The following is a 144,179-nucleotide window of genomic DNA, read 5'->3' on the forward strand; positions in this document are numbered from 1 at the left end:
AACAACAATTTGTTATGTCAAGACATAGTGGGGTAATGTGTCATGAGCCCCATGATTCGGACTGACTCCAAGATTTAATGATTCTTCCTTGGCACATGCTGCACGCTTCAACTAAGTTTCATGAAAATCAGATTGGTATTTTTCCATAATTCTTGGCACCAAAAACATGACCTCCTTAGCAAGGTAATGAACTATAGTCATAACTGACTGGATCCTTACCAATTTTGTCTTTCGTCATTCCAAAAGAACAGTACCAACTTACTTCATAATCTGACTTCACTGTAACAGAATGCTGGTTGGATGTGTTATGACAAGCTGGCATGCTACTAATGTAACATTTTATCCATGAATATATAACTGTCAAAGAAGGCTAAAAAACACACGTTAAAATAAAGTACTATTGGCTAATTAATGTTGTTGATCTGAGAAGTAAATGTCTGTGCTAGCTCCTATTTGTATCCAAATACACACACACCTGGCACACAGTCTAGAGCATGTTTATAACAATACCTTTTGTGTTTCTATGTATTTTCAGTAATAAATCTTTAAACAATGCAGGATGCCACCAGTGAGCATGTGTGCAGACTGACCAACATCTTATTCATAATCTGTTTGTGATGAAAGAACAGCAGCTCACTTCCTGTCCTGTGACATGAAGCAATATCCCCTTGCGCTCTGAAAAACAAATCACTATAATATGTTTTGATACTTTATTATTATTGTCAGGCAGCATAGTGGCAGTTGTTTTTGATACAGCATGGCAGCTCTGTTCCAGTGCAAAGAAAGAGAGAAGAGAAAAAGAAATAAGCAACAGACACCAGAAACAATTCTTGGCCCACAGGCCACATCTGGTCCGCGATAGGGTGCCAGGTGGCCCACTGACCATTTTCTAAGACGCAATGAAAACAAAATTATTGAAACTGTTCTGTTTTGGTTTTTTTGAGTGTAAATAAGGTGCCAGTGTGCATAAAAAGCATCAAACAGCCCCTACATACAGCGCCCACCACTAGTACAAGACAAACCCATCAACGTTACGCTATCTGAACCGTGCTACAATGCTACACTGTAGTGTAGCAATAATCCACCTTATGATTCATAAAACATAAAGAGTGATTCACAATATAAGTAACAAAATGTCACCCTTCCCATTATCCTTACCCTAACCTTAACTGCCTCTCTTTTAACCTAATTCTTCACAGCTAGCAAATTGCTAAGTTAGCATTATTTCTTTTAACATAATACTTCATAGCTAGAGTTGGCTAATCGTTTAGTTAGCATTAGTAACGAGATGTCACCCTTCCCATTACCCTAACCTTAACTGCCTTTCTTTCAACATAGTACTTCATAGCTAGAGTTGGCTAACTGCTAAGTTAGCATTAGCATTAGTAATGAGATAACCCTTCCCATTACCCTTACCCTTACCTAAAATACCTCTCTTTTAACCTAATTCCTCACAGCTAGCTAAGTGCTAAGTTAGCATTAGCATAAGTAGCAAGATGTAGCCTTCCTATTATCCTTACCCTGACTTAATTGCCTCTCTTTTAACGTAATACTTCACAGCTAGCTATTTGCTAAGTTAGCATTAGCATAAGTAATGAGATGCAACCTTCCCATTATCCTTACCCTAACTTTAACCACCTCTTTTTTAACATTATACTTCATAGCTAACATTGGCTAATTGCTAAGTTAGCATTAGCATAAGTAAGAGATGTAGCCTACCCCTTCCCATTATCCTTTCACTAACCCTCACTAAGTTAGCTTTGGCATAAGTAACAAGATGTAACCCTTATCCTAGCCTTAATCGCATTTCTTTTTGAACATAATACTTCATAGCAAATGTTAGCTAATCACTAAGTTAGCATTAGCAGACGTAATGAGATGCAGCCTTCACATTACCCTTACCCTAACCATAACCACCTCTCTTTTAACGTTATACTTCATATCTACAGTAGATAGCTAACTTAACAATTTCGCTTTTCACTTCTGCTTTTGGGCCGAGGAGTGGAGGGGGCTGATCTTGGATTGACGTGTAGGTATGGCGGGCAAGTCATGTAGCTAGAGGGCAGGTCACGTAGCTTCTCCAGCTGCAGCTACTCACCCAAATATCTTTTCATCCTAGAAACGCTCCTGCGTACATCTGACCTGTGCCGGTCTGCTGTGACTGAATTTGCCTCTTGGCAAATATGAGTGCTGTCAGCAAACATTGGCAATTCACTTATTACATATAAGGATAAATATTATCAATGTTGATTATTAACTGGCCCCTAGCCCCCTGTCATTTTGCAAAAGTGGCAAAAGAGCAAATAGTTCAGTACATGTTCAGTCCAGGGCCTGCAGATCAATGCAGATCAGTGTGTGGGAACTTGTGGGGGACTGGCAACAAGGGGGGGTAAGTGTTCTGACTGCTGTAGGAAAGAAGCTGTTTTTGAATTGAGCGGTATCGGTTAATATGGACATATAGCGCCGTCAGGAGGGGAGATGGTGGAAGAGGAGGTGGGCTGGGTGAGAGGGGACGCTGGTTACTTTGGCTGCCTGATTCAAGGTGCACTTTTTGTATAGTGTGCTGACTGCAGCAAGGTCACAGGCTATTGTGTTGGAGGCTTTGGTGATGTGATATTACAGATGCCATGTGTCACGTGGCTACCATTCTTCTGGTGATCTACTTTATGCTAATGTCTAAAAATTAAAACAGTTGAGACTTAATTATGTTAATAACCTAAGTATAGCAACTATAGTTACATTATAAACTCAACATTCCTGCATGTCAGATACAATTAACTCCATCAGTAGGGCACTTTAAATGACATGATTTTGCTGTCTGACTTCGCTGAATGTTTTATAATGAAGGCAGGGGCGTCGTTCCAGCAAAAGCTAAGGTATGGCAATATGACATGAGGTCACAGAGCTACTGATGATGGAGTTTCAAAAATATGAACTTAAATAAAACTTCACTTTGGTCTTTGACCTGTCAGACGTACATACTATGCTATTGAAAACTGTTTCAAAGGACATAAAGCTGTTTCTCACATTCATAGTACCTCATGTCTGCATGTAATGCACGACTTGGTGAGAGCAGTGCAAACATCGGACCTATTTCGGCGCATATTTCAGCACCACGGACAGCGAGCGGACGTTTAATTATCATTAGTCATGTGTTTAACTTCACAGAAAATAAAGAAAATAAATTAATTACAAGCTCATTTCTAGAAGATAGCCAAGGGGTCCGGTGTATGAAACACAGTAAAAAAAAAAAAAATGGCCAATTTGGTACAATACTGTATAGGCGACTTTATTGGAGTGTCTCCAGAGACCGATAATACAAGCTTAACATGCCGACATGAAGAAAAAAACCCCACATACAATCAGACAGGCTTCAAGACATCATTTAGACAGGCTGTCTAGCAGAGCAAAATGCTTTTACAACACACAGATACCGTATTTTTCCAAGTAGTAACCATGCGTTTATTTCACAAAACCAATTTTGACCCCAGGCGTTTAAAAGAACCAGGCTGCACCAGGCCGTTATTTGGTTACAGTTCCTGTCCAGTATGTTTTTAGTGCAAAAATACTGTATAATGTAGGGGTGAGTTCGTGTACAAAAATCTCTAAACATTTAGAGTGGGTCATTTTTTTCGTGTACACGTGTACACGGGTTTCACCGCTGGGTGGGGCTATTGCATTATACCTGTAAAGCCCCAGTTATCCGAATACCAACCGAACGGGCCATTTAACCAATAGTTACAGGCCGCCACACCCGATGGTCCGGCATCCCAAATCCCTGAGTCCTGACAGTAAGCTATGGCGATCCTGTAGAAGCTGTATTACCCATGCATGTCAGCGATTTTCACCGGGGACGCACACAAGTAATTCAGACTGACATTACCTGTTTTTTTAGCAAACTCTTCTGGTAATTTTATTAAAAGGCATGGCATATAGGTCCACAGTAACTTATTATTATTATTATTATTATTAGTATTAGTATTGGGTCTTATAAGAGTGGGCTACAATGAGTACCGGGCCATCAAATCACAGCATCCATGGTGAGAGGACACGGAATTGTGTGCGCTTTTATGCACGCGGGTCAAGGTGATCACGGATATTTGATGTGGGAAAGACGTAGCCAGATGTATTACCCGTTTTAGATACGTAGCTGTCTGTCTGTCTGTCTGTCCGTCCGTCCATAGCACGAGTCATGTGCACCACTTCACCACCGACCCGTGCGTAAAAGCGCAAACAGTCCCTCAAGGATGGACAGCCATGAGGCAATGAATGAGGAAATAATCGGACCGGCATTTAATACGCAAAATGGGGTCAAACCCACAGTCTATGCTATTAGGTGCCCGGCGGCTATTTGGAAATATACGGTAACTCACATGACTCATAACTCGTGGAGGAGCGAAGTGGCGAACAATTTGATTCAATAACACTTGTATTCACTAACACTCGTATTCACTGATGAGCATGTTATTGACCTATTTAAGTACAACACAATGAAAACAATCAGCCAGTGCGCCTCGAGTAATGACTACAGAACCTCTCTCTCTTTTTTTTCTCCTGATTCCAAGGTATGGCAGCTGCCATACCTCGCCATACCTAAATGATGCCTATGAATGAAGGGTCCACGGGAACTAGTCACGGAGGCTCATTGAAATTCAAGAGGTTCTGGCTGAATTAATATTCTGCTTCTCTTCTATTATACAAGGTAAAATACAGGCATTAATGTTCCAGCTGTCCATTTACAGCGAAGGCTACAGAGTGCTCTTCCTGCTCAGTATGCATTGATCTGTACTCTTGTTAGGGACTGTGTCTGGTGTCATTATGTGCTGTTATGATGGTGTGGGCCAATGAGACGTATGAAGAAACCAAAATGATCAAAGCGGAGCAGGAGCACTTAAAAGTGGATAACATAGGAAAACAAGTCACTGGATGAAGCCTATATTGGAAATTAATATGGATTCTTGTCTTCTAAAGAAATTGGATAACATGGGATTGATTTTTTGCTTTAAAATGCATTTTTAGCAATCTAGAAATAAACTTTGAATTGTAAACCCAATGACTACTAGATGAAAATACACCTTAGAATAATATCATTGCACTAAATGATACACCATGTCCTGACACAGATTTTGTTTATTCATCCCCTGCTCTCATGCGAGATAGTGTCAATCCCTGAAACACAGTTTGATGCTAAACTATCATTTTCCACCTTGTTGTTATGAGCTTTCACTGCAAGTATTTTTTATTAAACCCTCAACTGATTTCCCATATTTGTAATTTTCTTTCACTTGGTGCTATCTTATGATCACGATGAAAGATATAAACAACACATTATTTCAGCCATTGTTTTTTGATGAGGCAGGAAGTGTGGTGACTCTGCACGTCTACATATTACATCTTGCCTAAATTGCAAAAGCAGTAGTGAAAGTCAAAATGAGGCCCATCGTTTTGTAAATCAGATAAAGGCCAAGAATAAATAATAAATCTTTTGTTTTTGGCTCACCGTAGCCATGGGTGGATTACTGAACGGAGGCCTGCACTACAAAGCCAGTTAAATTTTCCCAGGATATCTTTTTGTTATCTGGTCTGATTAACTAACACTGGTCGTCTGGATAACGAGTACTACAAAGCTGGTTATTAACTAGTTCAGTCAACTCTGGGTTTTCCTATCCATTTCCTATCCATGTTCATGTGAAAGAGGTAAGTAGTAGCAAGAAGACTGCTTCATATCATATGAGATGAAACAGTAGAGAAAATGTCTGGTACTCCGAGACAATAAAATGTCAGTAACGCGGGATGTAAACAACATTCTGTAATCTTAGAACAGAAAATGTAGAAACATTGAAAATACTATCCAAAAATTCTGCCGAGACTTTAATTTCGTGTAGGTATTAGGGATGTTCCCAGCAACGAATTTCCCTGTTGACTAAACGAAAATTTTAATTTCAACTAGTCAACTAGTTCAAAAAAACGGGAATCACAGATTTTATGGTGAATGTGCTCCAGCCTAGAGGTTATCATTTTGCATCCCGGCACGGTGTTTTCAGGCTCAGCATATTCCATTAACTTCCTGAAGCGTTTACCCTCAACAAAGTTAAGTGGAAAGAAATATTTCGAGGTCACTGTTGTAATGAGTTGCGTTATCTTCTCAGACCGGCCAGCATCCGGGTGAACAATGACAAATTGGTCTGAGTGTGGCAAGCACCGCTAACAGCAGCAGCTGTCGTTCCGTTCAATGTGGTTGGGCACTGCTGCAGTCCAGTGATTATATGCCATTTTTTCCTGACAAAGGCTACATGCTAATTTGTTTTCATTTTCTAGATCAAAGTACTGCCAAACTGTGCTGGTTTTGCAAGAGGACATCTCTCCAATTTCCCACCATGCTGTTTTAAACCTCAAGTCTAGTTGAGCATTACCGCGGGGAAGGGGACTGCTGTCCGATGGCTCTGTAGCATCCTCTAGTGGCAGGCGGCTGCAAGACAGTTAAGCTGCCTTATACATGAATAAAATACTAATTACTTTTACGACTAGCAAGGGGACGTTAAATCGTTTGGACGACAAATCACACACATCCCTCGTAGTTATCAAGAGGCTATATGTGACATCAGTGGGGTGTTTTTTTTGGTATTTATGTGGATGATGACAAAACTACTCTGAATGTGTCACATGAAACACTTTACAGTGATGCCAGACTGTTTCTTCCACCCGAAATAAAGGGTGGAAAAGTAGCCAGTAGTTAATGACTGATGAGGTCTATCTGACTGAAATGTTGCATTTATAATAACAGGAGCCACTTAACAGAGTGTGGATTATTTTTCTAATAAAATATTATCTTTTTTGCCAGTTCTCACCACACAGGTGTCTCGGGATTTTGAGCTGCAGTGATGGAACTTGAGGGTAAAATAGCAACACTGTCACTGCAGACAAAAATAAACTTTGCATAAGTTAAAATGCTCCTTTTGTCAGTAGTTCTGTCTTAAAACCAGTGAACATAGAGCCCTGGAACAATAAAATCAATCTACTGACCTGTAACAACATAGGCTGCTCTTTTTTACCTGAGACTCCGTACTTTTGTCCATGGATACTTTCTTCTTCAGTGATCTGATATGTCAGAGGTTGGAATGTTGACAGGCTGTGATCCGATACTCTGAAGTTAACCTGCTCCGGAGCTGGTTAGCTGTTCAGCGTAAGTTACCACAGTTATTTATATTTAAAATAGAACCAGCATTGTAGTACTGAAAACCCAGAGTTAACCCCTGAAATTACCTCGGTAACACCAAATCCTGCTTCGTAGTATAGGCCTCGGGTCTACCAGGCACAAGCCAAGGGGCCCCTCTGGCCTATACCTGCCTGACGAGAAAGAAACTCAAAATGACCACAAACTGATCCAAAGCAACTGCAAAAAGACACCAAACCACAAAAAGTGGTTACAAAACAGTTACAAAGAGATGCAAAACAGCAACAACACAGAGACAAAACTACCACTAAGTCTGTGTCGTCCTCCTTTGTAGCAGAGGAGGTGGGCCTTTTGCACATCCCTGCCCAGGGGCCACTGTCTCATAATCTGCCCATTACTGTAATACATCACAGACAGCTTTTTAATATGCAGTGTCTCTCTCCAATAATAAAAAAATGATGTAAGACATGTGTGATCAGTGGAAGTGCTCTCCAGAAACAACAGATACATGCGAATATCCCCGACAACAACATATGTATCTTGTTTTTCCCCTGGCAGACACCAACTTCAGCTTTTCAGGAGAAAGGTGCTGTTGACCGTGGAGTGGGAGAGGCAATAACAGAGACAAATGGTAAAAACATCTTACTACCCCCAGCTTAACTCTCTGATGGGACAGATGGGATTGGAATGTGGACCCATCGACACCCATAAATTACACACATTCACAGTTTAACACCAGCACCAGCTCTGTTAGTGGCGTGTGACCGATGCAATGTGTTTGCCTTCTTGCGTCACACGAAAACACTTTGTGCGCGTGTCTGGGTGTGTGTTGGAAACATTGACACCTCGTCTGTCCAGTGCAGACATGCAGTATTATGCATTATTATACACACATGTACTTAAGGCAACACATTCACACACACACACCAAGACATGCCGAGTTTTTTAAACACAGCGGTCAGATGAGGGTTCCACTGAGAAATTCTCAGTACAATGGCGACATCTGCTGGTCAGAAATGAAAACAACAAGCTACTCACAAAACCTAATACAATAAAACCACTGTTTGGAGCAGGCAAACACACACACACACACGTGCACATAGTAGAGAAGGTTTTCTTTCTTTCTATGCGAGCGTAAAATTAGCACTATTTACCAAATTGTCAACAGGTAATAAAAATATCTAAAGTATAAGTTTGCAATGTATTACCTTTCCGCCCGTGCAATACAATGCCCAGTATTAATGCCACATCATTTTAGGATGGATGGAAAGACATGAGTGATCCAAAACACACTATAAACTCCTAATTTCCAAGCTGTTCCATTGAATTCACAATCTCATTTTGTTGCGTACACAGAGCTTACAAATAATAATGAAAAAGCCTACAGCAGTGACTGCCCCTGACTAAGTGACACACTTCATGGATATTTCGTATTATAGTCAATCTATAGCGATAACAGTACAGAACAACTAATAAACTGTACAACTGACTCAAATAATGCACACAATAACTTCAGGAAGTTTGTGTTAAAGAAATTTGGTTTCATTTGGAGCATCAGAGTTGTGTTTCCGTGATATTTTAGCAACATTTTCACTATTCCTCCTCTGTATTATGTAGTTTTTTAGTAGTCGTACATATTCAATAGGCTTCTTGTTTTGACAAATGCAGTGTTTTCTTCTCCCCGACTCTTGGCCATTTGTTCTTTGGTTGTTTTAACTGCATACTTTTCCAACGCACAATCAGGCTGTTTGACTCTGTGAATGTGTGTCCTAAACCCGTGAGATTTTTTTGTAACCTAAATGTAAACTTTAAATAATAACTCTTTCTTTTATTTGACACTGATGAAGACTCTCTAGTTAAAACACATTGGCTGTTTATTTTTATTTTTAGTTATTTTATTTTTTTTTTAACCTTTATTTAACCAGGCAAGTCATTAAGAACAAATTCTTATTTACAATAACGGCCTGGCAAAAGGCAAGAGCCTCTTGAGGAGAAGAGGACAGGGATTAGAGGGGCATCAATAGATAAAAGAAAGAGCAACACATACAACGTGCATTACATAAAAGACAAATAGCATAAAGTGGCTAACAGAGAGCAGTATCACATAGTACAGCAACAACAACAACAACAACAAAAAATGTATTAATAAATGATTTTTAACAATCAGAGTGCCTCGGATGCATTTTTCGACTGCCTGCCTGTACTGTGGACTGTCACACTGAGTGAGCTGGCCAGTTGTTATTCTTTATCTTTAAGTGACTCTTTGCCCCATCCTTGAAGAGCACCTGATTTTTTACAACTACCTACACAGAGCCTTAACCCAGTGCAGCACTCCCTATTTTGCCTCATTATTTCTTTTACTTATTTTTTCTCATAAAATGCTGTGTTTACTTTCTGCTGCCCAGAACATCACCGGCACCAAATCATTGGACCACATTCTCATCCAACTCCACTGGCTCCCTGGCTCACTTTCAAATCCCTCCACAACCTCGCTCCCACCTATCTCTCTGACCTCCTCCAGGAGTACACCCCATCCCGCTCCCTGAGCTCTTCCTCTGCTGGTCTTCTGACCATTCCCACCTCGCGCCTCAGCACCATGGGTGCCAGGGCTTTCAGCTGCACTGCCCGCAGGCTCTGGAACTCCCTACCTCCACACATTCGACAGTCCAACAGCATAACATCCTTCAAATCCCATCTCAAAACCCACCTGTACAAAGTGGCATACTTAAACATTGACATTTATCACAGCCTGACTGATTTTATCAAAGCAACAATATGTGTTTGTCTATACAGGTTTCTTGCTCTGTATGTTATTTTATGCTTTGTACAGTGTTTTGAAAGGTGACTTTTTAAATAAAATTTATTATCATTATTATTATTATTATTATTTTATTTTATTTATTAAGTTTTCTTACACTCCTTAAAGAAGGCCTTGTGACGGTCCTCACCAATGACATTTTGGGAACCAGTAGCCCATAGCACACTTCAAAATTGTATGTGGTTACCAGGGTTACAAAGACTACTACAATATCATACTCTCAAAGACTTTTTTACTCAAGTACAAGTAAAATTACTTCAGTAAAAATATACTTGGATAAAAGTAAGGAGTGGATACATTAAAATGTTGTACTGACCTGTCATTGTGTGAGACGTATGCAAAGGGAAGTTCTCCTTCAATCTGCTCCAGACTCAACTTCTCTGCTCGTTCACTCCCAAAACATAATATAACCAGTCCACTCAGCCTCTCTGTCCCAGTACAACCAGTCCAATCATCCTCTCAGTGCCACTGTGCTGCTCAAAGTTTGCAAACAGCTGAATGAGCTGGATGAGGCTCTGCAGTCACGTCAGAGGTTATTATCAAACACAGCAGAAAGGTCTCACACACCTCACTGATGGGAAAAGTTCACCTGGAGGAGCCACCATCATTGTAGCATTTAGCATATTAGCCACACCCAGCATGCACCTGTTGGGTGTGTTTGATTTGGATCACTTGGCGTGCTGGGCGGGTGGTGCAATGAATCAGTGATCAGTTAAGGTAAATGCAGCCTTTGGTGAAATGTAATTGAGTACATTAACTCAAGTACTGTAAACCTGCTTAAGTACAGTTTTGACATCCTTATACTTAGCTTGAGTATTTCCATTTTATAGGCTATCTGTTTATTCTTTTACTTTTACTACATTTATTTGGCACATATAGTTACTTCATTCATTTTGAACATAAATAAATAAATAATAATCATAATCTTAATAATAATAAATAAAATAGAATATGCTGTAGGAAAAATATGCGTAGTGATATATATAAATATAATGAAGCAGTTTGATGAACTACAACTAACTTTTACATGTGTTTATTAGTGAAATTATCATTAATAAAAACAGAATAATAAAATGTCTTTCATAACGTAACGTTGTGGAGGAAGCCATTCTGCATTAGTACTTCAAGTTGTCATACTTAAATAGCCATAATTTGGTAGTAATATTTTTGTTTTGTTTTTTTAAATAGCATTTTGATTTTAGGACTTCTACTTGTATTGGATCATTTTAGACTGTGGTATTTATACTTTTACTTAGTTTAGTTAAGTTTTTAGTTTAGTTTAGTTTAGTTTAGTTTAGCTTAGTTACATTTTTAGTTCAGTTTAGTTTAGCTACGTTTTTAGTTTAGTTCAGTTACGTTTTTAGTTTAGTTTAGTTTAGTTAATCTTTTAGTTTAGTTTAGTTCAGTTACGTTTTTAGTTTAGTTACGTTTTTAGTTCAGTTTAGTTTAGTTTAGTTTAGTTACGTTTTTAGTTCAGTTCAGTTTAGTTTAGTTACGTTTTTAGTTTAGTTTAGTTTAGTTTAGTTTTTAGTTTAGTTTAGTTACGTTTTTAGTTCAGTTCAGTTTAGTTTAGTTACATTTTTAGTTTAGTTTAGTTTAGTTTAGTTACGTTTTTAGTTCAGTTTAGTTTTTAGTTTAGTTTAGTTAAGTTGTTAGTTTAGTTTAGTTTAGTTATGTTTTTAGTTTAGTTTAGTTTAGTTTAGTTTAGTTTAGTTTCTTTAGTTTAGTTACGTTTTTAGTTTAGTTTAGTTTAGTTTAGTTAACCTTTTAGTTTAGTTTGTTTAGTTTTTAGTTTAGTTCAGTTACGTTTTTAGTTTAGTTTAGTTACTTTTTTAGTTTAGTTTAGTTTAGTTTAGCTTTTAGTTTAGTTTAGTTTAGTCACGTTTTTAGTTTAGTTTAGTTTTTAGTTTAGTTTAGTTTAGTTAAGTTTTTAGTTTAGTTTAGTTTAGTTTAGTTAAGTATTTAGTTTAGTTTAGTTTAGTTTTTAGTTTGGTTTAGTAACTGAAAATTAATAATAAAGTAAAATGCATGCAGTACAGTGTTGTGTTAGTGTTGTAGTTATAGCTGTTGCAGTAGCAGTAGGACAGTATATGAGTAGCCAACCAGCTGCTCATTTCCTGCATTTATTTGTCTGTTCTATTCACATACTGCTGTCTTTTTTATTTATTTATTTTTTCATCAAATTATTATTTACATCATCAATGTAAAATGTCACCCTGCAGTACAGTGAGATGATAAAAGTAGTTTAGTAGCTGCTGCAGTGTTTTACTTCCACCTGAACACACTGTGATGTAATAAGTGTTATAACTATTTTTAGCACCTCAGTATTTCAGTTAAAAGACAAATGTATGCAGCGCCGACATGAAGATATGTTGAGCCGTCTCTCTGTCTCACACCAACCTTTGTGATCATCCACACGCACACACCACCTCCAGATTATCCTCTGGTACGAGTGTGTGTGGGCGACAGTCTCTGTCCATCTGTGAGTCAGTCATTCGTTGGACTAGCAGGCTGATTACACATGCACGGAGACACGCACGCGCGCGCGCACACACACACACACACACAGGCTGGTGTACAGAGACATTGTTCAAGCCAACTTGACCTCGTCATCACCGTCATAATCCTGTGATGAATAAGACAGAGACAGAGCTGGAGGGAGATGTGCAGGGGTGAATTAAAAAATGGAAACACCTTACATTAGCATTCAGAAGAACTGCAGTAGATATTAATCTACAGTTACTGATATTATCGCTGTAATATTATGTAATCTGGCAAGGGGACAACTTTTTCTGACATGCTGCATTACAATACAAAAAGAGAGAGCCACAACCGGAGCTTAATGTCTTCGTACTGATCCACACTAACCGGAATATTTGCCAAACAACAACAACCTAAAGCCACAAAAATGTTAAAGTTGAAACAAGATTGTGACACAAACTTGCATCACTAACTTGTGCATAAGAATGATTAAAAATCTTGTCTTTGAAACATTTTTTAATCTTGAAATGCAGGTTTTCGAGCTTCACTTCCTTTAAATGGCCTTCTGCTACTCACAGAGCACTGCCAAGGTTACACTGTTTATAATAAAGGACAAAAAAACAAATGTATTTTATGCTCTCAACCCTTCACAGAGCTATAGAATTGACCTATGGCAAAGTCCCGCCCTCAAACGCGATGAGCCAATCACAGTGCATATAGCCATTCCCATACACTCGGACATTCTCTGCCTGGACGTCCATTGAAATGCATTACAGAAAGTCAGTTTGTTCGGTTTTATGAGCTTTTTCTGAGATTTGAAGTTTAAAAATGGTCAAACAGTGTGCATGGGGTACATGCAACTCCGACACAAGGTATCCTGAGAGGCTGGGTGACGAGGTGTATTTTTTACACTTTAAACCACATCTCAACCGAGAAAAGTGTCTCCTTTGGATAAAGTTGTGTGGTAACGTTAGACCACAACATCAACTCAACGTGAATAAGATTAACAATGATGTCTACATCTGTTCTAAGGTAAGTCAACATTGTGTTTGAGGCAACATATTGTCACTTTGCTGGAAAGAAATATAAAGTTATCTTTAACATCTCTAGCTAACGTTAGCTAAAGTTAGCCTAACGTTAGCTCCTAGCTGCGTTGTTCATCATGTCACCTTGTTTGCTGGGAGTTCATTAGCCTATTTTGTTCTAGTTTTGTACTTTGGTGATCGTACATCATTGTTAGCTGTTGTCCAAAGGGCTCTAGTTAAGCTAACGTTAACTTCTGGAGCTTAGCTTCATTAACTTATCTGTAATGGCAGAGATAACAAAGGTTGGCAAACGTTATGCTGAATGATTCAGTGTAAATACTGTAGCACCAAACTAACGGAGAGACACTCTTGGTAAAGATGGTAAAAAGGCCGTTATCCTTTTCTCATATTCTGAGCCAAAAACCTTAACTTCAGTGGCACTTTAACTTGTTGTCTTTGATGGTGACGGCAACGAGATGCGGTTCACAAGCGTACACTGTGACCTGTAAATTTTGGCTTGTAATTTAAGCTTTTCATCGACCTTCTCAACAATAAAATGATGAATATATCCCTCCAATGTATAGTTTAGGCCCTTTTGGTTACTTCTCAATGACATCTGATCGTTATGTCCCCAAAAATCATCAATTGCCTCCTGCGAAATGGCTGTGGCTTAGCCACAGGTCAATTTATTTCAAGGTGTATCCCATTGTTGTCAATTCACTTCAGGGCCTTCATCACAATTTCTCTTCCTGACAGATCATTGCAACACCTCACTGTTACATTACATTAATTGTTCCTCGCTCCAGGACTACAGCCTTTGGTGATACTATATGTAGTTCAAATCATACCGTGAAACTGCCTCCTAACAGATTTGACGATGCGCACTTATTGTGAAAAGGGTTCAGACTGACATATAGAGGTCTTTAAGTGACATTGTAAACTTTGATGGGTATACAGTAATATGTTTCAGGAAGTTCTGGGATGTTTCTCAGTATTGGATTACCTCTGCAGGTATTTATTACAATATTTGCTCTGAAAGGAAAGGTGACCCTTAAATGATTTGGTTTTATTTTACAGAGGTGTCTCACATAACGATTCATTTCAGTTATTATCAGATGTCATTTTTAGCCTCTGTAGCAGCATGGCTCTGTGGGTGGCAACGTCTGTCTGTCCAACGGAAATACACCACATCGCCAAAAGTATGAAGACAAAACAAAGTATGTGGGTATTCAAGCATTTATCACAAAACTGGAATTTCTAACTTTGATACAAAACCTTTAAAATATCATTATTTGAGACAAGACCTGAGGAGAACAACAACAACAACGAACAATACATTTTATCTGTAAATAAGTCTGTTTGATTCTTGACTTGTTGAATATTTTCTATATTTTTGTGTCAGAAATTCTGTTTTCATTTTTATGCCTCTGCCACTGTTGGTTTAACTTAAAAAATAAATAAATAAATAAATAAAACCGGGAAAATAACACTATTTGATGCAGTTGTTGATACCATGAGGAAAATCTGACATTGAGGACATTTAATTTTAAATCTTTATCAAAAGATAAATATAACAAGACTATAACATGACAACAATACCTTTTCTTTTCTTGGTTGGTAGCAAAGAACTTCAGAATGACAGTATGTAAACATTAACAATAAGAGAGAGGAAGAAAGTGCAGCTTGTCCCAGTGTATAGATACTCAAATATTCAGAATATGTATAAGGGTTGCAGCGATATACTGGTTTTAAGGTACACTGAGATATAAAAGTTGAAGTTAAATGGAGACCTCCATTTAAAAAAAGGTTTCAAGTTTAAATATAAGTAATAAAATGTTTGTTCAATGAAAAATAACTCTTCCATTTTCATTCCTCTAAGGTGCATTCTGACTGATAATGATATAAATTCTTTAATACTGTGATAAAGTGATATTGTGATATTTTCTTTTTTTAATATCTTTTATTAAGCAGATGGACAAAGGTACAAAGGCACAAAGGTAAGATTGAATAAGGTGATAAAACATAAAGTGCAATTACGTCAACATAAAATAATAACAAAGAGAACAATAACAAGCTGAGTGTTATCCCCATAATCACAGGTCTACCCTCCCATACCCACACCACTTCTCCACTCCTCCCACCTCCCTCCACCCACAGAAACCCATCACTCCTCAGTCATCTCAGTTGTTGTACAGAGTGTGCTATGGTTTGGACTGTTTTACTAGATTTGTGCACGATACGACATGAGGGGTTTCTAGGGTAAACTGCGATATTGTCTGAGACAGTGAAAATCTCATACTGTTGTAGCCATAATATGTTTCAACAAATCACTATTTCTGACGCTACAAACATACAGAAATATGTGATTGATGACCAACTCATTTCAAATCCAGGAGTGTTCATCTACAGCCATAACAGCCTTCATTTTATGAGATGGTTTTCCACAAGACTTTGGGCACCTTGGGGCATCAGTGAGGTCGGGCATGGATGTTGGGTGAAATATCCTGGCTCATTTTTCAGTTAACCTCAGAGGTGTTTAATGGGGTTGAGGTTAGGGCTCCGTGCAGAGCCTCATAATCTTCCATATCAAACCGAAAAAATAATTATGGACTTTGCATTGTGCCAGATGGCACTGTCAGATTGAAACAGGAGCAGGCCTTCCTTAAAATATTATAGAACAGAATAAACTTGGGTCCCGTCAGTGCTCTGGTGTTTACTATGATTCTCTATCATCTGCTGCACCCCAGCTCCCAGACTGGCTCATTGTAAATTAGGTCAGTAGAGCTCTACGCTGGCAAACTCATGAATTATTGATTGAATATAGTCTGCCAATTTGGCAACTCCACTTTCATTTGAGTTTATTCATTTTCACTGGAGACATTCTGTATAATGAGCGAACTCAAGGTTTTAATGGGCATGTAAACAGATAAAGACTGAAAATAATTGTGTTGGTGAATATAAATTAGGCACCAGAAGCTTGGTTTGTGATCTGCAGAGAGTGACATGCTGTTCACTGATGGAAACAATGAACTTCAACCCTTACAAAAAGCACCTGTGAATTTATCACATGCAAATAACTTTTATATATATGTATCACATGGGAGCAAAATTCACATGTGGTTACAGTCATATGTTGGAACATCTGGTTTAAGAAATTTAACTAGACACATGACAGATGCTCCAGATATTTTACATGTGAAATGTAAGAAAAATAAATTAATGTGGGATATGTCATGTAAAATAAGATTTTATATATGTCTAATTTCTAACCTGTATAAGCATGTCACCAAAAAAAAAAGTTGGCATTGTACATTTCTGCAAATCACGGATTCATTACATTTGCATGTTATTGTGTACGGGATATATTTAAACTTCACAAAACAGTGCTGTGGTAAACATGTGGTTAGGTGTAGGCACAAAACCCACTTGGTTATGGTAAGGGAAAGACCATGTTTTGGCTTAAGATACCCACTTTTGTGCCACTATCTCCACTGGAAATGCAGTGATGTCTTGGTAAAAACAGTTGCTTTTTGTGCCACTATCCCTGCTGGAAAAACAGTGATGGTTCGCGACAGAACATCCACATTTGGTGCCTAACAAGCTGCTGGAAACACAGTCAAAAATAAATACATTTGTTTAAATAAAACAAAATAAATGTGGGTTATCTCATGTAAAAATACATTTTATATATGATCAGTTATTAAACTGTGTAATCATGTATGATTTTCACAACCCAGTCGCCAGAAAAATGTTGGCATTGTACATTTCTGCAAAGTATGTCACATCTGCACATTATTGTGTAGGGGATACATTGAAAGTTTAGGTTGTGGATAATGTGATTAGATTTAGGCACAAAACCCATTTGGTAATGGTGAGGAATAGATCATTGTTTGACTTAGAATACGTACTTTTTTGTGTTACCATCCCTGCTGGAAATGTAGTGATGTCTGTAAAAACAACTGCTCTTTGTGCCACTATCCCTGCTGCTGCTGGAAATGTAGCAACATCTTGGTAAAAAACAACAACCACCTTTTGTGCCACTATCCCCGCTGAAAATGTGGTAATATCTGTGTAAAAAACAACCACTTTCTCTGCCACTATCCCCGCTTCTGCTGGTAATGTAGCAACGTCTTGGCAAAAAACACATCTGCTTTTTGTGCCACTATCCCTGCTGGAAATGCAGTGATGTCTGTATAGAATCAACTGCTTTTTGTGCCACTATCTCACCTGCTGCTGGTAATAAAGCAACATCTTGGTAAAACAAAAAACCAACTGCTTTTTGTGCCACTATCCCCACTGGAAATGCAGTGATGGCTATGCCAACTATGCCACTCTTGCCTGTCACTGACACAATTGCCAGCTTTTATTATCATTGAGGACCACAATGGAAATAAGCCTTTGGGCTTTATTGTGTATTTTAATCCTCGACAATTTTTAATTAATGTATATGAACCTGGGCCCGTATTCACAAAGATTCCCAGAGAGCTCCTAACTTAGCCTAAAAATTCCTAGCAAGGAATCTTAGCTTAAGAGTGATTCAGGAAGTTTCTGAGAGCAACTCTGAGCAAGGAGGGGACAGAAACTTTTATCTTAGTGAGGAGGTGTGGTTGACCCCGTTGCTAGGTATGACGCAGTCTTCTAAAAGCTGTGATTGGTTGTTACAAAAAGGAACAAAGAAAAAAAAAAAAGAAAAACAAATGCGCTCCTAGTAATGAATGGACAGTGAAATGAACCGATCATAGAACTTAGACTGTATTAAGAAATGTGTAATCGTGAAAATAATTTTATGTCATGATGATGAAACTCAGCAAAATTAAATTAATTGTTACACAGCTTCAATTACTTGCAATTACTGTGATTGCTGGCCTCCTTGTAAAAAGCGGTTTGATTTGGCAGAATGGCCAATGCAATGAATGAAATGGAGGAAAAAGAACGAGAAAACCGAACTGGACAGAACAGCAGTGCCTGCTGTTGGCGCAGCTCGTGGAGGAGAACAACGGAGTTTTAAGAGGGAAATTCGGTCCTGGGATCACGGCACAAGGGAAGAGGTAGACTTGGGAGCGCATTGCCCGACAAATCAATGTGTCGTTCCCTCTCCTTTTACGCACAAGCGATGAGTGTGAGAAGCGCCAGTACGTGCTGCAATCCAAAGGGGGCGTTATTGCGTTACTACGCTGGGTGGGAAAAGTAAGCTCATCCCTGATGAGGTTAACCACAAACAGTATCCCTGCACGATCAAGCCGGTAGCATCTTATTAAATCACTGTCGTTCAATAATCGGAGAATATCTCTCCTTCCTCTCTGTCTTTCCGCCATCTTCTCTGTTTAAGACACTCTTAGGCTTCTTAAAAGTCCTCCTCCCTCCTCTTAACAGTTTTTCACCTTAGGAGCTCTCTTAAGGCCTAAGATGCTTTGTGAATAACTTTTATCTAACCAAGGAGAAATTCTAAGATTTTTCTTAGAATGACGTCACTAAGAGCTACTTTTAGTCTTAGGATTCTTTGTGAATATGGGCCCTGATCTGCAGTTACTGTATGTTGTGTACGTTGTATGTTTTTTATTTTTTTGTATGTATGTATGTATGTATGTATGTTTTTCAATTGTTGTCAAATAAACCTACCTACCTATGGCTGTAAAAAAACAACCGATTTCTTTGCCACTATCCCTGCTGCCACTAGAATTGTAGCAACATCTTAGTAAAAATTGCTTTTTTGTGCAGCTATGCCAACTGGAAATGTAGTGATATCTCTGTAAATAAAACAAGTGCTTTTGGTGCCACTATCCCTGCTGGAAAAATGGTGATTGTTCGCTACAAAATAGGGATGGGAATCTAGAACCGGTTCCTGTTAAGAACCGGTTCCAACTGGTCCAATTCATTGACATCATTAGCCTTCATGCTTAACGATTCCCTTATCGATTCTTTTCATTACGCTGAATCTATGCTCGTCAGTCAGCAGCCCGTTCAACAACAAAGAAGACATAATGGCGGAGAGACAGAAGCGGTCAAAACCATAGCTTCACTTCAGCTGTTGTTAGTCTCCCTGGAGCTGCTAGCTCAATGTGGAGCTTCGGCGCATCCCCGCTCCAGGTGGACGGCGGTTGGGGCGCTGTTGTTGTTAGCCTCCCTGGAGCTACTAGCCCACTGTGGAGCTTCGGCGCATGCCTGCTCCAGGTGGATGGCGGGCAGGGCGCTGTTGTTGTTAGCCTCCCTGGAGCTGCTAGCCCACTGTGGAGCTTCGGCGCATCCCCGCTCCTGTTGTTGGATTTCATGGGAACACCGAGGATGGTAATATGAGGGCAGCTGAGTTGATTTGCACGCTATTTGTTGTTATAATATGCTGGGCTAGCTGCATTAGCTGCCTCACCTAAGTTAGCTGCACTAGCTGCGTGGTGTTGACACACTCAGGCTGGGGATGCTTTTTTCAAATCTTTCTCATCATCTTTCTAAACTAGACCATGGCTTTAAGGCTCATAATAACACGTTCTGAAAGCAGATGTATTGGGTTACAAACAACAGGAGGTGATATCATTAATTCACAGGAGGAGTCGATAAGGGAATCGATAAAGAATCGGATCGATAAGCAGAATCGATAAGGGCATTGATATCGATAAAATCCTATCAATTCCTATCCCTACTACAAAACATCCACATTGATACAGCCCTCTGACAGACAATTATGACATCATAGCCACAGAGTATTATGGGACTTTTTTCTAGTAGGAGGATGTACAGGCAACGTGGACCCGCATTTTTGGACTCCTAATTGCACTCTGTCTCATCGATCTGTGGACTTGTCTTCACGAGCATCCATGATAAAAATCACAGGTTAAAAGATCTAGTCAAAGTTCCTTATTGTAGATGAGAGCCCTGTGCATTGCAGTTAATGAATACTGGAGTCCTGTCAAATGCATTCTGACTGATGTACCAGTGTGAATGTCCATCCATCCAAGAATCAGCTATCACAGTCCAACATCCTTCCTTCAGAACAGTTTTGTTGTTTGTTGGTCTGGAAAAGTCTGCAGTGGTCTGCAGCTTGGCAGATGTCTCGCCTGGGTGATACACCATCCACCATCCCCTCTACCCACCAATAATAAAGCTCACACTACGTCACTTTAGAAATGTTGATATGATACGTATGAAACATACAAATTTCCGTGAAGCATACTGGTGAGTATACTGGTGTCTGTGTGCATAATGAAGCAGGAGGTGGATAGGGTGGGGGCCAGTAGGGGCTAAACGTTTTGTCCTGGGGCAATCAAACAGGTTAATCTGGCCATGCTTAGTTTAAGACTTAAAGCAAATAAGTAATTCTCATATATTTTAGGAACTATTGGAGGTCACATGACCAGAGAATATGAATAAAAGTACATGTAACGCCTGTAAACATGCTCGTGAGAGATATAAATAGTATCTTAAATCAGTTATACTTGTGACTATGATGCGAAACATGTGAACTTCCACTTGAAGGCCAATCAGACGTCTGCCAACTCTCAGTTGACTGAAGCAGCATTTGACTCCAGGGTTGTTGATAGAAGCAGACTCTGTCCAAACGGCAACATTTTTTCCAGTGAACCTTTGTACTAAGTGGATTTGAATCGATTCCCAGATGAGTCTAACAGTGCCAATTTGTGTCAGTCTCTCTATCATCAAAAGTAAAGTGTTTTTTAAAAGCCGTTCTCAGACTGCCGTGATTTTAAACTTCACCTCTCAACACTGCCGGTTCACGAATAGAGGGAAGCCTGTGGGTCTGATCCGTGGGTTGGCTGCTTTATAGATTGCAGGATTGTATAACAGATCATTTTGTGAGGCTTACTTCTCCAAAATGCAGCTCTTAGTGTGTTTGTAAGTTCATGATGTCTAGACACACATCCTGATGGGTTGGCTGAGCGCCCGGCCAATCGGACTCACAGGCCAGAACAAACTGGAAAAAAAAGAACAACAACGAGAACACCAAAGTAACGACACAAAGTCTTTTTTTTGTGGTAAACGAGACCTTTCTGTTTGTCATCTTGTGTGTGAATTACAGAGCCCAGTTTGTTACTATAGTTCAGTGTCATTCACTTTGAAACTACAGTGAACCCAGTTTGAGGAAATGAGGCGGCCACAGTCAGTATCATATCTCACATCTCCTCTGAAAACATACATCTTAAATATTCTTATATCTCTTTCAATATAGATTCTCCTTATTGCCATTTCATTTATTTTACTTGTTCCCCTGTAATTTGCTCCCGTGTAATTTATCCTGATGTATGTTACGTACCTTTCCCCCCGTTTGCTTTAATAATTGCGGCGTATGGAGCACTGGATAACTGTTATTTTAAAGCTGCTCTTAGAGAAATATTAGCAGCCTGTTATTATGATTATTATTATTTGACTCAGGTTACACTTCATCTTTGAATTGCTTATTTGGTTTCTTCTCAGTTACAGTCTCTGTTGTCCACTCAGCTCAAGTCAGCTGACTGTTCTCACACGGCCTTCTCGTGTTCAGTGTGTGTGTGAGAAAGAAAAAGAGAAAGCATGTGTGAGCTCTTTCCCCTTTATTTTATTCTGTCTTATGTGAACAAACTAGCTGCATATGAAAAATCATTGTAGATATTTTTTCACTCTTGAAAGGTAGAGTGATCTGGGGTTGTGACCTTTAACAGGATTAGGATTAAAGTCAGCTGCTATAGGGGGACGATAGGTGCTTTGGGTTTGCTGTGTTCTCTCTGGGAGTCTGGAGCTCAAAAGACAAACAATATTGTTTTATCAGCTTAATTACTATTATTACTTTTCCCAAATTTTGTGAGAATTGCTTACAACTCTGATTTTGAGCTGACAACATGTTTTAGAAATCCATTCCAGAAACATCTGTTTGGGGGCTCAGGGACCCCGGCTGTAAAACATGTCTAAATACAATGGATTTTCATATGCTATATATCTGTGACTGATGCTGACAGTATATTTTATACAGCACTCCCTCCTAAATGCAAAATTATAATTATTTTTTTCTTGAAGTAAATTGCCTTTTTGGGGGTTTTAACATGCTCGAAAACGCACTAATTTTTGCATTTATTGCGTTAGTGGGCGGGGCAAAATGGCTTGGCCGACTAAACCCAAACGACCTCGTTATGATTCCCAAAAACGCCAAGACAAAACTCGAAGCAAAGCGAGGGTCTATATAGGAGATGCTTTTGAACGGTGGAGACGGTTGAAAGCGGAGAGGAATTTGAAATCGGATGTCAAAGTGGCTACTCTTCTCCTCGACAGGTAAGCTTTAGCCAAAGTTGGCTAACTAGCATCATAGCTAGACGGGGATGGACATTTCTAATACTTTCAACTGTTATTCATTTTCGATCATACACTGTAGCCCATGTGCAGGTGGGTCGTCAACCTGACAGATTTTTTTGAGAAACAAACGTTAGCAGCACGGCAATCAGCATTAGCAGTGTACTGGTACATAGCATTAGCAGCTGGCTCCTCCTCAGCTGTATCCCGGCAGCAGCCGGACTTTCTTGAACGGGGGGCGGACACAACGCGCGGCAGTATTTTGAATTTGAGTGCAGTAACCATTTTGGCCACATTCTTACATATGGTGCCTTTAAAGAACAGCCCCTGCTGCATGTTTCACCGACATGCACGCAAATCGGTTCACACATGTAACATACCCAGATGCACTAAAAAGTCTCTTGAAACCATTGCCTAAACCTAACAGGAAATCGGCCATTTTGAATTCCGTGGTCATTTTTTGCCAATTCCCATGTGTTGTATTCTAACACTCCTACAGATTTAATCAGGTTGCCTTCAAACTTTATGTGAGCTTGACTCGTTTTATGTGAATTTATTTATTGGTGTAGTATATCAGTTGAGAGGCCTAACAAGGATTTAGACCTCTTTGACCCCAAACAAAAGTGACATCACTCTTTAAGATCCCATGTTGTACGTGTCTTTGTGACTGACTTTTTATTCACATATACCCAATATAACACATAAAACAGAAAATGTTTCCTTATTTGGTGTAATCACAATGTTTTTATGGTCATTTTAGTGTTTTACTCAACTTCATGAAATGAGCAGGGCAAGCCCAGTTTGTGGCAAAGGGATAAGGTTCAATACTCAGCTACATGTTGGAGTTAAATGAGGTCAGAGGCAAAGGCAATATTCAAAGGAAATAAACTGGTTGATTTTGTAGTTAATATTATTATTTACACATATAGCAGTGGGGTCTGTGGGACCCCCAAAATGGGAGGTAAAACCAAAGTCAGCATGTCCAGTTTAAGATATTATGGATACCCTGAACAAAAACTGTGATTGTGGTTAATTTCAGAGAATGTGCTCACATGTGGAATATTACAAGTATGTGTGCTTTTATTAATGTGTATTTCTATAGGAATAAGGCATGACATTAATTATAATATATATATTGGGGGGACACATCCTCCCTAATATGCTTAAAATGCTTTAAAAGCACTAAATGGTTTAGGGCCCAAATACATTTTTGACCCTCTGCCACACTATGAACAGGGACAGGTCTGCTTTGTGTCCTCAGAGTCAAGACTAAACATTAAGAAGCAGCGTTTGGCGACCCCTAATGAGGCTGTGCGTCCCAATACCCATACTGCCATACTATACAGTATGCCAAGAAAAGATTCAGTATGTCCCAATACACAGTACGTCAAATGCAGTATACCAAAAATACCAGGATGCTCTACTACATCCGGTCCCATTTTGCAGTATGCAGGCCAGCATGCTTTCTGGCTATTCTGACCCACAATCCTCAGCACAGCGGACGGTACATCACATCCACTGAGCTGCAAACAGATGATGGCTTGACAGCTGACTGACAGCTGTAAGAAGTCGCAGCGATGGCCGGTCAAATGGTAATAATAGGAATATTTATCGTTTAAGTGAGCAAAATAATCATAAATATGACAAACAACAACAGGACGTAACTATAAAAATAACAATGACAGAGAGCTGTCGCAAAAATAATGTTAGAGTCTACAATCTGTGCAGTTATAACTTTAAAGTTAAACTACATATATTGCAAAGGAACTACAGCAGATCTCTCCAGATATCTGGCGAACTCGGTAAGTGGCATTTATCTTTTATTTCCAAGATAAGAGATATAAGAGTAAGAGGGTCAAAGTTCAGGGTGTAATGTTATGAGAAAGTAGAATGTCCTGATTGTGTGCATACTGCATGCACCAGTGCACACTTTTTTAAGGGCAGCTGCAGTATATACTATAAGTAAAGGAAAAGTATGTGATTTGGATTGCACCCAGGGTCTGGGCGCCAAAATGAGACCTATGTGAATTTGGCTACGTTGTGCCATTTGTGTTATTACTGCAGACAGTAATAACAGTATAATAAAAACAGTATAATAGTAATAGCTTTCATTTATTACATATTTGTATGTGGTATATTTCAAATGTTTAATTTCTTTGTGGTGGGGGACCCTCAGACCCCCCAGCAGATTTGGGTACGGCCTTGTCAGCCCTCTGATGACAGCACCTGCACCTTGTCCAGGAGGTAATCGTCACTAAGGGATTACGCACCTTTGACCTCCAGCACTGTCTACACTAAGCTGCTCACTGAGATGCCAGTGCGACCAAATCCACCAGCAGCAACCGGTTTGTCACATGACCAGCGTGCAGCTCTGCCTCTGTGTGTCTCTGTGGCTTTTTTATTTCCGCGTTCACCGAGGGAGCTGCTGGGCTGAATGAGTGTTCACGGCCGCTCTGTGTCTACACCTTTCACGCCGCGGAACTGCGTCGCCGTGCGGGGAGGATCTGTCGGGCGGGGGGAAGCTCACGCAATCGCATCGCCTGGACCCACGCTGCAGCAGGACCATGCTCACGCGGGTGAAATCGGCGGTGGCCAATTTTATGGGAGGTATGATGGCCGGTGGCTCCAACGGTGACCATCCCGGTGGCTCGGATCTGCCGCTGAAATACCCGTACAGCAGACCGGAGTTCCTGGGACTGTCTCCGGACGAGATAGAGTGCTCGGCGGATCACATTGCGAGACCGATCCTCATCCTGAAGGAGACCAAGCGGCTGCCGTGGTCCACCGGCTACGCAGAGTAAGTAACCTGTATGCGTCCATCTTTTCTTGCACAGCATCCTCTGGAAGTAAACGCGTCCGCCCCGCACCGCTAAGGCGCAAATATAAGCGCTTATAATAACATGTCAGGATTCATGTGTGTGTGTGAGAATAAAAATAGGCCAAGGTGCTGCAGCTGGCCCACATATTCCTTCAGTAGGAGCCTACTTCACAGTATAAACACCACCAGAGGACACAAACATCCACCAAACAGATAAGGTCGCTGTAATCTAGGCCATAAAGGCAGCTTTATTATTGTGATGGTGTAAGGTGGTGCAGACCCACTGTAAAAGAGGACAATATAGATCTATGTGTAGTTTTTTTTTTATTGCAGTAGCATGTTTTATTGGCACAGTCACCTCTTCACCTGTGTCACTGCTTCATTGTGTGCACAGTATAAACACTGTCCCAGAAAAGCCAGTAAAACCTGACCCTGCTCTCCAGATGTAACCACATCACAGCAATCACTTGAAGAACAGCAGCTTTGAAGTATTTGTTCGTTCAATGTTTGCCTTGTCACACACTCCAAGTCATCCTCCTTCCACTTGACAGCCCGAGAGCAGGATCGCAGCCGGACCTGAGATCATCTGCTGTATTATTGATATCACATCTTATGTTTGGGCGTGCACAGTCCATTTGGCTTCCCCGCATCCTCCTGCCAAGGATGTAATAAGCTGGCTGCGTTGTAATTTTAAAAGGACATATTATAAAGAGCATGCAGTGCTGCAGCTTGACTCGTGGAAGGGCAAGTTGTGGCTTTAGTATGGGGGGTGCAGCTGCGAAGAAATGGCAGGACATGAGAAAATGCAGACATGGTGGAATATTTTTCTAACGGCGACAAACAGGAGAGGAGTTATTTAATTTGCATGCTGGTGAGAGCAGCAGGTTGTACACCCCCTCAGGCTAAAACAAGGCCTGCGCTATACAAACAAAACCATGTAGTTTACATTTACCTTGGACAGAACGTAACTCAAAAGTAGGATTAACTCTTGCTCTCATCATCGTCTGATGCCTGAGGGCACAATCACTTTATACATCTCCACATGAAGTATCCGGGTGGTTTGGTGGTCAGTGATGCTGCTGCCTCATAACTATAGAGGTCACACATCAGTCCTTGAGGCACTCCTAACTACACAGTGTGTGACACAGCAGTCCTGAATTAGTAAATTCACAAAAAAAGAGTTAGTATGCTCTGTGTTTTCCTTCGACATAAACTCTTATCATCTTCCGCTGATAGGATGTTATGATAGAGCGCCTGTTTCCTTGAGGTTAATTGTTTAATCGATGATAGACATTCAGTAAGAACGCTGCATGCAGAAACTCCCCCCCTATCTGCTTGCATCTAGTGTTTCAACTTCAGCCGTCCTTCCGTGAACCCAGTGTAGATGTGCAAGTGCTTGTCATCTTAAGTCAGCCAAGGCTTCGATACAGCTGACCAGGTCAGTGTCACTGCCTCAGGCAACTGTTCTTGGTTTACAAGACGTCAAAAGGACAGGGTAACATTTTAGCAGCAAGGAGAGGAAGACGAGGGCTGCGACTAAAAAGTTTCAATAAAACTGTTTATTTGTCCTGTTCATTCATTAGTTGTTTACAGCATCAAATGTCAGAAAATAGTAAAAAAAAAATGTCCAGAACAATTTTCCTGAGCTGGAGTTGATGTCTTTAAATTGCTTGTTTTGTCTGATTAACAGTCTAAGATATTTGAATTGCTGTGATGTTTAAACACAAAAAACAGGGTGTCCAGGTTGTGAGGCCTTAACTACTACAGACATTTTGTCTAATTTCATTTATACACCTTTAATTTCTTTTTGGGAAAAGGAGTAAAGCTTTTCTATGTAAAAGTCCACATTTCTTTTTTTTTATTTATCAGGTCAGTCGAATCTGAACAAACCGACAGTACTGTTATTGGAACTCATCATATCCACAGGCACCTGGCAGCTACACATTCTTGTACCCACAATAGTAATATAGTGACCACAGTGGTACAACTAAACACCACATTGTGACAGTTCAACAAACATATTACAGACAAAAAAAAGCCTGCTCATGACCTCTTAAAACTTTCAACTTCATTGCTGATACGTGTGACACAATTTCTAACATAGATTCCTTCCATTTTCCAAAATCTGGAGGTGATGTAGTCCTCCAGAATCTGAGGATCACTTAAGCAGCTGTGACAATTCCTACATTTATCACAACAAGGTCATATTTTGACACATTCGGTAATTCTGTTTGGTCATCCATAAGGCATAATCTTGGTGATTTTGTTACTGTCATACCCAACCACTTCCCTGTGTGATCTACAACCTTTTCCCAAAATGGATTAACCAGTTGACACTCTCAGATTGCATGTAGAAATGTTCCAACATAAATTATTAGCCAGAAGACCCACCCTGTACAACTACAACTAGCAAGAGTAAAGTAAGACCTATGAATTCATATATACTGAGGCAATTTCCCCCCATTGCCTCCTTTATATATTCCCCAGTATTTAATAGTATTTTCGACCATTCCTCATTGCTTAATTCAAACCCTAGGTCCTTCTACCAAATGATCCTCAGATTTTCAAAAGTCCACATTTCTTTTGTCAGAAATATTTAAAAACTATTATACTGTCATTTTACTTCACACTTCCACTTCCCTATTGGCAAAATGTAGATCAACTTAACTCACTCTAATAACCATATTCCTACATAACACCTACATACACACAAGACCACATACTACTTACCTGTAATGCTTACCTACCCTGGAAATCCAGAGTTCTCGCGAGAGCACAATTTGAATTTGCTCAGCGAGTCACTCTGGCAATCAGTAATGATGCTCATTACCCATGACCTTGTAGCCGAGCTGCACCAATCACATCGGTGTATCTGATATAGGCGGGCCAGAGGCGAGCTAAACAGATGATGACAGAGCTGCGACAACGAAGTCCAGAATCAGTCAGTAAACATTGCAAGATGGCTACGGATGAACACCAGTTGTTTGAAACAGCTTTGGCTGCTACAATGAACGAGTTAGACTTGGCTTTTTCTCTAAAAGAGAAACAGAAGACGGCGCTTGAGTCTTTCCTTTGCAAGAAGGACGTTTTGCTGTTTTGCCGACCGGATACGGCAAGAGTCTAATCTACCATTTAGCTCCGCTAGTAGCGCTCTGGATACGTCACCCCGTGTATTGTTCTGATTGGTCGTAGTGTTATCCAATTGCGTGCAGTGATATTTTCAAATGCATGCTTGGTGCCGCCCCTCGAGTTGGGCCATTTGCATTACTCATAGCCAGACCCTAAATCTTTCTAGATTTGGGTCTGGATTTCCAGGCTAATGCTTACCTGCAATGCTTCAACAAATAAAACATGATTTGTCCAAAAATCTGTTCTAAATTTGGTCAAAAGGTGTCTTGAAAGGGTCTTCAAAGGATACCTGTAGACACCCTGAAAAACAGAGGCAAGGTCCTCACGTTTCAGGAGTTGGAACCGGAGTAAATTTGCCATTTTTGCTTCATTAAATACTTCAAATTGTTCATTAATTTTCTGTTGATTGACTAATTGATTGGCTGTTTCAGTACTAAAAGAGATCTATATGGTCTCTGCCTCCAGAGTGAGCAAATCCTTTGAAATTGTGTAATTCTCATACACGCCCTCTGCTTTGCTCCCTTATGCTAATCTGCTGTGAAGAATGTTTAATCTCAAGGCGGAAAAGAAAGGACGATAATTCGCTTCTGAGAAACCATCACCCACTCATTTATGTTCTAAAGTAGGCTGCATAATTTATTTTTTGCTAACTGTGTATTTCATTATCAGCCCCAATTACTGAAACCACACAGTTATTTTACTGAGGTTTCAGTGTCCATTAAAAATCAACATATTTTAACAGGATGTATAATTCTACAGGGTCAGTTTAACAGCCCTACTTCATGAGGAGATGTGATGCTGCTGCCAGAAGTGTGTGTGTGTGTGTGTGTGTGTGTGTGTGTGTGTGTGTGTGTGTGTGCGCGCGCGCGCGCGCCAGCTTGGCATAGCATCAGCCAGGACTGATCCATACTGGGGATTTGTCAACAGCTGGCTGACCAGCGGGCTTTGTTGTTGTGAAGTCTCACTGTCAGCACAGAGAACCTGAGCCCATGTGAGATGATGTGACATGAGGGGTAACAGGGTCAGATACCAAGGGGTCTCTCTGATAAAATGTCAGGATAGATAGGGCATTCAAACTTTGTTATCCCACCGGGGGAAATTTGGTTGCAGCCAGGTAAACAAACACATTCCTGATTGCATAATGGAACAAACGAGGCAGATAACAAGGACAAACTGTACAAATGTAAGATCTCTTCAAATCAAACAGTGCAAGAAAAAAGCTGAATGCTGTATGTTAAGTGCCTCGGTGCTGGGATCACACGTGTGAATTCAGGCTACTAATTGCTGCACAAACAAAAGACTTTCTATCATTTTTTCTGCTGTGCAAGAACTCTGTATCTACAGCCTGAAGGTAGGAGCTCATACTCCGTCTGTAGCAATAAAGTTTGACATGACTTGATTCGACAAGACAGTGCATTTGAAGACTTGTTGGTTACAGCTGCTGGGGTAGCATTTTGGGGCAGTCTAATGCCTGATGCTTAGTAAGCCTGGTATTATCATGTGTTTCGGTGATCTGAACACAAAGTGGGAAATCTTAATCTTCAGCCTACACTCCCTTACCTGCCCTACCCAGGAATACTCACTCAATATTGATGGCTCCAACCTAGCCTCGTGTCACCAGGCTCAACACCCTGTTCACTGTGCTACATTACAGAGAAATACAAAACCGTACTAATGAACCTTCATTAATATGATGATAGGTCATGTTTGTAGTTGACCAATGAAGATGAGTTTACATATCACCTTGGGTTAATAACCGCTGGTACCAGCCCTGGAAATTAACCTGACTCCTGTCTGACTGCTGAGCGTGGACACTTCCTGTGTCTGTCCTTTCAAATTAAATTCCCGCATGGTCCAGTCAGATAGGTTTTGGTTTATTAGTTTCATGCTTGTTTTTTTCCTGCGACTAAGTGACCAGTGAAATCTTGCCGACTAATGACCTTTCTGGTCGACTAACGTTTGGTAGACTATTTAGTGGCGGCCGAACTTTGACCCCACCCTCACCTTCCTGCCTCATGTCAACCACATCACCAGAACACCAGAGCCTTCCTTCGCCTCTGCAACATTGCCCGCCACAGAAACACTCGTACAGGCACTTGTAACATCCACGCTTGTCTACCGCAACAGCATCCTCTACAGAACCAGTGTCCTCAATAAACTGCAGTATGTACAAAACTCTGCTGCCCGCCAGTTTACCAGAATCTGCTCACATGACCACATCACCCCAGTCTTCCATGACCTCCAATGGCTCCCGTTTAAGCCTTTGAAATCTGAGCAAATTGGCTTGATTTCTTTTAAAAACATGGGAAGAAGGCAACTTAAGAAGAAATGACCCAAAAAATGAGGAAGAAAGTGGTAAAAAGATGAAAGAAATGAAAGAAAGAAAGTTATAAAACAATCAAGGAAATGACCTGGGGAGAAGCTTAAAATAATAATAGTTCTGTAACATAATTTTAAAATTTAATAATAATAATGAATATCGTTTTCCCTAGCTTTTCTCTTTTTCCCCTATTTTTTAAAAATAATTCTGATTTTTTTTTTTTTTTGCAATTTGTGTAACATTTCTTACCAAGTTGCTCATTACCTTTTTCCACCATGTTTTTGAAAAAAATACCTGCAAAAAGTGTCTGAAAACAGTACAAGAGAAGTGATGTCGCTCCAGGTTTAAAAGTGTTAAACACAGGATAAACTTCAAGATTCTATTCACCATTTACAAGGCCCTTAACAACCTGGCTCCTCCATACCTCTCTGACCTCCTCCATCAGCACTCCCCCTCCTGTTGTCTCTGCTCTGCTGACGCTAACTTCCTTCAAATCCCCAGGACCAAGTGCTGAGCCTGAGGTAACAGGGCGTTTTCAGTCTCTGTGGAGCTCACCACCGAACCATATAAAAAAAATGCCGTCACACTTTCAGCTTTCAAAACCCACCTCTTCAGACTTATACCCCAGCATGGTTAAGAGTGTGTATGCAGCCATATTTTGGTAAATTTAACACGCATACTCAGATTATTTGAGAGATTTTGTTTTACATCAGCATCCTGACTGTTTCCACGTCATCAATTATATGAAAGGATTCCTTCATGTCAGCATCATTAGCAGTGGAGTTTAATATCAAAGTGTAGGATCATGCAGGCTGAACAGCACATTCCTAGTCTGCACAGTGTTTTTCCTCCTTCATACCCCTGCCTGCCTGTCTGTGGTCTCTCTGAGCTCACTGAGGTTATCCTGGGTTATTGTGCTGCTCCCTGTGGAGACAGGAAGAGCCTCACTAACTTTATGAGAAGGATTCTGATGTACTGTCTCCGAGTGGTTGCACTGTCGGGTCCAGTGAGCACGATCATTTGAATGGATCAGCGAGTATTGTTCACCGCTCCTCTCATCTCCACTTACAGGCCCCACTTTTGTAGACACGGGCTACATTTACCGCTGCTCTCCTCTCTCCACTTGTTTTCCACCCATCATGCACACCAGCAGTAATGATGAGTCTCCCTCCTATGTGCACTCAGTTCACTGTTTGTGTGCAGTTCATAGAGCGTCTATGTTGCGTGTTAGTTGGTGCTTCCAGAGGTGAGGAGGAAACTGTTCCAGATGTCAGCTTCAGTTGAGTTCAGTCAGGCGTGCTCTCTCCAGGAAGTCTTTTCAGTTTTGGAGGGGTCGACCTCACGGTGAATATTTCCATTCTCAAACTCAAAAATGTCAAGTCACCCAGTGGCCACTTTATTAGGTACACCTGTGCTAACCAGTCCAAATCAATACAGCAAATTCTACACAGTGGTGACACAGGCCCAAAATACATATACGCATTCACAAACAGGAGCAAGACATGTATTAAATGGAGAGATGTCAGCGTCGGTGGGTTAGTGGTAGAGCAGGCGCCCCATGTACAAGGCTGTTGCTGCGGCGGCCTGGGTTCGAATCCAGCCTGTGGCCCTTTGCTGCATGCTTCCCTCTCCCCCTTTCATGCTGTCCTGTCCATTAAAGGCAAAATGCCCCAAAAAATATCTTTAAAAAAAAAAATGGAGAGATGTCAGAGTGAGGGGGTTGCCCATGAGCAGTTGGGGGTTTGGTGCCTTGCTCAGCAGTGCCCAGGAGGTGAACTGGCACCTCTCCAGCTACCAGGCCACACTCCATATTTGGTCCAGACAGGGACCAAGTCCCCAATGGACTGAGCTACTGTCAAGTGAGGTCCTGTGGTGGTGTACTGGATTATGATTACTGTTGAAGGGTCTTTCTAATTTTTTGTCCTTCCCATTTCCACACATGATGAGTGCAGAATATTAGCAACACCTGTGTGTGTAATGCAGTCCAGGACAACACCATCATTAGATATGGCCTCAACAGTAAAACTTATACATTAATTAAAACCACAATGACAGTGTACAGAAAAAAACATTTATAGCCATATTAAAAGTAAATTCTATGACAAAACAGTTTAATAGTTTGCATTAGATTGTAAAGTGGCCACTGAGTGTAAACTTATGTTAATATTTGTGGTACACTCAGTAATTTGTAATGTTTCTAGTTTACATCGTCACCAGTCACCAGTCAGGTTGGTGCCCACATAAGTCATTAAAGGCCACTTCATTAATAGCCATTACCACTTTAAACTTGAGTGCCCCTTGCTCCTTGTTCATTCATTCCTGGTGTCCTGGGGGGGCTGGAGCCTATCCCAGCAGACATTGGGTGAGAGGTGGGGTACACCCTGGACAGGTCGCCAGACTATCACAGGGCTGACACATAGAGACAGACAACCATTCACACTCACATTCACACCTGCGGACAATTTAGAGTCACCAATTAACCTGCATGTCTTTGGACTGTGGGAGGAAGCTGGAGCACCTGGAGGAAACCCACGCTGATATGGGGAGAACACGCAAACTCGCACAGAAGGGCTCTCCCACCAGGAAACCTCTATGCTAACTAGGGCTCGACCGATATGGATTTTTTGGGGCCGATGCTGATATTATGGAATAAAAAAAATCCAATAACCGATATATCGGCCGATTAAATTTTTACGTTTTTCAATTTAAAAACCCCCAAAATACCTGCTTTTGATGGCTTAAATATAGTTCAGACACTCGTTACAAAGATATAAATTGAAGGAAGAACATTTTACTACTTTTAAATACTTTTATTATCAGAAATTGTGTGGAACAAGCAGCATATGAACAATTTGAACACAAAATAAATCAAAAATATGATGTGCAAAAAGGCAGTACACCTCTGGGAAATAAAATAATCATGCAAAGTCTATATGAATAAAGACATTCACATGTATGTTCACAGTACCAGAGTTCTTCCTATTATTGCCAATTTAACAGAGGTAGGTTACAGTGCAAAAAGTAACACAAGGACATCATTTCTAAGTAAAACACCATATTCCCTGCATTTTATTAGTGATGAAAATATAAGTGTTAACATCGGCGTCAATCGGCCAACTTTTGGCCGATTGCCGATTATTCTCTAATGGCTATAATCGGCCAGCTGATAAATGCTAACCGGGCCGTAATGCTAACCACTGCGTCACCATGCCGCCCTGCTTTTTGTTTCTTCTTCTTAATTCTTTGGGTGCATTCAAGTGAAGAAGTGATCGATTAATCACTGAAATAATAGGTAATTAGTCAGATTAAGACAATAGTAATCAGTAGTTGCAGCCGTAGTTGCATGGCTACTATACCTGGCATTGGTTCCAAGCCTCTCATTATTTCTGCTCCACATCATTTCTTGACCTTTTGATGTGTCCACTGACGTCATCTGGTTTGGACTGCTTGGTTTGAGCCTCTGCCTTTTTTCTCTGCCTCGGCCTCTTTTCACCTCCTCTGACCTTCTTCTTGGCATATGCGAGTCATGGCACTCAGAGTCTAAAGAATAAACTGTGACAAAGCTTCCCCAGCCACTCATTCATTCCCTCAATCTTTACCTCTACTGACCCAGGACCAGTAACACATAATTCTGCAACCTCAGCAGCAATCTGATCAATACTTAATCAATATGCGTGTCTATAAGCTGAATGCTAGCACCCCCACTGCGCTCTGTATGTTTTGTCTGCAAGTCAGCAGACATACATGTGTGAGAAGGCTTGCTCAGCATTAATATCTAAATTAGGGATAAGAACGTGGCAGCTCCAGGGTGTTAACAGTATGAAGCGGGTGTTCAATATACTAAGGGCATGCATTTCTGAGATTAAAAAAAAGGGTTAAAACATGTTTGAAACACCATAACTATGCACATTATCCTTCGTTTTTTATCTATAACACAATTTTCTTCAGTCTATTCTTCCAATTTGCTGATATTTTTACCCTGTAAAGGAGCTAAATTAAGTCACTGTCACACTCAGCTGCCCAGAGGAAGCACATGAGCAGCACCCTTTACATATAAAGCTTCCCAGTGCTCAATCACATGATCGGGCACATGTTCTTGTGTTGTTTCTGCTACATCAACACGCCACACTGCTCTGAAGCAGCAACACAGTAATGCTATTTCAGTTCAGCGCCAGCTTTTCTTAACGTGCAGCTTAACTACGAGTAACCACAGAATAAGAGACATGACTCACTGCCGTCATCACATCATAGGAACATGTTTATCGTTATCAGAAATGATCTGATTGTGGAAACTGAGATGTGGCAGGGGAGAGTGTGGAGGCACAGCTGCAAATACAAGAATTAAAAAGAAAAGCAAATAATGCAAAGGAAAGATAGAGGATCTAAATATCAGACAAAATGGTGGACCCACAAATGCAGATGGAGACAGAAAAAGACAAGACAATCTAGCAGAGGACAAAGGGAAGACACAGACTTATATACACTCTGACAGGGGAGATAATGAGACGCAGGTGAAAGCAATCAGACAGTCAGGGCGGCGGGAAACTTGACGGGACATGGGGAGACAAACAACAGACTTTCAAAATAAAACAGGAAACAGAACATACCATTTAAGTCGTGAATGTAGATTAACAATATGTAAAAGCAGCAGTATTGTGGAATATATGTATATACTAGTCCATACCCATTAAGTACACAGTTGACCACATACAGTTTCACATGTTGTGTGTTTGGGATACAGGTCATAGGAAATTGCAGATTAAATAGTCAACTGAACCCATGAAGAAGAGCAATGTATTCAGACAGAGTTTTTGTGAATTTGATGGTACGATTGCTTTATTGGAAGTACAGTAGTACCATTGCCAGTAGTGGGATAGTTAGTGGGCTAAAACTGTACATTAGTAGTTGAGGTAGCACGTTGAAAGACGGATAGTTAAAGTGTTGATATGTTGTATTGATTTAAAAGTGGGGCGCACTGGTAGTTCACATGGGAAACATAGATTGACCACGTCAGTGAGTAGAAAAACGTGGGACAGACAAAATGACACACTGACAGTGATTATGTACAGCATACCATACCATAACTTAGTCATACCAAAAATTAGATAAAAAACAGCAACATTGGTCCACAGGGGGAGCCACAGCGATCGGTCACATTTTAGCCATTTTTAAGCATTTTTCTGTTGTTATAGCGCCACCCAGTTGTAATTAGAGTTAAATTTCTCCAGTCACCTTGAGGCGTCCTGTTCTACATATCTACCAAGTTTAGTAAAAATCCATACGGCAGTTAGGCCTAGATAAGAAATTAGCTCTCTAGCGCCCCCATTTTGTTTGATGGGGTCAATAATGGAGGGGTCCCCTCAGATTATGTGTGGTCATATGCCTACAAAGTTGCGTGGTGATGGGTGAAACCCTTGAGATGTTATACACCTTTATGTGATGAGCCACGCCCTCCGCAATATTCATTGCCTTATAGAAGCTCAGTTTTAGTAAGTTTTTCAACTTTTACCAAGAGGGAACTTTAGATATTGGTCCCTAGATTATGTTCACCCAGTTTCATGCAGATCACTCAAACTTCCTAGGTAGAGATCGATTTTAAGTGTTTTTCAAAAAATTCAAAATGGTGGAAAATCTATATAACCGGAAGTTATGCAATTGTGTTCCTCATGAGGAGAGGCATCTCTGTGCAGAGTTTAATGTCTCTACAACATACTGGGCATGAGATATGCCCATTCAAAGTTTGCAATTTCAATAGGTTGCTATAGCGCCCCCCTTTGGCCAATTGATGTAATATTGCTTCAATTGCATCCTCCCATGACCCTCTACCACTGTGCCAAATTTCACATGGATTGACCAAGTCAGTGAGGAGAAAAACATGGAACAGACACACACACACACACACACACACACACACATAGAGTTTTCGTCATTATATAGTAAGATTATGATGCATATACTGAAAGATTTAACAAACAAATTTAACGGTATGAAAAAAAGCTGGAGTGCAGAACTTTTGTCTTTTCCCTCTAGTAGTGAGAGTTATTACACAAACACTGTCTACGTGTGCACACAACATATGCCTGCAGCTGAGCTCGCCACATCTTCCCCGCCCCCAGGAGCGCTATCTTCAAGTTTGTTTTTTTTTTACTACACGCCTTCCTCTGAACGCTGAGTTTCTTTTTCATCTGGAACATCCACACCAGAAACTGAGTTTGCTGTACTCCCAGCTGCTGCTGCATTGCTTTGGTCTTTCTCCTCTTTTGAATATTTATTTAAAACTGTCAGCATACATAGTTTCAGAAGGATACATCAGGATAACACACATACAGATAAAGCATTTAGAAAACGAAATGAAAAGCATTACCAAACAATAAATGACAATATGACAATAAAAATGAAACAAATCTAGTGTTAAATTAATTAATTAATTCTACCCTCTCACCCTAACCTCAAGAAACTATAATCACTTGTGTTTTGTGAACATTTTTTTGTTTTAGAAATTAAAATATGGAACAAGATTCCCCCAAAAGAGGCACACTGTAGATCACAGCTCGGACGGAGTAATTAAGGTCATGCCATTGTCTCAAATGTGAAGAAATGAAATGAGGTAACCGAATATGACAGCCCTGCTCTCAGACACAGCTCGTGCCTCGGGGTCTGGATGGCTTTTCCTCTCGTATCAGAGATGAAAGGCTCGAAAGTTCGACTGTTGTTAATCTCGTGATCTTCCAGGGTCAAATGAACGTCGCTGCCTGCAGTGCTTTGGTCTCAGACACGCAGCACGGTGCATGAAGTTTGTGGCCTGTATTCGTCATATGAAGTTAGGGAAAGCAGTTAAAGGAAAGCATTGACTACATATTACACACACTATATACTTGCATTACTTTTCCAGACCATATCATCATTTCATAGAGTGACTTTAAAAGCTTGTGGGAGAAGTCAAACTGGATACAACGCTTGAGAGTTGTGGTTTGAACTGAAACTAACTGCTGCCTGGAAGATTAGATATCTAAAGTTTAGTATGCTGTGGGAAATAGTTTGCAGAGTAATCGGGTATTAAAAAATAAGCATCAAACACACTAAAGTTAAAACAAAACTGGATTCAGGACTGGTTTGATTTTGAAGGATGATTTTGATATGTTGGCATTTTCAAGGCAAAATGAGCAAATATCCCAACAACTTGAGTATTAAAGTTCATTATGCTTTGCATTGTGAGCCTGAAATTGAGGTCAAACGGTAAAACTAAGCAGCGCTGATCAAATATAAACCACCAACCCAGTCTTACTCTGAAGTCGTCGAAATCCGGCACTTGGACAGTGACTTGCGGTGTCAGACACTGACGAAAAAAGCCGTCCTTTAACGACCAAATGAGTCGCAAGTGGTCGCCTATATAGTTTAATGACGTTCAGTGGCGTCAGGGGGAAACCCAGCGGAACAAGAACGAAAGTTAAGGTGGGTGGGACGGGTGGTGGATGGGTCCAACAAACACCGACTTTCACCTGGTAAAGTGGTGTTCGCCTTCTGTAAGATCCTAAAGCCAAACCCTGTTCTTTTGTTCTAAACCTAACTACATGCTTTTGTTGTCTAGACCCAACCATGTGTGTACCACGTATATAAACGTTAAATTTCCTGTGAAAACGGAAGTGTTTTTTGAAAGCAGACAATGCATGTAACAGGTGGAACCTGACATGGCGTCACAGAACGTCAACAACCAACGGACTCAGGGTACCTTTAACAGCGTATCAGGATGTGGACGGTCCATGACCTGTGACGAGGTCAGAGTGAGAATGTGTTGGTTGCAGAGTTGCCTATTTCTTGCCTTAAATGTTTTAGCTTACACTATAACTGTAATAAGACTGTTACCAGTCACCATTATGTCAAACAGGCAAGTTCGCATTACGTCACCCACCAGTGGCAGTGTTTATTGATCCAGTGTGATGCTGTGCGTTCTGGTTGTTGTTGGTTTTCTACCTCTTGGGCAAAAGTGAATGCCACAGTCCTTCTTCACTATTCTCTCTGGTCATTTGGCACCAATTTTAAAAGTATTTGCATCTTTCTACTGCATAGACGGCCCAGTTTTATAAAAAAGACCATCAATGATTTTTTAAATATAAATTTGTTATAATTTATAATAGTTTTGTTTCAATGGACTGATTGATTAACTGACTAATGTTTTCAGCACTATTCTGAAGTGAGCATCTTTCCCAGCCTCATACTTATATAAGTAGTTGTGGGTTTAGTTGGGGAGCTTAAGTGTTTTCTTTAACCCCGTCTTATTGACACACTACAGGGAGTGTGCTATTATTAGTTTGCAGGACGGGGATGTGGTGAGTAGCCCATTGTGTAAGACTCCAATTAAAATCAATCTTACTGAGTGAAGGTCTGCTCAGTCAATATCCTGTGGGTTTTACAACTGACAGTGTTTTCTTAGCTGGAGACGGAGGATCTGTTCTCTGCATGTTCATCCCCATGACCAATTAGGATTATTTACGTAGGATCCTCCATAGGGAAGTAATAATGGCTGCCTCTCATATCAACATGTAGCCATATAATGTCTCATTTATCTGATGTGAATCTCACTTGAGACGTGCTAACAGTCTCTAAGTCTTAACTGTGTTATTAGGACAGGACGTAAAAAGTGACAATCCCACCAAGACACAAGCTTTCCACAAAAATACATATTTATATCACATTTTGTTCTGGGCCACTGTTGACCTAACATCTCTGACTGACGGTGGCTAAATCGAGAATGCCTGGAGTATTGTTAAGCAGCATGTGCTCGTCCACGACTACAGCAGCTCGCAGCAGCGGTGCACCATCTGCCAGGTGTTGTAGTATTTATGTCTTTGTGTCCTCTCCTTCATGTGTAGGTCTCAAACTGAAATGTGTATTTAAAGAGTGTGTATCTGCTGATTTTATCTGGCAGAGTCTCTCTTTGTCATTTGCAAAAAGAAAGAAAAAAGCTGTTATGAAGGGGAAGGATTTTATAATCCTAAGCACATGTTAAAGGGACAGTTCACCCCAAAATCAAAAATGCATTATTTTTCCATTTACCTGCAGTGCTATTTATCAGTATAGATTGTTTTGGTGTGAGCTACAGAGTATTAGAGAGATCGGCTGTCTGCCTTCTCTCCAATATAATGGAACTAGATGGCACTCAGTGTGGTGCTCAGAGTGCCAAAAAGTACATTTGACAAACTCAACAGCAGTGTCTTTTTTCAGAAATCATGACCCGGTTACTCAAGATAATCCACAGACCTTGTTGTGAGCAGTTTCATGTAGGAACTACTTTCTTTCTATCAAGCTACATTCATTAACGGTATAACCATAAAGAAGGAAGTGTGCATCTACTTGTGGATGAGCGGCTAATGCTTATGACAGATCAAAACATTAAGGCCCTGATCACACAGAGAGCATTTTAGCAACTCGAGGCAGCTTTTTGCAATTGTTGTTAATAACAATGAAGCTTTGTGCTCACGGTTTTTGTGGCACGCATGCGTTTCTACGCTCCAGGTGCCTGGTGTTTTTGCCAGAGTGCTCTGAACTCCCTGAGTTGGGAAAACTTCAACACAGAGCAGAAAAATGCCCCACGTCATCTCTAGGGATGGGTACCGAACCCCGATATTGAACGAGCCACGGGGCTACATTCTTCAAGACCGCAGTATTGATAAGCTCTGACCTTAATGGTTCTGCTATCGGTACTGGAGCAGTCACGTTTTTTTTGTTTTTTTTTTGCAAGATAAACCTTATCTTGCACACATATCTCACCAACTCCGTCAATTATCCGTCATTGTATCATAATTTTCGCTATTCTCCCTGAAGACGAGAGATCTGTCTCGCTCACCCTGGCTGCCTGCTATGTGTGAGTGGAGAGCAGGGGGGCGGGGCTGTTGTTACAGTGACACACACGCACGTGCACACACACACACACACATACACACACACAAGACAGCGCATACACCAACTCAAGCTCGTAGCCTACCTTTAGATAGATAACGATGGCAGAGAGAGCCAAGGGGTCAAAAGTGTACGTATTCCTGTCAAATACGGCGGCCGTAGTGCTCCGCGGCGCAAGATAACGGCTTACCGGCGACGGATAAGTCCGGCTCCAGGTCCAACATTTTCCTCTTTGTTGATGTCATGACTGTCCAGAAGTACCTGAACAGCCGAGCCGCGGCAGCACACAGGTACGTGGCGTGTCAGGGGAGAAACAAGCCGTTCACATTTCTCTCTTTGTAACAGGTAACGGTCCACAAACCTCACCGCAATTTAGGGACTGTTCTTTAATTATGAAGGGACTGTTCTTAACTTGTCAGGGGAGGAGGGTGGCTGGTTGATTTTTATTTTATTTATTTATTTTATTTTGATCCCCCCCTATGTTAATCACTTATTGATGCTGTTTTTGAAGTATGAATAAGTCAGTAAGTAATTTATTCCATTGAAATATCATTGATGTATTATAGAAAGTGATTTATCTTTTTATAAATGACAAAAGGCACATCTGTCTCATTTTTGCTGTGGTATCGTGATACTACTCAGAACCGTGATACTTTCACTGGTATCGTACCGTGGGTCCCAATTTTGGTACCGTGACAACACTATTATTTTATGTATTTTACATTTCAAGTTGTAAAAAGTAAAATGTTTTGTTAAAAAACTATTTTGTTGCATAATGAGAATTGAGAAAATAAAGGAATTTATGTTCTTAATTTGTTTTTTTCTTCCTCAAAAAGTATCGATAAGAGTACCGTTAAAATATCAGATTGATGGGGCGTCAGTGGCTTAGTGGTAGAGCAGGCGCCCCATGTACAAGGCTGTTGCCGCAGCAGCCCAAGTTCAATTCCAGCCTGTGGCCCTTTGCTGCATGTCATTCCCTCTCTCTCTCCCCCCTTTCACGCTTGTCTGTCCTATGAAATAAAGGCTTAAAAATACCCAAAAATCATCTTTAAAAAAAATACCGGATCGATAAGCAGTATCGATAAGAGTAGTAGTACTGTTAAAATCTTAACGATACCCATCCCTAGTCATCTCTTTTTTCATCATCTTTTTTCCCGTTGTCCAATCAGATGATGTGAGAGGCGGGCCCTCTGTGGTGGTCACGGCAACAAGTTTACAGTTGGTAAACAATGGAGGAGAAACTGGTGGTAGCGATATCCAGAGCTATACGGCCCGATGATAGACAGCAGGTTGTCAAACTGTCCCAGAGTCATCCTTAAAAAAACAACCGGTGGTACTCCCCATGATCCACCCTCTTTTTCGGGGTCTCATGTACCCACACAGATCTCTGTTTACCTGTGGCCAACAAACTATTTGCTGACAGCCGTTCACCCTCAACCAGAGCTACAGCAATTACCCTCTGCCTCAACATTTTAGGAACTAGCAACTGATTACTGGGGGGGGAATAGTAGGAAGTAATGGGGAAGTTGCCTAGCAACTATAAAAAGGCACGGCAAGCATTTTCTTCTACTAGTGGCATTCGATTTAACAAACAAAACAAAAAAGTAGTGACAAATGCAGCGATGCACAATCACCTTTTGAAGAGTTTAATCCAAGACACAGCTGCTATCAAAGTGTTTTGTTTCTGATTGAAGGGAGTGTTTGAAATTGTGTGAGTGAAGATGACAGCTTGGAAACAGATCGTCCCCCAGGCTTTGTTAGGGACCCTCTCTCTCTCTCTGTCTCTTATTATCTTTTTTATCTATATAGTATTATTCAGACTTGTACCATATATTTATATCATGTATAGTACACACATCATGCCTGCCTGTTGCACTAGATTTCTATATTCCTTTACATAAATATTTGCACACATCATTTACACACTCCTGCATTGTTCCTGTTATGTGGCTTTTTAATGCCACATCTCCAGTTTCTTTAATATTTTATTTTATCTTTATGTAATTAACTGAAATTGTTTTTTATTATGGCTTAAATTCCCTGTTGTTGTTTCTTGTTATCCCCTCTTTGTTTAGGGTAATCAACGCAGGAAAGAGCACACTAAATGAGGACCAGGCCTGCTGTGAGGTGCTGGTGGTCAAGAGGAGACCTGCAGGAAGCTCCACGCCAAACCGGACCCCCATGGCCCGCAGGAGGTCATCCTTGCCCAACGGAGAGGGTTTGGGCCTCCGGGAGTGCTTGGTGAGTCAAAGTAATGGGTCTGGTTCATCAGGAAATGTCCACAAATATCGCCATCTCCAGTCTGAATGACATTCTGCAGACACAATTTCATGACCACAAGAAGTAATGAGTTAAAACTTCCTCCCTTGTCCGTTTGTTATCCTAAATAATCACATACTGACTGGATGGGAGACATGTGTGCTGCTAATGTCATGATTTCTAGGTATTGATTTAAAAAAACAAAATAAAAGTGACATTAAAAAACTAAAAGCTAATTCACCGAGCTCAGTACTGATCTATCTAGCCTATACTTTTAAGTCTAAGAATTAAAAATCAAATGCTAATTTCCCGAGGCATCTTTTTGACCAAGTGTTAAAACTGATCACAGAGTGGCAGCTTCTGCGTTGATTCACTGATGAAATCCAGGTAATGGTCACAGTGGATGTAGTCCTTGAATGTCCCTGAGGGCCTGCTGTTGGGACCCACTGTCCCCTCATCCCGTCCCATCAGCAGTTTATTGGGGCGTACAGCACAGCGTCCTTGACACACCACAGCCTCAGCCTTCAGCAGCTCTTGACAGCCACTAACACGGGCAGGCGAATGAGAGTTCATTTGCTCACAGAAGTCAGCCATGTAGCCTTCTGCAGTTACTGACAACAGTGGTGGCTTTTTCCTGTTGTTGCAGCCACTTAACACTGATGTTTATCTCTTGTGTTTCACTCAATTCTGATTTGACATGCACTCTGTGATTTCCTCATTGTTCTTTCATCTGTTCATGTAAAGCATTTTGTTGGGTTTAATTCCCAAAAGGCAACACAGAAATATCTATATAAAGTAATACTGCTGCTAAAATTTCCCCTCAGCCCACCAGTACTTTACGCAGGTCCACCCAGAGCCTACAGCAAACTCATGCAAGTACCTCATGACTCACTACTGCAGCGATACTAGACCAATAAGAATACTAGTGTAGAGCCTTTTTGGCACTGTTTGCTTGCTTCATAGGCTCATGTTGTAGAATCTGCCTGCACTATATTTAGAAGATCAGAGCTGTAGTGTGTGCAGGGATATGTGTTAGCAATGATCTACACTCAATGACCAGAAAAATGCAGTATAAACCCTGTCCCTGCAGAAGAAGTCAGCCTTTTTTTCACTTTACAAAGTGTTACAGCATAATAAGAGGTGTGTACTAGCAACTCTATACTTTGATTATATAAAGCTACAGTTGGTTAATTGTCATTTTTGCTGAAACTGTCACTAAATTCAAAATGACATACATGAGACAAACAGCCTGCAAAAAATCATGTCACGATATTAATTTAATTATCAAACTATATATTTTGGGCGGGGCAACACAATGGTTTGAGTTGAAGGTGTGAGAAAGAATAGTATCAGTAACATTGTTAGCACTGTGCTACATTACAGAGAAATACAAACCGCACTAATGAACCTTCATTAATATAGGCCTATATTTTATCTACAAGTGCACGTCACACACTGAGCGAGCCGCCTGTTAATGACGCTGTGGGCTAATGGGCATGTAGCTACTTCCATGTTTCAGATGATACGTCATGTTTGTAGTCGACCAATGAAGATGAGTTTACATATCACCTTGGGTTCGTCCTTCACCTTCTCAAAATGATCCCACACTTTGGATTTCCTGCCCGACATGTTATTAACTAGCCTGTGGAATAACTGCAGGTACCAGCCCTGGAAATTAATAGGGTTGGGAATCTCTTTGTGATAGACGATTCGATACGTAGCTAGATACACGGGTTACGATACGATTAAAAAATGATATATTTTTAATACAGAACGATTCGATACGATTCGATACAGTGTAGGAGCGATACGATTCAATACGATTTGATACGATTCTATGGTTAACATTTGTTGATGTAGACATTAATCATATATTATAAAATAAAGAAGCCAATTCTATAAAAGTGGCATTCTTACAGTATCCCCCAAGCATTGTTGCTGTATGGCATTGGCAACAGTAGAATAAAAAGACAAACAACAACAAAATCACACATTGTCTGTGTTTTTGTATGTATCTTATATGGACTTGAGTCTGGAATAAAGTTTATCATAACGCTGTACAATATAAACATAAAGCAGAATAAAATAATAACATGCAATGTAGGGGCAGAATCTGACATCTCCTGTTAATAGTTGATATCATGGACTGTGATGACTAGCAGCTTATCACTGACAGCATGTCAGACTATTTCTCTGTGTTTGCTACACTCTGTCATTTATAAAAAGATAAATCACTTTTCTATAATACATCACTGATATTTCAATGGAATAAATTACTTATTGACTTATTCATACTTCAGAAACAGCATCAATAAGTGATTAACATAAGGGGGGATCAAAATGAAATAAATAAATAAAATAAAAATCAACCAGCCACCCTCCTCCCCAAGCCAGTCAACCGATTGCTAGTCTTGCGATACCCGATCCATGACTCTACAATCGATTCATCTAAGGATTCATGGCTGATTCGTATCGATTGAGTGGGCTGCTACCAACACAGCCATATCTCTCGCTTGTCAAACCGGATATCCGGTCGTATCGGTTAATCGTTCCCAACCCTAGAAATTAATGTGACTCCTGTCTGACTGCTGAGCGTGGACACTTCCTGTGTCTGTCCTTTCAAATTAAATTCCCACATGGTCCAGTCATGTAGGTTTTGATTTATTTTGACAAGGTGCAGCTCCTAATAGAGTTTCACGCTTTTTTTTTTTTGCAACTAAGCGGGCAATGAAATCTTGCTGACTAATGACCTTTCAGGTCGACTAACATTTGGTCGACTGTTAGGCGGCAACCCTAGTTACTGCATTGCCTGTTTCTCGCCTCATATGTTTTCAGAAACATTTTTAGTGTACTGTTAAGCTGTAAAATGGGAAAAATTTTGACTAGACGAGTGGATGGCATTTTGTTTCAGCATGACTGTTTCCAATGTGGCAGCCAGGTCACAAACGTTCTCATTATACAGCTAGACAGTACACTAAAATATGTTTGTGAAAACATTTGAGGGGGGAATAGGCAATACAGTAAGAGAATCTTGATTCATATTTGATTAGCACTGCTAAATTTGATGACATGATTTCCAGCCACGTTAGACACTCCTCGGGTCTGATTGGTTGTTTTCATTCACATGCAGTAAGGCCCTTAGAAGTGCTGCAAGGCAATAGAATAGGCAGAGGAGTATGATTTGTTTTACAGATCATTGGTCTCATTTAGTGCTGTGTGAATATTGTGACAATTTCAGCAAATATAACCAACTACCAACTAATGCTCTACGACTTTGAATGGAGTCAAATGTGGATGTTAACAGACCTGCAAAAAGCGTGGCCTTTTTCCTCCAGGATGGCGGAAGATCATAGAGTTACTGCACTTTTTGAAGGCGGCAAACTCAAAGGTGTGAGGCACTCTGTCTAAACATGACATGGAAGGTGGCACTTTGTAGATGAACACATCAGTGCGCCTATTAAAACCTGCATATTGAGGCATTGATCCCAGAGCATACATTAACATCACAGACCAGGTTTGGCACCCCCCAAGATGAAGGCTGCTTTAAGATCAGAAGACGTCGGTGAATGAAAGCATCCTCACTGAAAACCTACAGTATGGGATGAATTCAAACGCATTGTCAGTAGACTGGAGCTTTCACCCATAAACTTCGGGCAATGTGTGAAGCACTGATGTCAGCTTTAACACCTGGACCGTGCAGCTTTCTGTTTGAGTCTCTGGCAGCCATACTGAACTTGGTCCAATATGGTTATGAAAAAGACCTTCTATTCTTCTGGTCACTGAGACAGTACACATGCATCAGTGGTTCCCAGTCTTTTTGGCTTGTGACCCTCTATACAACATCTACTCCTGTCTCCCACGACAGGTTGCTTGCTGTGTTAGTTGCTTCCATCAGTGTTGCTCCTCTCCCTTTAGAGGCCATATAGAAAAACTATCTAGTATTCTCCAATATAAAAACAAAGATAAAAGTCACATATCGCAGAAATATGTTTTTTTCTCTATTTCCTTTTTCTTATTTCCCCTGAAATTTCCAGTATCTTGATACGGATGGATCCCTCCAGGTAAGGAAGCACAGCAGTACATTGTATTAATGCAAGAAAGGAAGCTTTGAATTACACTCACACTTTAATCATTTTGAAGGATGAGTCATTGCATTTTAGCATTTAGCATTTTGCATGTACCCCATGCACACCGTTTGACCATTTTTAAACTTCAAATCTCAGAAAAAAGCTCATAAAACCGAAAGAAACTGACTTTCTGTAATGCATTTCAATGGACGTCCAGGCAGAGAATGTCTGAGTGTATGGGAATGGCTATATGCACTGTGATTGGCTCATCGCGTTTGAGGGCGGGGTTTAGCCATAGTTCAATTGTCCCCCTCTCCTCTACCACCAAAACTGGACTTCAGTCCATCGCAATCCATTTCGCACGGGAGTTAATTAGTCAGTGTTATGCTGCTAAGCTAAACCTGACTCCTGAAACCACACCAATTAAAGCTAGCAAGCCCGTGACCTACCTCGGACCGGACGACCCTGCCTCCTATCACCTGCCTAAACCGCACCCAGATCTGCAAGACATTCATTTCACTACCAATAAAGCTGTCATAACAGTCAGTCACAGATAGACTTACTCAGTTTGCGTCTGGTCGCCTGGTCGAGTGTGACTTGATGAGGCTGGCTCGTAGCGCTAGCATCAGAGGATGTGCTAGCTCAGACCTCCGGGCTCGCTGCTAAATGCTTTGGGTTGAGGTGATATTTCAGGCTTGAAATAATCCAATGTTACGAAAAGTCCTAACTGCAGTTCCATCTGGGTGTTTTTTAAATGCAAATGTTCCATTTATGGGGCAGAGCAGCGTCGTCTCGTCTGCCTCCATCATGTGACAAAGACACTGTGGCCTTCAGTGACACACCAGGTCAAAGGGCACCACGGAATGCTATTAATCAGCACTAAATTCTTTAGTGTGATATTTTTTTGACAGCCCTAATTTTTACTTATTCAGAGTGCAATATTGCAGTCTTTCGTGATGTGTTTATCATTGTAGTTATATTGTGATGATAAAAAAAGATGATGTATTGCACAGCCCTAGTAAACGCAGATTTTTTGCTGGTGACTACAAAAAGTTAAGCCATGAGTTGTGTTGTCTGCCGACAAACTCACTGATGATTCTCACGCTGGATACATAAAATGGTTGGTTGATGACATAACTCCTCTGCTGACTACACCCCACAGATATATCGATTAATTTATTTGTTACTCTTATCTGTATCCAGGACAGCTCTGAAGACCTAACCCTGCACTACTGGGCGTTGTTCGATGGCCACGCCGGCTCTGGGGCGGCTGTAGTGGCTTCCCGCCTTCTACATCACCACATCGCCCTGCACCTTCAGGAGGTGACGGAGATCATCTGCACACCAAACCTGCTGCCCCCAACATGCCTCGGGGAGGAGCCTATCAATCACCACCTCACCCCGACATCCCAACGCGCCCTCACCAGGGCCGCCTCGCTCCGCGGCGCTGCAGGGGCTCCGGGCTCACCCAGCACCCCGCCCACGCGCTTCTTTACTGAGAAGAAAGTTTCACACGAGAGCCTGGTGGTCGGAGCCATCGAGAATGCTTTCAAAGACATGGTAAGAGGCGTGTGCTCGGTGTGAAGTGGGAGTCTGGAAGTTTTTTATAGAATGTGCTGACCTTTTTGCAAATAAAGTATTAGATCAACTCTCCAGTGTGCAGTGAAAACACCAGGCACACCACTCAGATTACAGAACATAGAAGACATGTTTACTCATGGCTTCTAGTCTTGTTCTTGCACTAAGAAAAATAACAATTTCACTCTCGGATCAATCTCAATGATACTGTCATGGATTCTGTTTTTTTACTCACTTGTGCCCAAAAATCTGGGACTGTATTCTTCACAGTTCACAGCAGGGTTTCTGTAAAAATTAGTGCCAGTCCACATGTCCTGGAAGATTTCAGTGTCCTGGACAAATGGGAGAAGGTCTGATCAAATTTTATCTGTGTTTATTGGTCATATAAACAATTGATAGGCGGGCTACATAGACCCTTTTACAGCCGATGCCATCAAAAAGATGCGCGTGCATTCTCAAGTTGTGCAGGATTCCGAGAGGCTCAGGACCATTTCAGAGCAATCGGCGGCGTCTATGGCTGCAAGCTATCGTAGTTTTCTGGTTTGTTGATTAAACCCACGCATCCTTGTCTTTAGCCCTTTTTTAGATAGGAATTATGCAAATTTGCAGGAAAGCCCAATCAGTCTTCTTTCAGCATTGGCAGTATAAACACAAAATCGGGGAGTGCAGCAAAATGCCGCCTGCCTAATTTTGTTTATACAGAATGTACCTTTTTCGGGGCAATGGGGGGCTTGAGCAAGTAACAAAACGTGTAGCTCAGCGTGTGACGTAAACAGTGACGTGGGTGGGAAGTCGCTGCTGGTCAGTCCTTCGGAGATTTTCTTGTAAGTCGGCCCGTCCTTCACCGTCCCTGTCATCTGGTGGTTAATGGCCTCTTCGTTTGCGAGGGCAAGGAGGGCGCGCAATTCCTTGTCTCCCCAGTTGCTCATCTTTACAGTGTCTGTTAAGTTTGTGTTTCCCTCTTGCTACTAGCTGCTTGCTAATTCCTGCTATCAGCTGTTTCCTGTTTATCCACCGCCAGTGGCTCGCACGTGTGGCGTCATCAACAGCTCCTCCCACAAGTCTTCAACTGCCCCTCCCGTTGCGGAAGGCCGCCTTGATCTGTTTAAACTAAAAAGGTTCCACCAATATGACTATCCTACGAGGCTGAAAATTGGGCACCTCGGATCAACTCGCCAATCCGGCTCCGTGTGTCTAAACGCCCGCAGCTTGCAGGCAAAATGGCCCAACATTCGTGGAAAATCTGGCAGTGTAAAAGGGTCTCTTGACTAGGAAGGATCTCTGATTTCAACACACAAAACTCTGAGTCTGTGTCCTGGCATAAGCATCTAGTGACTTATGTGCTTGTAGTTTCTTCGTGGTGCCCTAGGTTCCACAGGTGTTTTTATTGGGACACTGAATATTGGGCCACTAACTAATGTCTTCTACCCAGTCATGAATACCGCACAGATCTGGAGGTCTGTTACCACTTGCCAAAGTCAATCTGTTGAAGTAGATTTGCGATCTTTGGTGATTAGTGCCCTTCCATAGCTTGACAAGCTGTTGTGGTCCACCATACTTCCGTTGCCAGAATGCGTGCGCACCTTGTCTACATCATCATTGTTTGAAAACTTTATAAGGGTTTATAAAGAATGACATCATCCAGGTATGTAGATTTATTTTTTTAATTAAAAAGTAGGCTTCTTTTGCTTTTACTTAAAATTCCAATCATTCTAAATCATCATTTATGTGTATGTCTGGAAAGACACAGTAATGTTTGCAAAATGCAGGCCTACAATCAAAATATCGTAGGTGTTAATCTAAGATTTTTTTTGTACGCATTTGCCATTTACTTTACACCCACATCATGACAGAACTAGGTAGAAACTGCACAATGGTAAAGACTGTTGCTACACATTGTATACAGAAATTCCAAATGACTCTTTGTTTACACCACATTTATCTGTATCTGTGCACTTACGGAAGAATCGGCATGGTTACTTAACATCCATTAGCCTCTAATTGTTGGCTAAGTCAATTCGTATTGATTCGCTGTAATTAGGCGGTCAAGCAAAATGCACATCGGCCTCACAGTTTCATGCTCTTGGTGTACAAAGATAAGCATGCGCATGTGACTCTGCAGCATATACTGTATAGCACTAACATGGTTGATTTATTGCATATCTAAACTCTTAAGTCCCATAATGACACTACAACAAAATCTATATTTTGAGTATTAACCGTCCCTTGTAGGCTTACAAGGTAGCAGCAAAGAGCTCTCTGCTCCTTTCTTTACTTGTTTATACGGCTATCAAGCCGATAATAGAGTTTTAGTGGTGGTGCATTGTCGTTTCACAGTAAGAGGGTTCCTGGTTTCAACCCTGGGTGGAGGGGCCCTTCTGTGTGGAGTTTGCATGTTCTCCCCGTGTCAGCGTGGGTGTCCTCCAGGTACTCCAGCTTCCTCCCACAGTCCAAAGACATGCAGGTTAATTAGTGACTCTAAATTGTCCGTAGGTGTGAATGTGAGTGTGAATGGTTGTCTGTCTCTATGTGTCAGCCCTGTGATAGTCTGGTGACCTGTCCAGGGTGTACCCTGCCTCTCGCCCAGTGTCAGCTGGGATAGGCTCCAGCCCTCCCAGTGACCCCCGACAGGATAAGTGGTTACGGAATATGAATGAATGAATGAATTAAAATACCAAAACCATAATAATAACATAGACACATAGAGCCAGACATTGTCAATATATTCAAGACTCAGCCCAAACTTGGAGGGGGTCCTATTCACACATTTTCACCACTTTTCAAGCCCTTTGAGTTAAAAGAATGCCTAAAAATCTGAACATCGTTTGGGGAAAACATGATAGTTGTAAAAAATCACTCAGTAAAGCCAACATACTGAACATACACACATATATTTCCTGAAGCAATAATACAGCAAATGTTGAGGATGACTCATTTTCCCTCCTGCCCCCTAAAAAGAGCCAAACACTGTCTGATGTTACTATTTTATATAACACAGGAATTCAGTGTAAAAAGCATTACTAATCTTGAAACCTGTTTTTGTTTCATGATGCTGGAGTAAAGTTCACAGAGTTGCTGACAAATCTGCTGTATTGAAATCCATGGCATAATAACCTGGGCTGCTTTAATTGCAAATCAAGGATCCCCAGCATCGCTAGGTGAATGTTGTCTTCAATACTCTGAATTGAATATTAGGTCAACAGAACAACATTTACTCAGTTATATTAGATTTCTTTAGGGAATAGCATAGATTCAGGGACCCCCAGAAGCCACACCCTGCTCTGCCCTGTGCATGTCCTTTTCCAATTCATAATATATGACTGTTCCTCTCGAACACATGGTGTTGGTCGGTCAGTCAGTCAGTCAGTCAGTCAGTCAGACAGTCAGCAGCCTCAGAGCCAGGAGAAGTGATGTACTTTTCTCTTCTAACTGCTGCAGGTCACACACACAAGCCATCTGGCAGCGCTGTAAGTGGATGCTGGAGATTTAACTCATCCAGAGGCCAAGAGATCGAGACCAAAGCCAATCAAAACAGTGCGGGCCTGCCTGACAGGCTTTAAGGGGGAAGAGATCAAAGGTCACTGGCCTCAGTTTCAACATCAGGGTTTTTTTTTTTCGATCAGCAGTCTCTGTTGTTTGTCCTCTGCTGGGTTGTGAAAGAGTCATCTTATGTTTGGTTACACAGAGAGATTAAAAGTCACTCTTCTTGTTTTGAAATCAAAGCGGTTTAAATAGTAGTAGTAATTAGTAATTCATTGTTTGCCATGACAACATAATGCCTGTCAGCACATTTAAATGAATAACTTGAATTAAGAACAGCATACAAGAAGAAAACCATCCCTTAAACGATTAAAAACAAGACCAGAGTGAAACAATTACACACAATCAAGTTGATCCCATAATCATAGACCTCAATAAATCATGAGTTTGTGCATAAATATACTGCTCCACCCTTTTTGTGCTTACAGCTCATATAAATACAGTGTTTTTCTTTTATACTTTTTATTTATGAACATTTTTTGCATTCAATAAGGATGGGAACAGAAGAGAACACACAGGAAAAAAGACAAATATGAGGTCTGTCATAAGTCAGTTCAGGAAATGCAAGCAAGCTTTAATACAGCTGATTAAAAAACATCCAGATCAAGCAGGTAACAGAAAGTCCAAATGAAAGCAGGACCAGAACTAAACTGAAAACCAAGCAGGATAAAACAAGGAACTAAAAAGACAGAAAACAGCGCAGGGAATAACACCAAGAACACAGAGATGAGCACAGGACAAACTGACAAAGGGAAACACACAGGTATATATATACAGAAAACTAATCACAAGAACGAGACACAGCTGGAGTAGGTAGACACAGGCCTAAGGAGGGAAATGGGGACTGGCATATAACAGGGGTGTGGTGGGGAACACTAGGGAGGAGCAAACAAGACTAATACAGGACAGATGTGAGGCAAAGACTCTGGAAACAGGGAAGGGCTTATGCTGCGTTCGTTTTGTACTTGGAGGTCGGAAGTGAGAATGGCGTCACCTCCGAGTTGACAACAGTTTTTGCATTCTAGTCGATGACGGGGACAAGTTGGAGAAAAACATGGACGCCCGCAAGAAAGCCTTTATTGCCCTTGCACTTTTGGATTATAGACAGCTTCAAAACCATCATACATTCCAACTGATGAAAGCTGCAGATGAGGCTGACCTAATGTAAAACAATTAAGATAAAATTGCTATAAACAGTACTTTAGCAGAGTACTCACTATGTATGTGACCAGCAGCCATCTTGAATTCGTAAGTCGGGGGTTGATGCGGTTGCTCCGAGTTTCCGAGTTGGAAATCCGATCTCAGGGTGCGTTCAAGTTTAAAGGATAACTTCGGTATTTTTCAACCTGGGCCCTATTTCCCCATGTGTATGTGTGCGTATGATTCATAGGTGCAACTCGTTTTAAAATTAGTTCAGTATTGAAGGAGGCGGATGCAGCTGACAGCCGCGAGGTAGATATGAGGGCAAATGCGTCCCGTATAAGTTTGCGCATTAAAAGTGCTATCTCTGTAGATAGCATACTAAGCGTTTCCCTGACCCTTCGCCTCCTCCCGGCTGTGTGTGACGTCATCTCGCGAGAGCTTTGCTTGTTGCCGGAAGAAAACAGGGTATGATATATACGAGGGCAAAGTATGCAACAGTAAATGTGTGTCTCTGAGACAATTCTAGGTATCAGTATGACATGCATAAAGACATATTAGTTATACTTACTTGATGGATAGTTGACCATTTGGTCCCTGTGGTTTTGGCCGCCTCCTCCAATTTATTTTGGGCACATGAAAAAAGGTATCCAGCACTGCCCTGTTGATCAGAGGGGGGAAATCCTCTAACGTAGTTACACAGCGTTTGGTAGTTTCTGTATCATCCCAGGACACATCGAGACCATGAATATTGGGCAGCAGGCCCCACTCGTTGCAACACAGACATTCTTCCTCTGTGGGCATGGAGTCACAGCAACCACAGGAGCACCACCAGTCCTCAGAGATTCCCGTTCGTGCAGCCACTGCTTCACCCTCGTCTGCTCGTTGGCCCTCTCTCTCTATCCTCGTCTGCTCTTCAATTTGTAGGAGCTCCTCGTCCGTAAAATCAAGCTCAAATAAGTACGGGCAGCCATCGTAATAAAAGGGCTCATCTTCATTCTCGAAATCAGGTAAATATGCAGCCATGATACCGATGCAGTAAAACTCTCAACTGTACTCCGGGACAACCAGCGCCACTCTGAGCGGCGCTCTGCATGACTCCTCTGTTTTCTTCCGGCAACAAGCAAAGCTCTCGTGAGATGACATCACACACAGCCGGGAGGAGGTGAAGGGTCAGGGAAACGCTTAGTATGCAATTTACAGAGATAGCACTGGCAATCTGAACCGGTCAGTGGCGAAAAAAAGCACTTTTAATGCGCAAACTTATACGGGACGCATTTACCAATTTTAAAACGAGTTGTACCTATGAATCATACGCACACATACACATGGGGAAATAGGGCCCAGGTTGAAAAATACCGAAGTTATCCTTTAAACTTCCGACTGGGAACTGGGAATTTCCGACCTCCGAGTACAAAACAAACGCACCATAAAGCTGCGTTCAGAGGGCTAGGAAGTTTCTGAGTATCTGATGTGAAAAGCCCAAAAAAGCCCCTACTTCTGAAAAAAAGTGCAATCATTGCCTCACATCAGACCTTGGATGTAAACAAACACAGCTGTACAAGGCTATCTTTGCTGTAGTCCAGTGGAGCTGGGCTGATGTTGTTAGCCTTTTTGGCTCAATGAAGAGGTCAAAGACATTTTACTAATGTATAGTGTTGGCAACTTTTGCGTATAATTATACACAGAATGTTCAAATTACGTGTTGCGGTGGAGAATTTGCTTAAAGACGTCTTTGAGATGCATTTTATTTGACTCGCTGGTCGCGAAGGGGGCCGCCATTGCTGTAACGTCATGCCACGTCAACTCGGGGTCCTCGGGTTGCTACACTTCAGCACGACGTTCCAAGGGAAAAATTCCGCTCTGACCACATGTTCAAAGCACTTCCCCCCCGAGTTAATGGTCGGGTCCTCAGAACCTCCGACCTTATGAACGCCGCTTAAAGAGACAGGTGTGACAAAACAGGCGTGAAAACACACAAAGACAGGAAGTAAAACCAGACATGACATATGAGGAGATAATTTACAAAATAAGAGAGATAACTATGTTTAACCCCATGTCAAAAATCTTGGCGTGATATTTGACTCTGTTTGACCAACAAATAAATGCAGTAGTAAAATCCAGCTTTTTCCAACTCCAGACTAGACCAGTCAGTCCTCTCTATCCTGCCTCCAACTGGATCAGAACGCTGCCGCCAGGCTCCTCACAGGTACCTGGAAGAGAGATCATATCACACCTGTTTTGGCCTCGCTCCACTGGCTGCCTGTAAAGTTCAGAATTGACTTTAAGGTTCTCCTGTTTGTGTACAAAGCCCTTAATGCCCCATCCTACATCGCAGACCCTCTAACCCCCTATTCTACACCCAGTTCCCTCAGGTCAGCTGACCTGGGGCTCCTGGCTGTCCCACGCTCCAGACTTAAGCTCAGGGGTAATTGTGCCTTTGCTGTGTCTGCCCCCAAACTGTGGAACAGCATCCCCCTCCCAATCAGATCTACCTCCTCCACTGACTCTTTTAAGTCCTGGCTCAAAACCTACTTTTATTCATTAGCGTTTGAGTCCCCCGATGCGTGCTTGTGTGTGTTATGTTTCTAAATGTATGAGCTGTGTACTTGACAGTTATGTTGCTACTCATGTATGTGAATTTTATTCCTTTTGTACAGCACTTTGGTCGACGTGAGTTGTTTTTAAATGCGCTTTATAAATAAGTTTGAGTTTGAGCTGAGAACATATACAATACATAGTGTATTCATGAATACAAATATAGAAATTGAAGCAATATGACAAATACAAAGGCTCCTAAGAAAAGTAGAAAAATAAAAATGTAAAGTATATCACTAAAAATAATGAATAACATCTATTTATATTGCTATTTTTGTGATTGACCACAGACCACATATTGTTGTCCTGCAGCTGTAAACTCAGCCCCCTGGTGCTGGAAACAGGTCGTAACCATCACTCTGAATAGTCTCCTAGTGATGCTCGACCCACCTCTGCACTGCACAAGTTCTTTTGAACGTGTGAGATCACTCGGGGAGGTTAAATTACATCTTGGATCTTAGATCAGTGCAGTTCAATCTAATTAGAAAATACAATTACTCAGTGTAGCCTGGTGTTTCCACCTCTACACCACTAGATGGTAGTGTGCAATTACCTATTCTTACCATGGCCATAGAAAGGGAACAGTGTAGTGAGGCACTTATGGCATGTGTAGGTGTAATTAATGATTCTATAAGGACCAGTTAATGAATTGAAAGGTCTGTTGTGTATTTATGGTGAAAGATGAGGTGTTTCATGAGGATTGTGTTCAGTTGCACATTCTTGTTATGTCATGATGAAATGTGTTCAAATAGCGTGACAGCAATCCGCAGAAATCTGGTTTTCTAGCAGAATTTAGGATATAGATTTATAGGATATCGACATTATGATCTGCTTTTACACTGTGAAGTCAGTACATACTCTGACTTTGCAATGCAGTAGTGTCTTTGCTTCCTCTGTTCGTCTCTATTCATCTCTTCCTGGTCAGAAATGATCTGCCCACGACTCCGAGCAGCAAACATCTATGTCTCACTCTGCCTCCTGTCTCTCCCCTCACATGCCTCTCAGGCTCTTTATCCAGCTCTGAATCTGCACTCTCTACCCTCTGTGTCCTCTCGGTTTCTTAAAGGGGAATTGTGCTGAAATCCACCATTTTCAAACATTGCAGTTAATGTCACGGCGGCCCTCAGACCTTGCAGCTACAAAACTTTCTAATGACAGTGTTCAGAGAGCCATATACAGTGTATTTTCTGTTCATTGCTCATTGCTTCACTAATTGTTTTTTCCAGGTGGTTACAGCATTTTCCCTCACCTATGGGCTCTAGTTGCAGTGCTTATTTTCCTCCGCAGCTGTCATTTATTTTAATTTCAGTAATCATTTCTGTAAAATTAGATGCAACATGGCTCACATTGTAGACATTTCCGCAAGAATAAAAAACTGTCACTTCTGCTTTTGCTGAGTAACTACCCAAAAGTCGATTTTGGCAGAATCTCACCCCTTAAAGCCCCCCGTCTTATTTTTTTAATGAAGCTCATTCTTTAAGAAAATGGGAAGTGTCAGAGAATCTTGGAAAGGTTTGGTATCACTCTAAATCTTTGTCTCAGAGTTCACAGAGTCTCTGTATCTTATCAGCAGGATCCGCCTTTAATTCTCCTCTGACACGACTCACTGCATTCCTGTGGAAGCGGCCGGTGTGTGTGGAGCGGCTGCTGAAGCCTGATAAACACTCGGGGATGTGTAAACATCAGAAATAATGCGTAGCTCGGAGACAAAGGCTTATAAGCCAAACTGTCGGTGGGCCCGTTACAGAAGGAGAGGAGATGAGATCACCAGCCTCATATGATCCTCTTTAGTATAAAACATTTATTTGGATCCTCTCTACTTGGTACTGTGCGTGCGTGTGTGTGTGTGTGTGTGTGTGTGTGTGTGTGTGTGTGTGTGAGAGGTTGGGCTACACTTATGCCGACTATCGCTTGACATCTTAGCACCATATGAGTTTTTAGCATCAGTTCAATGTTTTGGGAAATTTGCTTTTTTGCTTTTTTTTTTTAATTCAGCAGCCGGCTAGCTTAGATAACCACAAAGACTGGAAACAGGAAAACAGATAGTCTGACTGGCCGATAAAGCTCAGAATTAACCACAACATACCTTGTTTGTATAATCTGTTCAAAATTGAAGTGTAACAACTAATCTCTGGCAACAGATTCCTGCATATGTATGCAGAATCTGGAGGCAGCAGAACTAGAGCTTGGTATCAGAAGCGTCCTGGTTTCCGTTTGTCGTGTGTCCGTATAGTATTGACCAGTCATGTTTGAACAGTCCATGTGGAGAGGCAGAACCCATTGGCTAAAATGCAATGTCCAGATCCATCAGCTATCATCTGACCATGATTTAGCTTTATATTAGCTTTTTTAAAACAGTATCTGCATCAGCAGCAAACATCTATGTCTCACTCTGCCTCCTGTCTCTCCCCTCACATGCCTCTCAGGCTCTTTATCCAGCTCTGAATCTGCACTCTCTACCCTCTGTGTCCTCTCGGTTTCTTAAAGGGGAATTGCATATGTAGATATCAGTTTATAGATATTAGCTTAAAGGACCAGTGCATGGAAAAAGTCTTGGCCTGGATATCCGTTGGCTACACCGAATCTTCTGAATATTGACCATTCCCCCTGAATGCTTATTATCATGGATAGCCATTGGGTCCCAAGACTTTGCATAAACTAGGGCTGCCCCCTTCTAAGAATTAATAGTCGTCATTAAGGGCCATTAGTCGACGAGTCGCCCACATGTTTATGATATTAATTTAATGATTAAATTATACATGTATATGTACATGTACATATACAATTACCTCCCATCTAACTCCTGTCAAGAAAGCAAATATTCACTTGAAATGTTGCACTATTCCTTTAATTAGTGACTTCCAGAAGTGTTGTGGGTATACTTTTGAACACTACTAAGAAGTGATCTAACAATATCAAAAACTCATGGTATGATAATACAACAATGACATGTCGATTTGACATTTATCACGATTTTAAAAAACAAAGCAAAATGTGTCCTTAATACTTAATAAAAAGGTAAACTTGGGTTCCAGCATGTTTACTAACCTCCAAAGTCAGTTGTTGTGGACCACAGGAATCAGCTTTAAATCTCTGGCTACGTATTCACTGAAACACGTTGTTATTTTGTTTATCTCTGACTGTTATATGGAAGTTGGGCTCCAAATGCTTCTGTTAGAGCCCTTTGGCCTGACTGAAGCTTTTTCCTTACAGTAGACTGTTGTTGTTGTGATTTTGTGATTGGCTTCTCACGTTTGGTGTATTTCTCGTATGGTAGATGACCATCGTCTTTGCAAATTGTTTTGCGTTTGGCAGTTTCCTTTTCATAATTGTAATTTCTTGAAACAGAAAAATCTGAAATGCCGCCAGACATCAGCTCTTGAAGAACATGGCCCATTCGCAGTCTCAAGTTCCCATTGGTCATTTTGTAATTTGTTGCCATGTTTAGTTAAGTCATTTGGTATTTCCTGATTGGGTCTTAGTCTTTGTGAAGATACCAGTTATCAGTGCTTGGCTTGTGCACAAAGCATGATGGGACTCTGTCTTCTTGACTAGTATGAATGCATCCTCTGCTGTCCAAACAAAACATACAGTTTTCAAGGCATTTTTTTATTGCAATATCATGAAAATGCTTCTGACTACTTCTAGTTATGCTAAGCTAAGCTAATCACCTGAAGCTGTGACCCAACAGTGGTGTTGATCTTCTCTGGCCCAGACAGAATGCTAAGAGTAGTTCCCAAAATGTTGAACTATTCCTTTAAGTTACAGTCACTGTTAGCATGAGGTATGTTGATGTAAAGCATTAACCTTGAAGAAATGAAGGTAAATCAATATAATGTTTTAGCAATTTAATACTAAATTCATCATCTGTGTGTGCTGTTTTCCCATGGTATGAATTGTGAAGAGTAGTTTAAACATCCATCCATTATCTATATTTATTAATATTTTCTATCCCAGCTGTCATTCAGTGAGAGGTGGGTTACAATCCGAACCGGTTGCCAGTCTATCTCAGAACACTATTTATAGTTAATACCATTAATGCACGAATATTGACAGCTGCAATGGCAAGGTGTGTGACTGTGTGTGTTAGCAGTGGGTTATTAATGCTTTTTATTAAAGGAGCATTAGCTGAAGCATTTGCCCAAAGGTCCTTGTTGCCCTCAGAAACTGCTGATATGTGACTGCTAATCAGTTAAAATGATTTATTCAGTTGATCTCACTGTCCATCATCAGTTTTACACCTTTTCTAACTTCCTTTTCTGCCATTTCTGTTCTCTGTTGTCTGTTTTGTTTTGCTATATCCCTGGCTCTCATTGATTCTGTAAACTCACTAACTGAGAACACTACAAACAGCACGGAGAAGTGAGTTTTTGCCTGACCTGCAGTTCATAGGTAGTACAGTGACTCAACAGCAGCTTTTGCCAAGACAGTCGAACCTTTTCTTCTCCTTTGGCAAGTAAGCTGGTTTGAACATTGTTGTGAAGGTGGTCACCCTCATGACCTACAGTATGCTGAATGAACAGCTCATTCTCAACTTATGAAGCATTTTACATCTACTCTGAGCGCACCTTGTTATGTCCATTTTGTAGAAACACCTGTTGTTTAATTGGTCAAACAAATCTCTTAGTGGTTTTTAGAAAGTATCTGAAAGTGATTTTCAAAAATTTAAATGTGTGACATAATGACAATATGCAAAATATTTAAATACACATTAACCTGATTCCAAATTATCATTAGCAAAGATAAATTGTCCTATTCATAAATAAACAACCCATTCAGTTAACAGTAAACAACACTGATGAGAGCATAACTGTTACTCGTGAATCCTCCTGTAACCATGTGAGCTAGCTAACAACCATAAATAAATGTGCCCTCCAAATGTATGTTTAACATTAAAATATGATGTACAGATTTATAAATCTGTCACTAACTATTATTTTAATAGTTTAGTATTATATGCACCAGTACTAGACACATTACTGTAGGCCCAGTTTAATATGTAACTCAATTTTACACATGTAAGGGGTCCGTGCTCCATCAATCTTTCAGCCAAGGGGTCGATTGGAAAGAAAAATGTTAAAGACCCCTCGTATTAAGTGCAACACACACCGCCGCCATACGCCGTGCGTCAAAACGCCCGCCTCCACTATATTCTATGAACAAACCCACACCGGCACCGGCCGACACGCCACTCTGCTTCAGCCACCCTCTGCTCTATTTCCAGCGCGGCCAGCGCTGCAAGAAAAGCCTTTTATGTACGTCTTTGCTGCCGTAGTATCAACTCCGGTTGCTAGGAGAGAAGATATTTGGCGCTGCCTACCATTTCTGTTGTTGTTTGTGGTTGTTTTTGGACAGTAGCAATTGGTATAGTAATGGATGAGGAAAAATGAATCACTGAGGTGGAGAAATACCCGGAATTATATAACATTTGAGGCTAAAAAAGTTAGCTAAAAGGCTAAAAAAAAAAAAAAAAAAGTTAGCTAAAAGTTTTAAGCTAGTCAGTTGTGGGTTTCATTTGCAGCTTTCAAAGGGGTATCTGGATGCTTAAGTTTTTCAAAATTTTACTAAGACGATTTTGATAAGAAACTCACCTGTGAAATCCAAGTTGTTGTTGCCACAAAGTTTTTCCTCTTCTTCTTCCGTTACTAGCAGTTGGCAACTGTTGGAGTTGGCAACTGTTGGCAACTAGTGTAGGTACACCCACCTAGCAGGCTGGGGTGGGAAATACACTTTAATGTCGATGGTGCCGCTGTGCGCCGCTGCCAATGTGTGTTGGGGGGCGGCACTTGTTGGCCACGGCGCTGTGCTGGCGGCAGAGTGTGTTGCACTTTAGATGTTAAGATGTGAAGTGGTGTTCAGAAATGCTTCTGTATTTTATTAGTGAAACTAATAATCTGTATTAAGATGATAGTTATTGTAATTTGGTAGGGTGAGATGTGTGTATTTGAACTGACTGTAAAAGTAATGGACATGGTTACCATGATGTCATCCGTTGGTTTGTGGACTTCTGTTCTTAAGCCTCGAGTTCGGCATTTTGGCTGTCGCCATCTTGGTGTTTTAGAGCCAGAAGTGACCATATTTGGGTGAGAGACTGGTGCTGTGGAGGAGCAAGAGAAGAACTTTAACAATAATAGTTAAATGCTAAAGTGAACAGATATGTTTTTAGCTTTCTTTTAGCTAGCTTCCCTGATATCTATAGGTAGTGGGTTCCATAGCTTTGGGTGTAATTGACAGAGGCTGCATCCCCGGCTGTTGCTGGGAACCTCCAATAAACCAGCAGCAACTGATCGCACTGTTCTTGTAGGCAGACAGTTAACAAGGGAGTTAGCAATGTAGCTCAGTCCCAGCCTATTTAGGGCTTTGTATACAAGGAGGAGGAGCTTAAAATCAATTCTTAATGTACCAGGAAGTCAGTGCAGAGCAGCTAAGACTGGCCTGATGTGCTCTCTCCTCTTGGCTCTGGTTAATAGCCGAGCTGCAGAGTTTTGAATGAGCTGAAGTCTCTCAGTGGTGTTTTTTGGGAGGCCAGTTAAAAGTGTGTTAGAGTAGTCGAGGGGGCTTGAAATAAAGGCCTGAATCAATTTCTCTGCATGTTTTTCATTTAGAAATGGTCGTACCTTGGCTTTGTTTCTGAGGTGGAAAAATGATGCTTTCATACATTGTTAATGTGGGACTTAAAGACTTGTAACCTCAGATTTAACTTTAAGCCCTAATAAAACGCAAAGTGAGGGTGAGTTATATAAAAATTCACTCACGTACAGTTGTCATGAAGGGGAAAATTAGCTACAGAGATCAAAACTGTTTTGATGAGGATTCACTCGCTTTTGGAGACAGCCTCAAGTGGCCATTCAAGGAACTGCAGTCGGGTTTTTTTGGGGAGTTTTTCCTTATCTGCTGCGAGGGTCCTAAGGACAGAGGGATGTCATATGCTGTAAAGCCCTCCGAGGCATATTATAATTTGTGATATTGGGCTTTATAAATAAAATTGATTGATTGATTGATTGATTGTTTGATTGTTGGCGTCCGTATTAGTCCTGCAGGTTGTTGCTTGGAACTGCACAGTACTTTTATGTATGTTAGTACTCTCAGCTTGTGCCTGGCTTTGTGAGTGGATTTCAGTGGAATATAATTAATTCTGCCTCTGTCGTCGCCTCACTTGTACCCAGAATGGCAGATTAGATTTTTCTTTTTACTTGCTGGGTGATTATTGACAGACAGTTATTTTTTATGATAGTGGCTGATGTGGTCATATGATGTGATGTGGGACTGATGTGAAATCTGGTAATTCCTGATTTCACAGTCCTGTCGCGTGGCATTTTTTTCCCCGTCTTTCACAGAAACAATAAAGAATTTCATTTGAAGAAGTGCAGAAATGGTTTTCTCCCCGTCTTTCTCTGCCTGCTGGTTATTTAGCTCCGTTGTTAGATTCTTCCTGGCGGAAGTAGAGAGGAGAAAGGTGTAGATGTTTATGCAGACATTTTCATTATTAAAGACTTTGCCTGCAGCAAGAGGTATTGGATACAGCAAGGATAAATATGTATGGCTCGCTATGGATTCATAATTCATTCAGGGTGAAGGACACATTTGTTCCCCCCTCCCCAACACACACACACATCCATCCTCGAAACTCCTTCATGCTCTCTCACGCTTGAGAAATGTGTACAGCAGCAACAGTGGTGTGTGTGTGTGTGTACGTGTGTTCTTGTACTTGCTACATAGTGGGGACTGGGATGTTTTTAACCCAACAGAGTGAGGACATTTTTAGGAAGTGAGGATATTGACCTCACTTCTTCAAAGACCCCTTTATAGGGTAAGACTTGGTTTTACTGTTCAGGTTAGAATAAGGTCTAGGTTAGAGTCAGGTTCAGGGTTGGAGTTAGGTTCTGTTGTGATGGTCAAGGTTAGGGTAATGGGCCAAGGAATGTGTTATGCCAGCGAGAGTCCTCACAGAGACAGAGGTACAAGAATGTGTGTGCAAAGGAAGATGGAGTGCAGGCATTCAGAAACACACACTTGTACCCAAACACACAAGCTAATTCTGTCTCGTGCAGACTACACAAAGGTGCACACAAGCTGTGTTGACACACATCCAGTCACACAAATGATTGCTTCTCATGCACACACACACACAACCCTGTGCACGCACTTGCACTCTGACTCACACACACACATCCATCTTTTCTGCCAGACACAAACACACACTTATTTACGCTCACGGTGTAAGTACTACACTACAATCCACTGCTGTCTCCTGTCAGAGAAACACAGTCGCTGTAGAGAAACACACACATTCACAGAGTCGTAATCAGATGGAGGTCGTCGGCAGCGGAGCAGAAGGCGATATGCTTTAGTTGGGGGTAACATCCCTCATGGGAAAACTTGTTAGGGATGGCCTCGCTGCAAACGTGTTCGCCGACATTCTTCATCCCACTCAATCTGTTGATAGTGACAGAGGGATGTGAAGGAGGCGCCGGAGGGGTCATCCATTTTCCCGGGAAAACTTCCTGCCTCTGTTTTGCCATTAAAGGCCCCTCAGGAGCTGTTAGCAGTGCGCCGACAGCAGCCGCGCAGAGCATAAAGGGGTTAAACCAAGTGTGAGCCGCTCGGTTCAAATTTATGTTAGCGTTTTGATTAATTTGCTGACAGGTTAATTATTCATCTAATTAATGAACTGATATCATGGGTTTTTTCAAATCATTTTTTGGTTTAATTAGCAACAAATTAATCTGCGCTAATTAACTGGTGTAATAACCAGCGGCTGCTTGCAACTTTTTCTCCCATCCTTTTGGTTTCCATTCCGTTTTATTGCTTCTTGACTTATTGATAAATGAATTCATTATGGTGCTATAATTAATAATAGTATCATGGTACCAATATTTAACTCAGTATCAGGTCCTTGCTTAAATGCTTTGTGGCGCTGCGTGATAGGAAAAAGTTTTTGAAGGCTGTGATGATTAGAAAAATGATTATGTGCATAGGATGGGTTTGGATCGCGTGCTCTCATCAGAGGATTAATGTGTGTGTGTGTGTATGTGTGTGTGTTTGTATTTAGGATGTGCAGATAGAGAAGGAGAAGGCAGTCTACAACATCTCAGGTGGCTGCACTGCTCTTGTGGTTGTCTACCTGCTTGGGAAGCTCTACGTTGGCAACGCTGGGGACAGCAGGTGAGATACACATACTCATATACCTTCGCAGTGACACGTGCATGTGCATCTCCTTTTTGTGCCCTCCAGCCCGTAGAAGCAACTGTGTCCCAGCTTAAATAAATGCGAGTTTTGTTTTGTCTGCTCCTCTCCCTCAGAGCTATCATTATCCGGGCCGGGGAAGTCATCCCCATGTCAGCGGAGTTCACGCCGGAGTCAGAGAGACAGCGACTGCAGTTCCTGGTAAGAAAAATTCTTTCTCAGCTCCTTTCTAGCGAGCACAGCTGTCAGATATTAGCAGAACTGACCTCCCCTCCCGTTGAGACACCGGCTATGCTTAGCTCTGTCTCCCTTACACTGCCTGCTCTCTTTGCCAGCTTAATAGACTGGACTGGAATTGTTTTTCCTATCCCCTGGGTATGTCAATCTTCTTCTTTTTCTGTGTTTTTTTTTTCATATCAAAGGCCTACATGCAGCCCCACTTATTAGGGAATGAGTTCACACATCTGGAATTCCCAAGGAGAGTCCAGAGAAAGGAAGTGGGGAAGAGGATGCTGTACCGTGACTTCACCATGTCGGGATGGTGGGTTGACTGATTCTTTGATTTTTGTACTCATTTAATTATTGCAGCTAAAGGGGAGGTTTGGATTTTTTGAAGTGGGGTCTTATGAGGTACTTGTCCATAGTCAGTGTATTACTTACAGTAGATGCCGGTCATCATGCCCCAAGCTTATGTTGCAATCAGACGGCCATTTCCAACAGGGAACAGAAGCTGTTATACTCTCCTCAGAGGCACCAGACTCCTTTGACAAACAGTAATTTGACTTTGCAGAACATGGGAGCTGCTAGTCTACAACAGACTTTGTGTTATTGTCTGACTTTGTTATTGTGTGGTGACTTAAAGGGTTAGTTTGGATTCACCAAAGTCGCAAAGTAACACCAACAAACTAACCAATCAAGGCAGCTTCCCTGTTCAGAGAGGTAAAATTACCGTTTTTGTCAAAGCAGTCCGTTGGCTTTGTTTAGAGCATAGACAGACATGGCCGCAAGCTGAATCTGTGAAAATATTCTAAATATAGCATATAAGGGGTGTGCTATATCGTCTTGTTTATGATAATATTGGTATAATTTTTTAATGTTTAAAAAATTATACATTTTAAAAATATTTTTTCCAGCGGATGTCTTAGTTACAACATGATTGAGCTAAGTGGAGTAGCTTCATGTCATATCCGACAAGGGGGCTTTTAGATGACGTCCTGATGTTAGCTTTGCTGCTGCTGTTAGGCTGTCCCTGTCAGCTGCAGCCACTGATGCTTTCTAGACATCGTGATTTCCCAAAACTGAATAAATACCACACCTAGCAACACAAAACTGCTTTGCTAGATCAATCATGTTGTAACTAAGATATCCGCTGGAAAAAATGTTTTTTTCACGGACCGTTTATTGAGTTACTGAGTTATTACAGACACCACTAACAGCTAACAGCTAACGGTTAGCCCAGCAAATCTATGATAACCATGATATTAATTACAAATCGTGCACACAAATAGTTCCGTTTGTTCAATCATTGTGTTTATAGACTTTACAAACATCAGATTAGTCTAAACGGTGATATAGTGACGTGAAAAATTATATACATATATATATATGTGTCTGTGTATATATATATATATATATATATATATATGTAGCTAAACTCTGCTGGTTTTCTACCCAGAAGTATTTGTAAACAACAAGGCGATTCCCTCCATAGCATACAATTAAAGTGTTATTGATTTGTCTAGGTGCAAACATACAGCTAAGATACATTGCTTAGTTTCTGCTTTGGTACTCCTGCCTGCTTCTCCAAACTGGCGGCGTGCTGACGTGATACATAACTATATTTCAGTACCTCATACACTTCAAAAAATCAGAACTATCCCTTTAATGTTCAAGCAACAGAGCATGCAAACTGTGAGGATACCACTGTCTTTTCTTCCCCTTTTGCTTCTTCAGTAAGTGTGTCAGGAAGTTTCTCCTCTGCCTTCCTGCTAGATTATTTAAGGCTAAACACATTTGTTGAAAATACTGTTCAATTTTTTACATCTTTGCACTTCCTGTGTGTCTGTTCGGATTCATTTATGAGCCCTGCGAGAGAAATTTATGTCAAAATAATTTCTGCTACCTTGCCTCACATAATTATGCCCTGCTGAAACATTTCTCCGTGACATTATCTACGTCGGAGTGATTTCCTATAATGTACCCCTTGTGAAAATAGCCAATAATTGCGATTTCTATCCCACTGAGTGTGCGGCAGTGCGAAGCCATTCAAAGCTTCACTGTCAGAAGGAGGCCAGGAAATGGCCTTGACATTTTTGCTTCTGTGTGTGAGAGGAAGGTGAGAAGGAATCTGTGGGCACAGCAAGGACAGCTCTTTATCTTACTGTGGAGAGTGAGGTTAAAGAAAAGGTCAAAGAGACTGAGGGAGATGGTGTGACGAGGAAGAAAAGAGAGAGTGCACAAGAACTGAGATACAGAGGGAAAAGGGAAAGGAGGTGATCAGGGAATTGAAGAGACAGAAACTAAAGGGAGAGAAAGATTACATGTGTCGCTCCAAGTGGACACTGTGTTTTTTCTCTTTAGAAGGACTTCAACCCTAAAGTCACTATTTGTACCGGGTCCTTTTCTTGGTTTTGTTTTCCACTGTGGATAGTAGCCCCTCAGTGTAGGCGGGATTCTCTGTTGGTTGTCATAGTGACACCGTCAGAAACTGTGGTGATATTATTTTCAATACGACACTTCCTGAACCCTTGATCTACAGCCAACCAGAGGAATGTCTCCACTTCGTCAGTTGTACAACATAGTGTACGCCCAGGTTTTGTGGGCTGCCATTTTTTAAACTCTGAGTCGAGGGAATAAAAAAAATGTTGGTTGCGGCTATTTAAAAGTGGCGGGTTTGTGCGGGATGTCCAGCTGACCAATTAGTGGTCTGCAGTGTTTTAACTCCGCCTTCAAGAATTGGCTCAGGTTGCTTGGAACTTTGACCAAGCGAGCTGCCAAAAAAAGTACCAGGTACTGTCCACAGCTTTTGTTAACGAAAAATAAAAAAGAGCAAATTGAGTTGAGCAGAGCTGTGCTGTACTGTGCCATTGAAATGCAGTAATAGTCACAAACGCTGCAGCTAAGGCCACATTAGGGTAAAAGGCTAATTTGCAACATGTCAGTAAAGATTCTCAGTCGTCCAGGTCATGGTAATCATAAGTGCTGTATCGTAGGCAACTGGATTTGCTTGAGTTTCTTGAAGACATTTCACCTCTCATCCAAGAGGCTTCTTCAGTTCTACCTGACAGGTGTGGAGTCACAGGCTTTAAAGTTGTGTTACATTGAATTTGTGAAGAAAACTCAGGTGAAAGAAGAATTGAAAAATGGATATTTTTCTCTTGATGAATTACAGACATAGACAAGCGTTCACACAAATCATGTGGTATAATCAAAGTCTTATTTATCCAGTCATATGCTCAGTACTTCCCAAGCAGTCAGCCCTTTTCAATGGGGAACTGAATTAGAAGTGAAACTTATCTATCCTCTCTTCAAAGCCTCCATTGACAAAAAAACTATAATTTTACCTCACTGATCATGGGAGCTGATGATCTACCACTGGCTCAATCGTTTGTCTGTATTATTGTGTGATTTTGGTGTTTTAAAGGCTTAGTTTTGGATTCACCAAAGTCACAAAATAACACAAACAAAATAGAGACTGAGGCAGCGGCAGAATAGCAGCTGTCAGAAAGGGCTGACTGTTTGAGCTTTGAGCATAAGACTGGATTAATGAGACTTGGATTACACTGCCCGAGTTGTGTGAGAGGTTGTAAACAAATGCTTTGTATAGTTTTGCTGTTGTTTAAGGCAGGTCCCCAATGATTTCAATTCAAGAATTTAATCCATTCTTGGTTCACTGTTTTGTTCACTAAGTCAACTTAACACAGGAGCGAGTAATTGATAAAGAAACGGTCATTTCAGGGGTGAAGTATTCCTTTAAAATGCTGCTTACACATTGAGTCAATAATATTAATAGAATAATATGACATTTAAGTGGGCCCTCTCCAGTGGAAATAAAAAATAGCAATGAATATAAATACTCAAGTAAGGAACAAGTACCTCAAAATTGTACTTGAGTACCTGTACTTACAAATGTACTGCCAGTGTTTTTTGCTCTGGTTATTTATTAAGTTAGTTTCAAAGTACTTAATGCTTGAAGTGTTTAGTAATGTCTATCCCCTGTTTAACATGCCGTAAACATACAGTATATACACAATTATTCATACAGGTATATGACTGGCAGGTGCAGGTGACTGAGGAGAGATGAACATAATGTTTTCTGACATCACCTCCATGCAGTTGTGTTTTGCGGCGCCGCTCGGTTCAGCAGATGTAGGTCAGTCAGCCGCTGTGTTGCTTACTGGGCCCAGAACTCTCAGCCTGTCGTCTGCCTGCTTACTGTCTCAGCAGTGCAGGCGGCCTGTGATGTATTTTTAATCAGGTTCTACCCATAACCCAGTTCTGCTCGCTTCACCCGGACTAAGTCTGGGTCTTAAATTAGTACCCTGTCAGCCGGTGTGGCTGATTGCTCTGATGTGCGTGGGTGTGACATAACTGTGTCAGCTTGTATAGGTGCAGTTCAGACGCTCTATAGGTACAGAGGATCTTTTTTTAATGTCTCTGCAGCTTTCCGCCTGTACATGTACACTCTCCTGTCAGTATGTGCAGCCAGGGTGCCCACATGCTGCGTGTGTGTGTGGGTGTACGCTGGCATCCGATTCCCTCAAAGGCATCCATGATCAAGGCCACGTTCTAATGAAGGCATACAGGCCTGCAGCCCACCTCTCTCTGTCTTCCTCCCTCGCTTTCATTACCTCCCTCTCCTCCCTCGGCCAGTTGGATGCTTTGGCGTTACAGACTGTCGTCCAGGATGGCAGGCGGTTTTGTGTGCGAGACGTCGTGGACTGATGGATGTTGAGCGGTCGGCCGTGTTCGAGGGGATCCGAACATGACAGCAGTACAGACAGCCAGGATGAGGGAAGATAGGAAAGAGGGTGGGTGGCTGGAGTGGACAGAGAGAGGGGGAGAAATAACAAATGAGGAGGAAATTGCCACAAAGACTGAGAGAAATGTGAGCTGCACAGATAGACATTGAGATAAAGGAGGAGCGGAAAAGGCTAGAAAGAAAAAGGCTGCTAAGATGTAGAGACGGCGTGCAGGCCACATAGGAGGGCAATGATAAATGACACCGAACGGCGCTCAAGCTGTCTCTCTTTAGTGCCCACGCCCACTAGAGTGCCTGCTCTCCCCCTGATCTTATAGACAATGAGTGTGAGAGGAGGGGGACTAACACACACCTTCATCACTGTCACACATATTCTCTCCCTCTGCTGCTGCATCCCTTCTTTTTCCATTATGCCTTCACACCGATTTGACTGATGCCTGTAGCTCACATTTGGAAAGTCGTTGGGTCACTGCCATTAACTCTGGCCTTGCTTTGCTCCTGAAAGCACCACTCAATCAACGGAAAGCCGATCAAGGTTGGCCAAAAAGTTTATTCGAACCCGACTGTCAATTATGCCAATTTGTCTGACTCATCCGGTGCTGACACAGGCGCGCCACAATGTCACCTCAAAGCCTGTCGACGGCTGTGTGTGTTTGTGTGTGTGTGTGGAGATGTATATAATAGTGTGCGCGCAGATCAGGATGCTGAGCACACACTGCTAATGTTTCTCTGTCACCCATCTTTGCACCAAGCGGAGATGACATCACTCCTCTCCTCTCCGGCCCGTCCCTCGTCACCTGCAGAGAGGATGATACATCCCCCTCCTTCCCTCTGCATCCCTCTCTTCCTCTCCCCTCCCCCACTCGCTCTCAATCGGTCACACTCTGCGACGTATCAGGCGACCGAACAGCCCTTGAATGTGAAAGCGCTCAGTGTTGTGGTCAAACAGTACGGCCCTTGAGCAACTCCCCTTGCTGTTTTGTGGACTCTGTGTCCCAGAGTCGGGAGCAGGTATCATAACAGGATTAATGTGTATCTCTCTCTTTCTGTCACACACTCGTTATCTCAAGTCTGACAGGATGGATTCGCTGTAAACACAAGTCTCGGGAGGGAGACTGTCCCCGACAGCAGGCTCTGGGGATTTCATCCAAGACATCTTTGAAATAATGACATAAAGAGTGTCTCTCTCTGTAGTAGTATTTTTTTTAGGGAGACTAACACTTCTTGAAGGTGACACAAATGAAAGAAGTTCGGAGTGATACGGCAGGAGAAATGGTGTTTCCCTTTTTTTTTAAAACAACAGAGAGGGTGAGGTCTGCCCCGGTTTAATTAGCGTCTCTTTTAATGCTCAGTTTACATCATCAAACTGCTGTTTTAGTGCTTTTTCCACGCCATGAATATCACAAACATTAGCGAGGAAACTCCTCCATGGGCCGTTATTTTGCGCCACAGCTCGCCGCTCTGAAGAGTCTCAGGCTGCAGACTGTATTTCTGTGTTTGTGGGCTCTGCGTTCGCTGTGATAGTCCTCGCTCTGCACACTGTTAAAAAAGTGCTGAGTGCAGCAGTATAACGCTCGCCTAAGGTGGAAACATATGGTCTCTCTGAGTGGAACCAGCAGTAATGTAAAAACCATCCTGGTCCCTGCTAATCTGCTTCACAGCAGCTGAAATACATTGGATAAGGTGTGTGGGGCAGGCCTGGGTCACATGATATTTGCAAATAACACTTGAGGTTTGTCTCAAGCAGCTTTGATGACTAGATAGCTGCTATTTTCTAAATATTTTTTAACATCAAAAGCATTCTGCATTCACTTCAAACTGTGTCTTCCTTCATTCCCTGCAGTTTAAAGGCTAAAATTAAGAAAAACCTGCATTTCTAAATGATATTCAATCCAGGTACAGACGCCAGATTTTTCTCTAAGCAGCACCTGGTGTGAGTTGTGAATGGAAAACTTTGTCCTGGAAGCTCCTTTTGGAAGTTGGCTCAAATTTGTAATGCTTCTGGTACTGTACAGTGACACAGCTGCTTCCCTGAAGTAAAACTGTACGCTCGCTATGAGTGTAGGGGTTTCTTCACTGCTACAATATAGAGGTGAAAAGTATATCTGAAGACCTGGCATGTATATATACAGTATGATACAGTCTTTTTTCCCCCTTGTACTGCAGCTCAGTCTGGTCCCAGTCTGAAGACGGTAAATTATTCATTAGTTGAGGAAGTTTAAACACTGCTCTGAAGGCAGGGGAATGTAAACGTGGATACTCTTGCATCATTCAGCTGCTTTACATCCAGACCTTCAGATACATGCATGCACACACACACACATTAATGAAGCAGACAGTCACAGAAAACCAACAGCACACCAAGAGTGTCTCATGCAGCCAGAGATGTCTCGCTCTTTGTCGCTAGGGAGACTTTTATAAGATTAGTTAGAAAGAAAAAAGGCAGAGAAATATGCTAAGGCTCTGTGTCGCTCTCTGTGTGATGTCTGGATGGATTTTTTTCCCTCCTCACCGTCTCTCTTTTCCCTCCTAGCATGCTCTTTCTCTCTGTGCCAGTCGGCTCGGCAGCGGGGCCCGCGGGGGGGAGCGGGGGCGATGTATCTCCAGGGCACGTGTGTTCTGCCTGCCATAAACCAAAAACCCATTAAAGTGTCCTCTCTCCTCTGTGCAGGGCGTATAAAACCATCGAGGATGATGACCTAAAGTTTCCCCTGATCTACGGCGAAGGAAAGAAGGTAAGAAGTGTTCACTGGTCGCTTGCTGACAGAGTTACTCCCACGGCCTTGTGCGCCTCGCCTGTAATCAAAGCTCGCCAGGGCACCATTAGTCAGCCCCCCCTCTACTCCCCCCAGTCACAGTGTGGAGGAGCCAGCCAGTGGAAGGCATTCCTGGCCTCTTTTTCCACAACGATTCACATCCTGCACCAACCTATGGCACAGAAAATATCTCTGCTCTAATGGACTTTGTGCATTTATGTCTATCATCGGGTAAAGTGGAGCATAAGCACAGCCAGGGGTCAAAGGTGGGACTCACCTGTTTGATATCTGATGAAAGAAAGATGAAGAGCGTCCACAACCTGACATACGTTAATTGGAATAGCGTTGCTAAAACATAGACTAGCAGGAGAATCTTTTCAGTGTTTTGACACGTAACATGAAAAAAAAGGTCAAAAGCTCAGCTCAGTGGTAATGACATTTCCCTTCCCTCAGTGATGCTGTACATGTGGTGGTGTGCAGCATCTTGTCCTTGTTGCACTGAAAAGGTCAGAGAGGAAACATGATAGATGTGAATATGTTCTCACTGTGGCCCTCTCCGGTTTTTCTATTTAATACACACAGACAGTAGATTTATGTTTGACTGATGACTGGGGCAGATGTCACCCCACAGTGCTCTGCCTGCAACCACATTCGGGTTTACCCCTGCACAGTTGGCCGTGCCCACATCGCGTCCTCTCTCTTTGAAGTGAGGCGCGGAGATGGATGGCTAGATAGAGCGAGGGGGCTTTGTGCGAGGGAGAGGAACGCCAGAGTACTTCAAAGCCCGGCGCGCAGCCTGCTGGGCCCCAGCGCTCAACAATTAATCCCAGGATGTTTCCCCTTCTCCGCCGGAGGAGCTTTGCCGCCACTTTGAAACGCTCTCCCCTTCTCTCCACCTCTCTGTCTCCTTCTCTCTCCAGCTCTGCGCTGCATACTGATCCAGGCTCATTCCTGCCTGGCCTGACTCGCCCTTGTGCTCCTCTCCCCGGCCTTATGTGCCGCCCCGTCTCATGAGCTGCACAGCAGATTCAATTAGCCCAGTTCCCCAGTCCTGTGCCAGCAGCCATTTTTAGAGGCGGCGGTGGCAACCTGTGCAGACAGTGGGAATCAAAAGGAGTTTCGCACAGCTTACAAATGAGTTTGATGGCGTCTGGGGCCCGAGGGAAACGATCGTTAGGCACTCAAGAAACTGGAAGATGCTGACGATGAGCTTGTGTTTATTTGCCTCAATGCTGCTCATCCATCCAGAAAAAGATTCCCACTGGGAGTAGCCTGCATCCGTCAGTGAAATGTCGCAGAGGATGTGTCATGCAGGTTATTCTTTAAAATGATCAGGGATGAATGCGACAGACTCACGCAGGGTTCACTGAAGTCATAGTAGCCTATATATAGTATTTTAATGATCTAAGTATTAACTTCATCCCAGGAGGAGTGCATATGCTCTTGATTAGAAAAATCTTGCTTCACAGTTACACATATATAAACCTATATTTCAAAAACCTTCCTGACACAAACACTAGCAGTTCATTAGAGCAATGATGTGCTCAGGAACACCTCTGCAGCTGTCAGAGTGTTCCTCAGCTACTTATAGTGCTCATACCATGGATGCATTTAAGGGACCTGGATACAGCATTGGAGGCAGGACCCTGTTCATTACTATGAAAGTTGCTTAGTGGCCCTTAAAGCAAAAAATGTTTAACTGCCACATATAAAATTACACAGATGATCGGTGCTGCTTCCGCATCATTGGGCCCATAGAGCAAGCGCACTAGAGATTTCTGCCGGTCGAGCCAGCTACCTCTTCGCTAACTTAAATTGGGATAAAACTGTTTAATCTTGTGGCTCTTCTAGACTTTCCAAATGCTATCGGACTGAATGGATCAAACCTTGATGCTCAAAAATGTATCCATGGATTTACAGACGTCTTATTCACAATGTAAATCTATGGGAAAAAGTCTTTTTTGGCCCAATGGCGTCTCGTGACGAGCTCGGGCTCACTGTTTGGCCGCTGCGAAAATTGGCCTCAAAGTCAGACGCACTTCCTGGGGACCTGGTTGCTACGTTCATGCTATTCCTTGAAGAGTTATGAAATTAGAAAACCTGTTTTCCAGGCCTTGAAATGCTTTAAATATACATTGTTTTGACTACTGTTTGAAATATGTTAATGAAATCCCAAAACATGTCTAACGTTTTAAATTTAGTGCTGCGCTGCATGGCCTTTGAAATGTCACTAGCTGATGTACACTGGCATATGTATCCACAAGAATGTCCAATGTGCGAGTAAAGTTAGAGAGCTCTAGCAGTTTTCATATCTGCAAATGCCAGGGAAGTGCATGTTTAATAATGTATAGCTTTCAAACAACAAATAAATACATGGTTCAAGAGAGAGGCAGACCTTAGCCATGCTGGATGGTGGCAAGTTTTGGTGTAGAGTGAACAGTGTCCAAATTTAGTTGTGGGGAAACTAAGTGTGTGCGACACTTAACATGTGGAATTGCTCCCTACTTTAAATCACGTTGCCAGAGAGCTGTCTCGGCAGGCTATTTAAATCTACAGAGATAAAGTCATGAAAGTAGCGTGCGCAAACCCTGTACTCATCACGCCCCACTCAACATATCAGATAGGTTTTTACAAAGCTACTTGTCTGGACCAGCAGTTCCCAACTGGTGGGTCGTGGGTCCATTCTGAATGGACCGCAAGGGACTCGTGAGCGTGTCAGGTTTGTAAAACACACCGGCACAGAGCTTTTGCAGCACCTTTCCATAATGACAAGTTGAACTAGTTAGCCTGCACATCTTTGGACTGTGGGAGGAAGCCGGAGTACCCGGAGAAAACCCTCGCTGACACAAGGAGAACATGCAAACTCCACACAGAAGGGCTCCGCCACCCCAAGGTTCAAACCCTCCAACCCCAGGTTTGAACCAGGTACCCTTTTGCTGTGAGGTAACAATGCTAACTGCTGTACTACCATGCCACCATTAGCCAATTAGCTATATCATTCTTACAAGTGTACGGACATTAAGATACACATTGGCCAACTCGGAAACCACTGACGAAAGTGCAAAGGTGGAGGCAAACGCATGTAGACATACTACAACTGCCTTAGCAACTGCAGGCAAGCGCAAATGAGGGATGACCCAAAAATATTTAGAGGATCTCAAGCACAACTCAATTTTATACAATATATATGTGTAGCAGGGGCTCCCTGCACGGCCTCTCTTTGAGTTTCGAGATCCTTGGCCTGAAGAACGATGAGAACCCCTGATTTAACTTAAAATTCCAGTTTATTAAAACTGATGTTTGTAGTGTCGGTCATCAGTCCAAATTAATTGCTTTGATGTGTGTCTGAGACTCAGGAGGTAGGACAGGTCGTCCACTGGTTGGAACTTTGGGAGATCGATTCCTGGTTCCTCCAGTCCACATGTTGAAGCATCCTTTTACAATATTCTGAACCCCAAATTGCTCCTGGTGTGAATGTGTTTGAATGGTTAACTGAGTAGTTAACCTTTAGCTCTGACCACCAGTGCATGAACATGTGTGTGAATGGGTGAATGTGACACGTAAGTCTAAAAGTGCTTTGAATGTTCGGGAGACTAGAACGGCATTATACAAATGCAAATCCATTAGTCCATTTACCATGTGACATCGCTAAAAAGAAGTCAGAAAGGGTGAGAAACAAGCTTTCAGATGAACAGAAAAGTTTGAAACAAATCTCCAGGAAATCAAACATACTTGAAGGTGAGCAGTAACATTACGACCCAAACTAGACCACTTCAACTTCAGCTTACTGCACTTGACCTGAGCAGTTTATTTCAGCTGCACTCATAAAATGGTTTATATAATAACTTGGCAAACACTGCCATCTCACTGCTCAAGTTTCTTGCCCTGTCTGGATATATTGGCGCGATGAGGCCATGTCCCCACATCTCAGAAAATTACTTTGGCACGTCTGATGTTATTATAACTGATAGGAATGATGGCCATCGAAAATAAGACCACAGTTCTAATAAACTCAAAACATCCCGATGTTTCTGATCTTGTGCAGGCTCGTGTGTTGGCGACCATCGGGGTCACCAGAGGTCTCGGGGACCACAATCTCAAAGTGCACGACTCGAACATCTACATTAAGCCCTTCCTGTCCTGCTGCCCAGAGGTAGGCTCTATTTTGAATTTTATCCTTTGTTACGTCCTCTTGTATAGTATGCCCGACAATGTGAGATTATTGTCTTTTTCCTTGCGAAGGTACCCTACTGAGTGAAATGACCCAGAAGTATCTAAGTAGCAGCCTTGATGAGAGCTGGTCAGATTCTCTAAATGCTAAGGAAAGGTGCTTTAATCCATCTTTTCTTATCTCCTCATGGATATGATACACTGGACCATCCTTTACCAAAGGAAAGGAGATAATACCATCCCGCAGTGTCTTGGGGTAGAAACATTTAAAGCACTGCGCAATTCGGCTGGTCAAGAATATGATACACCTATCTTGCATACACTTTAAAATCATTTTCATTCAATCATACTCGTTGAGATTCATGTGATTAATTCTCAGTGTGTGATAACCATTTTATTTCACTTTTGTGACTTGTGGTCTATATCCCTTTTTTATTTCAATTCCAACTTTGGTAATGAAGTAACATTTATCACCAGGTTGTCCATATTTTAACAGCCTGCACGCTGTGCTTCACATTAACCTTTTTTTGCTCAACAGCCACAGTGGCTAGTGGATTTCCAAAGTTACTAGCCACTTGGCATTTTCACTGTTCCCTGAAGTGAATATTTTTTAATGAAGTGAATCTTTTTTTGTTTTTTATGTTGTGGATGTATTTGTGTTGTTACATGTTTTGGTGCTCTAATCCATAAGAACCTGTGCCATGAAAAATTGTGGCTCCCCCTGCTGGGGTGTATTTGTTGTGTTGGTCGTTATGTATAATTAGCCCCACCTGAGTGCATTGTTTGTGACATTACCAGAATAAACACTGAAGAAGTGCATCTCGCCCGAAGCGCCCTTGTGGCAATATTGGAAATTGAAATTGGAGTGGGGCGCCCAGTAGCTCAGTGGGTAGAGCGGGCATCCCATGTACAAATAAAATGCGGATTTCCTCTTTGCTGCATGCTCTCATGAGATTTGGTTCCGCATTACATGCATCAATCTACATACTGTGTATAGCTGCATGCAGCTGAGTATATTGTACTGTATATGAGGCGCATGCCCAAGTGGCTAGTAAAAGTGACTGTGTTACACACTACTGCCAAATTCTACCTGCATTTGGAGGGCGCTAATGTCGTATGAAAGAACGCAGTAAGAATGCCGGGGGCAAGCTATCTAAGGTGCACTTTTAGTAGTCCATCCACAGAACGCTGAAGTTTTACCACAGCAGACCCACGTCAATAATATCTGCTGTTGCATAATTATGTAGCCTAGTGTAACTGCAGTTGGACTCTCGGACCACTGCAGCTGTCTTTTCCTAAGTCCTCCCAAATTCTCCTTCACATCTCTCTTTCACCTCATGACGATATCAAGGGAAAGTGTTTAGGTAAAGATATCAAGAGTTGTTTTTTGGATTATCTGACCACAACGTTAATAATAAAAGTTTGAGGATTGTTTGTTTCGCTCTGCTGTTTCACTCTTATCACAACTTCAGACAAAAAAAATAGGAAAAAATAAGACAGGTAGCTTTGATGATACTGTCTACTGACAGTTTTTTCTCTTTTCTTTCAGTGGTAGGTCGTCTTCGCTGGTGCTGTTGTAATTTACTCCATACAGTAGAGTGATCCATTGTCCCACTTGCGACTTTCTCCTTTTAGATGTTATTATCCCTCACACTGGCTGTCAATCAGGGGTTTTGATGCGTCACACACACTAATAATTCCCCTGTGCTAACGGTGAGAAATAGGTTTCTTGTAAAGGTTTTTAAAATTACATCAAATTAAATTACATTTTTAGCTAGAGTTTGCCTCTTTATTAGGAAGTAGGTGCGGGCAGCATACTGATACAGTCAATTAAAAATTAATTCATAACTTTTTGTATAGGCCCTGCTGAATATTGCGGTAATAATGTGTGGCACGGCACACCTGGATTGGCACACTATTTGAGAACCACTGATCTAGAAAGCCAGAACCTCGCATTTATAATTGTTATATTTATTAGGTGCATTTCTGCTACCAAACCTACTCAGCTGTTGTAAAAAAAAAACACATAACATCATCAAAACTGAATGATTACAAGGTGATTCGCATCATCAGTATCAGTGTGCTAATAGTGTGGTGGATCTTTACCTCATTACCTCAGCCCCCTGACAGGAATGAGAGCGCAGAGGTAACGATGTAAAATGCCTTCGGCCATTAACAGTCCACACTGTGAACTATGTGGTCAACATGCACATTAGCATTCCCCACCAGCCGTGGCTCTCAAATGACTCCTTTCCTTCCTGGTGTCTACTGCACATGATTGCAGTAGTCACGAAGCCCATGAATTCTCTTGATCTTTAATTCATTGCCCCTTGAGTTCAGTCATAGTTCAGCCTCCTTTTTTGATGTTGTTCTTTTTGTTGGATTTTTTACAGATGCTTTTAGTCACGATTGTTTCAGAGAGAGTGTAAATACATATTAGTATATGTAAAGCATGTCAAACCTGAGCATTAGAGGTCCCGCCAGATGATAAATGCAGGAAAAAATAGACAGTTATTGTATAAAAAAACATGTGTGGGAGGGCATCCTGCAGAGGTTGTGAATACCCCTTCTTGCAAACATGTCAGGTTAGTGTTACTGATTGCTCTCAGGCTATAAAAGAAGCCCCAGAAAAAAAGCTGACCTCGACACTTGGAGTCATCAGATCATCATGAGATGAAACATGGGCGTTGGGTCAGAAATCAAATGCTCTGGTCATTACTCCTCTTCTAAAGATAATTCATTGCCTTCGAAATCTCTATTTTGAAATCATTTCAAGGAACTGCCTCAGTCCTTTTCTTCTTGCAAAACTTGACTCAGATCACAAGGTTTACCACAAACATGGAGGCTCATGATCCACGCGGAGGTCATTCTGATTCCTTTACAACCGCTTTCACAGGCGCTGTGGTCATGCTGTGCTCTTTTAACAGTAGCCTCTGCAGTAAGTCTGTGTGTGTGCTGTGAATAGGCAACTCCCCCATGGTAGCCAAGGAATCACTCGAAGCAGCCAAAGTAAGGCAGCTCCCCCCCCCCAAGGCCACTAGGTATTATTTTGCTTGCTATTTCAGTGTATGCTTTTGCTCAGGCATAGTAATTTGAGAGATGGTGCCACAAAAGAGTTGCCACAGTAACACATTTATTTTGTTAAAGATATCTTTTAAAGATTGAGGCCATCAATAACTTCCAGAAAAGAGTATACAGAGGAAGATGTGGCAAAAAATAAATTGCCTTCATTTTTAGGTATCTGTATTGTTTGTGCTGCTCGCTTCAATAAAAAAATGATGTTTAGAAGATTCAACAGTAGTGTGTCCTTCTCGTAGCGGCATCCCCGTTACTCTGAATAAACCACACATCCTGCCGTGGAGAGGTTTCACTAAAACTACTTTCTACCGAAGATATTGTCCTCAATAAAACACAGTGACAGTGAGGTCTGTGGATTATCCACAGTAACAGGAACACTGATGGATATTGCTGTGGGATTTATAGCCATGCTAGCTGTGTGACTCCAGGGCAGTGGTTCTCAAATGGTGTGCATGTGTGGTAGAATTTTATGATAATCACATATTATTGCAATATTCAACTGGGCCTATAAAAAAAGATATAAATGAATTTTTAATTGACTGTATCAGTATGTGGTGCACACCCATTTCCTAATAAAGAGGCAAACGCTGGCTAAAAATGTAATTAGTTGAATTTCACTTAAAAAAAACCCTTCATGGGGAACCTATTTGTTGCTGTTCGCATGTGGGAATTATTAGTGTGTGACACATCAAAAGCCCTGATTGGCAGCCAGTGTGAGGGATGGTAACATTTAAAAGGAGAAAGCTGAGTGCTCCATACAATAAAGCGATCCATTGTCCCAAATAACTTCAAAGCACCAGTGAAGACAACCTACCACTAGCTATGTTTCCATCCAAAAGTGATTCGAATCATTGAGAAATGTGCATTGTAAGAAATATGAATCCTGTGTGTTTCCATTAAATGTACAGACTTTGGTGAAAACTACGAACTCATGTGAGTTTTCCACAGAACCGGAAACAAAACAAGTCTCGCATTCTTCTTCTTCTACGTTTTCTAGCGGTTGGCAACCAGCTTGTAAATGCATTACTGTCTTCCCGACCCGGAGTGTGGATATCACCATGGAGAGAGGTGCGCTACGTCAGACTTAATTCGAACATAACTGTTTCCATCTCCCGTTTTGCAAATCAACATTTTTTCGAATCAACCAAGACCGGGCTAAAGTGAGCGTATTTTAGTTTGTGTGAATCAGGGGATTTTAATTCAAATTTTGGCGTTTCCATCGTAATTTTCCGATGCGATACTTCTAGATGCGCATCTAAACAGGCTGATGGAAACATGGCTAATGTCAGTAGACAGCATCATGAAAGTCCTGTCTTATGTGATGATAAAAGTGATAACACATTATATAAGCTGCCAGTCCAGACAAAACTATAACATAACATTTCATAGAAGTTTTAACTTTGTCCAATACTTTAGTTTATTCAATATAAACCTGACATTCTCATCACTCTTTGCTGTAATGAATGCTAACTAGCAAATATTAGCATTCTAACACGTAAAACTTATGCTAATCGCGTTCTTCCATTCGTACACTTACATGTAGTATACTACGTGCACTATGTTCTGATTGGAGTAGTGCGCAAATTTCGACAGGGTAGTGTTGTCTCAAACCAAACTCGGCCATTGTGCACTTACCGGAAATGACGACCGCAAATTAGCTAGTTAACAAACTAGCATTAGCATTCGTGTTATCGTTCGCGGTACCAAATCTTTACAGACTGCTAAATTAACCCAATAAACATACTGCTGGCTTATACCCGACAACGGTATAGTGGTGTTTAGTGCAAAAAACACATATATTTGTGCAATGCAGTGACGTTCACGGTCGCACAGTCCTCAGCCGCCATTTCCCTCCCCTACATAGCCAAGATGGCGACCACTGAGGGCGAGAAGTGTCCATAGTTCCACGCTCAACTTCTTGACAGTTTTGAGTGCACCATCCAGGTACTCATAGTGCACTGCATTTTTCCATACTTCTCAGTGTGAACGCACTTATGCACTCAAAATATTAAGTGTAAGTACAGAAGTACGCGATTTGAGACACAGCATATGACGGTGAACATTACCTGCTAAACATGCTAACTTTAGCTTTGTCCCAGTTCCGTACTAATTCTAAATAGGGTTTCATGATGTGTGTTAACTCTAGAGAAGGTAATAAACAAAGTGTATTCAACACATAGTAAAATCCCTTGATTTTTGAGTGTGCTGTCAATGAACTGTATTCCCCCACAGTGCATTGCTAAAGCAAATCAAAGAGCTGCTCACAGCTGATTTATGTAAAGCTAATTGCGGATGGTTGTGCAACAGTAACAGGACCACTTTAGAAAACGAAAAGAAAACCAAAATATGAGTATTTAATTTCTGTAAAAACATTTTAATGTCTCTTTGTAAAGTGCAATTGGCAGTGTCTTTCTACAGTCACAGTACGATTGAAGTATTGTATCAATTACTGTTGGTATTAAATGCACAAGTATGTTCATTTCTTGTATACTAAATGCAGAAACAGTAAAATACAACCCATGGCACTGGATGCTTTTACTCAGGGTGCTAAAACTCGTTTAGGGCTTCCAGGGCTTGGCTGCCCTTACGTATGAATTAGAGTATCTGTTCAGCTGCCAGGATAAAGGTAAGGGATTTAGACCTACCTGTTGCCTTGCTGCCCCGGCACTGATCTGATGGCCTTCACTGTTCAGCTCGCATTCTTTGGTCAAACACTACTTAGCGTCAGTAGTCCATTTATAGACATTAAACATGCTGACAATAACTTGAAATAAAAACTTCATAGGGAAAAAGGGAAGACTCCACCATCTGTCTCCCTCGTTGTACTCAGTAAAATCTCTCATCAGCACTGGTCCCGCACCTGGTCCTAATTGTCTCCTAATTACTTTGGTGCACCCTCTTTCAAAATAACACCAGCTCTACGACTAGATAAGCCTGAACCACTTAGTCTGACAGCCATGCAGGACAGTCAATGGGAGGACAGTGTGCCACGACAATACTTGATTAGTATATCGTCTTTCAGTACCACGAATGGATCTGTTGAGCTCCAGTGTGTGGAGGCAGAACATTTAAAAGCAGATATCCCCAAACCTATATAATGGAAACCTAAACTATATGAATGGCTAAGTAACAAGCAGGGATATGATTTTCATAATGAGGGTAAAGCTTTATGGTGGAATTTAAGCTGTGTGCATGCCATATCATTCAAACCATAAGCAGAGGCAGCATTTGGGAAATTGTCGCACTGACAACAACTCCAACTTGGCGAAAGGAACTACAGACAGCAAACTGTTGTCAGAAAGACTGGAAATGCCTCACTGCTGGCTCCGAACCGCAGTTGGGAACACTCTGGCTTATTAACATTAATTTTAGTTAGGCTTATAGGATGGCGAGGCGCTCGGGTGCCATTCGCCGACAATGGCTTTCTTGCAGTCTTCACCACAAACAACAAACCTTCTCATGAGGTTTAACAGTAGCCCTGAGCCTATCTCGACACTTAAGTCTACTGCTATCATCACTCTTTGCCACCTGCCGTCTTCACCATGACACCCCGAGAGAGCTGCTTCCCTTCCCAGGTTACCCACAAGGCCACCACCCTTAAAGGGGAAAATGGTGAGCCAGTAACACCTGGTAATTTAGGGTGTTTATTAAGTGTGATCACAAGGCTAAGCAATAGAGCTAACTACCTTTGAGTAATGCACAAACACAAGCTGAAATTAAAGGGATGTTTTTCATGTTCTTCCCATTCTTCCACAGAGCCATTTATGTGACATCTTCACAGGAAACAGGTTCACATGATTCCTAGAAACCATGCATCTTTCATCCCTTGTCTCATTTTTCTCCGTCACCTCCAGGTCAAAGTTTATCCTTTGGCGCAGTATGAACACGGAGCCGATGATGTTCTGGTGCTGGGAACCGACGGTCTGTGGGACGTCCTCTCGAACCAGGAAGTAGCTGAAGCAGTCACCTGTTTCCTGGCAAACTGCGACCCCGACGACCAGCACAGGCACGTTCGCTCATCACACAGCTGCAGCCACCAGCCGGGGCTGAACTTCCTCTCACCCCGGTCTTACTTGTAGAGGATGAACGTTGTTATCTTGTTGTAATTATGCAATTTAGATAAGTCATTTCTCTGATGTCAAGGAAAAGCTTCTAAGACTGTTAACGAGGTGCTCTGACTCTTCTTCTCCTGTGAGCTTAGTTTCCAAAGTTCACCGTTAATATTTTCAGATTTTACACATGCGCAGTGTTTTTAATCAAACACTGCGCATGTGTATTATCAGATTTGACCATTTATCTTGTTGCGTATCACCACGCTGTGACTACACCTTAATCATTTATCACTTTTGTTATGTCAGGTACACAATGGCAGCTCAAGACCTGGTAATGAGAGCACGAGGGGTGCTGAAGGATCGAGGCTGGAGGATATCGAATGACAGATTAGGCTCTGGAGATGACATCTCCGTCTACATCATTCCTCTCATGTACGGCAACAAGCAGAACTAACCGAGCTACGAAAACTGCAACCACCACCGAAACGTAACCCTGCCTTGACTCCCATGGTTCCCCTCTTCCCTTGTGCTCTTTTTAAAGTGCTTTAGTGTGGACCTCCTCCTCTGCTGAGGGATCCAAGATGTCTCCGGTCAGAAATAGAGTTTCTGTCCAAGCTGTTTCTCCCCTTGATCATTCTCAATTAGGATGATCTCTTTTTGTCTGATCCTTTTTTTATAGAAAAGAAACATGAAAAAAGCTGTTGAAGAGTTGAACTACTGATTTTTTTTTTTAATCTTACAGAAGCCATCATGAACCTTGTTGTGGGGCAACGCCTGGGGTTGAGAGCATAGACTCTTGTGGATGAGATGGTGATGTGCATCTCAGGATTGCAGTTACTAACTAATGCACAATATTTATAAATGTGAAAATGTAAATACTCCAAGGCGTAAGACATTTGATAAGTGTTTGATCGAACACCTGTACAGTGTAAAACTAACCTGAAGACTGATGTCCTACATATAAGAATCATACCTCCTCTGTTCCATGTAGAGCTTATAAATTAGCCACGTGCAATTTTTTTAGTCCGTCGTCTGAAGGAAAACTCCCAAGCCTTCTCTGGACAGTACGTCAGCTGGTTCTCCTGATGCTGCAGTTGCTATTTTTATTCATTTGCACACCTTGCATCGCAATACTGTACTTACTGTTAGAGGAGACTGATTCCTTTGAAAGGTAAACACATTTATAAGAAGACACTAACAGGAGGAGTTCCATTCAACATTTTGATGTCAGCTACACATGACCCTGCTCTCACCATAGTATTAAATCATTCAGATTTAAAAGTTACAGTGTGTAGGATTTGGGGAGATCGATTTGCAGATTGGGCAGCACAGTGGTGCAGTGGTTAGCAGTGTCGCCTCACATCAAGAGGGTTCCTGGTATGGACCTGGGGGGGTGTCTGTGCAGAGATTGCATGTTCTCCCTGTGTCAGCGTCGGTCTTCTGGGTACACTGGCTTCCTCCTCCAGTCCAAATTGGTGACTCTAAATTGGCCGTAGGTGAATGGTTGTCAGTGTCTGTGTGTCAGCCCTGTGAAAGTCTGGTGACCTGTCCAGGGTGTACCCAGCCTGTCGCCCAATGTCAGCTGGAAAAGGCTCCTGTCCCCCTGCGACCACCAACAGGATAAGCGGTTACAGAAAATGAATGAATGAAATGAATGAGGACTGGAAGAAATGGAATATAATATATAACCTGAAAATAAGAATCATTGTGTTTTTGTGACCTACGATGAGCCATTTCTGTCTAGACTGGGAGCGGGTTCTTGTCTATGGAGATTGCCATGTTGCACGGCTATGTTTCTGCAGTAGCCAAGAACTGACAAAGACAAACACTGGCTTTAAATTGGGCCATTCACGTTTGTACGTCGGCCACTGTAGTTAGCGTCTCCTTGGCAATGAGCCAAACGGCATCAGAAATACAGATTTTTAACGTGCAACTGCTCTATTCAGTGTCTTTACTGATTTCAATCACCTGGGGTCTTACTTATATGCATTTCGTACGCACAAAACAAGACCTGAAAGAGGCGTACGCCATTTCCCACGCAAAAGCTGTCATCTATGAAAACAGACTTGATGGGAGAAACTTTGACTCACACTTACGAACATTCTGGAGACATGAAATTGGTGACGCAGATGGTAAGGTGAAAACCTGATTGTAGAAATTGTCAAATATTTTTTGGCGCACGCCATTTTTGGCTTTTGTCTGTGCGTACATTTCTATAATGGATCATACGCACTGTTTTATAAATGAGACCCCTGGTCTGTTTGTTTCGGTGAGGAAGAGACTAGGGGTGTAACGATACATCGATCCACATCGATTCATTGATTAACGATCCGATTATATCGATGCAAAATGAAAACATCGATCCATATCGTCATCTTAAAGATAAACATTTATTTTGAAATTCACATGACACATCTGTGTCAACATTTCTGGGCAAGCGCGCCTCCACTCAAACAACAAACAGAGCTCAGAAATAAAATGGTCAAATCATATTCAAGTTGTTTTTGTGAGTTGATGTAAATGATTGTGTTAGATGGGCATATGATATCGCGTCATATCGATCGCAGGCTCCTGAATCGAATTAAATCAAAATCGTATCGTGACAGACTTTGTGATATCGGCAATCATCGTATCGACATCCAAACAAATCGATATAATATCGTATCGTGATGAAGCTGGTGATTTACACCCCTAGAAGAGACCCCTGCGGATAATTCAACTCTCGCTAAAAACCTCCTGAACCGTGAAGAAATCCTAAACGGCAATTCAAGCGTTGCACGTGACATGGAAGAAGTTTCAGCTGGTTGTAATCTGCGGTACTCACCACTAGATGCCACTAAATCCTACACACTGCTCCGTAACGAAGGAAAAACAAAAAAAGTCTTGCACTAATTCACCGTCAGCCATCTACCTCATAATTTTCTTCCTGTTATTGTATTACTCATAGCACATGTTGTCATCGTCCTCTTTGAGCGGCTGTTTGCGTGCTCCATCAGGTGCGTCATCGGTCGCTTCCTGTGCCATTATTCAGTTACGTTGTCATGATTTGCTCTTGTACCTGAAAGATTTCTTAATCTGTTTTCAGAAAAGCACTGAAGGGGAAAAAAGCCTCACAGGGAACTGAGTGTTGGGTAGCGTTGTACGAAATATATATTTTTTATATATGTTAGCTGAAAACCCCTTTGTCTCACACTCATGTTTACTTCCTGTCAGTATCAGCTGGATATCGTCCCTATTTAGGTAAACCCATCCTGATGAATAGCAGGTGCCTCTAACACATAGCATTGCTGTTTTTAATGTCACATATAATGAAGTATAAATAAGACTACCACTGCAGACAACATTTACCGTATGTCTCTACAATCAATATTGTTCCCTGATCGATTTTAGTTTGTCTTGTTTAGTTGTAGTTTTTAGCTTCTACTAATTGTGCTCAAAAATCGTATCTTATCTGCTGTACGAGTGGCTGAAGCTGGTGAAACATGGAACAGAGCAACTTAATTTAAATGTAAAAATGTAAATAATGTTTTGAGTGGATACGTCTTTCCTTTCTTTTACTGTAAGTGATGTACATCTTACTGAAACAAAAGACGTAATTTGTACTGTTTTGGAATCCAAGAAACAGTGTAAAATGGTTTAAACGGTCACTTTTCTGCTCTATTAAAAATAATAACCTTTTTTCCACATGACTCCGTTGTGTTATTGATTAAAAAAAGTCGGTGTACTCACAGTATAGTAGACAGAAAAAACAGTACACAAAGAGTATGCCTCCTTTAGTGCTGTGATACAGTTGGCAGGTGTACTAGAAAGAAAATAGTTCTTATGGGAAAGTGCTCACAACAACGTGTGTGGATTATCTTGAGAAAACGGGTCATGATTTCTGGAGAGAGACATTGCTTTTGCTGTTTTTTAAATGAATGTTTTTGGCACTTTGAGCACCACAAGCTGAGTGCCATCCAGTTCCATTATATCAGAGAGAAGGCAGACATCTCGTCAGACGATATCTCCAATATCTGCAACTCACACCAAAACAATTAAGACTGATAAACAGCACTACAGCTAAGAGGAAAAATATGCATTTTTGATTTTGGGGAGAACTGTCCCTTTAAATTCTGTATACTAAAGCCTCGTACAGACTTTGAGATTTTAGCAATCATATACGTTTAGTGCAGCTACACTGTAAAAAAACCAATAAACTTGGGTACGACATCAAGTTTGATGAATGCAGACTGAATGATGACAGAGCCTACTGAATCGCAGGCCAAAATGGACGATGCAATAGCTTCCAGTGTTGAGTACACAAGGATGCTGCACAGGTTATTACTGCTCCAACTGTGAAGCACAACATAGAGGGTCACATTATTAAATAACCTAAAGTTTTGTGGGCACTATACTGTTTGCCAGCTGTGGTGGCAGTGTATGGCAGCTGCAACTCCGCCACTCTTTCCTCCCATGCTTTATCCAACTTAACACGATCATGGTAAGAGCTGGAGGACACATCGTACAGGCAACACTGGACACGGTTTTCCTCTTTGCTGGAATCCCATACATTGTGCCTCCATGGTGAGCTGCTATCCATCTGTTTGTTTGGGTTTAGCAGCAGAGTGTCATTTCACGCTGCATTTCTATTGGTTAGTTAGTAGATGTCGGTCGTAACAGCAGTCACACTGTGAGATGGTCGTCCCAAATTTCTGACACCCAGAATTTTATCCCAGGCTGTCTTTGATCACAAGACCATGACAACGGCCATCCTTGAACCTTTCTCACTGTGCAACGTAGCACCACCGTTTTAGAGCCTCAACCAAAGATACCGGCATGTTTCTTTCACAATGGTCATCTTTCATCTAGGACAACCCAAGATCACACAGTGTGTACTGGGCTTAAGGTAAAGTCTTGAAAGAAATCCTGTAGGATCTCTCGTCTTGATGAAGACACTCTCTTAACCTCCAGTGACTGTATAGAATAAGACCATCGCCACTCTGACAAACTGTGTCAAGTGAGTCCCGAAGCAATATGATGAAGGGTATCAGTTCACAGAGTGGCCTGACAGAAGATTTCATGGCGGAGGCTGCTACGAGGGGCGTAATTTGACACTGAGGCACACACACACACTTCAGAGTGATGAAAGACGACTTGATAACTTGACAAAAAAAGTGTGTGAGATGAAGTCCCCCTTTCAACTGGTCTTTACTCTCACTGTCTCACTTAAAGGAGTAAAAGTGGGCGGAACAATGAGGGATAACTTCCTCATTCTTAGATGAAGCTTGTGCAGTACTTCCATGCTGTGGCAATACCAAATACTTGAAGTACCTAAGACCAAAGATCACAGGATAAAGCTTTCATAGTTCATGACATGACTGAATGTTCTTTCGTCTTCTCTACCCTATAAAGATTGTATTTCCCCTTTGAATGCCAGTATCAATGGTTTTATTTTGAGGTCTTATGGCTGCTGTGAAACTTAGGGCAACAAAAAAGTTTCTCTTGGGTGCGTCGGTACAATGGATCAACCAAGAAAGGACACCAGAAGAGATACCTGCACACCAACTGGGCTGGACAGCCACAGAAAGGTTCACAGACTGAGATAAATGCAAAAAAACGTCAGTGCTACTGACGTGTGCTTCACAGAACAGATATAGACATGGACAGATTCCCAACAGGTGTGATCAATCAGGCAGCTGGTGCCACTAATTAGATGAGATCAACTCTGAGGAGCAGAAGCCTGACTACCTCATCAAAACCACCTGTCCTATGAGTATTGGACTATTCACATACTCAAACACCAATGTATAACAGCAGAACATATACAGATGTACTAAAAAATACAACTATACACAGAATAATAAAAAGAGAGTAGTTTGAGCACAATTCTTTTTGTGCACAGATGTTTTTTTTTTCACTGATCTCAGCCTGTGAACGTTTTCTGTGGCTGTCCAGCCCAGCTGCATTGGTGTGCCGGTATCTCCTCTGCTGTCCTTTCTTTGGGGTGCCACTGCTGGTAGCCAACATTTCATTTCCAAACGATTCAAACATACACCACAGACTTCACATTTATTGTCAAAACTGTCTTCTTCTAAGGATGGAAATGCCTCAAACAGAATTAAGACCAGAATGTGGCACTAAAAATGTTTTGCAGGTTTTACAAACTGCCAAACCTGAAGCAGGTATATAAAAAATTTCATCGTTACAATAGCAACAGTTGGAGAGGAGACTCTGATGTGTCCAACGCTATAAGATAATTACAAGTTCAATATGCAGAAATATGAATTAGCTGCTTTTTAAAAAATGGGTCCTTTTCACAGCAAACACTTTGATTTGTAGTAGATGGAGAGCACAGGTGTCGCTAATGACGGTAATGGCTCTGCCCCAATAAGCCTTAACAGTGTCTACTTTCACATGGACACTAATACTCCACTATTATTCCAATAATGACAATATTCTGAACTTGATATGGGTCATATTCTGTTTGGATAATGCCAATTATTATAATTGACCTATGACTAAGCCACGCCCCCCTCCACTCACTTGGACAAACTATCAACATTCAGTGACCGGCGCTATGGCAGGTGTCACAGTACACAGCGTTTCGCAGGAAGTAATTGATGATTTTTGGGGACATAACGATCAGATGTCATTGAGAAGTAACCAAAAGGGCCTAAACTACGCACTGGAGGGATATATTCATCATTTTATTGTTGAGAAGGTCGATGAAAAGCTTAAATTACAAGCCAAAATGTACAGGTCACAGTGTACGCTTGTGAACCGCATCTCGTTGCCAAAGACAACAAGTTGAAGTGCCACTGAAGTTAAGGTTTTTGGCTCAGAATGTGAGAAGGGTCCATGTCATTGGTCCAACAGTCCATTGGTCCGACAGTCCGCGGTGCTGAATGGCTCCCGGCAGGCGTATTTCTGCCTTGATGGTGCGCCGCAACCGGCTCTGGGTCAGCTAGAAAAGGCTTCAGGCGAAGCAGGCTCACGGCTTATTTGTTTGTCACTTTCTTTTTCATTTTAACCCACACCATGATCTTTTCCTGACCCTAAGCAAGTGGTTTTTGTGCCTAAACCTAACCAAACCTTAACCACAGGGCATCATGATGATTTCGAAATGGACTTCGGAACAATGGGTTTAATATGGTCGGAACAATGGGCTGTTCCCTGTGAGAAAAGGATAACGGCCTTTTTACCATCTTTACCAAGAGTGTCTCTCCGTTAGTTTGGTGCTACAGTATTTACACTGAATCATTCAGCATAACGTTTGCCAACCTTTGTTATCTCTGCCATTACAGTTAATGAAGCTAAGCTCCAGAAGTTAACGTTAGCTTAACTAGAGCCCTTTGGACAACAGCTAACAATGATGTACGATCACCAAAGTACAAAACTAGAACAAAATAGGCTAATGAACTCCCAGCAAACAAGGTGACATGATGAACAACGCAGCTAGGAGCTAACGTTAGGCTAACTTTAGCTAACGTTAGCTAGAGATGTTAAAGATAACTTTATATTTCTTTCCAGCAAAGTGACAATATGTTGCCTCAAACACAATGTTGACTTACCTTAAAACAGATGTAGACATCATTGTTAATCTTATTCACGTTGAGTTGATGTTGTGGTCTAACGTTACCACACAGCTTTATCCAAAGGAGACACTTTTCTCGGTTGAGATGTGGTTTAAAGTGTAAAAAATACACCTGGTCGCCCAGCCTCTCAGGATACCTTGTGTCAGAGTTGCATGTACCCCATGCACACTGTTTGACCATTTTTAAACTTCAAATCTCTGAAAAAGCTCATAAAACTGAACAAAACTGACTTTCTGTAATGCATTTCAATGGACGTCCAGGCAGAGAATGTCCGAGTGTATGGGAATGGCTATATGCACTGTGATTGGCTCATCGCGTTTGAGGGCGGGACTTAGCCATAGGTCAATTATTAGGGCTTCTTCTAAATTCAGCCTTTTCTGATTAAAACGTGTGATATGCCGGTATTATACAGGGTTAAGAGCATTCTTTGAACGTGTATGCAGCACATTCAGAAAATGCATCTCACTTGGGGTTTTTACTACAGTTGTCGACACACTGCCTCTTGCCTGTTTACGGTCGCCTCTGTGGGTTGTCTCGGATACGTTCTACACGAACCAACTTGCCAACAGTTTGTAAATCTGTGGGGTGGATACGCACGCCCAAAAGAAAAAAACCCATTTCTGTTCAGGAGGAGAAGCACACCTACTTTTAACTTTATGAAAGACTTGGAAATCTGCATGTTGTTGGATGTGTGGAAATACTGGAACACTGACCTTTTCCTAGGGATGCACAGATCCACATTTTTTCACTTCTGATCCGATCCCGATACCTGAATTTGGATATCTGCCGATACTGATACTATTCCGATACCAGAGCTCTGTTTGCATTAATATGGACCTTTTTCACAGCAGACATTTTGACTTGTGTCAGTAGAAAAAGCACAGGTGAAATTGGTAACATTAAGGATGGCTGAGTTCCATTCAGTGTCCCAGTAAGCTAATAACATTTAGCCAACATGGACAATACCAGGGTCTCCCCTAAGAGGAACGCAGCTGTCATTAGTGTCATTGAACACACCTGTGTTGCTCCTACTCTGACGTGTCAAAATGTCTGCCGTGAAAAAGGTCTATTATTATTATCATTATTGTTGATTTTATATGAGGCTGTAATAAACTCCTCTCTACAGGCAGGTATGATATGTACGTATGTATGCGTGCATGTCCCAAAAGGCAACTTGAGGTAAGTATAAGGTCAGAAAAGCAAGAAATCCTGTTCACAGGAAAAATCCCATCCTGAAAACAAATATGCAACTGTAAGGGTTTCAAAATGATTGTGAATATTTATTAAATTCCAAGACAGTGTTAAACTACTAGTGCAATATACTCTATCAAAAAACAAAAAGTACCTGTCATATTAATCTTAACAGTACAGATACAAATCAAGTAGACACTACCATGTAGTAGTGTTGTCATGGTACCAAAATTGGGACCCACTGTACGATACCAGTGAAAATATCATGGTTCTGAGTAGTATCACAATACCACAGTGAAAATGAGGCAGATGTGCCTTTTGTCATTTATAAAAAGATAAATCACTTTTCTATAATACATCAATGATATTTCAATGGAATAAATTACTCATTGACTTATTCATACTTCAAAAACAGCATCAATAAGTGATTAACATAGGGGGGATCAAAATAAAATAAATAAATGAAATAAGAATCAACCAGCCACCCTCCTCCCCTGACAAGTCCCTTCATAAGTAACGAACAGTCCCTAAAGTGCGGTGAGGTTTGTGAACCGTTCCCTGCCACACAGAGAGAAATGTGAACAGCTCGTTTCTCCTCTGACACGTCACATACCTGTGTGCTGCCACAGTTCGGCTGTTCAGGTACTACTGGGCAGTCATGATGCCAAGAAGAGGATATTATTGGACCTGGAGTTGGACTTCAGAGCTGTCGCCGGTAAGCCGTTCTTGCGCCGCGCAGCACTATGAGCCTCCGCCGTATTTGACAGGAATACATTCCCGTCTGTGTCTGTGACCCCCGTTCAACCTACAACCGGCAGGATTTGCCTTTAGTTTCTGCTGCTGGTTGAAATCTGTACTCGCACAGCGTGCTGAATGATTTATTTTGCTCGCACAAAACTATTTTTAGTCGCAAATGCGAGTAAAATGCTCGCACATAGAGCTCTGTGAAAAACAAATCACTGTAGCATATATAAACAAATCGAACCTACAAGTAAAAAGAAATTAATAATAACTTTCACTGCTTAAAGATACTCAATAGCTCAGTTCATACCTGAAATGTCACTGGATACAAACCACTACAGCAGCATATCGAGTGCCAGGTGGACAGCACGCGCTGTTATTGGACGCCGGATGGACACTCACGGTCTTGTGATTGGACTTTGAACTTATCCCACAGTAGTGGTACCTGAGGTACGTAGTACTACAGTACTCCAACATTATGGTATCATATGTACTGTCATGTTTAGTACCTCGGTCAGTGCAACACTACTATGTAGCAATCATCATATCATTCCAGCAGACAACGTGAAAGCACAGACGCAGCTCGTGGATCGGAAATTTCCGATCCATGAATTACGTTGGTATCGGAACTCGATACCGATACTGGATCGGATCGGCCCCATCCCTGCCTTTTCCATAAGGTGGTTGAAGGAATGAATGTTAATGGTAAATAAACTGCACTTGTGTAGCACCTTTCTACACTATGCCACATTCACCCATTCACACACTGGTGGCCGAGGCTACCACACATGGTGCCACCTGCTACTCAGTAACCATTCACACACACTCACACACCAATGCAACAGCCATCAGGAGCAATGTGGGCTTCAGTATCTTGCCCAAGGATACTTCAACATGCGAACTGAAGGAGCTGGGGATCGAAAGCCCGATTAATCAACAACCCACTCTATCTCTGTGGATAGGTCGAATGAAAGTGGGAGGCTGTGCTCACGTGGTTTAACAAGTCCCCCACCAGTGGAGAACTTTGAAAAAATATTTTGATGCAAAGAAATAAAATGACAAGTGCCTCCAACTGTTCCACTTTTCTATATTTTTTACCTGTCAGTGCACAGTAATCATAGTATGCATGGCTGCATTTAAATGAGAAGATTATTGGGATATTCATTTTCATTAGCCGTGTAAACAGCCTGGTAGGAATGTTATCTTTTTCTGAACAAGGGCAAAAGCAGAAAATTTTGTACATGTAGTCAGTGAAGCAGCTAAATGGAATTTTTTACACCTGTGCTTCTCATGTGACATATTCTAATGTCGTCTGTGAAAAAGGCCACAATGGAAGATCCTTTTGTTTCTTTGATCCCTTCAGCAGCATTTTGTAACTCATTTTGAAAATGCTATATCAAGGCATATGAAACTGGGATAATGAGAACTGAAGCATGAATAAAAACTGACTGTTTTGGAGGGGCAGATGGGGAGATTAAGTTTCAAGTAGTCCACACACATCTGAGTTGTATCAGTGAGCTTAATCAGCTCTGTTTGCACCTGAGACCAATTAAGAGGCACTGCTGCACAATGTAAGTTAATACGAGCAGGTCATTTTGACTGGATTTTGGAAAGGAAACAATCTTATGGCACTTCCTTGTCATATTCGTCTTTAGTGGTTGATATAACCTGTTAATGTTTTTATCTTATCAATGATCCTTATCTTCCTCTTATTTTTATCTTTAATTTTTAGTATTTATTTTCTAATGTTTGAAGTAAAGCTAATAATAGGATGGGTAAATGCTCTGAGGGATAACAGAGCAGACAGGAAAGGTTTATAGACCCCCCATGTCTATATATTGTGAGCAATCGCTTTTATAATTCATTAGACTTATCCTCCCCACACACGAAGATCTGTGTACGAGCACATCACACACATACATACCTTTATGAATGCCACCACACACTCAGACGATGCTAAAGTGCTGTCGTGGGAGTCTCACACTCCTGGGTCCTCTGCAGGAGCTGGAGGGCCATCTGGTCCCCACAGGCCAGCGCCGCATCCTCCTCCAGTCAGGCCAGCACTGATCTGGCACTCCACTCCTACTCGCCACACGTGTGTGTGGTCCAGATTGGATGACGGCAATGATGACACAGTCATTCCTGTGGGCGGCTTGTTTTTCCAAGGTTACAGCACTCCCACCCCACCCGTGGATAGATCTGAGGGAGATGCTGAGTGGGCTTGCAGCAAGATACTCATCTCTTGTAGCCTGTTGGAAAGGTGACGCGCTGCTGGAGCCACAGAGTTTTCCTCAGTGGAGGATAGAATGAACAGATACTGTTCATTTTATTATTTTTTATTTTTCTGCCAATCATATTCTTGATTTTTTTGTATGATTAACAGTTTTAAGATATTCAGCTTAATGTAACATAAGGCAACAAAATGCAAATCCTCACATCTGAGAGGCTGGGACCATTAACTGTTGGGCATGTTTGCTTGAAAAATGACTTAAACAATAAATCAATTATCAAAATACTTGCCATTTTTTTTCTGTCTTATCATGCTTATCATGCTGTTGTCAGGTGTTAGCCCTCAGGGCTTGTTGCCAGAAAGGGTTTTATTAGTTAAGGTTTGGACACAAATCGTGGTTTGGGTTAAAATGGACAGAAATCCCCAAAGATAAACTTGTCCCATGTGCGCCAACCTTTTCAAGCGTCCTTGTTGGGGCTGCACAATGAATCAAAATATTGTTGTCATCGCAATATGGCTGATGCAATACCCAAATCGCAGGAGCTGCAGGTATAATGTGTCACATCATACTATTATAAATGAAGCATTGTGGTGCTACAGAGAACAAATTGCATTCCAGACATCAGGAAACGCACTAGTTTGGTGCAGACCCAAGCTTTATGTTCTTTCAGTGAAAATTAAACGCAGAAATTACCGCCCTCACTAAAAATCGTAAATCATATCACAATTGAGATATCTGTCAAAACAATCACCTTTTTTTTCTTGTGCATATCCCACAGCCCCAGGCCTTTGTTTGCAATTCCTCTGTTGATTTTTCTCAAATCCACTGATACTTGGGCTGAAAAAATGTCAGAAAATTGTGGATAATGACTATAAAAATTTCTCAGAATCCAAGTGACATCTTCAGATCGCTTGTTTTGCTGCATCAACAGTCCAAAGATGATCAAGTTTAGCATTAAAGCTGCAACGATTCACTGGTTATCTGACAGAAAATGAAACGTCAACTGTTTTCAATCAATAAATTAAGTACTTTTTCAAGAAAAAATGCTGAACATTGATGGTTAAATGTGCTTAAATGTGAGAATTTGCAGACTAAACTATTAATAAACTATTACTCTAGTGAAAATATGATAAGTGGATTAATTGATAATGTAAATAATTGTTAGTTGAAGCCCTGTTTAAAGTCGTACAAAACAACAAAAAACCCAGATGTATGGCATTTTGCTTCATGAATGAATATCAAGATTGTTACCAAGTATTTTTCTGATGATTGATGATACTATATCGATATCGTGATATGAGACTACATATCGTGTTAGTTTGGACATCGTAATATTTAAGCATCGTCTTTCCTTGGTTTTAAAAGCTGCATTCCAGTAAAGAAATGGAATTTTGTGAAGTTACCAGACTATTCTGTTTTATTTAACTTTACCCACAGTCATTTTATCCACATTACTGATGGTTATTAATCAAAAAATTGTGTAAATATTTTGTGAAAGCCCCAACAGTCCACCCTATAATTTCACTGCAATATCCATGTTGAGGTATTTGGTCAGAAATCTTGTGATATTTGATTTTCTCCACGTCGTCCAGCCCTAACTTAATCGAATAGTTTAAGCATGAAGTCCAAATGTGTTGCATGTGTGAAGGTATTTGACGAACACAGAGTGCACACACGAGGGTCGACTGTCCTGTTAGGACAAGGGTGCGGCTGCTTCAGTGGTGCAGCTGTGATACCCGAGCGGGCATATTCCACTGGGGGCTCGAATTAACTGCTTTAGGGCTCGGGCTGCCTCGAGTATGATTTATCTGCGGCCCGGCTCAAATGAGAGCTCTGACACAAGATGGATGAGGACATGGGCTGCCTCGGCGCTGCTCACTGGTCCATAGGCTGGCTCTCTTTACAGTCAGGATATGATAAATGATGTTTGGTTTTTACCCCGAGGCTGGATTACTTGTATTTCTCACATGAGACAGACTCTTATTTGAATGCATGTGATGCAGACCTGTAGGACTGCTGCTCAACAGGCTTGACAATAACCACAAGTCTCATGTGTGGTTTGTTTACTAGCCTGCTTCTCCTGCAAGAGAAAAGCTTTCCAACCTACGTGCGTCTCCACGACGAGTAGCTGGAATAGAATGTATTGTTTAATATCAGCACAGATGCCAGTGGGCAGAGCTGTGGCCCAAGATGAGCATAACTCAGCCTAACACACTATCAAGTGTGAACTCATAAATATTTCATGTGAGTCTTCTTGGAAGGTCAAACGCAGGATTTAATCTTCAGTCAGTCAGTCAGTCAGTCACCGAGTGCGCGGCGTGCTCTCATCTGGGCTGAGGGGGTCTGAACTCAAGACTGCAGCCCCTGCACGGTTTCATCGACCCAGGCTGCACGGCCCCTGCAGCCAATCAAAGCTTATTATCCATTCCGGTCCCCACCCCCATCACGAGACCCCTGACTGACTGCCCATACTAATGTGATACAGAGCAGCCAGATGCTGTTGGGCAGCAGAGGGAGGATTTTCAAAGGTTAACCCACGACGCATGACCCACATCAGTGCTGGACTCCCAGACCTCTGTGAGGACACCACTGCTGAAACGCCCTGTGGGGGTTAGATCATGTGGTGTGTCTGTCTGTGCACAACATAGAGTTCAAATACGAGGCACACACACACACACACCATGCAGATTTATAATAATCAGATTATTACTAGAACACTGCCAACAGCGTTGCACAGATTTATGTCTGAGCTCTGTCCTGCATTAAAAAGAGGTGTTGAGGTGCAGGAGGAGCACACGCTATCTGCTCCAGTGTCTGATGGTATGCAGCATTATCAACAAAAGGACGTCAGGGAGAAGCCATGAAGCCAGCTTGTGTGTATCAGAGCAGATGTATTGTAGGATACCTCTGTGGGCAGCAGGAGCCACGTCACTCCTCTCCTCATAGCAACAGTACTGTTGACCTACATGCTTTCTACACAGCCTACTCCGCCTGAGGTGGTGGAAAACTATGCAAATCCATACCAGATATCGACCTCCTCGCGCATTTTTAAAAATGTGCATACGAATTACACAAACTTGCATATCGGATTTCCTGCTAATACATGCATGCTCTCTGCTCCATCCTGCAAGAAAAGCGTTACGGCACCGATTAAGATCAAATGCATGTCAATGAGTCTACACATGAGGTGTGAGAAAAATTAAAACTGCATACAAAGTGCTTTTTCCCCGCACAACCAGTCACTATTTTATTGGATCAAACATGATACAGGTCTCAAGCTTCAGCTTCAAAATGCAACAATGCAACCATAAGCCACGTTTAAAAGCAGTACATTACAGATTCGGATACACCACGGAGGCAAGCTGCAGCGATAGCGGTGTGCATTACCTGTTATAACCGTACAAGAGCGATGCGAGCAGGGCTTTTTCCCCCTCCTCTCTCTCGGCTGAAGTGGAGGCACCAGCACTAGCAAGGCAGTAGCTTGCGCAGTCATCTCCATAGCGGGCAGTGTCACAACCCAACCAACAGCACAAACTACTACCTCAGCCAGTACGTGGTCACAAAGCGAGAGATAAAAACGAGGACATTAAAAGACACGACTGAAAAACGCTGAAGAAATGCACCGTCTCGGCTCCAGCGACATTCCCATGCAGCCGGAGACGCTCCGTCCTCTCCCGCTTCGCTCCTCTCTTCTGTGCAGACTTGAAATAAGAGGGAAACCCCGCCCAAGCAGACCTGCTCCCTCCGCTCTCCTCCTCCTCCTCCTCCTCCTTTTCTTCAGTGCAAACCACAAAACGCTCCCTTCCCCTCATATGACCTACTGGATGATAAGAAACTCGGGCTCGAGGGCCTCCAGGGGACATTGAGAGGGAGCACAGGGGTCCCTGCAGCATGCAGAGGTGGGTACCCGTGTCAGTTTGTGTGTGTGTGTGTGTGTGTGTGTGTGGGCACTGAGCACAAGGATTGTAGGTGTAAAGAGGTGTTTTCTATTCCTGAGCTCTCCCTGTTGTCACTATAACCCCACCTACTGTACAGAGCTGATAGCATACTGTCAGTACAAGAACACACCTGACCACCAGTGTCCAAATATTCTCTTTGAAATGTCCCTCAAATTATGCGGGACATAAAAATCAATATGTTACACTTCTGTGTATTTTGGGAATTATATCAGTGTGTTCATAAAATAACTACAGTAATGAACACAAATGGAGGACAATATTTCTGATACATTAAAATGATAAAATATAGTGAAACAGTATAAACAGCATTGTTGCACAGGAGTGACACAACAGGACTTCATTACCTGCTTGTAAAAAGAACCGGTACTGAAAATCTTTTATTCCCTCTGCTGTTTGTCTTTAAATGCTCTGTAAATTTTTCACAATAATGTGTCTATTAATTTTTATTATTCACAGAATCTTTTATTCCACTGAACTCCTTGGAATATTTTCTATTTCTTTTTTTCTTTTTTTTAAATTTTATTACTCAGTTCTTTATGTGATTAATAAAGTTATCCGAATCTGAATCTGAGATAATCAATTTAAGAGTATACTACACAGAATTTCCCCAAAAACTAACGTAGACTCATACACAAGTAATCACTCTCACTCTCGAACTCAAGTTTATTTGGCCCCTCGGCGCAGTTGGTTTGGGCAGGTGTGAACACAGCAGTCACATTCAGGTGCGCACCAACACAACCAGACCGAGACCTTCTTGAACACACAGTGTTACCTGTTTTAACGAAATCTCCGTATTAATTGGCTTATGGATTATTTCAGTCACAAACTCCAGTTAGGCTGCACATTCTTCACAAGGGGGAGCTTTTTTCAGATACTGTCAGACCTGTTCTACATGCTAAGTGATGACGGGAATCACAAGGAGACAGCAGTTCTGACCATAAACTGTGTAAAAATAATGGACATTGCTATCTTAAAGTCAACCTCTGAAGCCCTGAGTTCAGCATTCTTCACCATCTTGGATTCTTGAAGCCAGAAGTGACCGCATTTAGATTCATTTCAATTAGTTTTCATATAAATCGACCTTGGTACACTCGTTATGAACAGGAAAATTATCTATAGAGACCCAAACCATTTTTTTGTACCAGGCTGTAAACATGTTTATTTCTGCTGTAAAGTCAGGTATTTTAACATAGGTGTCTATGGGGATTGACTTGCTTTTGGAGCCAGCCTCAAGTGGCCATTTGAGGAACTGCAGTCTTTGGCACTCCTGACCAAGCCCCCAGGAAGTGTACCTGGCTTTTAAGACAATTTTTGTAGTGGCCAAACAGTGGAATTGTAACCTCTGAGACTTTTTCCCCATAAACCTATACTAGGAAGGAGACATTTAGATACATTTTTTTGAGCATCATAACCCCTGCAAAATGCCTCGTTTCACTATCTGGATTTAGTCCGTTTGACCTGATAATATTTGGAAAGTCCAAAACAGCAATCATTTTATCCCCACTTAAGTTAGCTGAGCACAGGGGCATTGGTAGCGTAGTGGATAGTGCTGGCACCCAGTGTACAGAGGCATTGCCTCGCTGCAGCGGTCGTGGGTTCAAGTCCGGCCTACGACCCTTTGATACGTGTCAGTCCCAATTCTCTCTCTGTCTCCCCATTTTACACACTGTCCTGTCAATTAAAGGCAAAAACCCAGGAAAATAATCGTCAAAACAAAACAAAACAAAACAAAAGTTTGCGGAGCGCTAGACCCGAAGTAGCCAGCTCGGCATGCGGAAGTCTCTGGTGTGTCTGCTCTATGAGCCCAATGATGTAGTTGCAGCACTGATTTTTGGCTTTTTTGGCTTCATGTACTGCCAATGCTGTATCCATGTCTCTTAATCTATCCATGGTTTTGACCAGCAGGATGTAGACATTTAAAATCCGCTGCCTACTGCAAAGAAAGAAACAGCTACAATTTAAACACCTGCCCCACCTGCAGGCAAGAGCGGTTGTAGCTGCTGCTTTGTTTAGTGTGTTTGATAATTAAACAATTATTTGTAGGTGAATCACAACAACCGCCTTGATGGACTATAACAGATTTACACCTACGGTTGTGGTGACATTTTAATGAGGTTCGGTCCGTTTGATATTCAAATAATTCTAATTCTAATCTTTAGATAAGGACACTACAAATATTATTCTGAAATAAAAGTGACTGCCGCAGGGGAATCCTGGCTGATAGTAAGAGTGACTCTTCTTTTCATCAGGGATGTCACATTTTGAAAAACGGGTTTGATATTAATAGCTAATTATTTTGACCTTAACATGCATTGTAACTGAGCACACTCGGAGCACAGAGCTGATTGTAGAATTGTCCCATTTATTTTATACAGACAAGTACATCCCTTCTCAGATGGCTGGCTAAAGATGACATGGAATGTTACAGTAAGATTTGTTTTCTTGCATAAAATCCTCACTGTTGAAAATGTTGCAAAAGTCTAAGTGTTCATTCTTAAGATCAATAAAGCCCCGGTTTTTGCATTTGTTTTTGTTTTTTTTTTGTTAATTACATCATCAACACTATCACCACACACTGTACATCGACTCGGCCTCGTCGGAGAATAAAACAAACTAAACTCAGAGGCAACACTGCAAATTTTTTTTAAATCTCTGTAGTTAACACAAGAGTGCAGCCAGTCTGTATGAGAATGGAGGGGGCAGAGGCGTAATCAGCTCACATGAGAAGCATACGATGATGCATATGAAGGTCGGGGTCATCAGCGTGGTCCGAGCAGTCCCCTGCTTACCGTGGGTTGCTTCATGTCACCGTAGATGGGGCTCATGTGGAGTTCGCGTCCGTGCGCTTGTGAAGCACGTGGGTCGAGAAGACACATTCAAGATTTCTTCATTATAAAAAACAAACGAGAGCGAGCCTGGTCAGGACTCTCCGTTCTGGACTCTGGAGACGGGTGGCTGCATAAAGTCTTTAAAGGGCCCCAGGGCCTCCTTCAGGGCTGAGCTCACCTCAGACGAGGAGCATGTAATGCACTCTACCAGTGTGGGGTACAGGGCAATCACTTGAGCCCATGTGTTGCCGTCCACTGCAGGCAGTAAACAAAAGAATCACAGAGCGAGAGGGGAAAAAAATACAAAGGAGGAGGAGGAGTGGGGATGGGAGGGAGAGGAAGAAGAGAATATGAATTGTGATAGAAGGCAATCAGAGAAATCATTTCCTGGATAAAATTCCCACAGGCGTATGGAAATGAGCTTTGCTCTGAATAAAGGACGATGTAATGCAAACATCTTGAAGGGCACTTCAAAAACGTAATTTTAGAACGACTTCAATCTACCGCGGTTAAAAAATAATCATTTCTTGTAATTGACCTTGCTGGAAACGTAAACAGTTTTACCCAGATTGGAGATAAAACTCATTTGAAAAGTGGTCCCAACTGTACTCTGACACATTTATCTGAAATGAATAGATGATAGATACGGTGGCATTGTTGTATTTTTCAAGCTTTTTCACAGCATCACCTCTCTCTAAGATCTGTTTAATCCTTGACACAGTTTGATACTCACCATTTTCTGGCTGTGTCTTTTTAAGCGAGTCCATCAAAGTGCTGATAGCTTTCAAGACAAAGATAATCTCTGTCACTTGTTGCCTGGAACGAAAAAGACCAAGGACCTTCATTAGCTACAAAGACATACAGTTCAGAGAGCCTGGAGATGTTACAGTTCGAGGAGAGAGGGGGAGAGAGTAAACACCTGATTTAAATATGTCTTTTTTTGATGGTGAGAGCTGTTGAGTGCAAAGTTATAATTAGAGAAATAAGGCAACACAGACAAAAATGAACAAAGTTTGTAGACAACAGTGATGAGAGGTTTTGCAAAGGTTTACCCTCCATGACAATTTAGCAACAAGTATCCTTTTAGTGCATCAACCCACTAAGCCTTTGAAAACCATACTAACCTTTATGAGATAAGAAAGCTTTAGCGCGTAAGGGGTAGAGAGAGGGGGGACGGCATTGTGACAATCCCTCCGCTCCACTAGTGCCTGTTTTCCTGGCTGTTCTTTTTTTGTTACAGGATGCGGGTCAAGGCAGAGGGCCGTCATTAACATCATGAGCCACACCTAAGCTTGGTGTGCTTCATGATATAAAGGCCCAATCCCATTTCTATCCCTTAAATCTTACACTTGGTATTGAGTGCCCTCATTTGCGAGATAACCCTAGATGAGAGAAGTGAGAAATATTATGGTAGAGATCTTTCCCTAAGAAATGTGACACCACAACATGCAAATTGGCGTGGCCAACGTGCAGGCATACGTCACGCGTAGTAGCGACGCAAGATACCGGTAGTCATTCAGGTTTGAAAATGCCGGCTCCAGCGCTTGTGTTGTGGCGTGTGCTATGTTTATTCTTCTCTGTCTGATGAATCAACAGAGAAGAAATGCTGGAAACAGGAGCCGCCTACAACGTCTTCTAGTTCTGATCAATTTTCTTCGGGTAAGTCGATTTGTTTAAATATTTTGACGCTGTGTTCAACCGAGTTGCTGATGAGTTTACGCTAGTCCAACCATCTGTTGTTTGTATAACCTACATTCCGATAGTACAGTAATAAATTGTACCCTAAAACCTGCCGAAGTTGCTGACTTTGCAACGTGTTCTGGTCGGGGCTCCCTTGGAATCTAGGGCGTGTTTTAACGCGCACAACCAAGTGCAAGCGGGTATTTCTCAGGGAAGTGTGGGTATTGGGACAGGCCCAAAAGCTCATTTCCACACACCCATACAGGCAGACATGACTGTTCACTGACTTTCACTTTCACTCAGCTAGTATGTCTTTTTTTTTTGTAAATGAATATGCTTTTAATGATTTATACACTCGTCTCGTCTCCCATCATTGTTGCAGTCAAAGAGCCAGGATGTAACAACATGCAGCAAAAGGGCCTGAGTTGGATTCTACCAGGTGAGCTAATGGGTGCCCCTACATCGACTAACTTTGAAGCATTGTTTGAGCATGGCTTGGACAGAGAGGGACGAAATTTGTGATGGTGCGTCATTGCATCGCCCTGAAAGGGGGATGAAAATTAGCGCTTCCATTCTTGTGTCATTTTTCCACCACTGCCCGTGGAGCTTGAGCCAACAACTACCCATAGCTCCTGCAGAGTTATTTGTCCCTGGAGTGAATGCCGATTGTGACCGTTCCCACTAAAGACAAAAGCCAGATGTTAGTGGGTGTTAGTGTTTGTTTTGGTTTTTTTCCCAATGGGAAAGGGGCTTAAGATTCATTTTCCCTCCACTGTAAATGAGATAGAAGGCAAATCAGTACACTATGTTCATGATCATGCAACATGTTGAGCTGTAGCAAGCAGCGAAAATAGACGAAATGTTGCTCAAGAAGTTAAATACAATCAAGTGGTCAGATTTATGAGAACGTGATGATGTGTTGTGGTTGGGTTATGGTGTTGTGTTACAGCCATGGGAAAGACCTCCTGTTTGTATCTTACAAACCAACTTTTATAATGTACAATTTATAAAAACTATTTGCTGTAAATTATGCAGTTTTACAAATACATCAATATAAGAGTACTCCAGCTGTAGCATTGTACTCCTATGACAATGTGCGACTCATGATGGACAGTGAGGGGGATTAAAAGGTCGAAACTGATGCAGCAGAATCTGAGCATGTGAGCTGACAGGCAAAAACTGCACGCTAAACACCAAAACGCCTTCCCCCATTTCATGAGTTGCTCTAAAAGTACCCAGATACTAGAGCTATGCTGAACAGACTGAGCAGCACAAGACCCGAATTGTGGAGCAGATCCAGAGATATCGTCTTTTATGCATCATTTTTCTCATGTTTTTCTTTTATCTTGTCTCAATATACCAGTATTAAAAATAACCGTGATATATACATTGAAATATTGATATTGTGTTAATAAAACACATATGATAATATCATGTAAATAATCCAGCGCCTCTTAAATCACTTCCGTTTGTTCTTGTTCTTGCATTGTCTCCCTCTCCCAGCACCATGTGGTTTCCTTTTCACCATCTGTTAAGTGTAACTGCTCTTTTTGTACAGTTATGGTTACTGACTCTCTCTCCTCCATGCTACACTCACATTTTGAGTGTAATTCATTTGCCAAAAGAGACAAAATGCAAAATAAAGTTAATAGCAAAAAAACCCCCTCATGATTATATCTTTTGGCCATGATAATCTTGAAGTGAAGTCTGATATTGTGCACTCTCCAAGATCTGTAAACATACTCAGATGTGTAAAATTATTCCACTCTAAGTCTAACACAGATTTGTAATACACTGCATTTACATAGCGCTTTTCAATAAGATGAAATAATCAATAGGGAGGTAGAGAGGGAAATAATGTGGACAGGGCGAAGTACACTCATTTTAGAGGTTACAGGCAGTTTGAAAAGGTGTGTTTTGAAGGTTTTCTTGAAGGTGGAGAGTGAGGGGAAGTCTCTGATGTCTTTAGGGAGTGAGTTCCAGACGGTGGGAGCAGCAATGGAAAAGGCCCTGTCCCCCCAGGTGCGGTGGTTAGTCCTGGTGGGGAGGGGCAGGAGGTTTGCATCAGCAGACCTGAGAGTGCGGGAGGGAGTGTGCTGGTGGAGGAGCTCAGACAGGCTTCATAGGTGATGATGAGGAGTTTGACGTGGATATGCTGGGGGATGGGGAGCCAGCGGAGGTTATGAAGGACGGGGGTTATGTGGTCGCGAGAGTGTGTGAGAAGACGAGCAGCTGAGTTTTGGATATACTGTAGTTTCTTCAGTTTTTTGGCTGACAAAGCATTAAGGAGACTGTTGCAGTAGTCCAGTCTGGGTGTTGTATGACGTGAAACCATTTCTTATTTTTCATATTGTATATAATTTGCTCTTCAAGCTGTTTTTTTACATGCTCTAATGACATTATGCAATCCATGATTTTCTCATTCTCACATATTTTTAATCTCATTTTAAAATATTTTGTTTAAAATGTTTGAATTTAAGCAACCTTGCAATTGCTTTTAATATGTACATCATAACTATCCTATTTTTATGAACTTCCCCAAACACCCATTTGCTATTTTCTGTGCTGATGGCGCAATTTCCCCTTGGGAATCATTTAACGTTCATTGTTGCTTAGGAGGCAAAAAACAGAAGCGTGTTGCAGAATGAAGCGTTACACCCAACACTTAAATACAGTGCTAGTGTGCAAAACTGGAGAAATAGAGTGGTTTTGTGCTGTTTACGAGAGAGAAAATGAAAAATGATGGATGATGGGTGATGGATGCATAGCTGGAGCTGCGGTGGTCTTGGTTTTGCATTGTGAAATGTCTCAGTGGTAAAATGATGTCGCTAACAAACACCAGTGTTCAGAGCTGAATGTCTGGTTTTAGTCTGTCATAAAACATGAAAAAAAAAAGGTGCGTGGGATGTACCTGGGCAGGGGGCAGCGTCCACTCAACCTCTCATCCTCTACGTAGCGTCGGAGAACATCCTGGGATCTCTTGAGCAGCACAGAGAGCGCCATGCGGGAGATGTAGCCCTCCTGCGGGGTGGACACCTTGTTGCTGAAGGAAAACTGCAGCAGCGTCTCAAAACACACCTTAGAAAACTCCTCCCTCATCCGCACATCGATCTCTGCCTCTGTCAAGGGAAAACCCTTTGCATGTTAGACATTCTGCTGACGCCGCTCGCCAGAGTGATTTACAATGAGTGGACAGACGGGGCTTTACTGTCTTGAGGAGTTTGACAGAAGCCATTGTTGGTGAGGAGCCACAGGGAGGGCTTTTGCAACAAACCAATGACTAAATCTTTTCAGTATGATTCCAGCGCTTGGCCAATCTCGCTGTCCCATCAGGGATACAAAGTAAACAACACAGCTGAAGTCAAATTATTTTAGCTGCCAAAGTTGCATCTTACCTGTAAATGAGGGAGACTGAGAGTGAATGGAGCCTCTATTGAGCATAGTCATGATCTGGCCAACAAAGTCTTTGGGGATGAAATTGGCAAACGGTAAAATCTCTGTGCTGATCAGCTGGACCACCTAAAATGAGGAGGACACAAAGCTGGTGTTGGCTCCCACACAGAATCACACTGACATGCTGGGGGCTAGAAACAAGTATTTACCTCGACATCAATCGCTTCATTCTTCTGAAATTCCTGGATGGACAAGTTATCTGGAGGTGTGCTATAAAAGGGAAACCCCAATGAGTTTGGCACTCAGAGCTTCGAAATTATACATTCTAAACTTTAAATGTGTAAATCTGTACCTTTTGGTAAAAAGAAAGTCTTCAAAGGCATTGGCTAACTCTGGCCACATGGTGTCGAACTTTCCCGACGAGGCGTGCTGGCGTGCCACCGGCAGTCCAATAGACAGCACCTTGAGCAGAGATGACACGGCGAGCTTCCAGGTGCTCTCTGATGGACAGGCATACTTCAAACCCAAGGGCATTCTTAAAGTCTGAAGGGTGAATGGAAAAACAAAGGAGGAGGCAGCAACAATAAAACATCATGAGACTCAAACACAGAGTAAGACTTCAAGGTAAAACCAACTGCAGCACCCTGCACACCTTTCACCGTCCTCTTTCATACTGAAATGTGAAGAGACTTTAATTCATACAACAAACATCAAAGCAGGAAAGAGTTTCTGCAGACAGTGGTCCTATTCGTTCTACAAAAGCAGACAATGTAATAGACTGTCGTTTTGACAAAGCCCTCTTTTCAGAGAACAGCTGGGTTCCCCAAGGTTGAGATTTTACAAGTATTGCCTTCTTGTTTTGGAGACAAAAAGGGGTGGGGGCCAGATTTGGATTTGTCCACTGGGAGGCTTCATAATAGCTCCTTGGCAAATTAACTCTCCTCAGTTTGAGGTTTCTTTTAAACAGACTCTGGGAAAAGAGCAGTTAAACGCAGGTGTCAGAAACCGGGTAAAATAGAAGACTCAGTGTCAGCTTTAAGAGGTCGAGGCTTTTAGTGACTTGCACTGACAAAATCTTTTGGTTTCTGAGAGACTGCATTCAGAAAATACTGATATTTGGCACCAACTGCACCTCACATCTGCTGCACTGAAGATGTAAGCTTTGAGATCAATACTATCAGAGAGGCAAGTGGAGTGAAAGTTGCCCACAGGCTGGTGGACACTGACTGACTCCTCAAGACAGCTAACAGAATTAATTATTTCAAAACATACTCACAATATTCAGTTAGCATATTCCTAACTGAATCACAGTTAGCCTATTAGAGGACATGACATGACTACGACTTCATATCCACAATGCGTCTGTTTGTTAGAATCTGCAACACCTCAAGGTATTCAATATCCATATAAAAAACGTGGTGCTCTGCCCTAGTAAGCAAATGGAAAACACCTGTTGTGACATCACTGATAGGACACGCCAGAAGTTCAACTTGCCTTAAGGTTTCATCCCACAGATAGCAGTGCAGCAGCAATTTCCTGCCCTGTGTGATTCTGTGTTTATATACTCTTCAAATTACAAAACCGTCTCACAACATCACTCCACACTTTCTGACTGCACTGCAGAGGGTTCAACAAATACTGGTGCTCAAAGGGCTGAGAGTTCTCTAATTGCACTATGTATTGTGACGTCTGTTTTACAACTTTGTGTCTGTTTACTTCCTTTCAACTCCAAAGTAATGTTACCTTCACCTCTGACCTTGGTGATCAAAGTGCTTTTTCATCCCTAAGTTAGTTACTTTGGCTTTGTTTATTGTTAATAGTATTTCACCTTTTGTATTTGTATACAGTGTTTTTAATTATTTCAATAGCAAGGTTAGCCAGTCAGCTAGCCTAGCTGGCTACTAAAATGAAGAAAAGCACTGTCGAGTTAATGAAGGCGGCCAGCTCTATGGACCTTTACTGCTAGCTTTCACAAAACGGTGTATTTCTGGCAACTCTTTAAAGCACCAAGTGTAAGAAAGAGTAAACTAGCATTAGCTAAGCTCTGAAAATCAGGCTAACGTTGGTGCTCCACTAACAATACCAATTAGACTACATACAAACACAGAATGGCGGCACAGGGGTGCACTGGTTAGCATTGTCGCCTCACAGCAAGAGGGTTCCTGGTTCAAACCCGGGGTGGGGGAGCCCTTCTGTGCGGAGTTTGCGCGTTCTCCCCGTGTCAGCGTGGTACTCCAGCTTCCACAGTCCAAAGACATGCAGGGTAATTGGTGACTCTAAATTATCCGTGGGTGTGGATGTGAGTGTGAATGGTTGTCTGTCTCTATGTGTCAGCCCTGTGATAGTCTGGTGACCTGTCCAGGGTGTACCCTGCCTCTTGCCCAGTGTCAGCTGGGATAGGCTCCAGCCCCCCGTGACCCCCGACAGGATATGAAGTTACAGAAAATGAACGAATGAACAAACACAAACGGTAAATCCTATCAACAATATGTACAAAGCTAACTGTGAAAAGTTAAGTAACTAACATATGGATGAAGAAATACATCCATATATATACAAAGGTCTGAGGCAAAGGTAACATTGCTGTCAAGGTGACAGGAAGTAAACAGACATGAAATTGTTAAAATGAATATATTATATAGTCAGTAAGAGTTCATCCAAAGGGTTTTTCATAAAGTTGTGAGTATTGTTTTAACGGGGTAGAGTGTTGTTGTCTAAGTATGCCGGGTCCCGTAATCCTCAAGTACCATAATTCACTCTGTCTCTGATGCCCTCTGTCAGAGCAAGATCAAATGAAGGATTCATAATTGATATATACGGAAGCGTATTGCATTCACTTGACAAATAAAAAAGCGCTGTTTTTCTGAGTAATTTTTTTCTGTTTATCAGAGTAATTTATTTATTTTTCTGTTTTTGGTGTAATATTTTCTGTTTTTCTGAGTAATTTTTTTCCCCTGTTTTTCGTGGTAATTTTTTTTTCTGAACGAGGTGACAAGATACTTCAAAATCTCGCAAGAAGCTCCCACCTGGCACCTGCAAGTGACCGGTGCCTGCGTTAAGTCGACTAACTAATGATAACACCATCTATATGACTTAAAGACAAGAGTATCTCCCAGTGTCTCAAACCCAAAACAAAGTAAAACTGGATTAAACTAAACAAGCGGGTCACGTTTGCTTCCGTTATATCAAGCTCTCAAGAAAGGAATGAAAGCGGCAGTTGTTATATTGCTCTCTTAACTCAGAAAAAAATACTCAGAAAAACAGAAAAAAAATTACCACGAAAAACAGAAAAAAAAATTATAATGGAAAACAGAAAAAAGACACAGAAAAACAGAAAAAAATTACTCAATAAAAAAGATTTTTTTTTTATTTGTCAAGTGAATGCAATACGCTTATGTAGATACATTATCTGAAGCCAGTTTTAAACAAGTAATATTTATACTGGTTTAAATAAACAATCTGATTGGATTTCCTAATCTTTGCTGCTTAACAGTTTTGTGTGAAAGGAATTAAAGGCCTGTCTCACATAGATGCCTGTTATACAAAATATAGGCCCGTTGATTTCAGTGAGTTAAGCAAACAACAGCCCAGGCTATTGATTGAAGTTTTACGGTATGTCAACCTACATTATGGAAGTAAATAGTTGAAAGTGTAGAAACATTATAACCTAATTGGGCTAGTTTAAAAAAAAGGTGCTTTGATATTGGTAACAAGGTTTGATCATTAATCATTTTATTTAAAAAAAAAAAAATCATTGTTTCTGAGTTTTTATAATAACAATACCAGACCTATCAATTCCAGATCTTTATTGGAAGTCTAGTGATCATAAATACCAATCATGAGGAAAATACCTTAATGATGTTCTGCAGAACCTTCTCATTGATGACCGCTTTGTGGCACGCTGTTTTATGGTACAGGTCCACCACCACCTCCAAGGAGCGCTCAGCAAAGGGCACATAGTTTAAGGCAACCCATTCTGCCTGTAGAAGCAACAGGATTTAACAAGAGGAAAGAAAAACAGGAGTGGATGTTACTCAAACAAATCTGAATACTGTTATTTCTACTTTCTGGCAGAGCCACATTGAAAGCAGTTTTTAAAGGCACACTTTGTATAAGTACACAATTAGCACAGATATTTATTTGAAAGTTGCAGTGGCTATTAGTCTGCTTCAAGTTTTGTTAGGCTCATATGACCACAGCCGCAATGTTACAGCCAAACAAATGACTTGATGCTACAAAGTGTGTCTTTAAGAAATATAAATCGAACCACACGTGTGCTTATGAACAAAATCACCAAAGAGACAAAATCAACTGAAAATGGAACGGCACAGGGGCTGTGCACACAAGAGGCATAACCACCAGTTAGTGGCAGGCAGAAAAGGGGGAGCATGGAGTGAGGAGACGCAGATGAGACGTGAAAGCCTACCATGCGGTGTGATATCTCATCTACCGCAGAGGGTAGGTCGTCACCATTCAGCACAGCTTAGTAAAACTATAGAGGGGGGAGGGGGAGGAGTCTGAAGGAGATGACGGAACTCACCGGTGCAAAGAGCTGGATCTAAAATGGTTATCCAGTGAGTAGTCCCAAGAAACAGAATGAGAGAAGATCGCAATTAATCTGCTGTTCTAAGTTGTGTCGAATTTGCAGTGGCTTGCTGGCTAAATGAGATTCAATGACCAGGACTGATTTAGGGGAAAAACCACACTCACTCCTAGCACCAAGGACATTTGAGGCAATCTGACAACCCTGTGTAAAAGCCAACAAGGCAATAAAGACCACCCATAACATCTGTTTAGCTGGGTGGGAATTTTGTTTGACCCTCGCACTTAAACAATTTAAACAGATTCAGATTCAGATGGGGCTGAGTCTGGACCCCACATGCAGCACTTACAGACTGGCAGTCAGGATTTGAGACATGAAATGCGTAACCTTTCTTAGCATAACTGCACCAGCCTGCCTGTGTTTGACTGAGACAACTCTCAGCATTCCCCAGACGACAAAGCACCTGCTGGATTTTGTAGGTATCCACAACAACAGTGAGTAAGAAAGACACTGATATCAGAAGAATGTTGTGAAAAGACTCCTCTGTTCTTGAGAAGAAATGAGAATTGTTTGTGGTTTTATAAATGAAGTAATCTTGCTCAAGATCACTGGGAAATAAATGTTTTTTTTAATGAATCTGAACTGTGATTGAACTGGAAAGTAGTGAAACTTTCCTCTGGCGTGCTGCCAGCAAGATGAAGAATGAGGGAGGGAATATAAGGAAGAAATGGCTTTGGGCTACTGATGGGGGTCTTGAAGAACCTGTCAGTCTCATGAATGGGTCATGATAGGGGCTTCTTAAGACTAGACTGAAGGAGGGAGGGAGGAGGGGAGATGCCTCATGAACATCAAAGAAGAGGGATGATCTTGTTGAGAATGGCTGAAGAGAGAAGGGCAATGGATAACAGTGTACACCATCCAACATTTTAATGAAACAAACTGGAGAAAGGCACAAATTGCAAATGAAAAACCAAGCAAGGTAAACAGCCAATTCAATTTTCCCCTACCTGGTTGTATTTGGCATTGGCCACGTGTTTGGTTTCCATCCTGCCGTACTGAGGAGGCTTGCAGGAGAACTCCACGAAGAGTAGCAGCTGTTCAAAGATGGCTGGGTACATGACCTGCAGGTTCTCCGGGCCCACACAGATGGCCTGCAGCAGGGAGGATAGGGAGGAACAAACACTGCTGACTTCCACCACGGGACTGCATGTTGCATAATTTAGCAGACTGACACATTGTTTCCTGGACCGAGTTGACACAAAATCGGAAGAAATAACTTTTGGTTGACAGGGGGAGTGAGGGTCTGGAATACACAGACATGGTATTCATAGCAGAGAGGACTGAGGTTGCTTTATCAAGTCAAAGTATCAATTAAAGATACAAGGAAATGTTCTGTCCTAATTATATTATGTGTATCATAATATCAGGCATTGCTGAAATGACTGATACACTTCACATTTGTTGGTTCCAACTCATCAGATGAGAGGATTTGCTGTTTTTCTTTTTATTATTTGAAAAACAATTGTGGACTCAAAAACAAAACCAGCGATTTGAAGACATGCCCTCAGGCTCTGAGAAATTGTGACAGGCATTTTCTGACATTTTAAATACTAAAAAACACTATATTAATTACAGGGGTTAAATCAAGAAAAAATTTTGTGCCTGAAATGTGGAGCATGGAAGATTTGTGTGCCTGAAATCTGAAATCTTTTCCGGAGCGGGGGGTTTGGTGTTGCGGTCACAAAATGAAGAAATAGAAATTTATGTGTTTATTATCAAAACGAACAAAAGATTATAGCTTCAGTAGTTACTTTTCAGATTAAACTTTTCTATCTTAATGAGTTTATAAATAAAGATTAAACTTTCAGTGGTTACCAGACTTTTTGACTTATAGCTCCTACATCTCTTTGTTGCCTTGGTGCTATTTATTTTTAGAAGCTAAATCATTTAGGCTGTTGGCAAAATTGTATCGTGCTTGATGTGAATTAAACAGGCAGTTACATCGAAATTTCGCCTCTGGGCAAGCATGTCATCATTAAAATGGATCATATAATGTTGTGGTGGTGACTTTAAAACTTCAGCATAGAGGATTTTTATTGCAACCTTGGTTTCTGTCTGCTTTCTGTTAACTTACCTTCAAAATTACCGCTGGCTTACCGGAGCCTCTCCTGCTCAGTCTGAGCTCTGTGTCTCAATGTGACATGATGTGAAAGCATGCACAGGCATCAGTGTTGATTGGCTATCACTTGTGCTGTGTAACCAATCAGAGGGGGGCTGTAGGCGAGACATTGTTACAAAGCCCAGTGCAGTGGGACTGCAGGTAGGGAGGAAGACGGCTGTATCAGAGCCAAAGGAGCGAGTTTTAAAATACATTTATTTGATCAGTTATTGATGAAATAACGTCCAGTGCCGATTACGGTAAACAGTAGGTTGTGTTTACTCGCACACTGTGCACCTAAATCATTTTCCCAGTTCGCACATATATATTTTTAGGGGCAAATGCGAGTGAAATGCTCGCAGTGCAGAGCACTTCTGCCTGTGCCGGACAGAAACTTCGCCACGCCGGAAATCCGGCGCTGTGCCGGAGAACTTTAACCCTTGTAATTACATGCACAGAGCTCATAGAAAGGTGCAGAATAAAAGCATTGCTTTCCCTCAAAAAAAAAAGGACTGTGAGATAAACATTTTAAAATTTTTGACGGGTACAAAATGAATATTTTGTTTACCTCTGTGTAAGATGACTGAAGTTTGGTTACAGCTTCTAACAAGGTTTGCGAGCCAATAGCATATTAGCGATAAAGAGTCTTCATAGTTGCAAGTTGAGGCGGGAGGCGAATGATCAGTCAACGTCTGCCTGGTTGTCACAAGCTAACGCAGCAGCAGTAGCTAACAATGTAGCCAGTAAACTCACACTGACACCAACACAGCTCATCTCTGTTGTTGCACCTGTTAATAACTGTTGGGTAACATTAGCCATGTCATGCCTACAGTTAGCTCTTTAATTATGTGCATGCAGGTAGACTCTGTTCCTGTTGAGGAGCTCACACTCCTGCAGCATTAGTCTCCTAGCCGGAGGTGGATGCTGAGGGTCCGCATGGGTCTCATGATAAACAGAGAGCGAGAGCAACGTAAGTCATGAGAATAACGTTACTATGAACTGGTACAGAGTCTCACATGCTCTATCATAAAATATGCAGGTTGTGCAACGAACTGGCAACCACTGTTGCTTCAAGCAACAGCGCTGCACTGACATTATGTAGTGGAAGGCGGGGTTGTGACATGTAGTTGCAAACGTTATCAGCAGCACCTTCAAGAAGTCATTCGCCGCATTGGAATATACTGGATAAACACTGGGTTAAAGCATTAGGACGGCTCCCACACATCACTGCAAATTTCTTTGGCGGGGGTGTAAAACTTCTTTGAATGATAATGTGAAAACACCTGGGGGCCTGCCACTTCTCACATCATATTGGTTATTTAAAAAATAAAATCATATACAAATGACAAACACAACTGTTTTATCTTTAAATGAAAACTGCTCCTGAAAGCAGTGGCCCCCTCTCTTGACTTTATGCTTCTTTGCTGAAGTTATCTGGTGTTAGGTAACTGTTTGCTGGTTTAACGTCTGTTTATGAAAACACATTAGCTCCGCCTGTGTATGATTGTCCTGCCATTGCAAATGCAAAGTGACCAGGTTTGATTAACCAATACTGTGTAAACCATATGTACGTTTTGAGAGACAGGCTGAGGGCTGTTTAAAATCGATCCGTGGGCCACAGTTGGCCCCTGAGCCAGACTTTGGACATGACTGTTCTAAGGAATAACTTTTGGTTTACTTGGCTCGCTGCATTTTAAGATTTTAAGATTTTACTATCTTTTAAAAATGATTTCTGAGAGTGTAAAGAAGAGTAAGAGAGGGACACTGCGGTTACATGGTACGTGTCTTAGACCCCTAGATCACCATGACACCCCACTTGGCTCTTTTTTCTTATTCATCATATGTTAAAAGGCTCATGGTTTGCTCCCATATTTTTGTTTCCTGACACTACATTGTGCTTTACTCACCTTCTGCAAAACATCCAGGGCGATGAGCACCGCTTCCTGCAGGCTGGTGAGCACCGCCTCAGTGTAGGAGGGGAGAATGAAGGGCGAGGCATCGCTGCTAATAGGCACAGACACGGCCCCATGGAGGATGACCCCCAGCTTCTTCAGATCCTCCATACTGAAGTTGGCTTTTATGTGCTGGTAGAGCGCTGGGAAAATCTGGATCAACGCTGTGAGGAAAGGCTGGCTGGGGATGAAGGAGAACTTCTCTGTCGGGCCACTAGGTGGTCTTGTGCTGTCCGTTCCTGTTCGATACCACGTGTTCCAAGCCGACCACCACAACGCAGAGTCTTCCAAGGCTGACTCCTCCCCTGGGGGAGGGGCCTGCAGCTCTGCGCCGTTGTATCGTGTCAGCCGCTCAACAAGTGAATCTGAACGCACCAGGGGTCTGCCGGGACCGGATGCCGAGAGAGGGTCGATGAGCACTGGGGGGACACCCATAGCAGCGAGTGCGTCACCTGCTTTATCTGAGTCTTTAACAGGTGTAACAATCTGTAGGATCTCCTGAAAGCTTTTGAGGGCAGCCAGCGAGACCTCGTTGTTTTTGCTGAGAGCAGCTGACTGAATGTGGTTCAGCAGCACCTCCCAGGCCTCGAAGAAATCACCTGCAGATTCACAGCGCAATGATAAGAGAGTGTGAGACTGCCAATTAGCAGCCTTTGTCAGCTGTAAATAAAGTGTGACAATTATGAATTTGATATGTGAGGTTTCAAACCAACAGAGGCAAATAACAGGAGTTCAAAGAGGCCACATAGTGAGAGCTGTGCCAGAACCGCAGGTGTATCAGTCGCAAACACAGCTTCCCGTTCATATATTTAGTTAATATGAATATGAGCTTGTTTTGAATGACATACAATCATCCTAGGAGGCCCATACGGTGATATTATATTGCCAGCAGCAGTTAGTCATTTTATCTCTGTTGTATGTAGGAAGAGCAGCGTTCCCCTAAGTGATTTAATGTGTAGTAGGCTGGGAATGTGTTGTATATTATGAGTCACCTCTTGTAATTTGGCACTGGCTAAAATGTTCAGAGGGATGAGTGCAGTTAATGAGGAGCTCATGTTTTATCATTCATATCTCTCTGGAATGTTAATCCTGTCCGTATGGGGCTTACCATGACTTAATGTGTGGTAATATAGCAGTAAAAACAGCCGGGCTGTGTCTGAACTTTCGCTACACTTGGCAGAGGCTTATGAATATATTTTGATATGTAATTTGCATCGTTTACAATTCTGTGATAGACTGCAGCAGTTTGTCATAGTCTACCTCAAAGCACAACAGCACTGGATACAGTGGTTAAAGGGATAAATCGGATCTGTTGAAGTGGGGCTGTATGAGACACTTATCTATAATCAGTGTATGACCTACAGTAGATGGTGGTCGCTCCCAGTTTGGAGAAGCAGATGAGAGTATCACCACAGAAGCTGAGCAGTGTACTGCTGTGGAAAGGGTCTGCAGCAAAATGTATTTAAGCCATGTAAAAAATATATTTTTAATTTTAATGTATGCTACATTGAGAATATTTTCACTGCTTTACCTTGCAGCACAAAACCCTTCCCGACAAGGAAGCTGTTAACGGCTTAGGTTCCCCATCACTCTCTGGCTCTCGTCAAAGGCACCAGACTCCACTGAGAAAAACATTGATTTTAGCTCACTACACATGGAAGTAGCTGTCTATCGCTGCCTTGATCAGTTAGTTAGTTGGTGTTACTGTGTGACTCTGTTGAATCCAAACCTACTCTTTCAAACACCGAAGTCATACAATAATACAAACTAACTAATTGATAACGGCAGCGGTAGACCAGAAACTCCTGTGTTAAGCATTGAGTAAATTACTGTTTTTCCTCAATGGAGTCTGGCTTTGAAGGGAGCAATATAACTTCTTCAGTTCCTTGTCAAGAGTAGACTCACAAGTCAGTCTTTAGACGCTTTGCTTAACTAAAGACTGATGACTTTCTCCCTGATTTTGTGTTTAGATGGGCGGATACAATTTCAGAGTTTAAAAAAACTCCATACGCTGCAGAACCAATAGTAGATCCGCAGGGCGGTCCTTCGGTGGCTCGCTGAACTCTTGTGCTCATAAACATAGTCCGACTAGAAACACGTGTAGCGGTACAAAATGGCTCAGCCACGCTCGCAGAAAATGCCGTCAAAGTTAGTGGATGTTTATTGTGTTTGGGGCGACACATTCTCGCCAACTAAAAGAAACAAATAACACATAATCTTTTACAAGGCCATGACTCATCCGTCCGGCCAGACTATAGAGGCAATCGCCTTGTTGTTTACAAATACTTCCAGGTAGAAAACCAGCAGAGTTTAGCTAACGTTACACACACACACACACACACACACACACACACACATATATATATATATATATATATATATCACATTTTTCACGTCACTCTATCACCGTTTAGACTAATCTGATGTTTGTAAAGTCTATAAACACAATGATTGAACAAACATTACTATTTCTGTGTGCACGTTTAGCGGGGCTAACCGTTAGCTGTTAACATTAGCCATTAGCGGTGTCTGTAATAACTTAGTAACTCAATAAACAATCTGGAAAAAAAATATTTTTCCAGCGGATATCTTAGTTACAACATGATTGAGCTAGCAAAGCAGTTTTGTGTTGCTATGTGTGGTATTTATTATTATTATTTATTTGGGAAATCACGATGTCTAGAAAGCATCAGTGGCTGCAGCTGACAGGGACAGCTAACAGCAGCAGCAAAGCTAACATCAGGACGTCATCTGTTAAAAGCGTCCCGTTGTCTGATATGACATGAAACTACTCCAGTTAGCTCAGTCATGTTGTAACTAAGACATCTGCTGGAAAAAAATATTTTTTTCACGGATGAGCACACATTTGATAAAACGGAGTTAAATCTCTCGGCATCCATTTTCAAGCTCTCTGTGTGTTTGTGTCCTTGCGCACGAGAAAAGCGGGAGCGCACATTTCCAGGAGGGCGTGTCCTTTTCAAAAATGCAAGAGGCGTTGCTTTGTTGCCGGCCATTTTCGCCGGTGTGTTAAACACACTTTAGAAAGGAGTGTCCCCAGAGTATCAGAAGGCGGAGATCTCTGATTGTCTGGTGGCGAGACTATGTCAAGAGGGGCAGTCTGATGGCATTGTAAGGCAGTGAAAATATTCCAAATATAGCATACACTTAAACTGATATAGACTGAATACATTTTGCTGCTGCCCCCGCCCACTGCAGTACATTGCTTAGCTTCCATGTTGGTACACCTGCCTGCTTCTTCGAAGACTGACCTGGACTGTTAGTAATAAACTGACTATGGATAAGGATAAATACCTCATATAACTCCACTTCCAAAAATCTAAACTACCCTTTAAAGTATCAGAGCAGACTGTGAAAGGCTTACCTAACTGCTGCAGGAGATACCGCCTCGTATTGAAAATGCGTGCCACCCCTGCCAGCGTCAGCACCCACGTCTCCGCCCACTGTTTTTCAGCTGTGTCGCGGGAGTGGTGAATGAGGATGTTCCCACCACCAGACTCAATCTTCTCCTTGTCTGCTGTGGTGGACGATGTCCTCACACAGTCTAGCAGGTGGAACAGTACCTAGTGGTGACACAAAGATAGTTAAACCAGCAGGAAGAGCTCCAAAGACAGCCCACTGAGAGTCTATGATCATTTACAATAAGATAATAAATACAAAGTATATCTCTAAGGAAAGGGAGGTGTATTTCAGCCCCTTTATTACAGTAATATTTTGTACAAACATTACTGATGACAGCCTCCTCCAGTTTAACTGAATCAAAAGACAGTTACACATTCTTGCATACTACCTTCCAGACCACAATATGCCATGTTGGCTGCTGCAGCAGCGTCCCGTGGGCAGCGATGGTGGAGAACAACGTTTGCCCGGCACTTTTGCGCACAGCAGGCCGTGGGTCGACACACAGCTCACCCAGCTTGGCGTACAGGCACAGCCACAGGCAATCGAAGGGAGGGGCAGGGTGGAATGGCCTGTTCAGGGTCTCTCCTCTCTCCTGTGCCTGCTTCTGCAGAGCCTCCTCCTCCCTTTCCAGCTCCTGTGTGATGGCTTCGCCTCTTTGGAAAAAGTAGTCCGAAATGTTCCACTGTAGGGAAAAAGGGGAAGTGGGGGTAGAGAGCGCGGGCACAAATTGGAGAGGAAGGTTAGTAAAATGCTTCTGGCAGTTCAGCTATCCTATTACCATAAAGTAATCTCGCAGGAACTGCCACACTCCAAGAGAAATAATCCTGCAAACCACAGATCAATATCGGGTTTGCATGTCCTGAATGCAGTACAAAGTATCTATGAGATGTCAGTAGAGTGCTTAAGTGCTGGTAAATTAGATAAGATAATGCAAAACAAGGAATTATGTGATATAATAATTGTCTGATCATATTATACACACTGTGTTTCAGCTTTAAAACTACTGGAGAAGAAAAGTGCCCAACCTGTCGATCTGTCACAAACAAATTTCTTTTCAATAATACTTAAGACAAGGCAGGAAGTATCTTTAATTTCTTTTGCTTCACCTTTAGTTGCACACATGCACACCTGTATACTGACCACTTACATCACATTATTCTACCTCTGGCCTCTCAAAGCTCCGTAGACCAACTGATCAAATGTTTTCTGAGCATTTTACAGAATATAATGCAAGAGCAGAGAATTCACCACTTGCAGGAATTTGTTTCTTAACATAGCACTTAAAAATAAAGACCACAAGACAAGTCATTTCACCAATAGGCCAATGGAGGTGAGGCTGATGTTGAGCTCTTGGTTCTGCAGGCCGAAGCTGCCGGCTACATCCACTACGATCTGGAGGCACGTGCAAGGCATGGTGGGCAGGAAGTCAGTCACCACCAACTGCAGGCACTGGAAGGCTGTTCGGATCAATGACTCGCTGAAGGGAAACAAGACACACAGCGTGCTCTGGTTGACTGCAGATTCTTGACTTGCTTGCTTGTATAATCGTAGTTACAACAGAAATGTAGGGTGACTCTCACAGAAGAAATGTTAGCATTTAACATATAACATGAACTACTTCAGCACAGGTAGAGCCCTGCCTCCTTTGTCCATCTCCTCCTCCTTCGTGCTCTTACCCTTGATCATTGCGGATGGCTCCTATGACACCCAGGACGAGGGGCCAGCCGGGCCCCAGGCTGTCTCCCTGGCTCTGCAGGATCTGCAGGACGCTCTCCAGCTGTTTCTGCCTGATGTCTGCGTGCAGCACGTTCGACAGCTCCTTCAGGGGGTTCAGCAAAAGAAGCTGCAGCCGCTTGGGGACAGGAAGAGGGAGATGGTAACTGATTTGTTAGGTGATAGGCAATTATCTGCTTAGAGTAAATTCTTACTTTGGAAATTTTGCTATTGCACTGCATAGTGCATACATACAACTCATACATCCAACATTTAGAACAGTTAAGTGTGGTGCATACACCTACAGTCATTTTTATTGAACTCACTTAGTTAGTCACTTAGCTGTCAGTAGTGATTTTCTGGGGTTGACTGTTACACTGACCTATAGATTGTATAAAAGAAGTGGATGTAGCCTCAGGGTATAAAAACTGAAGCCAAAGCGGAGTGCCTTAAAAGGGATAGTGCACCCAAAAATTAAAATTCAGCCATTATCTACTCACCCATATGCCGAGGGAGGCTCTGGTGAAGTCTGAGAGTCCTCACAACACTTGCGGAGATCCCAGGGGAGAGGGGGTAGCAACACAACTCCACCTAATGCAGGCTGACGGCGCCCCAGATTAAGAAGTCCAAGAACACAAAATTGAAACCACAAAAAATATCCATACTGCTCGTCTGCAGTGATCCAAGTGTCCTGAAGCCCCAACATAGAAAGTTGTTTGGAAAAACATCATTTGAACTCTGTTTTTAGCCTCATTGTAGCCTATAGCTCTAACTGCCTCTCTGTACACTGCGCTCGCATGTGTGCGCTTGTGGCTTAGACCAACAAAAGCACGTGAACACACAGGAAGGAGGTGTCCATGGCTCACGGTCTTGCGCAAGCGCACACACGCAAGCACAGTGTAAAGAGAGGCAGTTAGAGCTGCAGGCTACAATGAGGCTAAAAACAGAGTTCAAATGACGTTTTTCCAAACAACTTTTTATGTCGGGGCTTCAGGACACTTGGATCATTACGGACGAGCAGTATGGAGATATTTTGTGGTTTCAATTATGTGTTTTTGGACGTTTGAATCTGGGGCGCTGTCAGCCTGCATTAGGTGGAGTTGTGTTGCTACCCACTCTCCCCTGGGATCTCCGCAAGTGATGTGAGGACTCTAAAACTTCACCTGAGCCTCCCTCGGCATGAGGGTGAGTAGATAATGGTTGAATTTCCATTTTTGGGTGCACTATCCCTTTAAACCCACATTCTCTCAAATAGCCAACAGGGGGCGACTCCACTGGTTGCAAAAAGAAGTTTGGTTGTATGTAAGTCAATGAGAAAATGACCCAACTTCTCACTTGGTTTATTACATCAGTTAACATTTTCCTCATAAGTTTATGGTCATAATCTTTAGCTTAATGTCTTCTTCAAAACAATATGATCTTCAGTGTGCAAATTATGTTCCCATTTAGAGTAAAACAGACAATAAAGCAGGGTACGATGTAGGGCTTGGCTACCTTGTGATTGACCAGTCGCACCATCTCAATCAAATGTGGCAACGGTCAAACTTGAGGCTTCAAAACAATAGTCCACAAGCCAGTGCATGACGTGTCGGTGTTGACGTCCATTATTTTTATACAGTCTATGTACTGACCTTTGATTTAAGAGTTTGCTCATTTGCAAGTCAGTGCAGATAATTTACGGCTTCTTCTGACAGAGTTGTTAAATGTGAGTCATGACAGCCTTTTTCTTGATTTGTTCTAACACACTGCATAACCCCGTCAGACATACAGACATGTACAATCTAAAGGGAAAAATAAAATAAATAAATCAGTGTGGAAACATGAATGTAGATGCCTGAGAGGGTCATTGTTATGGCTATGAAAGTGCACATACAGTAGCCATTTGGGGCATTTTGGTCTTTTCTTCTGAGAAAATAAAAAAAAAACTATGAGTTTTGAAGGTGAAAAATGGTCCTCTAACGTTTGCATGCATGATTGAAAACAAACCTTGAATCTGTACCACTTAAACAAATACCTTAACCCCAATTTCTATTTCCAGTTTTTCGTATTGTAAATCATAACATGTTTGGCTGATTGCATTATTTCAACACAACAACACATAATTATAAAAGCTTGCTTCCACTGCAAGAACAGCCTTGAGGAAATCGCTGCATTGTGCGTTTCTACAGGACAGCCATCATTTGTATGACTCTGTGCTGTTTCTATTAACCTCCACACAGTTCATCTGCCCTCTTTTAGATAAGCTCTGTGCCATTCCCTTTATCTGTCTCACTAAGGTGAAGGTCACAGACTCTGTGTTTGTGAGTGACAAGAGAAAGTGTCTGTGACATTTCTGTTTTGCACATTTTAAGCATTTGGCACACACACTCTTATCTATCGTGACATACGCTGCAACAGTGGAGGAGATTTCTCAAATGTCAGCATTACAAACAAACAATATTAAGGAGTGAAACCCGGAGAAGACAAACAATACATCCATCTCATAAAATATTCCTGACTCCCTACAATATTTATATGACAGAGGAGGACTAAGAGTAAAGTAGTAGTTTGTGTTCCACACTGTTTTATACATACAACCACAGGCATCTGTAGTGTCAGCTACCTGATTCTGGGCCAGAGGAGGGTCATGCTTGTAGGCCAGTCCAGCCTTGATAAGCGCCGTCAACGCCTCAGCCCCCCACTCCCTCATCCTGGAGTTTGGGTGCTGGCAGACCTGCAGGACACATCACACAGACACACACAGATGCAGACACATGCGCACGACAGCAGATCTGACGCAGAAGGCTGTTCAGAACAGTGTTTCCCAGCAGTGTTCACAGTGGGTGGGTGTGAAACAAGTGGGTGAAATTAACCACAGTCTGTGCGATAAAGACTGGGATCCCCTGTGATCACAAGATAGTACCTCAGATAGTACCCTCAGATAGTACCTATCTAACCTCAAACACAGCTGTAAAATCTAATATATATTTAGATTGCTTCTCCCCAATTTCTCTTCAAGAATTGACTGCAGTGATTTCTTCATCCAAATCATCAACGTGTCTCTTAGACCCCATCCCAACTAGGCTACTTAAGGAGGTCTTACCTATAGTTAACACTCATATATTAGATATGATCAATATATCCTTATTAACAGGCTATGTACCACAGTCTTTTAAGGTAGCTGTAATTAAACCTCTACTAAAAAAGCCCACCCTGGATCCAGAGGTGTTAGCCAACTATAGACCAATATCTAATCTTCCCTTTATGTCAAAGATCCTTGAGAAAGTAGTCGCAGACCAGCTGTGTGATTTTCTCCAGGATAATAATTTATTTGAGGAATTTCAGTCAGGATTTAGAGTGCATCATAGCACTGAGACAGCTCTAGTTAAAATTACAAATGACCTTCTGATTGCTTCAGACAAAGGACTCGTCTCTGTACTTGTTTTATTAGATCTTAGTGCGGCGTTTGACACAATTGACCATCAAATTCTGCTGCAGAGACTGGATCACTTAATTGGCTTAAAAGGTTCAGCACTAAGCTGGTTTAAATCTTATTTATCTGATCGTTATCAATTTGTTGACGTTCGCAATGAACCATCCTTACGTACTAAAGTTTGTTTTGGAGTTCCGCGGACCAATCCTGTTTACTCTATATATGCTTCCGTTAGGTAACATCATTAGAAATCACTCTATAAATTTCCATTGTTATGCGGATGATACTCAGTTGTATTTATCAATGAAGCCAGAAGAAAGCAATCAATTAACTAAACTCCATAATTGCCTTAAAGACATAAAAACTTGGATGAGCACCAATTTCCTGATGTTAAATTCAGACAAAACTGAAGTTATTGTTCTTGGCCCCAAACAACTCAGAGACTCTTTATCTGATGACATAGTTTCTCTAGATGGCATTGCTCTGGCCCCTGCCACTACCGTAAGAAACCTCGGAGTAACATTTGATCAAGATTTGTCTTTTAATTCTCATTTAAAGCAAACCTCACGGACTGCATTTTTTCATCTGCGTAATATTGCGAAAATTAGGCCTATCCTGACACGAAAAATGCAGAAAAATTGGTCCACGCTTTTGTTACCTCAAGGCTGGATTATTGTAACTCTCTATTATCAGGTAGCTCTAGTAAGTCCTTAAAAACTCTCCAGCTAATTCAGAATGCAGCAGCACGTGTACTAACAGGAACTAATAAACGCGATCATATCTCTCCTGTTTTAGCTTCTCTGCACTGGCTCCCTGTAAAATCCAGAATTGAATTTAAAATCCTACTGTTAACTTATAAAGCTCTAAATGGTCAAGCTCCATCATATCTTAGAGAGCTCATAGTGCCATATTATCCACCAGAACACTGCGCTCTGAGAACGCAGGGTTACTCGTGGTCCCTAAAGTCTCCAAAAGTAGATCAGGAGCCAGAGCCTTCTATCAGGCTCCTCTCCTGTGGAATCATCTTCCTGTTACGGTCCGGGAGGCAGACACCGTCTCCACATTTAAGACTAGACTTAAGACTTTCCTCTTTGATAAAGCTTATAGTTAGGGCTGGCTCAGGCTTGTCCTGTACCAGCCCTTAGTTAAACTGACTTAGGCCTAGTCTGCCGGAGGACCCCTCTATAATACACGGGCCCCTTCTCTTCTTCTCTCTCTCTCTCTCTCTCTCGTATCCTATTACTGCCTCTAGCTTACCCGGCCATTCTGGATGTCACTAACTCGGCTTCTTCTCCGGAGCCTTTGTGCTCCACTGTCTCTCAGATTAACTCATATCACAGCGGTGCCTGGACAGCGTGACGTGTGTGGTTGTGCTGCTGCCGTGGTCCTGCCAGATGCCTCCTGCTGCTGCTGCCATCATTAGTCATTAGTCATACTTCTTCTGTTATTATACACATATGATTATTGTCACACATGTATACTGCCAGGTATTAATACATACTTTCAACATATTGTACCGCAGTAACCAGAACTATAACTATAATATTATTACTTCCATTAATGTTGTTGTAAGATACTGTCATTACCTGCATATCTCTCTCTCGCTCTCTCTCGCTCTCTCTCTCTCTCTCTCTCTCTCTCCCTGTGTCATATGGATTACTGTTAATTTATCATGTTGATCTGTTCTGTACGACATCTATTGCACGTCTGTCCGTCCTGGAAGAGGGATCCCTCCTCAGTTGCTCTTCCTGAGGTTTCTACCGTTTTTTTTTTCCCCCGTTAAAGGGGTTTTTTTTGGGGAGTTTTTCCTTATCCGCTGTGAGGGTCTTAAGGACAGAGGGATGTCGTATGCTGTAAAGCCCTGTGAGGCAAATTGTGATTTGTGATATTGGGCTTTATAAATAAAATTGATTGATTGATTGATTGAAGATATGCTGTGACAGACACTGTAATCATGAAAGCTCGGATAGATACACACAAAGAAGCTGGGCTCAGCAGAGAAAAACACACTATCGTGATACAAATCATGTCTTGTGCTTTAAAGATTCGGAGTTCGCTTATGGCCCAAATTAATTATCTTTGGTCTAAGAGGAGGTTTGTTCAACAACTTTTTACTTTCATGGTGTGAGACTTCTAAGAGGAGAAAACTTTGTGTTGCTTAGATGCATAAATGGAGACGGCTAAGTAGATACTGTAGCCGTATCCCTTCAGAACCCAGATGGTCCATGTGTATCCATTAAATTATTTAGCTTCTGTCATCTTAATCTTTATCATAATGCACATCTGTAAACAAAAACACAATAAAGGTGATGCTATTATCAAATTTCCTTTAACATATAAAAGCTCTGAATTTGAATTTGAAGCCTGCGAAGAAAGATAAGCAGAATGTAATCCAAGCAACTTTGGAGGTGCAGCTTCAGATTCTGTTTCTGTGACAAATCAGAGCTTCACACTGCCAACTGCACACAACAATGCAAGGTCAAACACTGGTAGCAGGAGCAAACGCACTGTGGACACATTTTTTACATAGTGACCCCTCAACTCCAACATGTTCATGCCAGACTGAGAGGGAGAGAGAGCAGACCGTGGGGAGAAAAAAGGAAGGAGATGGGAAAGACAATGATTACGGAGGAGGAGATCTGAGCTTACCTTCTGCAAAACACACAGGAGGGCAAAAAGAGAGGGGGAGATAGACAAAGAACATATGAAGAAAACCTCCAAACACACACCTTTACACACATAAAAACGAGAATCCTTTTAGAGATATGAGGACGTGGGTGCCAATAACTCTAGAAAGTGAAGTATGAACTCAAGTTATCGCAGTTTTGCCTTCTGTATAAAGCACTGTACAAACCATGTAGTTAATCCAAAGTGCTTTAAATCATATCTGAGAGTAACTGCTATATGAAGCCAAGGCTATTGCTGCATGTGCACACTGTCGTCTTTCATTTTAAAAGAGCTGCGTAGGCAACTTTAGAATGTATTTGAGAAGATCCCATATGACAGTGGTTCCCAACTGGTGGGTCGCGGTCCAAAAGTGCACCACAGGTCCATTCTTTAGGGACTGCAAGTGTTTCGCAAATGTGTCAAATCTGTAATAGAAACACTTTATTTATAAGTACAGTGCATTTTCAGCACAGAGCTTTTATTTTAAAGTGCCATTTCCTGCTGTAGAGTGAGTGACTAAAGGCCCGTTTCTACTGAAGAAGTTCCTGGTACTATTTGGGGTGCAGGAACTACTACAGGAACGTCCTCTCGCTTGGCCCTCTCAACCGCCGTGTCTCCACTGAGAGAGCGGAGTTGGAGGAAGGTTCCTGTAAAGTTACTGGGCTCTGGATGTGACGTAATCGTTGCGCGACCATTTTGACCGGGGTGACGTAGGGGCGTAGGGGCGTAGGGAGGTAGTTAGCTGTTAGCCATTAGCGGTGTCTGTAATAATTCAGTAACTCAATAACCGGTCTGTAAAAAAAAAAAAAAAAATTCCAGCAGATGTCTTAGTTACAACATGATTGAGCTAACTGGAGTAGTTTCATGTCGTATCCGACATGGGAGGCTTTTAACAGATGAAGTCCTGACGTTAGCTTTGCTGCTGCTGTTAGCTGTCCCTGTCAGCTGCAGCCACTGATGCTTTCTAGACATCGTGATTTCCCAAAACTGAATAAATACCACACATAGCAACACAAAACTGCTTTGCTAGCTCGGTCATGTTGTAACTAAGATATCCGCTGGAAAAATATTTTTTTCACGGACCGTTTATTGAGTTACTAAGTTATTACAGACACCGCTAACAGCTAACAGCTAACGGTTAGCCCAGCTAAGCTACGATAAACATGTTATTAATTACAAAACATCACATCCCACCTTGAGTATATCCAATCAGCACCAAGTAATCCCCAAGCCCCAGCCAGAGTACCTACTCCGAGGCAGGGACTTGTTTAGCCCCTATAAAAGTTCTGGAACTCTGTCCTTCAGGGGTGGTTCCTGCAGTGGAGACACGCACCAACGGCCCTGGCCCCGTAAAATTACCCCGAAGTTCCTGTGGTGGAAACGGGCCTTAACTGACAACTACTAGATAGAGACAGCAACTAGTTCAACAACATAGCCAAATGCAAGTGTGATGCTTAATATGTTAAACTGTTTGGACCTTAAACAAAAGAAATCTGGACCCTGTGGCTGGACCAGATGGGACCCACTGCCATATAACATACATTTAAATATGAGGGAAGCTAATAATAGTGCTATGATAACCATCTAAATTTAAAAAAAATGTTCAAAGCATTAACATGCGACAGCTTTGGAAGTTTAACCAACATGCAAGAACAAAAAGGAAAGAGGGGAATCTCACATATACTACAACTTATTGAACATTATTAAGTCCTTCACTGTGTGTTTATCTTTCTTTTTTTTTTTAGTACTAATTAATAACCTTCAACCCTTCTTTAGCTCATTCAACTATTTTTCCTCATCATGACTACACCACAGCGCATATGTGCTCCAGACTCCACGGAAAAAATGCCATTATTAGAGCCTTGGTACTGAGTAACGTAACCAAAAGGGTAGAAGGGGGCAATTTTGACATTCTTTTAAGTTCTAGCTTTCTATCATTATTATTATTATAGAGTTTGGTTCCAAATATTTTCAATGACATCTTCACTGAGATCATCAGCACTGGAAAAAGTGACAATTGCTGTAACCAATTTTAGACAAACTGGAGCTGGAGAGAAAAGCTGAACAGGTCAAATACCTTGTATGCATATTGTGCTAGGTTGAATAAAGTCTGATGAAAGTGTAACCTGTAGAAATTAATTACATTTCTTAAGTGACTAAAATGATATAACTGTATGGCCTTGGTTGACAAAATTATGGCACATTTATGAACTGCTACTTTCATCTTTCACTGTGCTTAAATGAAAAGCGGTGACACAGAATGCAGCTCTTTATCTGCACCTTGTGGGTGTAGCTCTAAATAGACGTTACCTCCAATAAGTGGCCGGTTAGAGGTCTCCACAGGATCTCTATACGGTCCATGTTGACAAGGCCGGTCTCCAGCAGCTTGGCAACAGCGAACAGAGATGGCTCCTGAAACCAAGACAAGAAAACACACAGGTACAACTTTACCTATATGACAGACAAACAAGGCAACATCCAATTCCTGTATAATTTTATAAAGGCTTTTTCTAGCCAACATTTGACATGTTACCAAAGCCACATAATGACATATCTAAAATCTCCAGGCACCAACTTTCCAAGTCCTAAAACGCAGAAAGTCTTTACCTTGTTGTTTCCATAAGCCATTTCCATGGCTTCCAGGGAGAGGGAGCAGAGAGCGTTGATCAGGTGATGCAGGGACACATCATCCAGGTACCTAGATCACATAAAAAAAACACGTTGTAAATTATGTGTGAATATTTTAGCAGAGCACGAATAGTTTCAACTACAGGAACCACTATTCTCTTACATACAGCAATACAGAAAGAGAGTTATTCTTCAGGTCAGTACAATTGTGAAGATGAACATCTGTTTTCCAAACCACAGTGTAATTATTCAAGCTTGATATTTTATCACTCATTATGCCTAAAAACTCCTCCGCAAACAACAAAGGTTTACTGAATTTACAGACACAAAAAATGGCTGTTTATGCTCATATGGTTATTATTAGCTCTGAGCAGAAAATGTAGCCCAATTAACCTTTACAAGAAAAATATATTTCTTTAAAAAACATCTACTGGACTATTCAAAGACACAGGGTTGAGTAATTGGAGTTTTTATAACGAGTCCTTACTGGGAGCTCTCAAATAGTCTGGACAGGATGTTGGAGATGACGGGCAGGTCTGTCATCACAGCTGTGGTCAGCACCTATGTAGGTCAAAGACACAACCACAGCCAGTCAGCTCATCGCCTTCAACAACAAGGTGGGAAAACACATAGTACAATGCATGCTCAACACACAGTTTCTTAAAATTACTCACTGTACTTGGGCCCTCCACAGCTCGACCAGGCTTGAGGGCACCGCCCACACCCGGTTTCAGCCCCAGGATCCACACTAAGTGCTGAGAAGGAAAAAAGGAGAAGCTGAAGGAGAGTTGGGAAGAGGAGAAACTACATCTACATCAACTGACAAGGTCATGAAATGTGCGCTGATGAAGGCAGATTATTCAGCATGCACGAAATGGCACCAAAACAAGGACAGCAAACGTTATTCTTGGGAGATAATATCTTTTTTAATAAGCAGTATATACAAATGTCACACGCTTTATTTAGAGGAAGGAGAATACATGCACGTGCGTGTGAGAAAGAAAGAATGTGGACTGCCTGTTTTGTCTTGTCTAATTAGAAAAGCATGTGTGGTTACATATTACCAGGTGGTACCAGGTGGTAACAGTACCTGCAGCGTAGCCAGTACCAGCTGCCAGGAGGTGCCCAGCACGGCGCCGTGGCAGTGGGCCAGGTTCAACAATGTCCGCATGCACTGGATGTTCTTGGCAGTTAGCTGACAGAGGGACAGACAGTTATATTACGGTGAATATCAATACACGTCACAGAGTGAAATGTTATACATATGTTATTCAGTGTTTCCCACAGGTCTGAAATATACTTTTGGTAGTAGCTGATGAAAAGGGCCGGATTACCTGCCCGTACGAATATGGCCGACCACATGTGGAAAAAAACAAACATGTAACCTTTAATGCAATATTACGAACTACTGAATATTTCCATTTATTTCATTTACATTACATCATTCTGCTCTTTTCTAATCGCAGGTAAAGCTAATCTGTCTGCATGTGAGTTTATGTGTCTGTGTGTGTGCTCATCTGTCGTGCTCCATTTAGACACCCCAGACAAATATATGGAAAAAGCACATAATTTATTAAACACAGTCTCAAACAGCAGTGATACTGAGCTATTTTTAATAATAAAAGATTTTGAAATTTCATCCTGCGGGGTAAAAAATTGGCAGAATTGAAACTCATTTATCAAAATTAGATAATTTATATCAGTGGTCCCCAACTGGTGGGTCGTGGTCAAAAAGTGGGTTGCGTGTCCCTTCTGAACGGACCGCAAATGACTTGCAAATGTGTCAAGTTTGTAAAAAACACACTTTATTTCAGAGTAAAGTGAATTTCCGGCACAGAGCTTTTATTTTGAAGTGTCGTTTCCTGCTGATAGAGTGAGTGACAAATGAACAGCTACTTAACAGACACAGAAAACTAGTTCAACGACATGGCCAAACTCATGTATGACGCTGAGTAAACCTTGAACTAATGTCTAAGGAGAAATCTGGACCCCGTGGCTGGACCAGTTGGGCACCACTGATTTATTTCATATGTAACAGATATTCTATATAACTATTATAACAGATTATCAGTGCGTTTTCTTGCCAGATTCACTCACAGCTCTATTTAAAAAAAAAAAAAAAAAAAGACCTGACACTGAAACTATTACTGTATATCACAAGCTGCACACCGACACTTTGGGGCGCTTCTGACAAGGCCGCATAACAAACAGGTAAGGGAGTACGAGAGGGGTAGAGGTAGGCTGATTAATAACTAATTTAAGTAGTTAACTGATTCCACATGGCATTGCATAAAAAAATAAAAATATGGGTTGCCAAATATATTTTAGAAGTCGTTAAAGGGGAACTAATGTTTTTTTCAACCTGGGCCCTATTTTCCGATTTACTTTTGTCTAAATGAGTGATAGGATGTTCAGTATGTGACATTTCTCCAGTACAAAGCTAGGGCTGACCTGCCTGCAGCCCGTGAGCGCACACTATATTAAATAGTAGGGCACTGGGACAGCGTCAAACAACGTCAAAATACGTCCAGTAAAAGTGCATTTTTTTCACACAGATAGGCTCGGATTGCTAGTATAATTATCCGACAACATAACGGAAAGGAGAAATGAACGTCTGTGTTTACCTTTAGCTGGATGTTCCTCTGCCTGCTGCAATTTTAGTATATGTGCTACCGAAGTGACACTGCTCCCTCTCTCTCCTCGTCTGCTCTTCAGTTTCAATGAGCTCTGCATCCGTGTATGTTTGTGTACTCCATGTTCAAATAAATACGGTCCATCCAGATCCAGTTGGTCAAAATCAGGTAAAAATTCGGACATGTTTGTTGTTGCAAGTCAAAACACTCACTCAGAGAGTGAAAGGCTGGCTCTGAAATCTCACGTCCCGCGAGATTCTTCTTCTTCTTTGGTGTTTTACTATACAGTCTATGGTGTTTTACAGCAGTTGGTCTCGCAATACTTGAGTTGTTGCGGGAAGTTACCGCTGGAGCGAGCTTACAAATGCGATTGTTTGGAGTAGTCATGGCTGAATTTTTACCCGATTTTGACCAACTGGATCTGGATTTGAATTTGATGACCGCCCATATTTATTTGAACACGGAGTACGCGGACGTACACGGACGCAGAGCTCATTGAAGAGGGATGAGGAGGGAGAGAGAGAGGGAGCAGGCAGAGGAAGGGTTTTGACTTGCCACGACAAATATGTCCTAGCTAAAGGTAAACACAGACGTTCATTTCTCCTTTCCGTTACGTTGTCGGATAATTATACTAACAATCCGAGCCTATCTGTGTGAAAAAATAGACATTTAGTGGGCGTATTTTGACGCTGTTTGAAGCTGCCTGAGTGCCCTATTATTTAATATAGCGGGTGTTCACGGGCTGCAGGCAGGTCAGCCCTAGCTTCATACTGGAGAAATGTCACAAATTGAACATCCTATCACTCATTTAGACAAAAGTAGATTGGAAGATAAGGCCCAGGTTGAACAAAAAGCAGCTTTCAAGTACATTCAATGTAAGACAAATGTTACTACATAAAAGTTAACTATTACACAAGAAAACAACATGTTAACAATGATATTACTTCGGGGAGATTCCTAATTACAGAATAATGATTCCAGGTTAGAGTTAAGGTTCCTGCCCATGTTTTTCGAAATGTTATTGCACTCAAGGGAAATTTAGATGCACATGCTCGCCTGACCAGCCTATGTTTATAACCGTAACTTGTCCCTTACCTGAATGGTGCCCTGAGAGATAAAGTGTTTGTTTTCATGTGGCTTTGTGCAAATAATGCTCATCAATAACATCTGGTAAACTAATTGCTTTGCTGTGCATTTTGTTTTAACTGAGAGTACATGTGTGTTGTTGTTTTTGTCCTGACTCAGTCTGGAGCCCATTTAGACTCAGTCTTGACTTGACCCTGTTTTTTGAACTGATCTTTGACCTTTGGTGGTCGTACCTCAGCTCTTATTTAGAGTATTCTGAGTATTTATCCCCCCAAACACCAACAGTTTTCCTCTCTATGCAGCTGCTACATCATTGTATAATTTGTCTTAATTCTAAAATGTTTGTGAGCTTTGTTTTTGGAAAATGGCGACATGAAATGAATTATCAAATGTCAAGTACAACCATCGCCTCTCCATAATTGTGTGTGTCCTCACCACCACAGTGCCCTGGGGCTGAGCGGTGAGTGGCTGCCCCACAGCCACCACCTGCTGATGAGATTCACTGGAGGGGCTGATAATCTGCACACTCTGGCCTTGGATCGAGTAGGCTGTGGAGAATACACACAGGCGCGCACATGTGCAAACACACACCCACACACACATAGGAGTCAGGTTTTTCTATGAGAGACAGTAATACACACAAACAGGTTTTGTAACAAGCTTACGACATGCAAGAAAAGCTTTCTTAATTAACTCCAAGGCAAACATCCATCGCGAGTTGAGACCCAATTTGCCGGCTTTATCTCTACAAGCTAATATGCAAATAACGAATGTCTTAGTGGCTGGTTTGAGAGCAGCTGTGTGTGTGTGCGTGTGTGTGTGTGTGTGTGTGTGTGTACGTCTACAATCCCCAGACACGTTCTCCTCTGTGTTCCTAATTAGAAGCCACAGTGAAAAGTTATGGATTAAAGCAATAAGAGTAGGACGATAGGGACAGGCAGAGTGCCAACATTTTACATGTTAAGCTCAGTTTAGCAGCATGCACATCTAACCATATGGGAGACGAGAAGTGCTCATTAGTGTAACATAAACACACATGACCAGAGGCCATCCTCGGGGTTGGAAAGGGGGACTTTGAGCTGTGTGTGGTACAGTTATGTATTTGATTTTTTGATCCCAACATTTAAGCAGGAATACAAACATGCATACCAAACTCAACCCCAAACGGTTTGAGGTATTATCTAGGTATTTCAGGTATTTGTGTGTGTGTGTGTGTGTGTGTGTGTGTGTGTGTACAGGCAATTAAGTATTAAGGCTACATCTTATACAAATAAGAAGAGGTAACAAGCCACCTGACTTATTGCTAATACTGTGTCTTATGCAGTTTTAAGTGGCATTCTCAGCTGAGGAGCCGTACCTTTGCTGGAGAGGTTTGCGGCGTTGCTGCTCAGAACAGTCAGAGCATAATGCGGCGGCAGAGAGGCTTTGCAGATGGCTGTGATGAAGGCGTCACGGGGCGTCACCAGGCCCAGACGACCACACAGCGAGGCCATGGTCAGCTCTGCCTTTAGGATGTTCTCTGTGGCTGTCTCATCGGTGCTGAAGTGACAGGACAAGAAGGAGAAAAACTAGAATTACAGCCTTGTGGTTGTATGCCTCTGAAAACCAGTTGCAGTTACAGTTTACATCCAAGTCTGTGAAAACTTTGATGGTCCAGAAACATCTTCCTCCCCCGGCAGGGCACATCTATGCAATCAGTACGGTTTGAAGATGGGCACCGAAGATTAGGTCACCATTTCAGTACCTGACAAAATGTCTCCCTCTCTGTTCCTAAGATATGATATTAAATAATGGCCAGAAAGTGTTTTTGCAGAACATTATGATGTCACGGCGGCATGGTGCTACAGTGGTTAGCATTGTCACCTCACAGCAAGAGGGATCCACCCTGGGTTGGAACCAGGGGTGGGGGAGTCCTTCTGTGCAGCGGTTGCATGTTCTCCCTGTGTCAGTGTAGGTTTCCTTCAGGTGCCCCAGCTTCCTCCCACAGTCCAAAGACATGCAGGTTAATTGGTGACCCCCCCCCCCCCCGACCCCTAACTGGATAAGCAGTTACGGAAAATGAATAAATGAATTATGTCACAGTGAAGTTAAACGTTTTAAACGTATTTCATTAGTGAGTTCACATGGACGTTTGTGCCAAAGTTAAGAAAACTCCCTCAAGGCCCTATTGAGATATCTCCTTCACAAGAATGGGACACACGAGGTCACAGTGACCTTGAACTCTGACCTATGGCCACCAAATTCTAACCAGGTCATTGCTGATACCACGTGGGTGTTAGTGCCAAATTTGAAGAAATAACCTCAGCCGTTTTTTAATTTCATGTTCATGAAAATAGGACAGATGGAAGGACGGACAATCCGAAAACATAACATTGCCGGCACGGAGGCATAAAGCACAGGAAAAGTTAAGAGTGTAGTCTGTCTGTGTTTCTATTAATCAAAGCTGTTTCCAATTATTTAGTTTGGTATTAGAGTAAGATTATTATCACTCTGGAGAAAATAAACAGAAGGTGTTTGATGTATTAAGACGAAAGCTAAATCTTTATCTGAGTGTTTTTTCTCTAATGACAGCTGGTCGTGTTGTGCGGACACTGAACACCAAGATGTTTTATATGCTTGGCCTGAACAGTACTTCACGTTTAAGTTGCTTGTAAAAAAAAAAGACTGATGAATCAATATCTGAATAAAACATGTATAAAAAAAAGTCTATGAAACCATTTCCTGTGAAGTGCATTGCTAAAAATCAGTTAAGGTCAAAGTTTACCTCATGCCAGTGTGTCAATGTGTTAAAACACTACAACAGGAAATCAATTGGACAACATTACAACTGTTTGTTTTTAACATGTGCACACACACGCTAATGAACCAGTATACAGTATAATTTGGGTATTTCCTATGGGACAATTCATTCTCTCCTGCTTGATTCCAAAATGAGTAAATCCAACTTGACTGCTGACTGTAAAAGTGCAGTTAGTCACAAAGGTCCAGTAGATATTCCATTTACCTGGCGTCTAGCAGCAGAGACAGAGCAGCCAGTAGACCACACCAGCAGGCACTGACCATCTCCTCCCACACCAGGTGGGCACCTGAGACAACACAAAGCATTCGTGAGTTTATTCAGGAGTTATTTCACTTCAGTATCACTTAGGAAAACAAACAAAACATGCCTCCATTTTTTTACAAGCACAACACTGGCCACCAGGGGTCAGAGACGCGCTAGTCACAGAATCGCAACGGCCACGACGCAGTAAAACACACAGACTGTAAACGTGTGTACAGCTCGCACAGATGCTCTGGTGCCTTCTCAGTTTGCTGCATCTCGTCAAGCTTTCTTATCTCTTTCTATCTAATTTGACAGGTTTATATCCAGTATTTTCTGCATTATCAGACCTTGCTTGTCTTCTTCCATACACTCCCCCACCCTGTGTATTCTCACCAGGTTGTGGCTGCCACTCCTGATCAGGATAAGTCTCCCTGAACTCAGCAGCTGCCTCCTCCTCCACGGCCAGCTCTCTTTCGATCATAGAGGTGATGCCCCGCACCAGGTCCAGAAGGGCACTGAAGGCCACAGACATGGCGTAGCCCTCCGGGATGGATGGGGGCTCCACCTTGTCCAGCATCTCCAGACTGGAGGATAAAAATAGAGAAGAGAGGAAATGAGATGGAGGTTAAAGTGTGCGCATGTGTGTGTGTGTGTGTGTGTGTGTGTGTGTGTGTCCTGGTGTGAACTGAAGTGTGTCTATACTTAAATAAAGGTCCATCCATGACTTTAAATGTTTGCATGTTCGTGAGTGTATACTGTAGGGGTGTATACTGTAACCTGTGCATCACCAGCTGTTTTAAGAGTCCCATCTAAACACTGCCTCCCTCTACAGACATTACAGCATTACATCAGTTGTCCCAAGTATCCAGACTTCCTTCTTAATAACAAGCATGTTGGGTTTAAGATACTTAAAGCATGAAAGGTGTGTGCCTAGCTCTCCTTCATACTAAGCAAAGTCAGCTCCATCCAGCCTCCAAAACCAGCAGCAAGAATCCTAATTACAGCAAATAGATTTCATTACCATCACAAAGGGGCAATTTAGACAACACTTCTCTTTGTGACAGCGCAGCCTCTGGCTAATGTAAGTCTCTGTATTTCAAACCTCTCTTCTCTGTGAAACACCAAAGATGAATGACAATAGCATTTTAAGTCCTCCAGTGAGGTTAAGCCTTCGATCTCTGCCCTATTATGATCCCCCGTTGTTAAATGCAACATCATTTATCACTGCTTGTAGGATACAGCCACGGCTTTATGCCACTTAGCAGCAAGGAGATGGTGATGCCAACAACTGTCTACCTCTTCTGTGTCTGTGTGTGTTACAGGAATTCAATTCACATAAGAACATAGATAAAGGGAGTCAGAGAGGTGAAGTATGTAAGTCTGTGTAGTGACAGTACTTACTAGGTGGCCTTGGCGCTGCCCTGGACACTAACAGTCATAAGAGGGATCCAGGTACCACGGTATTCAAATGCGGCCTGGGTAGTCAGGCTGCCGCTGACCCCTCCTGTCCCTGGGCCGCCCTGCGCTGCGCCCTGGGCTCCTGAACCTGAGCCACCTGGACAGAAAGTCAAAGTGTTAGGAGTGCCGAGCAGATAAACAAAGACAGACAGGATGGGATAAAGCAAAAATACAGATAAAAAGTAAAATAAAAGAAGACACATTTTTGCTCCATCACATTCCTATGAGAACTAAACTATTAATAAAATGTATTGACTTTTCCATGACTCCATAAATCAACAGCAAGTAATACACTGATTACTGTACCACAGCCTTATAGAGCTCAAATAAGAACTTGGTTACTCTTAAAATTATGGAACTGACCAGCAGGTGCATTTACGGCAGCAGCGTTGCCCGCACTGGGGACGATGAAGAGTGACTGGATGAAGGATCCCAGAGCGTTGACAATGTCTCTGAATACCTTCGTGGAGTGTTGCTTCATGTCGTATGACTGGCAGAACGAACTGAAAAAAAGGCAAGAACACTGAACTTAAGATGCTGACATGGTAAAGAATTATACTGCAAAACAGCACAATTTTAAGAGACAGACTCAGCGTTATGTTGTCAGACTTTGCTCAACTTTCATCAGACTGAGCTGTGCTGTCAGGTTCAGGTTCAGCTGCACTTTGTCAGCCTCAGCTGTACATGGTAGCTGTTAGCATTCTAACATGATAATTTTAACGGTGCTTTCACACCTAATCTGTTTGGTTTGGTTACAATAAACTCAGGTCTGTTTGCACGGTTAGTATGACTCAATTGGGCTGGTGTGAAAGCTGTCAATCGAATCCTAGTATGGACCAAACAACCGAACTGAGGACCACTCAAAAAGGTGGGTCTCGGTCTGTTTCCAAACAGGCACTCGTTTGTGGTGAGAAGGAAAACGAACTACCCACAGGATTTTATGATGGCAGACATGTGATTTTAGCATAATTTCATAAGCCAAACCAAAAATAAATCCATCTGCTGATCATGAAATCTGCCTGCGATCTCATCATTAATCCTGATAAAGACCATAAATATCCCATAACCTGTTTACCCTAATGCATAAATGTAACCATGGTAACACATATGCACGTCAGTGAGAGCATTTTCCCTGATTAAAAAAACACTTAAAACTGCCATCACTGCATCAGACTCTGCGTCCTTTGTCTGCACATTAAGTCCAGTGATCCAACAGTATTAAGCCCTGAACCATTACTGTACAAGACGCTTTCTTTTCATCCTGTCCCTCTGTTAGTCATTATTCACAACATGCAAGTGATTTGCAGTCTAATAATAGTCTACTAATAATGCCCACAGTCAGTTATTCCTCCTTGGGCTCTTTGTGAAACCAAAGAACATAAATATAAACACTTTAGAAGCATTTAAGTGCTGCTGCATGAACGTCTGTCAATCACTGTAATTTGATTATGTTATTTGTATGTTAGTGGAGAGTGTGTCCTACAGTGGTATGCTTTGTACATATCTTTTCCTGTTTAGTTCAACCTCTGTTATATCGAGAGGCAGATAAATCAGCATTTATAGAAACATTTCGCCATCATGATCCAGTACATCACACAGTTTCATTAAGGAATGATTACCCACAATCCAGAGGTGTGAGGCACAAAACAACTCTTTTTTTAAGAGTTAACATTTAAAAACGTCATTAATTAAAACGTGCAATTTGTAGAGCTTAATATTGCTCACCGTAATAAATGTGGCTGCACACATAGCCTATGGACTGATTCCACAGCCACTGCTCTCAGCCACTGTGGCTTCTCCCCATCCAGGAACTTCACCAGCAGAGACAGGAAGATCTCACACTCGGTCACCTGTAACACAAACACACACCAGTCAGACTGGGACAGACTTCTGACCAGCTTTGTCCACTGCCTGGAAGCCGGCTTCTGGCAAAATCTCTGAATCCCTTTGGGCTTTGATGAAGCTATTCCCTGGCTGACCACGCTTCTTGACAGCCGGGCAACGGACTAATTTCCATTTCAAGGATTGACAGAATGTCACTAAATAAAAACAGCTGCAATGGTTAATTACTTAGATGCGGCTAAGCTCATTAAAGCGCCTGAAGCAGAACTAAGACAAAACTACTACCACGCTAATCCAATGCTAATCAGACCAGATCAATTAAGAGTATCAGCTCTGCACTGGAGAAAATCCCTTCCTCGTAAAGCATCCATCAGGCAACAGTTCTGACCAGTCGACCATCACTGCAGACTGGTCCCTTACCAGTAAGCTGTAGAAGTGCTTAATGAGGACTGAGACCACGCGCAGCAGCCTCATGCAGATGGGGAAGTAAGGCTTCTCCACAGGTGCCGGTGAGGCGGCGCTGCTGCTGCCCTGCCGGAACTTGATGTTGGGGGAGAAGAGCTTGATGACGAGGGGGCACACGCGCTCCTTCAGCAGGAAGCTGAACTCTTGGTGCTGGGTGGGAAACGCAGAGAGAGAATGAGTGACGTGGGGATCAGATCAAGCTTAATAACACCAAGACACACTAGTGTTAAAGAGGATTAATTTTACTACACTGAGCTGCATATTCTCTGATGTTCAGATAAATTAATATATGCTAGAGGTGGACATGAAAGGCTGAGTGTACCTGTAGAAATACCCCGGGAAAATCATTCAGAACAGACTCCAGCAGCTCCAGGCCAAACGTCCGAGTCATCTCTGTCATCCCCACCAGCCAGTAGGGGGCATCAGCATTCACAAGCTGACACAAGTCCTGCAGAGAGGCACACAACAGCATCTTAAACAATGGAGTGTTATGTCCTACACACATCACAGTGGTTGAAACAGTGCAGTCACTGAGCTCCGCTGCAAGAATAAGCATGATCAAACAAAAGCGCAGCGTGGGTGAGGAGTGACAAGGGACCTTTGATTTCTTCTTGCAAATTTCACTTCATTGCAGAGATGAAAGCAACTTGTTCTGTACTTTAAAACTCAAGGTTATGAGGTTGGTATATTAATAAGCTGTAGCTGTAGGGACCATTTAGATTTCTTGTCTCTACTCCACAAATGGCAAGATCATTGTTTCAAAACCAAGATGGTCCAAATGTTTAACCCAAGAAGAGGGCACAACACTGCGTGGAAGGCTGCTGCCCCCCGGTGGACATACCTGGAACAGCATGTATGCATCTTTAGCACTGGGCCTCAGCGTACTAACAGACCGTCTGTTGGTGTTTCCCTGGACAGGAGGAGGCTGCTCTACAATGCCTGAGGAGGAATACAGTTAACATTTTAGGCATTTAATCAACTCATTGGCAATACAACAGTAAAACACTGAGGGTAAGTGTGAGCTCAGAGTCAGGATGTTACCAGAATTCAAATTTAATACTCAGCTTGACTTCCCATGAATCATATATATAACATATACTACTCTGTACTCTATACTTAGACACCTCTCCATCAGCGCACTCATGAAATAATGCTTAAAAATGCTACAAGTCTTCCATGAGATCAGATATCACATCCCTCTGTTTAAACTTTGTATCACTCAGTGGTCCATATATGGTGGTTACGGGTCCAAAAGTGGGTCACAGGCTCATTCTGAATGGACCGCAAGTGACTCACAAACGTGTACTTTTAGGTAGAGTGAATTTCCTTCACAGAGCTTTTATTTTGAAGTGTAGTTTCCCGCTGTAGAGTGATTGACTTATGGACAGCTATTTGACAGAGACAGTAAACTAGCTTGACGGCATCACCAAATTCTAGTATGACACTAAATGTATTTAACTGTATGAACCTGAAACTAATGACTAAGGCGAAATCTGGACCCCGTGGCTGGACCAGTTGGGTACTACTGCTTTAAGTGTTTCTACTTCAATCACCTTTGAAACGCTCGTCCTCGGCCACCATCCTCTCAAAGACCACAGTGACGACCTGTCTGACAGTGGCGGCTGCTGTGTTGTTGGTGATGTTGTCCTTGGTGAAGTGAAGACGGAAACACAGCACGATGGCCTGGGCAAGGACAAAACATAAAGGTATTATGCAGCATATGCATAGTATATATAATGTATAAACTGAACCTAAATGAATTCCTACAGTCTTCCATCTTCAGGATGAGTATGATAAAATCATGTTCTGTGTTCTCAGCTATGACAAGGATTGATCTGGTAACTTCATACAGTTGATAAGAGTCTTAAAGATCCAGTATGTAGGATTTAGGTGGATGTATTGGCAGAGATGAAATAAAATATTCATAATTATGTTTTTAGAAGTATATTATCCACTTTAACTAAGAATTAGTTTATTGAATAACTGTATTTCTTCATCTCTACATAGGGACAAAGACAGTGGATAAACCAAGATGGTCCACTGTGAGTCAGTTTCCTGTATCAGTGTCACGTGGGGTTCGCGACCACCACGCCCCTTTAGGAGACTAACAGCAGGTCCTGAGTCCACTGACTTCAGTGGGAGAAATGAATGCGATTACAGATTATGGCCGATTCTTTCGCCCCATAGTCACGGAAGCAAATATTGGACCCATTTATCACAAGCCACATATCTTCAGAACATTCTGACACCAAAATGGCAAATTTCAGACGGACAAATAAGGAGAAAATTTACTTTGTTCAAGACCTGTCTCTGTCTCAACAACACACTCTTGCGAGATCTGGCAACAGATATCTCCTCTCTGGTACTGAAATCAGTGCAGTTTCACCAAAGATACTGGATTAAAAAAATATTTTTTTCCAGCGGATATCTTAGTTACAACATGATTGAGCTGGCAAAGCAGCTTTGTGTTGCTATGTGTGGTATTTATTCAGCTTTGGGAAATCACGATGTCTAGAAAGCATCAGTGGCTGCAGCTGACAGGGACAGCTAACAGCAGCTGCAAAGCTAACATCAGGACGTCATCTGTTAAAAGCCTCCCATTGTCGGATACGACATGAAACTACTCCAGTTAGCTCAGTCATGTTGTAACTAAGACATCCGCTGGGATTTTTTTTTTTTTTAAACAGACCGGTTATTGAGTTACTGAGTTATTACAGACACTGCTAACGGCTAACAGCTAACTACCTCCCTACGTCCCTGCGTCGCCCCGGTCAAAATGGTTGCGCAACAATTACGTCACATCCAGAGCCCGGTAACTTTACAGGAACCTTCCTCCTACTCCGCTCTCTCAGTGGAGACACGGCAGTTGAGAGGGCCGAGCGAGAGGACGTTCCTGTAGTAGTTCCTGCACCCCACAGGCCGTTTTCACAGGCCGTTTATTTATCTATTTAGCTTGCGGCCAGTCAGGGTACACACTTGTTGACAGAAGCGAGGTTGGGGATACTCGTCTCTGATTGGCGGTTCTCCATCGTCGGTACGGGGGACAACGCCTACTTAGGAGACCGGAAATGTATACCATTTCATACAGTGGGAGTATATTGTAGGTGGGCCATCTTGTAGTAATCCAGTATCTTTGATAGGGAGCAGGTCCTCTTCCATAGAGTCTGCCATGTTTCTACAGTATCCCAGAACAGACAAACCAAACGCTGGCTCTAGAGAGGGCCTTTT

General features: G+C 41.9%; 2 protein-coding genes across 3 annotated transcripts in view; one reads left to right on the forward strand and one right to left on the reverse strand.

Annotated features, from left to right (window-relative positions):
* The first annotated feature begins 25,184 nt into the window (after positions 1–25,184).
* ppm1h (protein phosphatase, Mg2+/Mn2+ dependent, 1H) lies at positions 25,185–88,018 on the forward strand. Its single transcript, XM_049573023.1, has 10 exons — positions 25,185–25,562; positions 43,005–43,170; positions 48,459–48,815; positions 65,164–65,276; positions 65,414–65,498; positions 65,720–65,838; positions 72,950–73,013; positions 77,080–77,187; positions 84,137–84,288; positions 84,641–88,018. Exons 1-10 carry the CDS (start codon positions 25,330–25,332, stop codon positions 84,786–84,788), a joined length of 1,545 nt encoding a protein of 514 aa, XP_049428980.1. The 5' UTR covers positions 25,185–25,329; the 3' UTR covers positions 84,789–88,018.
* Positions 88,019–102,372: 14,354 nt separating this feature from the next.
* Positions 102,373–144,179, reverse strand: part of mon2 (MON2 homolog, regulator of endosome-to-Golgi trafficking) — a 63,748-nt gene continuing 21,941 nt past the window's right edge. The window contains exons 5-35 of one of the 2 annotated variants that reach the window (XM_049573020.1): positions 142,505–142,634; positions 141,793–141,890; positions 141,274–141,399; positions 140,907–141,101; positions 140,370–140,494; positions 139,008–139,147; positions 138,588–138,741; positions 137,580–137,770; positions 137,148–137,229; positions 135,501–135,682; positions 134,579–134,691; positions 131,515–131,619; positions 131,099–131,179; positions 130,912–130,985; positions 130,404–130,494; positions 130,107–130,208; positions 124,320–124,430; positions 121,681–121,856; positions 121,319–121,481; positions 120,393–120,686; positions 119,967–120,165; positions 116,540–117,183; positions 113,482–113,625; positions 112,472–112,489; positions 111,783–111,911; positions 108,284–108,474; positions 108,141–108,201; positions 107,934–108,057; positions 107,450–107,657; positions 103,592–103,674; positions 102,373–103,113 (exon numbers count right to left, since the gene is read on the reverse strand). In XM_049573020.1, coding sequence (XP_049428977.1) covers positions 102,950–103,113; positions 103,592–103,674; positions 107,450–107,657; positions 107,934–108,057; positions 108,141–108,201; positions 108,284–108,474; positions 111,783–111,911; positions 112,472–112,489; positions 113,482–113,625; positions 116,540–117,183; positions 119,967–120,165; positions 120,393–120,686; positions 121,319–121,481; positions 121,681–121,856; positions 124,320–124,430; positions 130,107–130,208; positions 130,404–130,494; positions 130,912–130,985; positions 131,099–131,179; positions 131,515–131,619; positions 134,579–134,691; positions 135,501–135,682; positions 137,148–137,229; positions 137,580–137,770; positions 138,588–138,741; positions 139,008–139,147; positions 140,370–140,494; positions 140,907–141,101; positions 141,274–141,399; positions 141,793–141,890; positions 142,505–142,634 — 4,698 coding nt within the window. In that variant the 3' untranslated portion in view covers positions 102,373–102,949. The remainder of the gene's footprint in view (positions 103,114–103,591; positions 103,675–107,449; positions 107,658–107,933; positions 108,058–108,140; positions 108,202–108,283; positions 108,475–111,782; positions 111,912–112,471; positions 112,490–113,481; positions 113,626–116,539; positions 117,184–119,966; positions 120,166–120,392; positions 120,687–121,318; positions 121,482–121,680; positions 121,857–124,319; positions 124,431–130,106; positions 130,209–130,403; positions 130,495–130,911; positions 130,986–131,098; positions 131,180–131,514; positions 131,620–134,578; positions 134,692–135,500; positions 135,683–137,147; positions 137,230–137,579; positions 137,771–138,587; positions 138,742–139,007; positions 139,148–140,369; positions 140,495–140,906; positions 141,102–141,273; positions 141,400–141,792; positions 141,891–142,504; positions 142,635–144,179) is intronic. The other variant, XM_049573021.1, reaches the window with a different exon arrangement.

Source organism: Epinephelus fuscoguttatus, linkage group LG4 (assembly GCF_011397635.1).
Source record: "Epinephelus fuscoguttatus linkage group LG4, E.fuscoguttatus.final_Chr_v1".
Taxonomy (NCBI): Eukaryota; Metazoa; Chordata; class Actinopteri; order Perciformes; family Serranidae; genus Epinephelus; species Epinephelus fuscoguttatus.

Excerpts from the sequence above, each read along its gene's own strand:
- ppm1h (XM_049573023.1), top strand. The coding sequence starts at position 25,330 with ATGCTCACGCGGGTGAAATCGGCGGTGGCCAATTTTATGGGAGGTATG. Across the intron at positions 43,171-48,458 it reads TGGGCCTCCGGGAGTGCTTG|GACAGCTCTGAAGACCTAAC; the intron begins GTGAGTCAAAGT and ends ATCTGTATCCAG. Across the intron at positions 65,277-65,413 it reads GGCAACGCTGGGGACAGCAG|AGCTATCATTATCCGGGCCG; the intron begins GTGAGATACACA and ends CCTCTCCCTCAG.